The sequence below is a fragment of the Haemaphysalis longicornis genome, unplaced genomic scaffold (genome assembly GCF_048455015.1).
Source record: "Haemaphysalis longicornis isolate Haplotype H1 unplaced genomic scaffold, Haemaphysalis longicornis Haplotype H1 scaffold_4, whole genome shotgun sequence".
In the NCBI taxonomy this organism is placed as follows: domain Eukaryota; kingdom Metazoa; phylum Arthropoda; class Arachnida; order Ixodida; family Ixodidae; genus Haemaphysalis; species Haemaphysalis longicornis.
The window spans coordinates 168744667-168888845 of NW_027526361.1; the positions used below are offsets into that span (position 1 = coordinate 168744667).

A 144179-nucleotide genomic window follows, 5' to 3' on the forward strand; every position below is an offset into this window, starting at 1 on the left:
GCTCGGGCCGGGCTCGGGCTTTTATCTTGTTTTGGTGGGCTCGGGCAGGGTCCAAGCCGTGTCTTTACCAGGCGGGGTCGGGCCTGGCCTCAGTTCTGTTGCGGTGAAAGGAATTGTTTATTGAAAAGCCTACCGTTTGTAGACCGTGCTTTTAATATATAACCACCAGAGCTCAATTGCAGGTCCATTATCTTAGCTCTAATAGATCGTGTAGTGACACAAAAAAAGACAACAAAACTCGCGAAACAAATCGAAGCGGGTCTTCGGAGCTATACGCAGTTGGCATTTGCAGTCACACATTTATAACATGCACCACTTCCTCCAATAAAAGAACGTAACCACTGCGTCATGAACACACCACAGCCGCATTTTGCTAGCCAAACACATATTCCCTTGCTAATGTCAAGTTTAAAGGTGCTGTCCTCCATGGTTGAGGTCCCTGCATCCTTAAGCACTTGTACATACCACACCTGTCTGTACAAATACTTTGAATTTATTATTTGACATAGCACAGCAGGCTGCTGATTGCTGATTTAGACATTACGCATGCGCAGCTTTGCTACAGGCACTTCCCCCGTCCCTCTCAGTCACAAAAGTTCCAAGTGGCACCTAAAAAGAAAAAAAAGGAGTGACAATGACAAGTTCTCCACAAATACCGGGACGAAAAATTGAAGTAGCTACTTGATATTTATGCCTGTATCCCGTCACACACAATATATATTAGAAAAAGGGCCCAATCTCTGAGGCTGGTGTGCAATGCAGGCAAATGATGGAAAGATGTGCACCCTGGTCTACGGTTAATGTGCAACGTTGCAAGGGTACTTGTCGAGCATTCCATAAATCTGAAGCCCCAAAAAATGGCACGAGCTAATGGGCCAAACGAACGCATTAGCACGCCATCACACAGGCTTTAGACTGTAGTAGCTTAAGCTTGTTCCCGTAAAATGGGCCCTCGAGGACGTGCTCCCCCGAGCACTACATGACAAAAAGACGAAGTCATGCATAAGCGCAATGTTCTTTCAAAAAGCATGCGGTCACCTCCGGGTATGTCACTTCGGTGGAGTGATACGCTATATGAGCTGTTCAAACAATGAAACATAGGTCACTGACCTAATCAAAAAAGGCATTTGACGCTTCAGTATCCCTACAGGTACCTTGTTCAGAATGAGCATGTGCCATGAAAAACGAAGCTATATATTGGCCATTAGGCGGTGCAATGAGTTCACATAGATATGCTGCAGGCAGACATCCGTTCTGGGATCGTCTGAATGATGAGGGACTCGAACACGAATTGAGAAGAAGGATTGCCCTTGATTTTCAGTACTTTCGCCTCGTCCCAGGCAACCAAGTATCCGACTCTCTCACATTGCTCTGGCAGTGCGCTCGTTTTTGCATGGCCCTTGTTCACTTCGTTACGGTGTTGCGTCATTCTTCTGTGCAGATTGCCCATATCGCCAAATGTAGACTGATTTGCATTCAGCGCACGAAATCTAATAAATACCTGGAAACTTGGACCGTGAGAGGGGGTCTTTTACGCTGACAAGGTCACAACGCAGCTTGCTAGTGGGCACGTGCACGCTGTGCACACCGCGTTTCTTTAAAATGCGTGCGAAAGCGTCACTGATGTCTAGGACGTAGGGAATGGCAGCACATTTTGACGCAGGCCTTGTGGATGCTTTTGAATGCTCATCTCAGTGTGTATTGCTGCTTGTGGCCGCCCTCTTCACCTCTTCGGCAGCCACACGGACTGCATAAAAACATGCTGCAATTATTTAACGAAACAGCGCGATGCACAGCACACCGGGAAGAAGCGGCGACACAAGTGAAGGTAATCAGGTGGTTGTTAATGAAGCAAGTATTTACAATTCGACACCTGCCACCGTCAAAGTCATGCACTTTTTTTAGAGCAAACTGACATTGCAGCACCATGAGTTATTTGTGTTAAGATCAGATTGAAAGCATTGACGGTTGTTGTTGAAAGAAATTTAAGACATCGTCTGCAAATAGAGCTACATGGGAGAATGCGCAACATGGAAGATGATTAATATAGATTAAAAAGTACAGGACCAAGCAAACTGCCTGGGGGGACAACAAAAGTAGCTCGAACAGAAGTATATAGTTATTAGAAGTAAACTGCATTTCAGAAAAAATGAAAATCTTTAACTCAAGTGAGAACAGTAGGGTGAAGTTTCAGAAGTAGTCTGTGGTGTGTAATGAGATTGAATGCTTTAGAAAAATATAGAAAAACTGCAGCAGTTTGTAAGCCCGCGTTAATGGATCAATGTAACCGTGAAAAAATCCTGAAAGTTGTGTTTCTCAAGTAACCCTTGTGAAAACCGTGGTGATATTCGTATGTCATATTATAAATAATTAGCGACTTGAGAGTGGATGAAATGTTGAAGCTACAGGGAGCTACAGTGTTTGAAATTATGTTGAAATTCTTTTGAAATGTTGAAATTATGAAGCTATAGTTTTTTCTTCTTTCACCCGTTTTGGCTACACTCCGTATTCATTATGCCAGTTGCAAGAGAAGAGGGGAACAGCCTGAGGGACGGGAAGGGGGAGAAATAAGACGAACTTAATAAATTCAAAACACTAGTAATTCGTAAATTACAGGCAATCGTATTTTTTTTCGTGCTTCAGATGAGTCTGCATCCTGGTTCATAGTGCGGTCTGTTGTAGAATCAGTGGCTCTGCTACACGACCACGTGTATACAACTGCTTCGAGGGAATATTTATATGGTAATATTTGTTGGACATATCAACACAAAAGAGTGCCAGTATTCCGCCGAATGACAGTGCCCGCTGTGTACGTATTTTTTGTCCATATTGAACAAAACCATACACAACGCGTTAAAAATAGCACGAGGGATCGCACACTGTCATAACAGACGCGCCATCTGTAAGAACCATAACTCGGAAAAGATGGCGCAGCTCACTCAAACTCACTAGCAAGTTTAATTTGAAGCACGACTCACTCAAACTCAGACTCATTTCGGAGCAGCACATCTGCGCTCACTTAAACTTAACCTCACAGTGAGCGTAAAACTCAGAACTCACTTGGGCTCAAAACTCAAGATGAACTCAGAACTCAAACGTCTCAAAGCTCAGTCGAACTCAAAACTGAAAATGTACTCAGAACTGAAAATATACTAAAACTCAAAATAGATTAAAAATCAAAATGTACTGAGAATGTAAAATAGACTAAAACTCAAAATGAACTGAAACTCAACATGTACTCAGAACTCAAATTCTACTGAGACTCAAAATATCCTCAGAACTCAAAATAGACTCAAAACTCAAAATGCACTTAGAACTCAAAGTGTACTCGGAACTAAAAATAGACTCAAAACTCAAAATAAACTCCGAACACAAAATGGACTCGAACCTCACTGGGACTTTAAACTCAAAATGTACTCAAGCCCAAAATGGAATCAAAATCAAAATGAACCCAAAATGACCTCAGAAGTCAAAATGTACCGAAGAATGAAAATGAATTCAAAACTCGAAATGAACTTAAATGGACTCAGAACTCACTAGGGTTCAGGTGGACTAAGAATTTATAGGAATTTAGAGCTTCAAAATTCTCGTGTGGTAAAAATCATACCGGTGCAAATTCATGAGCTCAAACTCTTGCATTTGGTACGACTTGATACCGTAACTCCTGTGAGGTCAGAAACAATTTTCTCTGCAGATTTAATACAGCTATGCCTGGTGGGTATGATGATTAGCGCTGCTTGCGAGCAATTGTACGTGTATATTGGGTACCAAACTCAGAGCGGTTCCAGACTCAGTGGGGTGCTTGGTCCCAGGGAAGAAAAAAAAAAACACTGGGCGAGGGGACGTGCGCTCACTGCTCAGTTCATTTACATCAAGACAGTTTAGGGATACGTTCCGTGCATTCTTGCTCTGCATCGTGAAAAAAACCCTTGTATGAAATCTAACTGTCCCCGCGAGTCTCTGAAGCGCGAGGCGTTCATAGATGTGCCATTGTTTTTTTTATGCGGAGCATGCTTTGCCGAGTGCCCCGCAGCCAGGACCGTGTAACGCTCTGAATTTCCACAAAAGTCCAGATATTACGGAAGTTCAACCTGTAATCGTTATAAAAGCGTAAATGTAGACAATTTATAAAAGATATATAAAAACTAAAAAATAAGAAACAGAAAAAACTGACGAAAATATGCGAGCCTGTAACGCGGGAGCCATGGATAGTGACAGACTGGATTAGAATTCAAAGTGATGTGCCGCTATGCCATCTGCGGTATCGAATTGAAAGTCTCCGGCCAGGAAGTCACGTGGGATAAAAAAAACGTGCTTCGTTGTCATAGTAAGGGTTGCAATTTATAATGATGACGCTTAGGCGTGAGGAGCCTCAAATTAAAAGTTTTGATCAGGGAAATAACCTAGGACCAATAAGAAATACATCCTGGTCGTAATCATGACATTTTCAGGGTGAGGCATACAATAGTTAAAAATTCATTGGAATGCCGCTAGGGTGTGTCGAGTATAAAATTGGTTATCTCGTAGATGTGATTCACGTTGGACAAATAAAAAATTGCTTCCTGGTTATAAACGTCACACAGTCATGGTGAGTCATAGCTAGGGTTAACTTTTAAGGTGATGTGCCCCTACGGGTGTGGGGTGCCAAATTGAAGGTATCAAGGAGGGAAATCACGTGAGAGAAATAAAAATTCCTCCTAGTCATAATCATGACATAGTCATGGTGAGTCATCAATTGGATGTGCAATCAAAGTGATGCCGCGGTATTGGGTATAAAATTGAAAGTCTTGATGTGGGGAATCACTTGGGAGAAATAAAAGATCGTCATGAGTTAAACATGGTAAGCCATAAATTAAGTGGAAATTCAAAGAAATGCCGCAAGGTGTGTGGGGTGTCGATTGATTGATTGTAGAGTTTAACGCGCCGAGGCAACGTAGGCGATGACGCGTGCCGTAGTGGAGGGCTCCGGATTAATTTTGACCACCTTGGGATCTTTAACGTGCGCTGAAATCTCGTACACACGGGTGTTTTTGCTTTTCGCCTCCATCAGAACAGCGGCCGCCGCGGCCGGGAATCGAACCCGCGACGTCGTGCTCAGCAGCGCAACGCCTTAGCCAGTGAGCCACCACGGCGGGTGTGTGTGGAGTGTCAAATAAAAGGTTTCGATTAATAAAATTATGTGGGGCAAAAGGGCCTCCCGCTGATCAGTACTAGTTAGGAGTTGATAAACTGCACAACTTCATCGCAGGTGCTAGAATGGAAAGCACAAAGGGAATTGTGGTGTCAAAAGGAAGCGTTTGAGGGAGCAAATTTAAACAAGGCAATAACCGCATCGTAAAATCATTATGTGCATTTACATCGTAAGTAAAAATTCGGAGTTGTGTGGTAAGCTCATGGGGGCTGTACAATTATTGGTTTCCATGTCGGGATTCGCGTGTAGCTAAAGCAAACAGATGCTACTTAGTAATGGCGAGTTCACTTTTGAAGGCCGGCAATATTGCCAATACCCATGTAGCCAAATTTATCCATACCCTTCCACTACGATGCGCCTTATTGTCCAGTGGCAGCTTCGTCGCAATAAAACGTGAAATTTTAGTTTGATATACCTATTTTCCATACGTACCAGTGTTAACTTTGATATATACAGAGGCTGCTATGCAAACGTGGGTAATTACGGGACGGAACCACTACAGCTTGCATAGGTTTTGAGCTTGCTATACGCACAGCTCCGGAGCGTGGATAATGTGTAGTGTGGGCTTCTAAGCAGCTATCTCAAACTGGATATGGGGCTCTACGCTTGGGAGATTCTCATTTTAGTGAACACATGAGCACATGCCCTTGGCTACGAAAAAAACGAAGTAAATAATTCAAAGAAGTTTGCACTAACGTGCAAACTTGCATGGCGAAGCTATTGTAGGGGAACAGTGCATAACCTAATTAGGCTTCAGTATCTGTGCTTATTTTTTAAGTGGCGGTGATAGTAATCGTCTTCATAAGCATCGAATAGGTCGTCGCCTACTTCGCGGTGAGTGGTGGATGCAAATTCCTCCTCATCATTGTAGACTTCCACCAGCTCTGCGTTATCGACTCGAGGCAGCGGTTGCGGGATCTGGAAGTCGTCTCGGGAAGGATTGGCGCACTCGTAGGGAAGTCTGAAATTATCCATAATAGCTCCTAGCGAATGCTGCCGCGGTGACCTCTCCCAAGCAGGACGTGTTTTCATCTTTGGCATTAGCCCTGGAGGCTTTTCTTTACATGTGCGTAGCGCTTGACGACCGCGCGGTAGTTTTCTTTTTTTTTTGCTAGGGCTACTACGCGTTTCGAGGAAGCCCGGCGTTCTCCACGAGGCACGCGCTCAGGAGAGCTTGGCCTTTTCTATGTGTTTTTTCCCGCAATTTGAAACTTACGGTTAATAAAACAGCTCCGAGGTAAAACGTGACCAAACATCACAACGCCTGTTTTGTGCTGCATACATGCTTTGTTTTCTTATCCACATATATATTTTATGCCGAAGTTGATGAATATCTGGTCCGCTGGCGGCAGTTTAATTACTTTTACCTAACGTAGCAGAAAAGTATTAAAGGGGTGGCAGATCAGTCTAGAATAGAGCTTAACATTACAAGAATACTCTGTGCCTGCACGGGACACACAGAGTCGAATGTGAACGCAATGCATCAGAAAACCATCCATTCATAGGCGTGACTGACGCTTTATGAACTGCAACTTATTTCAGCCCAATAGTTCCAAGCTGTTTCATGGGAACGCATGCTTGTTGGTGGATGTTGAGTTTGAGTGCTGCAATGTGTCGAACCAACCATGCTTTTAAGATTGCGTGCCAACACTTCACGTGCACAATTATATCTATGGGGCACTGCGTGAGACTTTTTTGCTTAACTGGTCATTATTCAGTGCCATGATTTTCGATGTTTAGATTCCGATGTTCGGATGTATTCCGATGTTCCAATCCACCTTCCTTTACCGAGGCATATATTTTGATACACTACACGCCCAATCGGCATCATTATGAATTTTAACCACCTCTGTGACTAGCCATGACTATTTCATGATAATAAGCAGGACGCATTTCTTTATTTATACCACCCGTTTTCCGTCATCGAAGCGTTCTGTTTGATACCCAAAAAGCCCTAGTGGCATCACTTTCAATTTTCACTCTATCCATGACTCGCCACGACTATCTCATAACTATAACCAGGAAGCATTTTTATATTTGTTCCACGTGATTTCCCTCAACGAGACATTGAATTTGATACCCCAAACACCCTATCAGGATCATTTGGAATTGAATATCTGAGTATACATGACTCTGATGACTAACCAGGATGCCTCTTTATTCCCCTAACTGAAACCCTCAATTTGGCACCCCACATGCTTTAGCGGCTTCACCTTCAATTTAACCTAATCTATGACTCACCATGACTATCTCATGATTAGACACACGAACACTTTTTATTTGTCCCACGTGATTCCCCTCATCAAGGTCGTAAATTTGGTACCCTACACGACCTAGCGGAGTTACTTCGAGTTTTAACCCAACATAGGACTCGCCATGATTATCTCATGACCATAACCAAGAAGCATTTTTGTATTTGTCCCACGTGATTATCGTCATCGAGAAACTATAATTTGATACGCCACACACCCTAGCGTCATGAATTTGAATTTTAACCCTATTTATGAGTAACCATAAATAGGATAAAATAAAACAACGCATTTTTGTCCCACGCGATTCCCCAAATTCAGACCTTCAACTTGATTCCCCACAGCCGTCACGGCATCATTTTGAATTTTGAACCAATCTATGACTTATTATCACTGACTGACGACTATACACAAAAAGCATTATTCAATTTGCCTCGCGTGATTACGTTAATGATGGCCTTTAATTTGATACCTTACACGCCTTAGCGGCATCAGTTTCAATTTTTATTCAACGTATCTCATAACACGGTCATCATTCTATCCAAATGGGCATCGCCCAGTCAATTCATTTAACTCACCTGAAAAAGCGAGGGTACAGCCGCCACCCCCTTCTGCCCCCGTCGACCACCTATTCGTTCTTGACCACTAGCAAATCAAACCGCTAACACAAGCAGGTGAACAACCAGCAAGCATGCGCCGATGTGTCCTTTTCCGCCACCCACTGCCACTTTCTTAGAAGATCCATCAAGAGGGAAAGAGGAGATAACCCTTTTTTATGACCTCATCATTCGATTATCAGTCACACGCCCAGCCGCTAAAACGTGGTGTGTGCTGAGTGTTGAGAAGGCAAGTGCTAAGGGTCATAAAAATACAGCAAGAAACGTTTTAAAATCGGACATCTACCCACCCCCACCTCCCTCCCAACCGATCATGCGGATCTCGAATGCTGCCATACCCTCAGGTAACCTGAATTCCGAAAGCAAAGCGACGCATAAAACTTAATAGCCAACCACAGCTGCCTTCTCGGCTACTCGTACGTACTCAGAACTCAAAGTGGACTCAAAACTCAAAATGTGCTCAGAACTCAAAATGAACTCAGAACTCATATGTACTGGAACTCAAAATGTACTCAGAACTCGTATGTACTAAAACTCAAGAATATCCTCAAAACTCATATGTACTCAAAACTCAAAATGTACTCAAAACTCAAACTGAACTCGGAACTCAAAGTGAACTCAAACTCAAAATGAACTCAGAACTAGATTGTGCTGAAAACTCAAAATGACCTCAGAACTCAGATAGGACTCCGAACTCACTGGTTGTCAGCCATACTCAAACTCAGTCAGGCGCAAACTAACCCGGGCTCGCTCGGGTCAAACTCACTCAAGCTCAAACTGGCCATGCCACACTAGCCTTGCGCTCACTCAAACTGAAACTCACGCGTGAGTTTGAGTCCTATTCAGTCTGAGTGTGTGGACTCATGAGTGAGTCCGCCGACCTCCGGTTGAAATAGTGCGAAAGGGAGGAATCGAATTTATTTCCACAAAACACTAATGAAATGATGATGGTAGTCAAAAAAACGAGAACACGTGAAGGGCAGACCGTGGGAGCAAGGAGCGCTGGTTACGCAGCAGCCCTGGCGGCTGTCGCCTCATCTTTAAGCAGATATTTTCAAAAACCAAGCAGATGTTCAGCAAGGCCTTTTCCATTCCCTGGGAGAGAGAGAAAGGGAGCGAGAATACATTTTTTTATTCGTCGAGAAGGGGCTGATGATATGGCCTCGCCCCGTGAAAGAGTGCGGCATTCTTCGACTTGCACTCGTTGTCCTGCTTGGGTCACCAGGTTGATCTGGGTATTCAGGTATGGGCTAACCAGGGAAGCCCTCTGTGATGCTGGTTGTTTTGTAGATTACGTGGTTAGGGTTTGTAAGGCGAAAGACCGTGAGGAAGGTTTGGCGACAGACAAAAGTTTATGTATTTAAAGGACAAATAACTGACAATATACATAAATGAACAGCAATCTAATCTAGCACAAAGAGTGAATTTATAACGAAACAAAGTTCGCACCACAAAATAGTTCGCGCTCAAGTGTGGGAGTCGCTAACGTCGGTAAGCTGGGTCGGTGGACTGGGCTCGATGTGGTGGTCATTGTGGTTGAGCGGTGTGCTAGCGCGGGGCACTAATCAGTAGCGATGCTGCAGGTGGTTGGGAAGAGCTTGTTGCTTGAAAAAATCCAGATCCTTTCCGGCGCTGTTACTCGAAGTGGCTCGAAGAGACCTGGCGTAGCTGGGCGCGAAGATCTCCTGGGCGTTCACACCCAGCAGAAAACGTCCAGGAGAAAGACACGGCTCAGAGCAGAGGTTCCCCGAATGTTAACGTCCGGCAGGTCGTTCCCGAACCTGGTTCTTCCAGCTCTCGTGCCACGACCGTCTGGCTCCCTCGTCCTCCTCGCTTTCTTTCCCTCGCGATCTTTTTTCGGCACCGCGCGCCAACTTCTTCATCATCACTTCTATTCGCCGACCCCTGTCCGGTGAGCAGCGCCGCCTCACACCCTCCGCTGCCAGAAGGTGGGGTTGAGAAGTGGGGACAAATCTGTAGTGCATGTGAATTCCCATATTATGTGGCAGAGGGTTCTAGGCTAGGGAGAGTAAGTGGAAGGTTGTTGAGTGGGGAAGATGAGATGGATGCGGGTGGGATGTGCGCAGGTATTAGTCTGGGGCCGCCGCCAACTTGTAGCGTCCTCTCGGGAGAGGCGCCAGTGCGACCGTGGGAGGCTGCGGCTAATTTGCCGGAAATGGGAGAGAATCTCTTCGGTGGTTGGAGTTCACCTTGAGGGGACGGGTTAGAAGTTGCCCACGGTGGGCAAGGGCTCCGTGTATGAAACTGCGAGCTGGGGCGTGAGCCGCTTCATTTCCGGGTATCGCGGCGTGTCCAGGATTACAAAAGATGCGGATGTTAGGGGTCATCGAGCAGTTATACTGCGAAGCAGTACACGTCTTCCCGCTAAGTGTTCTATCGCGACCGCCGGCGGCAACAGGAAACTCCCGCGAGCAAATATAAGCAATTACTGGTACCACCAGGAATCGAACCTGGACCCGAATAGAGTAACGGATCAACTGCCGTCGTCTTACCGACTCTGATACGCCCTCTTCTTTTTTTATTGCCCGCCTGGCCACAAAACAAAACGCATTGTACAGTACAAAGATTAGTAGCTCCAGCCACCAGTCGGTTGAAGAGGTGGCTTAAAACACGTTCAAATGCGCTAGCACATCCAGCTAACACATTCAGGTTCTTGCGGCCAAGCGCTGGGTGAATCGGGGTGCTGAGTCGAGCCTTTTCTGTTGTTTAAAGAGTGAGGTATGGGGTTGCGTAATTAATGCGGTTAAAAAGGAAAAATTGCACTATTCGGAGGGTACCTTTATCTTGAAGAGATCGCTGCTGGTGGGAGATGCGTTCTAGAAGGTGCATTAGTTGTGACAGGGTTTTATGTAGCGGGAAGATTCTGCACAGTCCAGAGCCATTTATTTGGTATTGTGACACCCAACACTCCCAGGTGCAGGTTGTTGGGGACTGGCTGCCCTGCGATAGTCACCTGACTTGGTACAGCATTAGTGTGAGGTGTTGATATCACTTTCTAGCCATTTTCACTTTGTGAGGGGTGCAATTTCAAAAATCCCGCTCACCCTTTTACATGAGCGTTAGGAGGGAATGCAAAAATTGTTTTTCGCATTTGTGCGGATAACATTTGTAAGCAAAACCAAGTAAGTATTTGAACGTGCTGAGTACTTGACAAATACGTAAAAACACAAAAGTTACCAAAAACACAAACTAGACCTGTTATTGGTTGGTTAGTGCAAATCCCATAGATCCGCTTCTAGCCTCTCGTAGCGGTTAAATATACGAGCAAAAACCTGTAGGCGTGCGGTGTAATAACAATCTCTCTGAAAATAAATTACTTACATTTTTACTTTCCCAGGTCCGCAATCTTGAAAAGATCCTGCCATGCTGTGCTCCTCTCGCGCGCTGAAAATGTACTCTCAAAAGTTTGAGGGTAGGTGTTGATAACACCTGTTGGGTCTTTTCACTCTGTTACGGGTTCAAAATCTAGTTATCCCTTGTAGCAGCGTCGTAGGGTTAACTCTTTCCAATTGTTGTGCATTTGCATGAGCAACATTTATGAGAAGAGCCAATTCGATATGTCAGTCGGTGGAACATACATAAAAGTCTGTAAAAACCCACAATTTACTTCTAAATGCAGATTCGCACAATAGGGTTTGGTGGGGATGAAGCCTCCACACTACTTTTTAGACATTTTTACGTGCTACGTATTACAGCAAAGACCCTTTCGATACCTGACAAAAAATTTCTGGAAAAACAATTTCCCCTTTTCTGCACTGAGGGCTGGAATTTCCGAAAAGCCATCCTCAGTGAGCCATCACAGGAGTATGCTTCCTAACGCTTAAATGTTTCGTCAAGCAGTTTTGGTTGGGCGTTGATGAGCCAGTCAGTCAGTCGGCCAGCCAGTCGGTAGGTCGGTTGGTCAGTCAGTCAGTCAGTCAGTCAGTCATGCGAATATTTCTCTTCTAGGTGAATAAAAACATGCCTCTCTCTCTCTCTCTCTCTCTCTCTCTCTAGATTCAGAATACAACAAATGTTGAATGTTTTTTAGCCGCAGCCTATATTAATGTTTTTTTGCAGTTTTATTGGGTTTTGCTTCTCCGCTTCCTGCGAAACAAATACCATCGAACCATCATACGTGAGTCACCTTTATATCCATCAGCTATGCCACCAGGAAATACAATACCTAATTTCAAGCGTCAACATTTTATTTCCTTTGCTTTCTGCGTTTGAGGCATCTGCACAGCTATTTAGACCACGCGCCACTGGTCGGCCTGTACTAGAATTGCCAAGTTCGTGTTCTTGTTTTTTTTTTGTCTTTTTTCAAGCGGCTAAATGCCGTCGCATCTTGATAACGCACACGAGATGTCCAACGGAGCCATCTTGAAACGCGTGCCCGATGGCTGTCTTACCAGCCACTGTAGAATTGAGAGTCGGGGCTTTGGTCAGGGGGACGCCTTTTTCCCGACTTGTTTCGCTTTGCAAACCTGCATGGCAAGAAAAAAGAAAAAGAGGAAATTCTTTAAGTAGGTCCAAGAGTACAATCACGTGTAATTTTGAGCTTGCTTCTTCAGATTATTGACGGATATGTGGTTAGAGTTAAATGCTAGAGAAAAGTAATATCAAGAAACAAACAACGGACGAATGCGCGCCCATTAATTATACACACACCCAAAACAGTAGCAAGAAAGTCAACCAACTAGTCCAGATTCTTTAGAGAAACCCACAAGAATTTAAAACCCTGTGTCGAACTGTGTGTTTCTGTTGCAGAGGCCTAAAAAGTATTTTTTTAAAATGTCTTGCCTTCCCACTTTCCCACTTGACTTTCCCATTTGTCTTTCCCATTAGACTACCCACTTTCATTAGCGCAGACGAGAGGCGTGGACAACCAAAACACGTGTACAGTGTCATTTCTAATGCTACAGAGGTGACAGAGAGGTGATGTGACATGTCCCATCTAACAAAGAACCATTGGTTGTAGGCTATTGCGAGGTGCAGGAAATATATAACACTCAGTTCATTGAAATAAACCGCGGGCGAAAACTGTACATCCGGATAAACTGTACATTGAGAGTCACCGGCCTAGATAGAGTGGGCGTACTTTGCGCCCGGATTGCGGCAGTTCTGCAATTGTATGCGCCACCCGAGAGTGCTAACTAATCCTTCGGCGTCCTCCTTAGATAAAGTGGGTTGACGTGTTGAGCTCGTGGAATGGCCCTCGCTCCTGGGTCTGTGAGATATGACGTCGACTGTGATGCCACAGGGTCGGGCAACAATATGTCCTTTTCGCAGTGCCTTTGTATTTAGTATGTTGATTTGGGTAATCAGCAGGCCTCGATGAATTCCTGGCCTTAGAAGTGCTTGTAATGCAGAAGAAGTCCAGGGCTTTGGAGGGCAGTCTCTGATAATCTGGAGCGGCGCTCGCACTGCTGCCAGCTCGCTTCTTGAAGCCGATGTCTTGTGGCTCAGCTTCGGCCTCGTAGAGGCCCCGCACACCGCAGATGGCACCCATACACCTACGACTGAAAATTTTGAGGTAACTGACCATCAGCATAGACGTAGGTATACCTGCCATAGCAGTGCTCAACGGGATAGTAAGTCAGGACCGGTGCAGGCATTGTTCACTTTACGCAAATTCCTGGAACTGATGTTGTTATCCAGAACGTACAAAGTCTTCCTAACGCGAACGTCATCCTAATCCATAAGAAAGGTGACATGAAGGACTTGAAAAATTACAGGCCAATCAGCTTACTGTGAGTCGTCTACAAGTTATTTACAAAGGTAATCGCTAACACAATTTCTGCCACCTTAGATTTCAGTCAACCTATTGAACAAGCAGGGTTTTGTAAAGGCAATTCAACAATGAACCGTATTCATACGACCAATGAGGAAAGAGAGAAGTGCGCGGAGTATACTGAACCCCTATATGTCGCCTTCAAAGACTATAAGAAAATATTTGGCTCGGTCGAAACCTCAGCAGTCATTAAGGCATTACGGAACTAGGGGGTAGACGAGCATTATGCAAGAATACTAGAGGATATTTAGAGTGGGTCCACAGCTTCCATCATCCTACTTAAGGAGAGCAGTAAAATACCTGTAAGGAAGGACGTAAGACAAGGCGACACAATCTCTCCAATGCTTTCACAGCATGTATACAAGAAGTATTCAGAACATCGGATTGGGAACAGGTGAGAGTAAGGGTTTATGGAGAATACCTCAGTAACGCCAGATTTCCGGAACACGCTTCCTTGCTAAACAACTCGGGGACGAATTGCAAATCATGCTTACAGCACTAGAAAACAGAGTAGAACCGGGGCCGTAAAATTAATATACAGGAAATTAAAGTAATGCTCAATAACCTCGGGACAGCACAGTGGTTTGAGATAGGTGGCGAGGTTGTGAAAGTGGTAAGGGAATATATCTACATAGGCCAGGTTCTGACCCGAGATTCCAACCATGAGCCAGAAATAATTCGAAGTATGAGGATGGGCTGGAATGCATTCGGCAGGTATTCTTAGATAGTGAATGGCAGCCTACTATTGTCCCTGAAGAAGAAAGTGTATGAGAGCTGCATGTTACTTGTAGTCACGGGCGGGGTAGAAACTTGGAGGTTCGATAAGAGGGTTACACTGAAATTGAAGACAACTCATCGAGCAATGGAACGGAAGATGATAACTGTAACGTTAAGGGACAAGAAGTTAGCGGGGTGGGTCAGGGAACAAACGCGTGTTAAGGACATATTAGTAGAAATTAAGAAGTAGAAGTGGACGTGGGCAGGGAAATGCTAAGGCAAGATGCGAAGGCAAGATAACCGGTGGTCATTAAGGGTAACAGATTGAATACCTAGGGAAGGCAAGCGTGGCACGGGCGGCAGAAAGTTAGATGGGTAAATCAGATCAGGAAGTTTGCGGGGATAAATTGGTCGTACTTAGCACAGGACCGGGATAATTGGAGATTAATAGGCCTTGCAGTGGGCATAGATAGGCAGGTGATGATGTACAAAATAGCCACGGTGGTAACACAGGTGTGATGCGTCGTCAATAGTATGACGGTAGAAATTCCCTCGCATAATTAGTAGCGCTTTCGGCCAATGGGCAAGGAGCCGCTAACATGTCGGATGCTAATTAGGATATTTTTTTTCCTTAATAGCACAGAGGCCTAAAGCATCTCACTTCTACCATACTAGTCATTGAAGTGCACTTAGTGAGTTCCAGACCAACACGCAGTTATTGCGCCTATAGTGTGTCTAGTTGTTTACGTTGCTCTTGCAAAATGCAGCGAGGGCACACTAGTTCTAGCGGAGAGTGCTGAACGGAATGACTGCATTTATTTGAGAAAGGAGGCCAACAGGCCCTGTTGTGGGATATGGTAATAAGGTTAGGGGCAGGTGGTTCATATTTAAAGGTTTTCCCCAGCCCTTCGAGCATTCACGTGAAAGCACGTTACAGCTGGTTACCCTTCTACATATATCTGCCTCATCTCTTCGAAGGATAAAAATGGGTTCGAGTGCATTCGGCAGGCATCCTCAAATAATGAATGGCATCCTACCATTATCCCTGAAGAAGAAAGTGTATGACAGCTGAATCTTACCAGTATTCACCTATGGGGCACAAACTTGGTGGTTCGTTAACAGGGTTCAAGTGAAATTAAGGACGACTCGTTGAGCAATGAAACGGCAGATGATAGGTGCAACATTAAGGGACAAGAAGAGAACTGAGGGGGTCAGGGAATAAACACGTGTGAGAGACATATTAGTAGATATTAAGGAAAACAAATGGACGCGGGCAGTGTTGGGAATGGGCGATCGTAGCGCTGTCACCGTTGTTAGGAATCAGCCATCCCGATGATGTAACCACTGTTGCGACTGGGCCCCCTCACCGCAGCCTCCACTGTTGTGACTGGCCATCCGAGCGCAGTCACGGGTGTAGCGACGTCGCCTTGCTCTGGCCGCTATCGACGCAGCGCAGAGCAGAACGATGGAGTTTGCGAGCCGATGAAAAGTAGAAGCAACATTTATATACATTATGTACAAGTCTAACAAAACCATAACATGGCTCGCACAAAGGCGACCGCACGTCTCCACTCGGGTCGCCACAAAATGCCATGCTCGCTGTGCTTCCAGGCGGATTTTATACCCCCAGGTATCCGTTGCAGTCGTGAGAAGTTTTAATCGCTACAATCAGGATCCTCGCCAGCCGAGGTTTAAAATCCGCCGAATTCTGGCGACGCGGTTGTGTCAGCCGAGCCGCCCTGACGGGGAAAGGAAAAACGACGCCCTGGCCGTCTCAGCGGAGCCGTCTCAAGGCATGTAGCGGCATGTAGGTTGCCGGCCGTTCACCCGATGCTTGATTCGGCCGAGCCGCCACGAAGGGAAAAGGAGAAGCGACTCTGCGACGATGCAAATTTGGGCCTGTCGGCCACAGGCGGTTTGGTTGACGCGGCAATAGGCCCCGCTGTCGGCGCATCGCCCCGTGCAACACATTTGGGCCGTTCGCTCTGGCACAACAGCAGGGCATGTAATGCGAAGGCAATATAACCGTTGGTCATTAAGGGTAAAAGAGTGGCTCCATAGAGAAGGGAAGCGTGGCAGGGGGCGGCAGAAAGTTACATTGGCAGATGAGATCAAGAAGTTGGCGGGGATAAATTGGTCGCAGTTAGCACAGGAGCGGGATAATTGTAGAATAATTGGGAGAGGCCTTTGCCCTGCAGTGGGCGTAGGTAGACTGGTGGTGATGATGATTATCATATCTGGTTACGCCTGTTGGGGTACCACACGTTAGCTTGTACTGGCGAAGAAACTCTGACAGGGTGACCATCCGGGTATCAATATGGAGACGTTTAGGAGCTTCAAAGGGTGCACCTCAGGGGTCATCTAGAGAGGGGGTGGGTTGAAGATATCCAGCCATTTATTTCGGTCGTGGCCCGCTGTTGCTTTGGTTTTTCTTGTCAGGTAGCGAGGATACCAACCAAAAGCGCGTTGCCTTGTAAAGTCGTAGCCTTAAAGCAACCCTTAAACCGCAAGCAGCGCCTGAAATTATCCGTAGCGAGTGCACGAAAGGCTGCAGTTTGTCTTCCAGGCACCGAATTGGTTGGGTCCGCGACTTTGAAGTGTGAAAGACAATTCCAAAGAATTGATGGTATAGCACGTGTGGAACGGTGCAGCATGCTGTGTTCAGGGAATATCAAGACATATCGCGTCTTGTGAATGCCATGGCGGTGCATTTTTCAGGCAAAAGACCAGCGTCACGTATCGTACCAATTTCTGGATCGCCAGAATAGAGAGTTGTGAGTGAGCTAGACCATTGTGACGTCCACCGCACTGCCCATTGTGTCACGAACGAATGTCGGGGTTCCAGCAAAGAATCACCACCAGTCGTGCCTAACTCGATAAGTCTAGTAGGCGATGACCCCTCAGGGCGGTTTTGCTTAATTCCCCAAGCAAGTTGGTGAGCATTAAAGCCGCGTGTTTGAACATGTGGCAGCTGGATGGCTGTGAGTTCGGCATCACCGGCATCGCCATTCCTTCGTTGCTAGGTTCCAGAACACTGTCACAGTCCTCTTGATGCTCTTGTTTAGAGCCGTTGGTATGGGTCGTGGCAGTTCCATGCTTAACAGTTGGTGACAGGCCCTTTATGAGTCCGCGTATTTCATGTGCTTCGTTTTCTCAACGTATACTTCGCGGGGCTGGAGGTGAGGGGGATGGCTGAGGCGATGACTCCGAGTTCAGCCCAAATGATTTTCATAGGGGGATGCTTTACTCGTGTTCCAATTTTCTTTCAGGTCGACATACACTATACTTGCTCCTGTGTCCGTTACTGATGCATCTCAGTATACGGGGTTGTTGAATTGGTTCGGAGCGGCTCGCTTATCCAGATGTTTGACATGAATGCTCCTTCTGACTTTGTTACGTTGACAATGCATGTGTCTTGGTATGACTGGCCGTGTGTGGCTTGAGAGGTTCAGTCTGTCAGCGAAGCATCTCTTGCAATGGGACTGTCACTTGGAGTCTGAGGTGCAGGTTGTACCTGTGTACATTTACTATTTCCTCCGGCGTATTGTGCATTTCTGTCTCAAGAAGTCACTTGGTGCTGGCATTCATCGGAATGAATAGCGCAATCTTCTTCGCCTTCCTAATAAGAGCGCCGATGCTTTCTTCCTGCGTTTTGGGGAAGATGGTGTCTGGTACTTGGTACCTTATTCTTGAAATTAAGAATGAATCCTGTAGTCGTAGGAGGTATTGTTCCTTGAGACCATTTTTTCTATTCGTGATTCTGCGCAACATGTCCAAGAAAAGTTGTACATGGCCTCCCCCATCGCTTTTGCAAGACATTTAGAGGTTTCCGTATTTCATGGCAAAGGGTGGTGGCTGCCGTCTTGGGTTATGTACGAGAAGAAGCTCCGGCTTTTCTGGTCTGCTCTGTAGTCTAATTCATTCTATTGCCTCCCTGATGTTATATACTGGCTGCTGTAACGTTGCCTGTATGTCACATGACGAGCCTGTTTTAACCCGCATGCGTATATCATGTGTGGGACATTTCTTATAATCCGAATGGCTTTATGTGTCTTGAAGATAGCAAGGTTGAAGATTGTCGGTGAAAGTACGGAGGCTTGTGGGGTTTCCTTCTGTGGCTGTTGCAATCGCTTTGAACTAATTTTTTCAAGGTGTAATGGGTACTTTATGCCCTCTAGAAAACTTCTGTCATAATTCTACATGCGCTGCCTACAACCGGAAAGGGTGTTAACTTTCAAGTGCTATCTACTGCCCTTGATTCCTTGGACGCTTGCGATGGAGATGCGTTTCCGCAAGTACGTACATTACTGCGGATAGTAGCGTCGCTTTCAGTCGGCGTTGCGTCAGAGCAACGCACTTTCTCAAGGTCACGGCACTTGAATTCGTTGCTGCGGTCGACGATTACTGAGGAGCATCTTATGAATGGAGCCCTCTCGAACATTCCCCAGGATATTCACGTTGACACATCCCGCGCCATAGAACCATTCGCAAGAACAAGGGGCCTAAGGACGGATTTTTTTTGTCAAGCTTTCATTGCGGCTTTACAGCAGGGGAGGGGACGTGATATGTCACATCAACATCGTAAGAGGCTACGAAACGAGCAGGATGCGCACGTTTTCTTTACTGTTTCTACTTTTGAATATGTTGTAGCTGGAACAATTTTTTTGATATAAACCCAATTCTCCTCCTGCCCTAAAATTCAATATTTCCATGTTTCACAGGTCCGTTATGATGTTTCTTACCGAAAAACAAAAACATGTCCTCCTCTACAGAAGTATACATGTTTATATATGGACAAGCATGCAAATGTTTCTTGTTTCTTGTATATAAAAAGTCTTAAGCCACTCTGATAAATGGGAGACTACTACCAGTAAGTTAAAGAAAAATGGGTCGCGAGATTGTACTTATGTTTGTGCTGGCCGTGCTCATTTATTCCTATCGCCAGTGCTGTTTACCATAATGTAACGAGGAGAAAAAATAATGGTTCAAATAAATTGTTTCGGCATGGCGCATTCATTTATTCCAAATTATCCCACCAATTTGTTTGTCAAAAAAAGCAAGATTCCGGGAAAGAAGGCAAATGGTGTTGGAACACTTGACAAAGGGCTATCCTCTCTCCAAAAAACAATGAAAAAAATGGCAGAAACATGAACTACAATGCTAAAAAAACACAAAACAATGTAAAGGAATCCGAAACTCTGAATATACTAGCGTTGAAATCGTAAAAGCAACTAAGAGTGTAGGGACAAACCTGGCCTTTATTAAAAATAAAAGAAACGGTACAAGTCAGTAACCATTTCAATACCATTCATGAACTGGTTTGTTTTCATATGCTAGCATTTATTGAGCGCATTTTTTCAAATTTGTGATTTCATATGTTTGCGTTGGCTAAAGAACGAATGGTGGTGTGTGCTTTTAAGGTGTACGGTACTGCGAATACTAAATTCTTAAAACCAGAATTGGTGCGAGCTTTAGCACACTGAAATTCTGGACACAAAATAATAAACATCCCGTGTTGTGTCAAGTATTGCTTTTCAAATTCTTCTTCGCTAGTTTTTATTGGATCGGCTAATTTTATTGTGTACATGTGTTAAATGTTGAAATAAAATTTAGGCTTTTATAAAATTGTTTACTGAAACTAAAAGCTGCATTGCAAGCTTTCTGTATTCATTTCTGAGGAGTGAACGTTTCTCAAATAAAATAGCATAGTTTTAGTGGACAATGCGTTTTGTTTTCTTTGTTACTGAAATTAGCCTGCCTCCAAACCGATCCCTGGGACCACTACTGGTGGCAGAGTGACATATCTTTTTATTTTGTGTTTACAAATCACAGTCGATGTGCGCGTGATACAGAACAGGCACAGTCACGAAAAGCTGAAGGGCTATTTTCGTTCGTTCGTGAACATGGTCACTGAACAATCCTCAATTAGGTAGACCTCCACATGCTAGCCTGGTAGATCACAATAGCGCTTACAGTTTGCAGGCCGGGCCTGAGCAGGGCAGGATTGACATCTCTCTGAGTTCATCCTCGGCGACATCGCCTCGGTCCTTAAGTTCCAAAGCACTGTCCCTGATACCTGGAAAAAGAGGAAAAAGAACAGACAGAGAGTTAAAAATTCTCAAAGCAGATAATAAAATCCCCCACGTGAAGAGCACAATTCACGAATTTTCTGGTTTTGTCTTCAGCCGCTGCATACTCCACAGCGGAGAGTACATCGAGCCGGAAAAGGTGATGTTCGGCACTTTCCGAACGTACTACCCAAATTTTTGTCAGCGATTCGGGATGTGAGTCACAATCTGCAAACACAGTGGAGTAATAGAAAGCAAAAAAATTCGGCATGTGCAATATTGTTACATGGCAGGATTACTTCAGAGTTCAGAACAAAGCCCTTTTGGTGGACTGAACACTCCCGTTCCATGCTCTCCGGTAACTGTTCTTCTGCACGAACGGAACTCTTCTACACGAAGCTGAACTTATATATTCTACAGGCGAGCCGGTCGCACATGAATATGCAGTTTGCAGCTCCGGGGTAGCGGCGTCGCCGAAGAGCACAGTCGAAGATCCGAACGCGAAAATACGGATCGCATTTGCGCTAGTGTTGAGTTATATGGGCTTCATGGACCTTACTGAGTGTATTACACTCCAGAAACTAACAAAACAGAGCCACATTCATTGCGGCACAAATGTTGTCGGTGCGCAGTTTTCGCTTTTCGGTCGATTCCCCACGACACGTCAGGCGACCGGTTTTGCTGGCGTATTCGGTCGGTGAGTCAGTCACACTATGGTGACTTTCCATCGGCCGACGTTTTTGTGTCGCCGTCGTCGTGGTGTAACATCGCGGTCTGGCCGATTGTTTGGCGACTCGTCGGTGTCGCCGTTGTGTCGGCCTAGGGTGTGTGATACGACCAAGCGCCCAAAAAACTGCGGTAAGTGGAGTTCACGTTGACCTCGCTCGAGTCGTTAACGTGGTATGACGTCACAAAGTTTGTTACGCTGGCAATTCACTGACGTCATGCTTAGTGGCGCTAGCGATGGGTCCCGATCTCCAGAACAGCAATTAGGTACTTTTTAGAAGCAAATTAATATATATATATTAAGCGCTTGCTGTACCCAGCACTTCGTGTTGAGGGTCCTTGCATACAGAGAAAGCCTACAGCAGGCTTTTTACAGACTTAAAATTTGGTGGCACAACCGCTCTAATCTAAGCCTTGTGAGACACCCTGAACTCTACTCTGAATATCATCCTAAGTACCTTTTCCGGTAAACATTTACCTTTCTCCCCTCTTGTGTGAACGCCGATGACGATGAAGAGGTGCTTTCCCAACAGCGCTGCTATGTGTGTTTGTTTTCGTAGTAGTAGTAGTATGTGGGTGTTTAGAGTGGAAGGGCAGCAAGGCCAAAGAGCAACAAGATGATATTTAGTGGCCCATCGCTGTAATTTTAGTGTCTAAGATGTGTATGGTATCCTATTACTAAAAGAGCTTAATATATGGGAGTAAGGGGCGTGATATTAAAAACAATTACACCATCTTCCCGGGGGGAACCCTGATGAGGATGCGAAGCATCGTGGCGGTTCCGTGTGGTTTCATTGTGTTGCCGTTATGTTGAGTGATCTGGTTTTTACTAGCGCCAGAGGGAATTCCGCGTCCTGGTCCACACCGGTGGCAAAGGCACGCAAGTGCTGTTGTGTTACGGTGAGTAGGCGGTGGTTCTCGAGGCGCCGAAACTCGTCCATCATGTTCTTGTCGATGTTGTCTCTGTGGTAGAATCGGTAGTCTCCGTCAGCTTTGGTGAGGTAAAGGTTGTTGACATTGGTGCACCGGCTGAGAGCAATGTACACGCCCTCCTCTTCGCAGCTTTGTCTTCTCGTTCTTCTTCTTCTTCGGCGGTTCCCCTACGGGAAGATGGCGACGGTGGTTGAACGCGAACCTATCTCGTGATGGATTCTTTGGTTGGCCAATCCCTAGGGGCATCCTGCCACAATCAGCATCAGAGGCGCTGCGGATGGGGCTGGTTGAGCTGCAAGGCGCATGGCGCTTCCCGCAACAGCTTTCCCACGGGAAATTCAGCATCCCCATCTAAAGTTTTCAGTTCATCGTTTCCGCTGACGTTCAGGTTCGCGTGTCTTCGTTGTATCAGTAGCTTCTTGACGTAGTTTGAATGAGTCAAGGACATAAGGCGCGTTCGTAGCACGTGCTCCTGTCCCGGATTTGTAGCGTAGTGGGAAGAGCACCGCGTACCTCCCTTTGCGCCTAGAAAGTCGTGGGATCGAAACCGGGCGCCGCTAACTATTTCTTTTTTTATAGTGGTATATCGTGGAGCTGTGGGTGTAAGGAGGAGAATTGCGCATGCGCAGTGTGAGTGTAGACGGCGCCGCCATCAACGACGGAGGACCAGGCGAGCCTAAGAAATGCTCCGCATTTAAAATATGAGGATGGTCATAATGGTGGACGAAGGTGACCATGATGGCTGCACAACCATCCGAAGCTCTCTTAATGCTGAGAGATCCGAAAGTTACATGCGGTACGAGATGAAATTTAAAAATCAGCTTCAGCGAGTTGTGATAAAATCCGTTTGTTCGTCACCGCTGGTTCATCTCCTTAAAATAAAGAGGGATGAAGAGGAATTCTGTACTTGTATAAATCTGGGAAGTGTCGCTGTCTCACATCATTTAAGGATTTGCATTCAATTAATATATGTAGTACTGAAAGCCGCTCGGTACATGGCGGCCGTCCTGCTGCAGGACAAGCTGAGCAGCTACCTGCATCTCTTCACGGACGGCTCCGTCAAGCACAGCACGTGCGAGGAGGCGGCTGCGTGCGTGGTGCCTGAGCTGGGAGCCAGCCGGAGCTGCCGCCTGCCCTTCCCCACTTCCTCCACACGGGCGGAGCTGGCAGCGCTGCACCTGGCCGCCGACCTCCTCCTCGAAAAGGGGCCCCATAACCACCCCGGGGCGGTCATCCTCACGGACTCCAGGACTGCCCTGCTGCGGCTGCACGCGGCCGATCAACCCACCAACAGCAGCGGCTACCCGGAGCGCTCCCTTGCAATCAAGCTGCGCACTGTGGCCTCCCGAGGCTGCGACCTGCGGCTCCACTGGCTGCCGGGCCACCGTGGCATCCGGGGCAACGAAGACGCCGACGCCCGCGCCAGGGAGGCCCACCAGGAGGGCACCCCAGTCTCCGAAGACGTCACCGCGTTCGACGAGGCCCGCACTGCCCTGGCCCGCATGGTGCAGACGATGCACCCCGACCCTCGGGTCGTGAGCGGCCTGGCGCCCAGACCGTTGCCCGCACGCATCAGCAGGGACGCCCGCTGCCTGCTTCTCCGCATGCGGCTGAACTGCTGCAATGTGGCGGAGCGTCTGCACCGACACGGCCGCAAGGACTCCCCTACATGTGCGGACTGTTCCGAACAGGAGACGCTCGAGCACCTACTCTGCTTCTGCCCCCACCACGCAGGCCCGAGAGCAGAGCTCCACCGAGCGCTCCAGCGTCGAGGCCTTCCCAGCGCCGACATGGAGGACCTTCTGTTCCCGAAGGGACCTGCGGCAACCCAACGGGAAGTGTTCACTTATCTGCTTCACTTCCTGGAGACGACCGGCCTCACGCAGCGGCTGTAGCCCGGAGTGCAGTGATTGACTGGTGTGCCCGAACTGACAGCGTTCTAGGACTGACAGCTCTCTTTATACCTTTCTCTCTCTCTCTTTCTACTTTATCCTATCACTCCCCCTCTACTTCCCTTCCCCTGCACTGGGTTGTATGCAGGTGAGCTCCCTGCCGAGCTCAAAATATCCCCAGTGAATTTCCTTTCATTTTCCCGTCGCGAACCACAACCAACCACCTGCTGCAGACGGGGGGTAATGAACCAAATAGGAGATATGAATGTGTGCCATATGTGTGGCCTAATCGAAGCCTGCTCATGGATGTTTTATTGAACCTATTTGTTTCTCTGTCATGTATTTGCCTATCTGTGGTGTTATTGTGTGTAGTTTATTGTGTGTTTGTTGATCCCAGTATTTTTGCCAGCGTTCGGGGAGACGTCTTCGTATTACTGGTTTCATGTCCTCGTATCGTACCTGTGAGATTTTGACATCACTGCGCAAGGCGGCCAGCGCAGCATTTTTGTCAGCGACCTCATTTCCCCGTATACCACAATGCCCTGAAATCCAGCATACTATTATCTTCAGCCCTAAAGCATGTGCTGTCGCCATTTTCTGACTGTCTCGGTTAATCACAACATTGCGACTATGTTTTCGTGAGTGAAGTGACCTTACAACGCTCAGAGAGTCTGTGAAAGTAATCGATTGCTGTGTTTTTGTTTGTGTAATGTGCTGTAGTGTTAGAAGAATTCCGTGTGCTTCTGCTGTTAAAATTCCAGAATTTACGTTCATTCTTTTTTCACTGCAAAAGTTAGGGCCATGTACAGCTCATGAAACAGCAGTAGCACTTTTCGAGCCATCTGTGTAGAAAGCATCGTATTGGTGGTACTTGTGCTCTATGTGTAGAAAATGATGTACAATGAGCTCTCTTGGTATATTCCTCTTAACAATTTCTCTAAATGAAAAGTCGCAGGCAAATGATGACACATCCCAGGGTGCAGTAAGATCTATTACACTGGTTTCATAGTGTTCATTGAAGGATAGCCCTAGTTCTTCAGCTTGTCTTCTCACTCGCAAATCAAAAGGCGGAGAAAGTGAAGGACGGTTTGAAAACAGGATCATAGTGGCTGTGTCTTTGATGATAGTGTTACATGGATTATTTATATTTGAAGACGTCTTGAGAGCATACCGTAAGGCCGTCAACATGGGCTGGTACTCCAAACAGCACCGGTCACACTCTACATACAAGCTGTAAGCGGGGCTTGTCCGGAAAGCGCCAGACGCAAGACAAAGCCGGTGGTGTAGAACTGGGTGTAGCATTTTTAAAGCAGTTTTGCTGGATGAGCCATATTCCACGCTTTCATAGTCCATGCGCGACCCAACCAGGCTGGTAAAACGATGCTAGATGCACTCCTTATACGCACCTTAGGACTGATGAGACAGGGCTTTCAGTATGTTTAATGTTTTTAAGCATTTTACTTTAGCTTTCTTTATGTCTGATATAAACGTCAGTCTTTCGTCAACGAGAAGGCACAGAAACTTGTGTTCTTTTGTGACAGCTAACGGTAGTCCACTTAAAGTAAGGTCAGGTTCAAGGCAGAGCCAACGACGTTTTGGGAACAGGATACAGGTAGTTTTCTGTGTGTTTAATTTAAAGCCATTCTCTTCTGTCCATTTAGAGAGTTTATTTAAACCTAGTTGAACCTGCCTTTCACACATTGAGAGGTTGCACGACTTGTAACTAATGTGTACATCGTCAACGTACATGGACCATGATATTAAAGGTGGCAAAAATTTTCTAAACATTTTCATTTTGATAATAAAGAGAGTGCAGCTCAGTGCTCCACCCTGAGGAACACAATTTTCTCGCACAGACACTCTGGAGAGTGCCGCCCCAACCCTCACACGCAATGTCCGTTCTGACAAGTAGTCTTCTATTGTGTAAAGCATATTCCCTGATATACGAATAGATTTGACGTCACGAAGAACGCCGTAGTGCGAAGTAGTGTCGTATGCCTTCTCTTGGTCAAAAAATACAGAGACAATATTGTTTATGTATGAAGGCATCTTTGCATATGACTGAAACGCTACCAGGTGGTCTGTTGTGCATCTACCTGAACAAAATCGTGCCTGAGAGTTATCAAGGATGCTATTATACTCAAGGAAATGCGCCAGTCTTTTATTTTTTTCTCAAATTCCTTAGACAACTGGTGAGGGCAATTGGCCGGTAGCTTGTTGGGAGCGAGGCATTTTTCCCTTCCGTCAGTATAGCCACTACAATTGCCTCTCTCCAAGAGGTAGGGAAGCGTCCTGCTAGCCATATTTTGTTGTAAAGATAAAGGAGTGTTTCGAGGGTGTCTGAGTGAAGATTCTGGATCATGGTGTACGTGAAGCTATCTGGCCCAGGTGAAGAAGGCCAGCATGTGCAGAGAGCAAACATCAGCTCTTGCATGGTGAGTTCAGAGTTTTACCGCTCTTCTGATTGTCTGTTATTCCTAATCGGCTTGCGTTCCACAGATTTCTTGTGTTGGATTAATGTATTTGTGTAATGGGCAGAGCTCGATATGTATTCGAAATGTTATGCAAGTGCATTTTCTTGGTCTAAAAGCACGTCACCAGTAGCACAAACCGAAGGCGTGTTATGAGTTTTCTTTTCTTTGATCTTTCGAATTCTATTCCACAAGTTCCGCGCCTTTGTAAACAAATTTATCGAAGTTAAAAAAGACCGCCACATATCTCTTTTGGTCGGCCAGCGAGTTCGCCTAACCAGTGCCTTAGAATCACTTGAAGGCTATTAAGTTTTCTGCCGTTGGATATCTGCGTAAGACACCCAACGCCTTATTTTGGGCCTTTCTCGCAAGCCCGCAGTCTTTATTCCACCAAGGCCTCCGATGATTACGAGTACCGCCAAAGCTCTGCGGAATGGCGCTTTCGGAAGACTCAAGAATATGCGATGTGAGGAAGCTACAAGATTCATCAATGCCTAAATGGCTGATAGTAGAGAAGGGGACTTTTGATTTTTCCTAAACTTTCCCAAGTCAGCATCACATTCTCTGAACTTTTTATGCGGAATTTAACTGTGGGGACCCAATTCTCGACTTCTTAGGGTGACTGGGAAGTGTTTGCGTCTGTAAGGGTTAGTGTCCACTCCCCATTCAACAAGGGGAAAAAGAATGGAAGAGCCTATAGCCAGATTGATGTGCGAGTAGGTGTGATGTGTTGTACTGTAATATGTAGGCTGTTCTTATTGAATAGGCAGGCTCCAGATGATAAAAAAAAACTTTTCCAGCAAGCGACCTTTTCAGACCCCCAGAGTTTACACTGAGCATTATGTTCGCCTAATAGAAGAAAAGGTTCCGGAAGCTTGCCAATGAGGGATTCCACATGTGAACTTGACAGGTGGTAGTCAGGAGGAACGTATAAGCAGCAGACTAACTAACCTATTAAAAATTATTGCCCGGACAGCCACAGAGTCCAAACTCACACACGATCCCCAGGGTGGTACTCGACGTGTGAGCGTCGAAGATTATAGCGTCCGGCATCCACAAGCTGCTGGTCCCTCATACGAACTCGAGCGAGCTGGCGGGCCTCCTCCGCACGTTGAAGGTATCCTTGGACGTCGGTGTTGAGGTTGTTTTCTACGTGCGGAAGCATGGCGTCAAGCATCGTAGTCGGCCGTCTTCCGTAGACAAGGTCGAACGGCGTCATTTGCGCAGTTTCCTGAGTCGCTGTATTGTACGCAAACGGGACATACGGGAGGACTTCGTCCCAAGTCTTATGCTCAACGTCGACATACATGGACAGCATATCCGCAATCGTCTTGTTCAGATGTTCCACTAGTCCGGTCGTTTGGGGGTGATACGCCATCCTTCTTCGGTGATTTGTGTTGTTGTAGCGTAAGATCCCTTGCATTAGTTCCGTAGTGAAGGCAGTTCCGCGGTCCGTGATTAGGACTTCAGGTGCTACACGTCGCAGCACATCTTGGTTTACAAAGAACTTGGCGACTTCTTCTGCAGTCTACCTAGGAAGAGCGGCGGTCTCCGAAGCGAGTCAAGTAGTCTGTCTCTACCACAATCCACTTGTTCTGTGATCGTGACGTAAGGAGCGGGCCTAGAAGGTCCGTTCCAATCTGTTGACAGGGCCTCGTTTGGAAGGCCATCGGTTGCAGAAGTCCGGTGGGTCTTGTCGGTGGCGTTTTTCGTCGCTGGCAGTCAGGGCAACTCCTAACGCAGTGGGTGACGTCGGATGTAAGGCGGGGCCAGAAGTACTCCGCCTTAATTTTTGAGATAGGGCGAGCTGTGCCGAGATGTCCGGAAGACAGGTCGTCGTGGCACGCTTCCGAAATTTTGTGACGAAGGTCTGCGGGGATGGCAAGTAGATAATTTGTTCTCGTTCCGTGGCTGAAATTCTTCTTCACGAGGACAGAGTTTCTGAGGCTGAATGCTGGTAAGTTCAGCTTTAACCCCCTAGGCACAGCGATATTGCGTCCTTCGAGGTAGTCGATCATGACACGCAAGTCGGGGTCGGCACGCTGCGGGTCGGCTAGGTCGCTCTCCGTAACGACTCCGAAGAACGCGCTGTCTTCATCGGAGTCTTGTGGTGGTGGGTCGACGGGGGCGCGGGATAGGCAGTCGGCGTCGGAGTGTTTCTTGCCGGATTTGTAGACGATTGTAACGTCGAACTCTTGCAGCCGCAAACTCAATCGCCCAAGAGAGCCAGAGGGGTCCTTGAAATTGGTGACCCAACACAGCGCATGGTGGTCTGTCACAACCTTGAACGGTCCACCATACACGTATGGACGAAATTTTGAAATGGCCCATATGATAGCCAGGCACTCTTTTTCGGAGGCAGAGTAGTTTTTCTCCACCTTCGAGAGACCACAGCTTGCAGAGGCTTTTTCCCAACCCCTTGCTGTTGGAGGAATACAGCACCCAAACATATATCGCTGGTGCCCATATGCATTTCCTTTTCGGCGTTTTTGTCGAAATGAGCGAGCACGGGCGTGTTTTGAACGCGTTGTTGTAGCTCGCAGAATGCTTTTTCTTGGACGTTTTAACAGGCGAAAGGGGTGCTATCTTTTGTCAGGCGCGTGAGTGGCTCTGCAATGCGTGCGAAGCTTGCGACGAAGCGCCGGCAGTATGCGCGCAGTCCGAGAAATCTTCGCACGCTCTTTTTATCTTTCGGTCTTGGGAAGTTCGCTATGGCTGATGTTTTCGTCGGCTCAGGCAGGACTCCCGCGGCTTGACGACATGGCCCAAAAACTTGAGTTCCTCGTACGCGAAACGGCACTTTTTGGGCTTCAGCGTTAACCCCGACGTACGAATGGCCTCGAGTACAGACTCCAACCTTGCAAGGTGTTCGTCGAACGTCCGGGAGAATACCACAACGTCGTCGAGGTATACGAGGCAGGAGTGCGACTTCAAACCAGCTAGCACAGTGACCATGACTCTCTGAAACGTTGCTGGCACCGCGCGTAGCCCAAACGGCATCACCTTGAACTCGCATAGGCCGTCCGGGGTTATAAATGCAGTCTTCTCACGATCGCTCTCGTCCACTTCAATTTGCCAGTAGCCTGTCTAAGATCCATCAGTGATAAGTACTTCGCGTGGCAGAGGTGGTCGAGGGCGTCGTCCTGTCGTGGTGATCTTGTTTGTGGTGATCACGTTCTTTTTGGTGATCTTGTTCAATCGCCGGTAGTCAACGCAGAACCTTAGTGTGCCGTCCTTTTTCTATACGAGTACGACCGGCGCAGCCCACGGACTTTTCGATGGCTGTAAATTGTCGTCGCTGAGCATGTCGTCGACTTGAGTCCGGATGGCCTCGCTCTCGGGTGAAGAGACGCGGTACGGGGACTGTCGGGTAGGTCGGGCTCCATCCTCGGTTATTACCCGGTGCTTCGCCAGAGGCGTCTGACGTAACTTTTAGTTCGACGAAAAACACTCGCTGTAGAGACTCAGCCAAGCCAATAGCTTCTTCCTTTCTTGTTGTGGTAGCGCCGCATTCACGTCGAAGGCATGCGGAAGCTTGAAGGTATCTTCCGGTGCGCGTTCGAATTCGGCGACTGCGATCATGTCACTAGCTTCATGCGTTTCTTCGAGGAACGCAATTGGAGAGACCTTGTTTAAATGCTGGTACTCTTTGGTGAAATTTGTGAGCAAAACGTGGGATTTCGGTTGCTTAAACCGCGCAATGCCTCTTGCGACAGACACACCGCGGTCAAGAAGCAGCCTTTGGTCACTCTCCACGATAGCGTCGACGTTGGGAGCAGCACCTTCACAGTAGACGGTGATCATCAAGCTTGCGCGGGGTGGCAGGGTGACATAATCATCGGCGATCCTTACAGCTGCACGGTGTTCGGGGTTCGGTTCCGGCGTCATGAAGTGATCAGAGGAAAAAGGTATAGACTTAGTCTGCAGATCAATTATTGCGCTGTTGTCGCTCAAAAATTCAATTCCGAGAATAAGGTCGCGGGAGCAGTTAGGAAAGATAACGAACGCGACAGGGTACGTTGTGCCGTCTATGGTGACGCGGGATGTGTACGTTCCACTTGGCGTCAAGATGTGGCCTCCTGCTGTGCGTATGTGCGGACCGTCCCATCTGGTCGGCTCCCATGTCTACGAGGGCGACTACGTCAAAGCCGTCGATGGTCACCTTGACGTCGGATGCCGCCTTCTCCGAGTTCCGGGTGCGTCGGCGCGTCAAATCTCTGCTTGTGCGTGTTGATGGTCGTGCACTGTGCGTCGTCGTTGTCGTCGTCTTCTCAGCGGCAGTCTCGCTCGTATCGTGTACGCGTCGCGCCGTGTAACTGTCGTCGTGTTCGGAAGTCTCTTCAGGGTTAGGTCGTGTGGTCGGGATGAGGGCATGTCGTGCATCACTGTCTTTGGCGCGTCCTCGCGTCGTTGGAGGGTTTCCGGCTTTTTCGCCGTAGAGCAACTTCACCTCCAGAAGTTTCTGCTTTTAGTTTCCCTCGTGTGGGCTGGGGGACCTTCCACGTGCAAAATCAGCATTGCTACGACGGTTGGGCGACTGGCATGGGTAGGGCGACGGCGATCGGTTGAAACGGGCTGGTCTACGGCTGGTGTTGGACAGGTACTCTTCGATCTGCGATGGGCGCTGGCCGGGTCGGGGGCGGGGTGCGTCGATAAAGAACCCTCGCAAACCGAGCCTCTTGTAGGGGCAGTGACGGTAGATGTGGTCGGCCTCTCCGCAGTGGTAGCACAGCGGACGATTATAGGGGTTCGCCAGACCTTCGTTTTCCTCGGGTTCTGCTTTTGGGCTGCAGGGTGTCGTGCGGGCGACACTGGACGGCGGTACGGCGAGGCTTCTTGACGACAGGTTGGATCGTGGTGGGGTTGACGAACAGCCGCAGAGTAGGTCATGGCTTGTGGTTCGCGGGGTGCTGACGACGGCTTAGAAGTTCCCAGTGCGTTTTGGACTTCTTCTCGGATTGCGTCGGTCAGGGAAGCCACTTGAGGTTGCGCCGTCGTTGGAAAAAGCTTCCGAAGCTCCTCCCTGACCACTGCTCGGATGGTCTCCCGCAATGTATCGAAGCTTCCAGTTGCGGCACCGATGATGTCCAAGAACAGCGCGTTGATAGGGCGGTCGTACTGCCTCGTTCGAATTTCTAGCGTCTTCTCCAGCATGGCAGCTTCAGACGCGAATTCGGCCACCGTTTTAGGGGGGTTGCGGACAAGGCATGCAAAGAGTTCTTGCTTTACTCCTCTCATCAGAAAACTTAGTTTCGTTTCCTCCGTCATTTCTGGGTCCGCACGGCAAAAAAGTCGCTTCATCTCTTCGACGAAGATCATGACCCCTTCGTTGGGGTGCTGCGTTCGAGTTCCATGCAAAAGCACAGCGCGTTCTTTTCTGACCACGGTAGTGAAGGTCTTAATGAACTCGCTTTTGATGTGAGCCCAGTTGGTGAAGGCGCTCTCGTGGTTCTATAACGAAGTCCGAGCTGAATCTTCACAGTAAAAGAAAACATGCCGGAACGTTTCTGCGTCGTCCCACCTGTTGAATTTCCGGACGCGCTCCAGTTTCTCCAACCATTCTTCTGGGTCTTCTACGGGTGCTCCTCAGAATGATGGCGGATCCCGTGGCTGCTGCAGGACGATTGGTGATGTTGCTTCTTGCACCGTGGTGTTGGTTGGAGCGTTCGTTCTCTTGGGCCATTCTGGCAGAAGACCGAACTCGGGTAGTAATCCTTGCAGTCGGCAGCTTTCCCTGGTTGGACTGGCTTGGGGGCTTCCAAATGTCGCAAAGAGCATAAAGGGTGCGTACCCCGCACCTACACCAGATGTCACGAAGCCAGAGACGACGCGGTTGTCTTGAAGGAAAACACGTTTATTGGAGCGAACTTGTGCTCCCTTAACAGCTCAAAGAATACACAGGCGGCGAAGCAGCAGTCAACAAAGTGACGTGTGCGAGCGAGCTTTGACGTTCGGAATGCCGTGGCGTCTGCTCTGCAGGCTTTTATCTTTCGGCGCGAGTGTTTTTGGAACCGTCTATTTACATCCAGAACTTTGTAGATCTGAGAAGATTTTTCTGGGCTAGTGACGTTAAGACGAAACAGTCTGCTCATCTGAATGAGATAGCCCGTGCGGCATAAAAGCTGAGCACGAGGTCGCGGGTTCGATTCCCGGCCGCGGCGGCCGCTTTTCTGATGGAGGCGAAAAGCAAAAACGCCCGTGTGTACGAGATTTCGGCGAACATTAAAGATCCCCAGGTGGTCAAAATTAATCCGGAGCCCTCCACTACGGCGCGCCTCATCGCCTGCGTTGCGTCGGCGCGTTAAACCCTACAATCAATCAACCGTGCGGCATAAAAATAAAGAATGCAAGACGCGCTTCGTTTGACACAGATAAAACGGCCGGGCATGGCCGGACAGTAAAAATAAACAATAAATAAACAAACAAACGCATTCAAGGTTCGCGGCAATATAACAACGCCCTGAAGTGGTTAGGTTACCTACAGCGCATTCCCCGTTTAGCGCCTAAAGAAACCAAGCTATTAACTTTTAAAACTTTAGTACGTTCATCACTTGAATACGGTTCCGTCGTTTGGAATCCACTCAAAGCGTTCAACATTGCAACATTGCAATCCATACAAAAATTACAGTACCTCCACTCCGTGGATGATGGCGAGGGTGCGGAGTACGGTGACTCGAAATGACATCCAAGTTGCATCCCGAGTGACATCCGAGTTGTGCCCCGACCGTCATTCGATTTGAGCCGTGCGTTGCACCTTGATTATTCCCTAAATAAAACTGCAACTCACGGCTCAAATTGGACTTCGCTTGATTTTCGTTTCGCATGAATGGACGCGGACGGACATTGGGAGGTTTTAAGGTACTCCGCATCGTTACAGGCGAGGGAGTAAGCCGTTTGATTCTCGGGTACTAACTCGCGGTCGTAGCCCAATGGGTAAGTCGACTGACACTAAGTCTGTCTGGTCTACCTGACACAGGCTCGAACCTATCCGGTGCCTGTGTGATTTTTTTGCGATTGTAAATGCTATGCGCACGGATGCGTACGGTAATTGGGCTGTCCTAAGGTACTCCGCACCTAAAAAAAAGCCGCCCGTTTTATATGCCGAAAATATGACCGCAATTTTTTTCTTCCAACTTAGCACCTCTATGTTTAACTACGTTTTCTGCGAAGAAAAGTTTCACATCCACCTGGAACAGCCATATGGCTACAAAGGAAAGCTTCCTCGTTAACTTCGCAGTAGAAGAAAAATTTGTCCTGGTCCAGGATTCGAGCCCGGGCCCACCGCTTAACCGAAGCAGTCGCTCTACCAACTGAGCTAACCAGGATGCTAGTCATTTATAGCGCGAGTACGAATTTATCAGCAACTCGAAGTAATGCACAGGTGTTAATCGACAAGAAAGAAAGCTATACAGCTTCCTCAGAAACTTTGTAGTTCAAGAAAACCTTCCTTCACAGAAACTTACTCCACCTTGGGGATTTCCCCTAAATCTGGTCGATTAACTCCGTTGTCTGCTCGGCGCAATTAGACATGCTTAAAAATTTTGTACACCTTGATTAATTAACCGCGCTTGCCACATGTATGTGCAGTTTGCCACACCATCCTCTGTTCACACCATAAGCCAACATGCGCTAAATATTACGCCATGTCACCCCAAAAATGATTTGTTGAAGTTCAGTTTTTTTCTCGCTACCCGGTGATACTCGCGGGCTCCCTTTGGATCAGTTTCTGAGTGCTATATAAATGCGTGTTTAATAGAGATTTCTATGTTCGCTTGCTTTCAGTGGTCTTGCGTTTGTTCATTCTGTATCTTGTGTAATATTGTCAACAAGACAATCTGTACAATACGCTCACGTCTTTGTTTCTGCTTTTTATCGCTTGATCACTTGTATATCCACTCCTGCAATAGCTCTAAGAAGGGCTGCAGTGTGTATAAATAATAGGTAAATAAAATAAATCTGACCTGTGGCAATTTGTCAGTAGCACCGCTTTCCGATTATCGTCATATCGGACTGTAACCTGCGCTCGATAGTTATTATTTCTGGATATTTGCTTTTGGAATCCATGACCGACATGGACCGAAGCAGGTTCCCACTAACGATTCGCAAGAAGTATATTATGCCCGCGGCTGCGCGGCAGGTTTTTAAATGCAGAGCATTTCAGTAACTCACAATGTCACCCGCGTTGACGTCCGTAGTCCGCACCGTCATTGTGCCTACTATATAAAAAAAAATACCATCCGGCGCCCGGTTTCGATCCCTCGACCCTGCGGGCGGAACGCAATGTACATGATGCTCTACCCACTGCGCTACAAAGCCGACACAGAATGGGACGCTACGAACGCGCCTTACATCGTTCACTCATTCAAATTACTGCTGACGAGCGCTCTCTCGTCAGCCGTTGCCACAAGTGCAACAACATTAACGTAACGCAAACTACTTAACGTCGTGCGCCCCCGGAAATGCTCTGCATTTGATCGTGCCCCTCGCGAGTGGGATGTTTCATTGCGTCTTTTCTCTGTCGCGGGACCCGTGGCGCCATCTGGTGGAGGCGCGGCACAACTCGTAGCACTTTGAAAAGATGCGGCGCCAGCCAGCTGTGTTTGGTGGACGACGCGCGGCATTTAGAAATTTAGCACGGCTTTCGTCGTAGTTGATCGGGCGGATCGGGAAACGAGCCGCTGCTGACGAGCAGTCGCGCTGATTGCGAGAGCGATGCATAGAACGCAAGCGCGTCTTGGGGACAGCTTTGGGGCGCCCGCTTTTACGCTCGAGTATACCTTCAGCTCTTACAAAGGCTACACACTCGTTTGTGCGGATGGCTAGTTTCTCCCAGGCTTATCCGCCATTGGCGTGTGGATAGTGTCAGCCAAGTGCACTATCCAGAGCAACATAAGCCGCTAAACATCCTCAACCATTAACGAACTGGCAGCTGTAAGGGCTGCACTTCCTTATATCAGCGGACATCATGCCCAGCAATGGGTAACACTCCACGACTGGCGTAGCCCCTTACAAGTCGTCCTAAAGCTTTCCAACAACCGCAGACAGCTTGTATGTGAAATTTCCGAAATTCACACTAGCGCAGTGCGCGAAGGTCATGACATCATTCTTCGGTGGCTGCCTGGTTCCTCAGGCATACAAGGGAGCTTATATCAGACGCATCCGCAGCGCATGCCACTTGCTGCGCAGCACGACCCAGCTTCTTTTCTCCCGAGAGCACAGTAACGCCCCGATCCTCGCAAGTGGATGGACTACATAAATATTGGAGTGGCAGGACCCTCACCGCAGGTGCACCCTCTGCAGGCGATTGACCCGCAGTTCGACTTCCACTTTTCACGCGGTATCAACAAGCGGTGAGAAGGCACCGACTGCGCCTTAACGTTTAGTCTAGTTTTAAGTTTAGGATAGGTTGGGACAATTTATTCCTGTGCCCGATTTGCCCAAGGCGGGAAACTGTAAATCATCTGTTGTGCTTCTGCCGTGTGCATCTGCCCAAAAAACTGGAGCGAGCTCCCGGTCTCGGGTACGCCATGGAGGCAGGCTCGAACTTTGTCATTTTTATGGGCTCTGGGCCGAAGTGTTGACGGTACCTTGAGAACAATGGTTCTGCTGCGGTTCCTACGATACTCTGAACTGGACAATCTCTTTAGATCCTAAACAGTGCAAGTTTCTCAAGATTTGCGCTGTTTCACGCTGGGATATTTATCTATTTCTTTTGGTTTGGTTGGCGTTCTGGCTTTTTTTGCCACGCTTACTTTTTATTTTGACTCAGATTTTGCATTAACGATATCCCTTTCAAATTTATTTGTATGTCAGAACACTGGTAGCAGCATTTGTTTGTGTCTCTTTTTTAAAGTTTCTTGTTTGTATTCTTGCTGCTGCACGTGTAATGTCCAACATTCACCCCTCGTCACTGTACACATCTCCCATTTGGCATAGCAAGCCTTGTCACTAGAAAGGCTGGCCTCACCCCTTCATATTAAAAAGTTCTCTTTCTCTCTCTTTCTTCCTCCACCTCTTAGGTGAGATTAGTTGTTTTCTAATAGATCAGAATTCGCTCAAATGAAACAGCTTTACTTTTTTAGCGCGCTTGCAATGAAACTTGGCTTAGGCATTCCGTATTTCGTGCTTCGCTATTAAAAATAACACTCAGCAAAATGTATTTGGAAAACATTTGTAACTCACCCCTTTCACACCACGATGAACCGACCTCCAAAAGAATGCAGACGACGCGGTCTATGCTCGCCGTCTTCGCCTCCACATCCCGTCTCAGCCGACGCAGGGCAGCTGCAAATTTTATGACAATACAACAACAATACAACAATAATCAAACAACAAACAGATGAAATCTATGTCAACACGCCCGCAGGAGCAGCCGATGAGCCCTTCTTAAGGCGCATGATTGAAGGCGCGGCCGAAAAACAAAAGTTCATTTTTTGTAGTCATGATATGTACATAAGCAGTACATGCAACGAAACATGACTAAAACACTAATTTGCACGAAAACCGTATAATAACAGAAAGTTCAAATAAACAAATAAATCGTGTAATAAAGGAACTCGGAAGATAATTTTCCGTACCATTAGCACAAGTGCACAATGCAGGCATAAGCCTGCATTGTACAGTTTTGAACATGTAATCGTTTATACTCTGTTATTTTTGAGCTCCAGATATCGTGTAACCTTGAAAAAAAAGAAAACTTCCAGCAATTTCCAGCCGCCTTACTAACTTTGGCAAAGACGTGTCCCTGATTTCCTGTGTATTGTGATACTATCTCATGCCAGAACAGCGAATGTTAATAAGGCTGAGCGAAAGGGAAATCCGGCGGCGAAGTGTGCGCAGACAACTCCTTCGCTGCAACTTGAAGCGTATGTGCGAAAGAAGCACAGGTTAGGGAAAACGTAGGAGCATAGGGTAGAAAGTTTGGCTGGATTGATAGATGACGCAGCTACACTGTCGCAACCTTTGATGCTGATAAGGGGGAACGACGAAAAAGTGGCTCCCTCGCAGCAGAGCGCACGCGCAGCGAGATCCTGCGGGGAAACACATTTTAAGTGACAACGGCGGGTAAGAGCGCAGCGGCTGAGTGGGCGGAGCCGAGTCAAGGTAGCAACGGCAAACACCGGCCGCATGTTATCTTGAAATGGGCAGGACTCGCTTCATACGCAAAACACCAGCTGCGGTACAGAGTGCATGGGCTAATTCTTTTTTTAGTTGATCTTGTGTTTTTGTTGATTCGCTTTTAGCTCGCAGAGGTTCAACACACTCGCAAGGCGTTAAGCACCGCCCTGTGAGCTTGCTGTGCTGTTCCAGCCGGTGTCTCCGAATGAGGTGGGGGGGGGGGGCGGAGGGGGGGGGGGTGGTCTGGGCAGAAATCTTCGGTTATGCTAACATTAGAAGGCTTCAGTTTGCGACGTGATAAACATACCAAGTCTTTTATCTTGAAACTTGAAGATTTAACTATAGCTGGCCTAGGCTTGCTATGGTCAACCTTGCCAAGCCTATGGGCATGTTCAATAGCCCCGCCGGAAAGCGGCGTTTCTAGGATAGGAACCACTTCGCGAATTTCATTTTCCGATTCAAACCATGACTCACTTTGAGTATCGGGTAGCCCATAAAAAATTAGGTTTTCACGACGTGACCGATCTTCGAATTTGTCAAGGCGACGCGTAGTAGAATTCCTTTCACAGCGTTTCACAAAAAGGCCGGGCGGTAAGCATCCTTCAGACACCCCCATTTTTTCTTCTAGTGCCAGAAGTCTTTCGTTAATGTCCGTAATATCTTGTTGAAAGTTTAACTGAATTTTCTTCACCTCATTCGGTTGCGAAAGTACTTCAGCGTGACTTTTATCGATTGTGCCGTTTAGCGACTTAAGCAGAGTAGAACGTCGCTACTCTCACACGGCTCCTGAGGGGGACAGTTTCATCAACACCATTAAGAGGGCCAGGATTTGCCTCGTTGTCCCCGCCTACGAGTAACAGCTTCACAACAAAAATGCATTCACCAACAGCCGTGACCTCCGAACCCGCGATTTCGTTCCCTAGTGGGTACACGCCATCCAGTCGCTGTACGCACCTAGCGCGATCTACTTGGCATCAGCTAAACGGAAGCCTTCAGATTGTCTTGTAGAATCCCGGGTTTTGGCGCCAGCGACCTATGTTCGATCCCCAACAGTGCCAAACTTTTTGGAACGCCGAGTGGTTTTTTTACTCCAGAATGTTTCCTTCGCTAAATTGCGCGCATTTTTCTAAATCAAGGTGTTTTTGTATCAGTTATGTGCGTTTATGGTCGAGGTACGGTCTACCAACACGTTTCAGTAACATTCTGTATTGCACCGAAGTGTTTGGCTTGTACCTATATCGGAACGGGATATCGCGCTTCTAACGGAAGTTGTAATAGACACCGCCAAATACCCTTGATTGGTGTGTCGAGTGGCAATCATGTCGAGATAGCAACGAAATGAGAATCAGCGAAACGGCCATTTTGTCCTAACGGCAGCAGTAATTGTCACTAGCTCATCCACCGGAGTGGTTATGTTGTTACTCTATATACACAGTCAACGTGTGGTCAACTTAAGGTTTAGCCAATTGACGTGGTTAGAAACGTCGGCGTCCTTGTACGTCAAGCTACGCGAACCGCCTGTCGACGTTTTTCAAGCCAATGTGCACAACGCATGCACGAGATCCACGGCGGGCTACCCAGCGGCATGTGGCTTTCCAAACCGTTCTTTCGTATCGTGCTGGCTTGTTTTCTTGGTCTGCCCGGATCAACGGATCATCCGGAGTGCACTTCAACCAACACTTGTCATCCAAGGTTGGCGACGCCACATCTACGTCACCTGATTCCTCCGCGACATGACATTCAACTGACGGCGCTTCCGTGGGGACATGTGACCATCTCGGTCATATCACCAACTATAAATATTTTCGTATATCTAAAAGTACTCATGTGTTAGAAAAGCCAGCCAAAAATGAGGTCGGCACTCTCGGTAGATAAGTCGCAAACAAGAAAATGGATCGGCCGCGATAACAAAGCTTGCGAGTAACACTATAGACCTTATTCAAACGTGCCGCCATCTACCGGACGAAAAACGAAACGACCGCGAGACGCCATGTTGAGGGATGGCGGCCGCGGAATTGCTTGGTACGGATCGTGTGAGGGGCTTTCTCGGCTTGGCGATTCTTTTATTTTCAGTTTTAAGCGCAGCATAATGAGCGACGAGTGGTCTGTGGACCTTTCTCTGTTCCCTACATTTCCAAGTGACGTCGTAAATACGCATTATGCATCTAAAAAGCAGTGATAAAGGCACGGGCAGGGAAGCTTTTGGGGGCTGTCACATTTTTTTTTTACTTTGAGAACAGTGTTGGTGTTCGCATCCTGCGGGTTTCTCAGGATGTCATTCCTGGAACGCCTCGAGCCGATGCGGGCCGTTCTGAAGTCGAAATGGAGGGAGGGGGGTGGGGACGGAGGGGCACTTTGCGGTATATTTATACGTTAAGAGGAAATCTGCAAAAGAAAAAAAATGCACGTAATAATATCAATTACATACCTGGAAACATTTTTTAACAGCGGAGCTGTTGTAGCTGGCTGTACGTAGTGTGTAGAGCGTAATGCGTTTGGCGTGTAACGCGTTAAACTTTGCCAATGAATTACCAATAAATTGCCAATGAATAATTCAATTACTAATAAGTTGCGAGGGCTGGCGAGCGCGTGCCTCGCTGGGGCCACCGAGCGTCCCCATCACGCGCAGAGGCTTTAGTAAAAAAAAAAAGAAACTGCGAGAACCTTGAAGAGCGAGTAAATGCCAAGTGCGCGTGATCGCGTGCCTCGCGGAGACCACCGAACGTACACCCACTGGATAAATCAGAGATCAGGAAGAGGCACTTCAAATGGCAATTTACATCGCCCAACGATATCTCCAATCCAGAGGACTGAAGTGCGCCCCCCAAAAGTCCGGTTTTCTTGCGCTCAGCAAGAGAACTACCCGCAAGACCGTACACAGAATACAGGAACCAGAATTATGTATAAATAATCACCCTGTCCCTAACGTCCCCCACCTTCGGATATTGGGCCTCATAATACCTAGACACGGATCTGGCTTGCAAGCCATACCACATTTACAGCGCACACTTAACCAGCTCATGCGCATCATCCGCCGCGTCTCCAATCGTCGCTTCAGACTTCGCGAACACGACACCCTACGCATGGTCCAAGCCATTCTTATCAGCAGGATAGCGTACGGCACGCGATACCTGGCCCTCAGACCACAAGAAATGCGGAAACAGGACGCCACCATACGCCAGGCCTATAAGACCGCTATGGGGCTCCCGATCAGCACGGCAAACAAGAAACTTTTGCAGCTGGGGGTCCACAACACCTGGGAAGAAATACAAGAGGCCCACCACGCATCTCAGATACGCCGACTACAGATCACGCCCACGGGAAGAGAGACACTTCTCCGTCTACACTACAACGTCCCACCACGACAAGATCAGAAGATTCGAATCCCAGCAGACATTCGGCAACACATCCGCGTAGCCCCTCTACCCCGAAGCATGCACCCGGTTTTCAACAAACAACGGCGCATGGCACGAGCTGGATTAATTCATAAGGACAATCACCATCTATCATGCACTCGATACACAGATGCATCGCCCTACCCTCATCAGAAAGCGCATGCAGCCTGTGTCGTTAACACGCAAGGCACAGAACTCGCAGCAGCGACCGTTCTCACCACTTCCATCGAGACTGCTGAGGAGTGAGCCATCGCCCTTGCTGCAACAACAGGCGAAGAATTTCTTACTATTATAACTGACTCACAGACTGCCTGCAGAAACTTTTTAATTTGCCGTATATCTCAACCCGCACTGTACCTTCTTCGTCAAGTAAGAAGACTACCAGAAATTATCATCTGGTCACCCGGCCACCAGTCCCTCCAAGGGAACGAGGCGGCACACGCCGCTGCCCGTGCTCATACACACCGGGCCGTTACCTCAGAGGGAGAAACCAACGACCGAACTGCTTCAAAGCCAGCACCACTCCACACGTACACCGAAATCTTAGCTCACTACAGAAACGACCGCCGTCGCTTCCCGCCACCTCATTCACAATTAACGCGTGACGAAGAAACCACTTTACGGCGCCTACAAACCAATTCGCATCCCCATAACACCATACTAAACGCTATGTACCCCACCCAATACCCTGCCACCTGCAACTTCTGCCCTGTTGCTGGTACCCTATACCACGTGGTATGGGAGTGCCAACGGACCCCCACTCTAACGCCAAATCCCAACCCTACCTATGAGCAGTGGGTGGAGCAGCTGACCAGCTCCGAGCTCTCGGACCAGCGCCGACTGGTGGAACGGGCCCGGACGGCCAGCCAGCTCCAAGGCATCTTGGAATAAGGATGCCTCTCACTGGGTGGAGGCCCTACGAACATCCTCCTGCTCACCAGTATAATAAATGTTTGTATTATAATAATAAATGTATAATAAATAATAAATCTCTCCCCTGCTCGCGCCTGGACAACAAAACTGGGAGCACACTACCGCTTAGAAAATTCCGCTCGAAAAATTTGATCTTGGGAAAATAGGCTACGGTCAAACAGCAGGCGACCAGCGGTAAATGAGCGATACACCGGTTACTACGTACATTACTTGCGCTACTCATGGCGCGGTGGCAACTCTCGCGGATACCTTATTTCGTGTAACGTTTGGCAAACGAAAGAATGCGTATTACTTCCGTAAAATCCCAGTGAACGTCCAGAACAAAAAGAAAACAGGGGCGCGCAAAACACGAACGGCAGGATTAAAACTCATCCCACACGATAAAGTACGAGCTGACCGATGCAGTGCTCCTTAACTACCATACCAGCAGGCAGGAGTTCTCGGCGGCAAATACAAGGCTAGAAAATATCTCACATTGGGACCTTTTTATTTCTGCACATACTATACGATTCCTGACTAAGCATGCAATCTAGCTATAATGTTACTGCGCGAAGGGAAGTCGACACCCGCAAGCGACTTCACGCAGGGCTCGAATCATGCTTCCGTTGAGAAATAAAAAAAAAGATATGTAAGCTATTTCTGTGGTCGTCCTCGTATCATCCTTGGGCCCAGGAAGTTACACGGAAGTATTTAAGCATCTTGGAGAACGATAAATGCCGACGTGCGCGTCGCTAACCCCGAGCTATCATGTATACTGCGGTATCCCCGGGAATACCCCAACATGGCGGAAGCGCACGCGATCACCTTATAGGAAGCTGACTCAGCTGGTGTGCGGTGGCCTCCGACATTTTATTAGAGAGCGTAGGCCCGGCCAGGAGTGGGAGCGGTGGAGACATACGGCCGCCCAGGCGCTCGGTCGTGTTCGATCTCGTCTTCCTCTCGCGTGGCGCGTGGCTGCTGACGCAGCTGAGCGAGCACCGCTGACGATGATGGTAGGCAGCCGCTGATGATGAGGGTAGTGGCGATGGAAGCAGATGATGATGATACGTCACTACAACCTCAAGAGGGCGCCAGTTTTTGCATAAGGTCTATAATGATCATCAATTTTCCGAGAAAGGCTTTCATATTATTTTTAACTAAACCAGCCATATCGGCTCCTCTCATTGATCGGTCGCTCCAAAAACCTAATAGTCGGTGGGAAAAAACATCACTAGCATGAATCTCGACTTGCAGCCAGGCTTCAGTAATCACTAAAACACGTCGATGGTGACCAAGAAACAGACTCGAAATGTTCACTTTTGTTGAGAACACTGCGGGCATTTATGTTTAAAAGTCTAAGCTATTTCACGTTGGAAGAGTTGTCAGGCGGGCCCTGCCGCACCTGAGTTAACGCATCATGCATCTATGCCATTCCTGTCTTTCTTTCGTCGCTGGTAGGATTTGGGAAGCTTAACTCTTGTGTTGGCGCAATTGTCCCCTACGTATAATTCATACTAACCTTGTCTTTAACTAATGTTACTTTCTTACCGGTTAACTTGTTTTTGGCGCTGTCTCAGAGAAGTTTTCTCTTCTGAAGCGTGGATTTCGAGTAGTAGTTTTGCACAGAAAGTTTAGTTCCTTTGATGTATAAGGATTCTGAAGAACATACTGTTTTAATTGTAGTTCTCAAAAAATATCACTGGCCTAATGTTTGCAATGGGTTGGCGGGGCGGTGGATTTGTTTCCACAGAACAGCAGTGAACACCAAGCTAATCGTTAAAGGGCTTGGTGAGAACTTCCTGTTTTGAGATAGTATCAGTTTCTTTTGGCTCCTCGCGCAGTCCTTACACTATCAGGGTAAAGCGCCTGCTACGATCTTCTGAATCGATCACGGTCGCCTGCGCAGAATAGATCGTTTTCTCCATAATATAAATGTGGGCGCTTTGCTTTTGTAACCCCCGTATTCAGAAAGCATGCTTAACTTATGCCATAAGGAAGCCTTTTGCAAGTGTCGGAAAAGGACCAGTATGAGATAATGCCGCCTTGCGCTTCACAAACCTTCCCCAAGGTGCACTTATCAAAGGCGCCCTTTTCGATGCACGCTAGGCTCCTGCTGAGAAGGCTAGTGCGCGATACGCCTATCCGCAGACGGCATGTGGGCGGGACTTGACCGTTGCGCCAATAGGGATGAACGCTTCCGTGGAGCCAGTTTCGAAGCGCTCGGATCACAAAGCTCCGTCCGTACGGTACTCGTAGGGACCTTTAGGCTTAAAATCGCGCAGAACACTGGTCGTCGCTTGCGCTACTACCGCGCATGACTATTGCGTGAATTTTCGCCACAGTATCATCCCCTTTCTCGCATGCAAACTTGGTTTGCACGATTGATTCCATTCGGCGCAAGCGGCGAGAAACTGTAGCTGCACCAGTCGGCGTCGTTCTAGCGCGGAGGCAGCGCCATGGTGCCGGCTCTAGCCACACACCGGCCGCCGCCGGGCCGGTATGTAGCAGTGTGCACGGCAGCAAGATTGCGGCAGGCGTGTGCACGGATCGTTTTTGCTTGCAGAAAGCGCTTTGCTGTTTACATCTTTATGCATTTCTGGCGAACGACGCACGAAATCGAACTGCTCAGCCACGCTATCGTAGTAGCTGCAAAGGTGGTCGGGAAAATGCGCACTTAAGCACTGTAAACGCAAACTAGCCGTAAATGGAGTTTTAATCAAGTAATGTGCCCTGAAAAGTACCTATAGCAAAAAATGTACTCCCTAGGCATGATCTAAAGAAGTGGACGAACCTCCATGGTAGTACCTTTGCCCATCCGGGTAGCAAAAGGGAGGATTTAGAACTACTTAACACCATTTGTGAGATGGCGTTCCGTTCCTTGTATACTACCACGTCTACAATAAACGCCCTATCTGAGGTAATCATCTAAAGCGGGCGGTCGCCATGTTAGTCTTCTGTTGTCTCCGTGCACCAGCACTTCAACCGTGGCCTAATGCTAATTAGAACGAGTGAGCAGGACGCGACGGTTGCACGCCGCTACAAAACCAATACCGTACGTATACCCGTATAGATGCTTCAACCAGCGCGATCACAGGCAGAGAGCGCGGCCGTGTTGTCTCAATCTGTTTATTTTGGCGATAGGTGTTGTCAAACTCTGCTGCTAACTAAGAGGCAGTTCTCGCCGTTGCAAACAATTGCAATGTTCATCTGCTTCGCTTGCTTGCGCATACATAGACGATTTAAATTCTCGTGCCAGCGCGCCAACGCACCCGACTGCAGCGACTCAACTTGCCCTGGCGGCACGACTGGCTGCCCGGATGTAAACAACCTCTGTGCTTTCAACGCAGCGCAGCCGGTGACTCGGCGAGGCCGGAGCTTCAAGCCTCGCCTTGTGCCGTCGTTTTTTCGTATTTGTGAAGGACTAGTAGTGCCATTTGGTGGAAAGATTTTCATGTGCCCCTGTCACACGAGGAACGGCCGCAAACAGCATTTGGATACGGCGACAGGTGTGGACAGCTCGCTGGTAAGTGGTCTTTCATCAGTCGATGCGTTTGTCAAACGTTTGGATAGGGTTAACAGCGAAGTACCCGTGCCGCTCACAGCTCGTACACGCACGGGCACAGAAAAAAGCGCACACTCGTATTATTTTACTTGTTTGTGGGTTTTGGGGTATGCGTTCGCATTCTTTTGTAGGCCGGTTTGTAACAGGGCATTCGAGATAAAATCAGTTGTCGCGCGCGGCGTCGTTTCAAAGCAACGTGACGGTTACTTCGTGGTGGCGAAAATCAGCGCAGTCAGACGGAAGCGGGAAGGAAGGTAGAGAGATCGGGAAAGAGGGCGCTAATATATAAAAGAAAGCGTAATGCAAGACGAGAAATATAACACAACCCGCCTGCATTTCTCCGAACTTCAGGACAGAGCCGCACACGGGTACGTTGTCACAAACTCGAGCGTACGACGTTTAAAAGTACCGTATATTTTTTTTTTCATTTTTCAACGTGACCTGAGCCACTTATCTTCTCATTACCGCGCATGCAGACCTGATTGTGTCCCTGTGTTTGAGCGCACAGCCATCCTTTTGCGACATAAGAACCAGCAAACGCGAGAAATTGTAGAAGCCAGCCACATCAGAAAAGCTGGTTCCGAACGTATCAGTCATCCCTCTATCGCCCTGCTTAATCGAGAAGTCGCATATTTAGACGCATATTGAGCGCTATTTCGGTGCTTCTTCTGGGAATGCGTGTTGGGGGTGGGAGGGGGGGTCTTAATCCATGTATGATGCGGTTATCTTTGCTGATTTTTCGCCTTTCGTGCGCCTCAAAGTTCGTTTTGTGGTTTTGTTGTTACGGTTTTTTAGTATTTTCGGCTGAGTGCGCCGAGAACTGTGACGCATTGGGGGCGCGGCAATTGGGCGCTTGGGCATATAAAGCTTTGAATTGTGCAATAATAAACTAGTTGCGAGTGTGCGCTTGTGCCGTCTTCATGTGTTCTTGTCCTCGTTAATTTGCGCGCAGTTTATTTTTCGCAATGCATAATTACCAACTCGCCCAACTCGCAACCCTTTTACAGATCCTATACTCCGTAAAAATGAGTTGCCTGTCCTTTTAGGTACGGCAAAATCTCGCGCAGCGCATCATTCTGCCAGGAGGCCACATCCTAACGTCAATGCACACACTATGAAAGCAGCTTGCACTTAATGCGTCACATTGTCTGCTGATAAGCATTTTAGATTCGCCCCTCTCATCATCATTCACTTCGTGGAGATGGCGGGATTTTCTTTCATAGCTTGTTGTCACTGCAGTAATTAATAGCAGAATCAGTCCTACAAATCACAGAAACGGTTCGTTTCACGTTGAAAATAATCACAGTAACACACTTTGCACCACACGGAGGAACAATCGGTTGCAGTGATGAGGCATAAGGGTAACTTGTTGTTAAAGGGTCATTGAAGACAACCAGCAAGTTGATTTCAAACGGAAGTCGGACCTCCGCATAGCCATTTCAGCATTGATTTAGTGCCAAGATGCCTTAAGTGCTGAGAAATCGCTGTTCAACTGCTCATCAAACGTGACGCAAACACGACTGCAGTCGCTGTTTGCATCAGGATAAACCGGAAGCAAGTGAAGCAGCGGTGATTAATAGCAGTATACAAGCAACTGAATACAACATTACCACGTACCAAGCAGTTTGGTCAGTTCCGGTCAAATCGCTCATGCTTCCCCAAACTCCCCTGTCATTTGCCGTTCGAGACCACTAAGCAAAATATTTCTCCATTGAACCTGTGATCAGTATTTACGCTTCACTGAAGAAAAACATTGGCCTTTTGAGGCCCCGCAAGTTTTGGCGTCGAACGATTTTCTCATGCGTAGCTCGCATGCTCCCTTGGAAAGCGGTACTGCCACCCCAAGTATGGACGAGTAGCACCATCCAGCGGCAGCCAAGAAAGAAGTTGTGCGCGTCAGGCCACTTAAGCCCTTCCGGTGAAAACGTGTTTTTGCTAGTTTCAACCTTATTTTTAAAAAAATGCCAGGTGTAAGAGGGGTATAATAGTGTTCTCCGTGAGCTAATCTATCAACCTAGAGAGACTTGCATTTTAACTTCACTGTCATTTAAAGTTGTGCTCGAGTATATTGTGCGGAAGTAATATCTTTTTTATTGCTGCAAAAGCCACGATGGTAATGTACTGGCACTTGGTTTTATGAAGCCTTTGCATTCCTAATTTAAGTACTGAATCTTCGCAGGGAACCTGGCATAACAATTTTATTACTGTACCGAATTATTAAGTTCATTTAACCATAGTGTCTGTTTTGAATTTTACATGTGGGGCATTTTTTTTTCTTTTTTGCTTTTTCAGGTAGATGTTCCTTTGACTCCCTGCCTGCATTCCGCGAACGGGGAAATTAGCCTCCGCATCGATGGCCAGAGTGTCTTGACTGCATCATCTTTACTGGGAGGACTGTGTAGTCTGTTTGCATCGTTCTGGGTTTTCAACATTCAATATCCCAAGAAGGCACACAGAGCTCTAACGTTTGTGGAACATGCCTTTTTGGACCTTGCCAGCACCAAACCACGTGTGAAGGATTTAGAACTAATTAACTTTTATCGCATCAATATCCCTCACCAATATTTTATTTGTTTTCAATCCTGTAATCATTGGATAGTAGTTTAAAGAATTTCGTATTATGTTTCTGACGTTTTCTTTTTTTTTACTGAACAGGGGATATTTGATGGGCCCTTCTGTATGCTGATAATACAGCTATCTTTTAGTGAAGCAATAATATTAACCAACTAATATAACTTGAAACAATTATCTAAATAATGTTGGCAACTGGTGCCAAATGAATCAACTCAAAATTATTGGAAAAACACGAATTACATGGCGTTTTCTTCTCACTCTGAAGAAGCTGTCGCGATACCACCCATTCTGTTCTATATCCTTGCAATTAACCCCTCAGACTGGGTCACTTTTCTTGGCGCATATGTGTCTTAATCAAAACGCACTGGTATTTTCCGCAGCATATTTCTCGTTCTTTATATTACTCATTTATCCATAGCCATCTCATTGCTGTCTGTCTCCTACATCATTTATCTCTTGTGCCTTTACCATCTACAAAATGCTCGTTACCTTTCAATATCAAATCGTTACACAGCTCTCGCTCATTTCACCACCAATTGAAAAAAAATTTTGTTGTTTTAAACCACTGCAACCATTTTTTTTACTTTGTGTACTGAGTACTGATGCGTACTGATAAGAACTCACGCGTTCTCAATCCTCTAGTATTATATAATGATGTCACTTACCATGCCGTTGTGTTTGTGCCTATATGTTTTTCGCGTATTTCCAGTTCTTGTAGTAATATTGTTTCTACAGTTGGTTCAACTAGCACACAGATCGCTCATTTCACCACCAACTGAAAATGTTTTGTTGTTGTAAACCACTGCAACCATTTTTTTCACTTTTTGTACTGAGTGCTGATGCGTTCTGATAAGTTCTGATAAGCACTGACGCGTTCTCGATCCGCTATTATTATATAATGATTTCACTTACCATGTGGTTGTGTTTGCGCCTATCTTTGTTTTTCGCGTATTTCCAGTTCTTGTAGTAATATTAATTCTACGGTTTGTTCAACTAGCATTCTATTGCTGTCTTCCATTCCTAACTGGCGTGTTTTTAGCAATTCACCGTTTTTGCTTTCTTATAGGGGGTCGCCCTAAGTTTTTATTTCGGAGCCTCCTTGTGTACACCTTGTACCATGTAAACTTGGATGCGAAAGTTCGTTTGAAATAAACCTGAAACCGAGAAAAACCGTGTGAAATCAGTACTCCCGCAGGGAACTAGAAACTCTCCCTTGTGGCCTTGAAAAAACTCCTTTCGGAAGGCCTACAAAACCGCCCCAAATTTGCAAAACTCCATTCAAAAGAAATATATGCTTCCCTTGAACCTCCTAAAAACTCCCCTCGCGAGGCCTACAAAACGTAAAACTCCATGCAAAAGAAGTAAATGCTTCCCTTGAACCTCTTCAAAAGGCCCCTAAAATAACATAAGTACTTCCCAAGGGAGCCATAATAGGCTCCTATTCAACCGCCTGAAAAGTCCATAAACATCACTTAAAAACGCCTTGAGGAAGTAAAGAATACTCCATTTTGATCTCCTTAAATTCTCCCTAACATTTTTTAACACTCCCTAACTACCTCCTTTCTATCACCTAAAAACACCCTGTTTTGAGGAGGTAAACAAAACCTCTCTGTTCCATGTAGTAAAAAAACTCCTACAAGGAGGATCACTAGAGGACAGGCGAAAAAGAACCTCTAGGGAGTATATGGGTGGAAAAAAAGTTTAGAGTGAGGTAGGTCGGGAGCTACCTTATGTAGCGCTTACTTTTCGGTCCGATTATTTCGCCAGAAGCCGCCCTTTGAGCATAAGTTTGGTTCTTGAAACACGTTAAGGCGGCAAAAGTGTACGAAGGGAAAACTTTACTTAAGTTAGGTTTGTGAATGCGCGGGTTAGTCAGCAAAGCGTGATGCTAGATCGGTTATCACTGTTTCAACACTGGCTTGTTGTGCCCCAAGAGCAGCAATAACAGATAATAATTTGTTTCCTTTGGCAAGTAACTGATTCAGTAGATCTGCGGTACTCGTGTCAGGCGTATCAGGTCCAGTTTTTATCTTGACATCACCACACATGAGACATTTGCGTGCACAGTATGCATCATACCAAATGAGAACACACTGCTGGGGACACGGCAGTACCAGTAAACGGCGGCAATCACTCGTAATAGTACTGGAATAATTACAAACATGTCCGAAGCAGAAAAATGGCTGGTAAAGCCACGTGCCATTGAATGGTCCGTGGTGCCCACGGAAGTTGAAAAGCTGCCAGGAGAAACAATAAGGCTCCTATCTACACATGGTAAAATGCGAATCTTGGAGGGCTCGCCACTTTGCTGAGCCGGACCGCGTAGAACGTCATGAACCAGGACTATTTTCTTGTAACCACGAACGCACACACACACACAATGAACTTTTCTCGCCCCCCCCCCCCCCAAACACACAAATATATTAAAAGGATACACGTACAAAGGTTAATGGCCACTTATGCACACAAGCGGACCGGGTGCGGAAACATTCAGGAGCGGATGATTCCGGACAAAGACTGAAAGAATCATACGCTTATTAGAACAGACTTTCGGGAAAGTTGGTGCATATTTGGTAAAACTTAGAGGCCGAATTAAGAAGGACGATAGAAAGAAGACAAACACAATCACTCACCACTAAATTTATTGCAGGCATCGTCTCATATATACACAAAAATTCCCCGGAGCATGCACCCAAGAACACCACAAAAAAAAGCACTGGTGCGATAGCTGCAAACAGAAAGCAGCTTCCAAAAAATTAAACTCGCAGGCAGTAACACCGATGTCTCACTGACGCACTGGTTCCTTTTCTTCTTGATATGAAAGGCTTCTAAAACTCCCTGGACTAATCTTCTCAAAGAAAGGTCTGCATTTGGACTGCGAAGGAATGAATGGCCTGCACTGATCATAGTGCGCTGGTAAATGAGCGCCCGTCCTTTTAGCCAGTGACGAATTGTGCTCACGTGCCCTATCAGTGACACATCTGTCCGTCTCGCGACATAGGCCGCCCCGCATGAAAGTGGAATCTCGTACGCCACTCCTACGTCACACGGCACAAATCGCTTAGCTTGGTTCTTTTTGCATTTTTCCTTATTTCGTTTTCCAGGAATTTGCACACACAGGCAACCAAGTTTGCGTAGAGCGACGAACACCACAGGCACTTTGTGCGTGTGGTGTTCTCCTATGTGCATAGGGTCACGAACAACCTAAGGAAGGCGGCACCAAGAAGACGGCAAAAAGGCACAAAGTGCCTGTGGTGTTCTTCGCTCTCGGCAAACTTGGTTGCCTGTGTGTGCAAATTTATGGAAAACCAAATAAGAAAAAAATTAGCGCCAATCCACCCGGTGAGTGTGCTTGGAAAGCAAAGCTGTAAACGGCACCCCACAACGATTACCCATGCGACGTCACTTAAATTCCCTAACGATGCTCTAGAAATGGTGAAACCAGAGACAAGTGAAATGCACTTAACCACACCCCCTACTACTTCAAAGAAATATTCTTGGTAAGGTTAAATTAATGCATTATACATGAACGGTGGTTGGTTGAGCTGTATTGGTGTAGCACATAAGTGAAAACTCTTTTTTTATAAAATTAAAGCTCAAACCAGGTGTTAGACGATCTCACTTATCCGTCTCTGCCATTGCGGACTGAGGCGACGTGGAGGAGGAGCCGGACGAGGAAATACCTCTATTCTGAACGGCCTAGAGTGAGTCCCAGGGGAGTGGCTCCTTCTAAACTGTAGCCAATATTCAGTCCGCGCCGCCTGTGCTCTGCACACCAGCTGAAGCTAGGTAGCAGAGAGGGGTTTGAACAGCAGTATCTCCTATTGATCCTGTTCTGTAGTTGACGGAAAGAGAGGAGGGTGCTCAGGGATGAAGTCGCAAGTCCCGATTATGTGGCAGAGTGTTCCTACTTCTGAGCAAAATTTACATTCAGGGTCGTAGCGATTCAGGTGCATTGAGTGAACACGCGTCGGGTGTGGGAAGGAGCCGGATTGTATGAGCTGTAATATAGTTTGTTCGTCTATGGAAAGGTCAGGGTAAGGCGAAGGTAGGGTCTGTCTCAGAAGGCGGTAATGCTGGGTTTTGTCTCCGAACAAGACAAGCGGGTGACTGTCCTCGTGCAGCTCCATAGCACGGGGGGTAAAAGTGCAGGCTTGGTGGGCGTATTCGCTTCCCTCCATGGAAGCGTGAGTGGGTGTCCAGATGTGCTGAATGGAACCATTTAAAAAGTGTTTTTAGCACACACATTGCAGGTCGGCACACCAAACCCGACCAGTAATTCCGGTAGGCTTGTTGGGAATCGGAGACCATCTTACGAACCCCTGGTTGAGTCAGAGCCAAGGCGATGGCTGCGTCTTCTGCTGCCGTCATGTCTTCGGTCTTGAATGAGGCCCAAAGAAAGAGGTTGGTTCTGGCGGTAGCCACGATGGTGTCGTACTGCTACTCGATGTTGGGAGGCGTCTGTGTAGATAACTGCATGATCCCCACCGAGGGTCGTGTTGAGCGCTTGAGCCCGTGCTTGTCGGTGACCCTAGTCGTGTAAGGGGTTCATTTTTCTAAGCAAAGGGAGCATCTTTAGTTCTTGTCGCGAAAGGTCCAGCAGTACATCAAGCGGAGTGATATTGTGTGATGCCCAGCCATCTGGTGTTGGATGCGGCGCCCCGCCGCAGTTCTGCATATTCGGAGCTTCTGGAATGAAAGATGGCCCTCTGTCAGCTCTACTACCGTGTTGTAGGGCCCCGATATAAGCAGCCTGTCTGTGGACGCACTTATGGGAAGAGCGATGGCTTGCTAAACCGCCTTTATAATCATTATATAAAGCATCTTTATGCCATCCTTGCCGAGAAGAAGACAGGGGTTGACGTAAGTGATTCTCGAGAGGACAAATCCTTGAACTAATCGAAAGGTAACGGATTCCTTGAGGCCTCGCTTCTTGGTGCACTTCGCCTGAACATGTGTATGATTTTATTGATGCAGTGTTTGAGGCGCTGCAAGGATACGTCACTCTCGGTGTTGGCCTAGACGTGTAGGCCCACGATCTTTATGCTGGGGATTGGAGTGATGGCCTGGCCATCAAAGAGTATGTGAATGTGTCGTTGGGCGTGAGGGCGGACAACAAGGAGCTTCGATTTTTTACATGAACACTGCAAGCCATAGGCTTTCGCACATTGGCGTACTGGAAGTGAGATGCCATGGGTTGGTTTGAGCTTCCCTTAATCGCTATAGCGTGGAATTCAGCGAGAATTCAGGGGTTAGACCCGCAGATGTTCTTGGTGAGTGCATCACTTGTCTTCCCCATCTCCGCGTGTGATCGTAGCTAAATTTGTAAGACAATGGGCTCTGGCTTTGTTACTTTATTATTTCCAGGTTCGATTCCTGGCGGTGCCAGTAAATACTTTTATTTGTTCGCGGGAGTTTTCTGTTGACACCAACGGTCGCGAAAGAACCCTTGTGGGGTAGAGGTAAAAAGCTTTGCGTTAAAATTGCGAAAAGAAGCACGCTAAGCGATTTTTGTCCTGACGTAGGAATGGTATACGAGATACCACTTTTACCCAGGGAGGCCTATATCGGTGAGCCGGGCAGATCTGTGAATGATAGCGCTCACGAGAACTATTCGCCACTAGCTAAAAGTACGGGCGCGCATTTAGCAGCGCATTGTAAACAGTGGAGGCCATTCCGTTCTTCGCAGTCCAAATGCACACCTTTCTTTGAGAAGATTAGTATTCTAGGGAGGAGTGAAAACCAAACGGCCAGGGAGCTTTTAGAAGCCTTTCATATCACGAAGAAAGGGGACTAGTGCGTCAGTGAGACATCGGTGTTACTGCGTGCGAGTGAGTTTCATTTTTTGGAAGCTGCTCTCTGATTGCAGCTATATCAGCAGCGTTTTTTTCCTGGTGTTCTTGTGCGCAAGCTCCGGGGAATATTTGTGCATGTATATGAGACGATGCCTCCAAGTAGTTGCGAGTGAGCGCTTGTGCTTGTCTTCTTTCTATAGTCATTGTTAATTCGCGCTCTCATTTTTACGAAATATGCTCATTGCCTACGATCGCAAAGACGGGGCAATCCGGAAGCGACGAATCGGAGATGCACTTCTCTCTCTGTTCACGGAGGAGGTTACTGCTCTCGTTGAAGATGTGTCTCGCTGGAGAAGGACGCGATGGTGGCCAATGACTAGCTGCGGAAGGGAAAAGCTTAAGATTGCGCCGCAGCGAGGCCTCGCTGCCCGCGTTCCACGCCACCGGAACACCGCCCACTCGTTGGGCGCACCGGCTTCTCGCGGTAGCGTCGGAGACATTCGTCGGGCCTACACCACGACGGATGGCCGTTGTCTCGTTGACAGCTGGGTATTGTTTTGTACAGCAGCGGATGGATGGTCCTCGGCCTACACCGCAAGGGTGGCCGTCTTGATGATGATGATGATGATGGTGATGATTATGGCCTGAAGGATTTTGGCACGTACACACAAGAGGAGATTGGCTAGGGCTAGCTCGCTTGTTGAAATTCCTAAGGTCCTCAAAATACGAATTTATTTCAGAAAAAACAGAGGCCGTAAAATGAAACTTCGCTATGATTAAAACCCGAATTACCTATTAATTAGCACCCTTCAGCAATTCAAATGCCCTGAAGCAGGAAGAAAATCTTGAATACATTTATATGTAAACCTTTTCGCATTCCCAAAATTTGTGCCGCCAATAGATAATATAATAGGAATCAACAAAGTCAACTTCAAACGCTGAATTTGGTTTTTCAAAATCAGTTGTCTAGCTGCTGAGAAGCGGTGACAGGCGAGAACAAAATGTTCGATTGTCTCAGGGACCTAGCACCGCACACATAGTTGCGTGGGTGAAAGGCGTGTGCTAAACAGATACAAATTGAGCCTTGGAATTGTGCAGCGCAGCTCGGTGAAGGTCACTATTGGCGAGAACCATAATAATAAGCATTACATCCACACTTTAAATGTTGATACTCTTGCTGCTTCCCATACCGAACAGCACCTCCCGTTCTTTCTCCTCCTATGTTGGGCTCGTATCATTCGGTGGATTGAACGCTCGTGAGTTGCTACAGCACCGACACCTCATCATACACGGGCGTTAGTAATAAAATTTGGAAGACTATGTTGAAAATAGTGTCGTTTAGCAGGCCGACTGAGTTGCCTAAACTGCCAATATTTCGGCACGTGCTGTCTTTAACCGTTTAATTTTTCTTTTGAATTGCAAGGTTTCTCGTGTAAGACAAGGAATTAGCTTCGAAGATTTCTTTATTTCGGTTAGGAACGAAATCATCTAGACAATAAATGCATATATTTTTTAATTTATATTTCAGTTCACAAGTTTCGGATCCAGTAAAGTTGTCAAGACAAAGTGGTAGCCTAGAGGGCTTTCATCCCCAGTGGCCGAGTTATGTTTAATGGATTTTGCTTGAGCAATATTTAAACCATCCGTAACTTCAATCAAACAAGAAAAACAAGCCACAATGTGTTCAGACGATCCTTGATGAGATCTGGCAATGGAAAGTTCTAAAGAACGGCTGACAAACACAAGATCAAGTATACGGAACTCTATGAACCTTGAACACGTATCGGTTGAGTAACAACCTGTTGCAACCTGTACCCGTCGTGTGTGCCTTCTCTGCTTTCGTCCTGCTTCAAGCGCTACTTATCACGTATCATCACTAACTAGCCAAACTGTCCATTTTACTGCAAATTTGGGATTCGGAAGAAGAAGAAGACTTTATTTTTCAGCAGACGTTGTTACAATTCCTGCTGAAGGGGCAGGAGCTAAAGAAATTCAGTGCCTGACCAGGGCTCCTGACCCTCTGGAGTTCACAACAGAGGAGTTCACAGCAGAGGACATGTTCGAATCAAATATGCGTGCTTAGCAATAAGACCCAGCAATACCGGGAGAAAAAAAATACACAAATTAAAAAAATACAAAAATCGTATATTTACAATAATGAGAATCCTAAGTTATACAATATACATAAAACTTTTTTCGGCAATACCTGTTACCAGCAGAGACAATAGAACACGACATATTTCTTTACTGATTGTTGCTCATGTCTATGAAAAACTCACGTCTTCACACAATACAGTTTAAACATAGTATCAAATAAAATTGTGTATGCAGGCCAGGGAAGTGTTTTGGAATGTGACCGCCCCAACCAACATCGGGTAAGTTGAAAGGAGTCAGCTTTCTGCATTGGTTGCCAAGGCGTACGCTGCACTGAAGCCATGAGCACCGCTGAACTTGTGGGGCTATGTGCACGACTTTGTGTACAATTTTCTGCCTACACTTTTCAAAGCACTGTGCGTTGGGATGGCCACAAAGCCTACTACGCACTCTCAGCTGGAGTGGGCGGTTCTTTCGCCCATGAACTGACATCTGTCTCTTCCCCCTTCTACATCTCCTTTTTCGAGAAATTTTTGCCGCACAGGAACATTACCACGACAGGTAGAAGAGAATTTTCTATGGGTGGGTTTAGCATCTTTACTATTATTATTAACAGCTGTAGAGCTATGCCGCGGCTCTGCAGAGTGATAACATTGGGTGCTTTCGCCAAGTGCTTCACATTTCGTGACAAATTTTGCATTTCGTGTAATCATGAAGTGAACACTGTTCTGCTTGGACATTACTTTGATCTAGATTCTCAGTCTTACACTCTCTAAAGGTGTCAGTTAAATGGATGGTCCCATCATAAGAAGCGCTGATAAGAGGTTGCCGACTCGTCTCTTGTAGCACTAGCCTGTGTTCATCTCCTGTTGAGCCTATGGTCCTCTGGTGCCTTTCTGCTTTGTGACATACTACTTCCTTTTGGAACATCGACCTGTTCTCATTAGGTTATCTATCGCCAGAATCTACTGCCCGAACCACATCCCACAGTGTAAAGGAATTCCCCTTTTTGTAGTTTGAAACACGCCATTCGCTACAAAACAACGTGTACACGACTCTAAAGCAGCAAGTTGTTTTTTGAGTGCACGGATTTGTGTTCTCTGCTCGTTCTTTTCCATCTTAAATTCCCCTACGGTCTTTTTTTCCTCTTCATCTTTATCCTGCTTACTGTATCGCAATATCATTTCTGGGTCCGCACCACCTTGTCTTAGCAGAGGTACATCACCAAGTCGCCTGGTCTGTCTTTTCAAGGCTAGTTTTGCTTTACCCTTCGCGCTCTCACTGTGGGAATACTTTCGAAGCTCTGCATCGTTCAAGCCTACATCTTGCGCAGCTTCCATATTTTTTTTCCAATCCGACTAGGTACATTTTGGTGTATTTGCACAGAGATAAAAGCAAGAAGGAGAACCGAGCTCGCACGCTCGTTATGTTCCAGGCAGAACAAGAAACAAAACAAAAAAATAGGGAGCGCGGCCCCAAACAGATGCCGCGCGAGCAGTGCGGAGGCGGGAAATTTGAATTTTATTGAATAAACCTTCATTTCGTCTATCACGAGAGGAGCGAGGGATGATGAGAAGAATGTGGGGGGTAGGAGCGGAGAACGGAGTGGAAGGTTGCTTGGCACGGGCAGCAGACGACTATAGTTTTTTTCCACGGCGTATGAAGTGAAGCAAGTGGACACGCGGTCAATGCTTTTCCCTGCTCGCTAGAGTTTGTTTAGACTCTGGCTGTGCGTCATGCCAACGGAGGAAACACTGCATCTGCAATTGGCTCGACAATGAGGTACCTCGCTGGCGTGAGACGTATGGTCGTGCGTCCTGACCTCACCACTTGCAAAAGGTGATTTGCAACGAGTCATTTCCACATTCTCAGTCAGGCTCGTGAGTTCGGCCAACTCGGGATAGCTCGATTAGCAGTCGGCGACGCTTAGCCATCATGCTTCTCCAATGAAAATGACGTCCATTCCGGCACGCTGTCTAGCCCTCTCGGAACACTCCGTCGGCTGGAACGGCATCCTCCGGTTAGGCTTGTGCTGGAGGCACATCCGGCTGGACCTTACCATATCTTGACGAGGGGGCCAATTGTAGGCCTCCAGAGAGCATTTTTAGCTCTAAAACGGCCCTAGGCGATGCCAAAGGGGAGTTCGGGCATTGCGTGAATAGTTGATTCCGAAAATTGGAAAGCCATGAATCAGGACGTCGCCACTTCTGAGGTCAGAATAGTACTAAGTTTTAAAAGGTCGCCACGGCTCGCCCAGCCTTCTTTGCGGTTGCATGGAGCTGCCGCCGCTGCTCCCGTTTCAGTTCGTCTAAGGATAGCGGTGAAAGGGGGAGCCTAGAGCTGGCCCGCGTGTCCTTCGATCTCTATGTCGCACTCGATAGTCTCTCGCGCTGTGGCTACAAGAGAGCATGATGCGGCATCAGCAGGTGTCAATTCTTCGCAGGGAAGGCAAACAAGCTGGTATGTGCACCTCATAAAATCGCATTCGCATCAAGTGGAGACCACACATTAGGTCGTCAAAGTGCAACTTGCTGTTTTCATGTCGGTTTCAGAGCTAAACGCCGTTGTAGCCAACGCCGTAGCCAAGATGTAGCCAACAAACTTCGAGAATTCCCCGACCACAGCGAGTCCTTATTCCTTTGTATTTATTTAAATAACACTGCAGCCCACAACTAGGCCCACGTAGAAGTGGCGAAACAATTACGGTGCATGTCAGCCAAGAGGAATCATTGGGTATGAAAGAGAATATATGAAACAAAACCTTTACAAATATCCATTCATGCGTGCAAATTATCGGTTAAATGCGGCGATCGACACAGTGTTTCAGTCGGATATTTTGCAATCGGATAAATGTTTGTGCGCACCAATAAGGTGAATAAATTTAAAATAGTGGTATTACCGGGTATGACGATATTTGAGGGGTTGGATTTGCCGATGCGTACAGTTTCCGTTTGAAAAATTGGCGGTAAGTTTTAATATATCACCTGTCTTTCGGGATTCCAGCGTTGAAATTCGGCTAACTTGCATGAGTGTGGTGGGGGAAGGAAGTCCATGAAAGCGATGATGAATAATCCCACTAGCTCCAGTTTGTTAATTTCCAATCACTACCAGCCACTGCCTGGTAGTGAATAAGCCGTGAAACTTTAGACCGGGCAACGAGCTACGTTCCTGCTAATCGGGCAGAAATTGCGCCTTATTTTCTATTGAGAGAGAACGCAAAGTGGCACCGCCCTGAGGAGCCGGGGAGAACTATACACGCACGCGCATGGAACGCCGACAAAAAGAGGGAAGTGCGAACGCAGAATACGTTCGACGCGGGGCACGAAACGACAAACCTTTAATGAACATTTACCTGAGACTGCACGGATGCTGAAAATGGCGCCAAATGATAAATATTCTACTCAAAATGCATGTTAAACTGATGTGACGCAAAAACTTCCGGGCTAAATTATTTTTGATCTTGGAAGTTGGGCCTAGTAAGGGCAAATCTGCTTAACATGTAGAAACAAGTGATCAAAAGTATAAGCTTGAGGTCGAAATACACCTGTAGAATGGCGTGCTGCTTTCATTGCGGCCGCCTGCTACACAAAAGTCGGGACGTTTCCTTTGTCAATGCCTCACGCTTAAAAGAACCATGCAGCCACGGGAGTTTCTATTTGCAGGCATGAAAATTACGCAGAACCCTAGCCCGAATACTTTCGGAGCTCTTATATGCGAGCAGTTCTGGAACATGGGCTGCTCACCGGTGCGACCGGCAAGGGAAGTGGGTCCCGTTGCGGTGGAGGAGGCCGGACTTGACGCCGAGGAGAGCACGTGCACAGCGACGAGCAGCAGGACCAGGGCAGCCGTCCGCGCCATGGGGAAGTCTGGCGGGCGCATGGGACGCGCTCCTTTATTCCGCGCACCTACAGCCGCATCCAAGCCGCCGTCCAATCGCTGACCACCGCTCGTGCATCTTCCCCTTCCCATTGTCCAATGACGTGCCCGCCAATCAAAGGGACGGCGAAAGGAAAGCGCGAAAGGCCGCTGCGCGAACACAACGCATTTCAAACTAGCATGCGGGCAGACATCCTTGATTGAGAGCTGCTTCACCAAGACGGCATTTCCAGATATGAAAAGTGCTTGCCCGCCTGATTCGATTCGATTGCTCTCTGCAAAGGTCCCCACGGGAACCAACAATCTCTTTTCCTGGAATGACGTAAAACTTCCCGCTGAAAAAGCCAGTTATCCAAGGAGAGAGACAGAAAGCGTGATCGAACATTATTGTATATCGGGAGACTTGGAGAATAACCCGTGTGAAATAACGTTGTTAGGCGGGGTCAAATAAGGCCACGAAAAAACGGGCGACACGTAGAAGCCCTTTGCGGGTGTCGAGCCCTGTGCGTAACAAGGCACTCGACATTGCGAAACAGCAAAAAGTAAAAGGCACTCGACATTGCGAAACAGCAAAAAGTAAAATCTGCCTGTTAGTTTGAAGTTGGCGACGTCTTTGAAAGGGGGTGTTCGTGTTATACACTAACCAATAATCGCATGTTCTTTGGCGATGCCTAAGAGCTATAGAACTGGCCTCGTGGTCTGGAGGTACAGCGTTCACCTCCGCCTACTGCCTGGTCCCACCGGTTTCTTCAACAGGTGCAGGCGTTCCTGGTCGTGTCCGCACCTTTGAAAGGGTATTCACGCATGGAAAGCTACATTCACCCTAGCGAGGAGCTCCTGACCCTGATCGATTTTACGGGGCTCCCTGGTCTTCTTCCGCAGCGCATTGCCAGTGGGTGAAAGAGCCATGGTCGCTCTCCGGACACAGGCGGTTACCCAGTTGGCCGTCCACAGTTGCTCTGGAAGTCATCCTGTGCAGTCGTGCACCTTGGGGGCTCCGGGCACCCACCGCCAAAAGAGGTCCAGGTGACGCCCGGCCAGGCGCCCAAACTTTGTGAGGGATGCCAACTCTCCCGATCTGCCTTTAACGGGAAATCGCCCCTGCGGTATGGGATGGCTGAAAAATGTAATTTTTGAAACAGAGCTCACGTGATCGAGGAACGAAAGAACTCAGAAGTTGCTGAAACCAGTATCGGCGATGTATTTTTGGTTAAAACATATGTATGCTTCCCGGACAAAACAGCGAAATGACTGAAAAAACACAATTGTGATCCTCCTGTCCCGCGAAGAAAAAAATTATGGGCAGATTTAATCTTCGGTGCCTGCCTACACATTCAGAATAATTGTGTGGCTTTGGATTTGGAATTCTAATAAACAACTGCATTTACGATATCTGATTCACCCCAAAACCCTACTTTGCGTACGTTACCCTACGTCGCGTACCCTACTTCGACAACATTGTGATATCTTTATCCGATACCACCAAGTTTCTCGGTGTTGTCCTAGACAAAAATTTGAAGCTTAATTACCACGTGCAATCACTGCTTACAAAGGTAGCTTTCGGAATTCATGCCCTTATCAAAGCACCCACTTATTTTCAGCCACGCATTGTTCTTTCATTATTGGCAGGGATATATTTGAGTGGCGCCCCCTGCCTCTGACGTCGGTTTAGGGACTCGCGCCGCTGTCGTCTGCTACACTCCGCTTGCGAAAGGCAGCAGTGCCTGGGCTAGAAATTGCCCGCTCTGATGCTTGACTGCAAAAAAGCGTATTTGCAGTAGTTAAGTTATTTGTCTAGCTTCTGCATAATTTCAAGCTGTATCCCATACAAGTTTGCAACACACGACGCGAGAGATAACTTTCTTCAAAGCACCGGTCTGACGATCGTGTGTAGCTCGTCCTTTCTAGCTTATTTGCGAGGTTCACTGCTCAGAGCCCCTCGATAAGTATCCAAATGAGTTGGCTTCCCAAAAGTATTTTTGAGATCGTCTTACGAAGATTCAGCATTCTAATGCTAGACACCAAGCAGCGGGCCCTTACATGCGCATCGCGCAGCCGGTGATAAAACGGCTTTCTTCTATTTAGTTTGTTGTGCTTGGCTTGTATCAGATGAAAGCTTTTTTCTGTACCCAAAGCATTAATTTTTCTTCACCGTCACAAGCGTCTGATTAGAAAATTTGGGGTTGTTTCGGAGGCTCACAACGCAGGTGTGTATATTTTAGTCGGGCGGTAGGGCATACAGTAGCTTCTTCCCAATTTGGCTTATAGCTGCGTGCAAGAAGGTGCATATCCGGAGCGTGCGTTGGTTATTCACATGCAAATGAAATGAAAAGGATTCTGGTACGTCACCGCGAAATGGCGGAGACAGCGTTGTCCAGAGTACTCGAAGGCGGCTGTTGTGCCCCAAAATTCTTTCGTAACCATCGTTATTATAACGAACTGTCTCTCAACCCGCAGAGTTATGACATGATTACGATGTTGAAGGCTTGATATACTCGCTAACAAATGCAATAAACAGTATACGCGCCTGTTTCAAGCACAGCATGAATAGAAAGCGGTGAATATGTACGAGCAGATCTTTATTGTTTTCCGTGCCTTTCGGTCGAATACAACAAATCCTGTCCTACCCGGGGAAGGTGTTCAATGAACTGTAGAAAATTCCTCTGGCTCTGTTGTCCTGGACTGAAGACCCCGCCAACTAATCAGCTCGATTCCACTTTTCAATAAAGTTTTCTCTACCTACGCCTCCTACTCGTCATCTTGTGTGCAGTTTTGCTGTAACGCATATCTCCATATTTTGAAGATATGGCTGTTGGAAATGTACCGAAATATGCTCCAGGTCTGAAGAAAAACAGTGTTGCTGTATTTTAGCGTACATGTGGCTCTTTTTGCTCATTGAGGCTCTGTACTGGTTAGAGGCCGGGTACCACGACGCGCCTATACACACAGTAGGGTATTTGGAATTCAACCTACATTTTCTGCTGCCCATGGTGCACGTCGACACACCCTCATATCATGACAGTGTAAAGTGACGTGATACAATACTTTCGAGCCTTCGACAAGGTTGCAAAAACTGTTTTTTACTTTCATATGACTACCGGAAATCGTAATGCATTGTTCCAAAGTCGACAGCCCTGAAGGCCTCGGAATTTGTTTTGTTCTTGAATTTTTGCTGTTGCCGGTTACTATCAGCTGACTCTTCCCTTAATTCGAATGATTGCTGGATACAGGAGTTACATGGCTCCGGCTTTTCACACTCTGCACACGACCGGCTTCGTAAGGAATGAGGTGATGCTGGCAGTGTTTCTTCACGACCGGTATAAAAACTGTACTTTAGGTCAGGCTTTGGGCTAGTGTATGTGACTTTCAGTCTTTTATTGTGATAAAAAGTTACGCACAATCAAAATCTGGTGTGGAGAAGCATCAAAACTCAACCGAGCGCAACGAAACAGACGACAAATGCGAGAATCCTATAAGCCGACGACAGTAGTATTAACTCTATGCCGACGTCACGGAGACGCGCTTCGTAGCGCCGCCCGTGTTCGCGCTCACCGCCAATACTATGCTTATATTCACAGTCATCTTTCGTAAGGCATTTCATCGTGGGGCAACACATATACTACCCATGACGTACCTCTTCAAATCCTTGTAAATCAGGCACTCACAATAATTAATTTTGCTCCTGTTCGGTCTCATTCCATGCCCCTCAACATTTACGTAAGCGTGCTTCCGGTAAACGAACTATTAATTTTAAATCTGGCCTCTTTTATGTATCGCCTTGCCAATAATCACATATTCATCGCAGGATTACCACGGGAGCACGCCATTAACGGGAGTAACACCAAACTCTCTGCCCGAAACACTTTCTTGATACCAAAAGCAAGTACGAAATGCGCCAAACGGACCGCAAAATTTGCTGGTGTATCGACATGAAAAAACATACCGGGAGAAGTTGAATCAACTTACACATTGCATTCTTTTCGCAGAGTGTTAAAAATATATCTCTTCAGAGAACTACATGACCAATAAACTCTTTTATTGTGTTTTCGCGTTGTATGGATGCTTTTATGAATTATTTGTGTGAAAATTATCAATGGAGCGTTACTGCATGGTTTCTGTTCGATGTCTTGTTTTGCTCGTCTTGATTATGTTTCACAATGTTATAAAACCTGCTCAACTGCTTGCTGCGTCTTTTTCTTTTACTACTACGTTATTTAACAAGGTCCCCACCCCAACGGTTCTCAGCTTCGGGACCTCTTTTGTTTATGTAGCCGCTAATGTTATCAAAACAATAGAATGAACTTGAACTTTAGTTGCCTTTTACTGACATTGAATTACTTGAATAATTTGGTTGTGCTGCTTATGATTATACTGAATAATTGCTATGAAATTGCTTACAAATTATTTGCAGCTATACCATCACTTTAAATTTACCTGAAACACTTATACACGCAACACCATTCAGTGCGGAGGAAGTCGTTACGTTGGCTACAACGATGCATGCACATGGGTGCCTGTGCGTGCATGCGTGCCTCCGTGCCTGTGTGTGCCTGTGTGCGTGCGTGTGGGCGTGCTCGCTTCCCATTAGGAAGCCTTTCGCTTTGAAACTACGGGAAGGGAAAAGTAATACGCAGTGCCGTGAGGTGCTGCACCGATCACCATCAAGTACATTTATGCGCATAAAAGAATGTCCGTTGCGCAGATTCAACACCCGAGGCGCACGCGATCCTCCTCTTCTAATAATGCCTCCAGCATTCAGACAGCTGGCCGGCACATGACGAACGCACTGGGGCATAATCCCTCGGATTTTAAAGGTGAGGTTGGGAGCATGTGGCGTAAATTAAACCCGATCGCGTTTCGCGCGTCCGATTGAAACCTTGCTAATCCATGCAGGCCGTAAACGAAAATGAGCGACGATGCGGGTGCTCCCTCAACCGTTTCACCCACGCTACGTAGTAACCAGCGTTTCCCCCATCTCCAGCTTCTCTCATGTGGCCACCACAAAGCAGCTCAAAAAATAAATAGCGTGAGCCATATCCTTTACCTGTGAGAATTTCCGTGTAAGAATATACAGTAGAAGCTACTTAATTGGAATCGCTAAACAAACCGATCTCATTTCGACATAATGAAAGATGGAACTAATGTAAGTTTCCCCGCCAGGGGGTGACACAAACAGTAACGTTTTGTATGGCTTCCCGTTCTAAACCTCCAAATCGGCGGACTACCCTCACTGGCAAGCGAACGGATTTACCACCGTGCTCCTGACGTTACCCAGTACGTCTCGGTACCTCAAGTGGTATCGGGGAGCCTCTTTTTCCTCAATTATCAGACTCCGAACTTTCACGGTGGCGGCGCTTCTGCTAAGCCTGCCGCGCCAAAGTTGTTCCGCACTGCAACTGCAGTTCAGCAGGCAGTAGAATTAGACCAAGAGAGCCGCACAACGATCCTACCGGGGTACCCCTGGACCGACGCCATCTACTCACGCCTCCAGAAAGCGTCTTCGAAGACACCGCCCTACTCCAATTCATACTTTCCGCCGGAACGCGGGAAGCCATCTGTTTCACCTACCACTAGTGCCAACACCCGCCACGCACCGCCGCCGCGGTTGCCGAAAGACATTTGCACCGTGGTTTACCGACCACACTCGGGTCGTGAAACATCGCGGACCGAGCACCTGGCACCCTCGTTCAAATCATCGAAACGCCTAGTGCTATTCCGCAGCAGGAATTCTGCAACAGTGTCGTTATCCAAATTAAGACGCCCGAAAATTTATTCCTCACAAGTTATGCTATGAAAGTTATGCTATCACGCCGAGCAAGATTACATCTGCGAATCGTCGTCGCACCGATTACTACTTACAGTCACTTAGTCACAACATTCCTGTGATGCTAAACCGCTTGCACCCACATACTGCTGAATGTGATAGGTTTAGTCGCAAAGAATTGCACTCTCTAATTTTTAACGATAAATTGTAGTGATGTTCTTATTAACAATGTTTTTTGTTCTTTTTTGTTCTTTTTTTTGCTCTTCTTAGTAATGTTTTCCGCAATATGTTTTATATTTCCCAAAGATGATTTTCTATGATTGTTCAGTGTATAGTAATGTTGTTTCTATTTAATGTGTTGTTTCCTACCAAAGTTGCCGCAGCTGCACCGCCACTCTGGCCCCGTCAAGCTGTCTCTACAGCTTCTTGCCAGAGTGACTGTAAACATTGTCCACTGTACCAATGTTGAAAAATAAAACTTGATTTGATTTGATTTGATTTGAAAATCGGTGGAGTACAATACGAAATCGTGCCATCCATAAAGCCCCCCCCACGACACTTGCTGGTGATTCATTGCAGGCTTGAACCAGGAAACAACAAATGAAGCTCTCGCCGGCCTCTTCTAAGCCAAGAAGCCCTCAGCTCTGCAGAAACCGCTTTTCTGAGGAATGGGTTCGGGAGCTGGACCCCGCTTGACGAAGCGACGCCGACAGGCCAGAAACAGAAATTATGGTTCATTCCGGAACAAAAGAAAGAACATGCGCAAAAATATCTGTTTTCAACATGTACTGTTGAATGACCGTTGAGCGAAAAATAAGAAGGCGCTTTCCCGTCACTCACAAAGATGTCGGTGTGCGTGGTCCCAAGCCGCACCGTCCACGGCCAACCCATGTGCTAGTTAGTCCTGGCTGGTAAAGGGCCGTGGTTGCAGTTCATAGCTTCTTTCCGCTCCCATACCGGCGATCCGCTGAAGCGGTGAGGCTGTCACGTCCAACTCCTCCGCTGCACTCGTGAGCGCCGCGTTTAAAGGAGTCATGAAGAGGAAACACAAGTTTGGTTCATTCGAAAGATTGCCTCGTTAGAACCATAACGACACCACTTATAACGCAAACTTCGCTCAAATAAGCTACATAATTAGGAAAAAAGGAAATGACCATGCGACCCACCAGCTCATTTTCCGCAACGGAATCTATGATGTCACTCGAGAATGCTCTGCGATTGGCGGAGGCCAACAAAAGCAAACGCATGTTAGGCAGGGCTTACAGTTTGCATAGCGAGCTAAATGCCCGTGAAACATACTGCACATTCTTTTTATGACAAATAACGGTGGAGTACACGGTTGAGGTTCCGAACGAACACGCAAGCGTGTGCGCCAATGAGTACGAAACTACCGCCGGCCGAGCTCGACATCTCGCCGTCGCGCCGACGAATTTTCGGGTTCGAGGCTCTTAGGGGCCAACGAACTGTTCCAGCACGTACAGCCGCGACCTTGCTTGGTATCTTAATCCCTTGACAGGAGGTTGGCCGTCATATCGCCAACCAGCAAATGTAAAAATCGAAACGAGGGGAGTAAGGAACAGCAAGAAGCGACGAGATAGTGCCAGTCGTCGCAGAAGTTTCGAATGGTGTTGGCTTGCTGCTGTCGTTACGAGCTCGTTTCCAGTTTACAACCACTGAAAACTTCAGTTTGTTCGAGTACTTTACGTTGAAATTTCGTTGCTGCGTTTTGAAATGCCCATGTAGTACGGGCAAATCGTCGAGGGAGTGCGACATCCCCGCCGGTGAGGAGATCTCCTTTCATGTGCTGCCCAACGACGAACCTCGGCGAAGCAAAAGGCTACATTTTGTGAACTTTCCAAACGGAGGAGAAAGAGAGCTAAAGGAAGTACGAGTGTGCTCGCTTCATTTCCGAGAAAGTGATTACGGCAGGGACCCTTACGTTAGCTCACTCCTGGGACATGCTGGCGCTCGTCGCCGACTTCGTCAAATCGCCCTGACCTTGGAGAAAAAAAATGCCGTAAACACCGCGCATTGACGCTCGTATCTTTCTGGTCGAAGCAGAGAGCTCGCGCGAACGGCTTTCCATACACGACACCGGCCAACTGGCATAAGCGATACTGCAACTGAAATTGAACTATTATTAACCGTAATAAAAATACGGCACATACGTACCAGTCTGTATTCGTCCGTCGCGGCGGGGCTGGCGAGGCAGCGGTGCCGACGGCAGGGCGTTCGTCTGTTGTGGCAGTCAGTAGTGGCTATCGCGGAATGGTCGCTTTCCCGTCCACCGCGTATCCCACAACTCTTGCCGCTCGTGCACTTAGAAGCATTGAGCGTTCAAGTGGTGTGAGGTTGTTAAATGCAAGCCCGAGCTACTCGGCGAGAGTTTTGTTTGGCTGCGGGTGCACTAGGTTTATTTATTTATTCATTTAGTAATACTGCTAACCCCAATGAAAGGGGTTGTAGCAGAGTGGTTAATACAAATATACATTTGTACACATTTGGATGACAAAACATCCAAACAACATCACAGTACTTCCGTGCAAACAATACAGAGATTTCTCGAGCTCAGCCTCGAGATTGAACTAAAGTGCATTTATCACACAACGTGAGAAACATGGATCAGAAGCAATATATCAGTTTTTTTTCAGGAATGTATGTACGCACAGACATCTACTAACCAATAGGACAAAATTGAAGCAGTGACACACTTTGACAGCAGCAATTTCAACTTTCAAGATGAATCTGGAATCTGTCAATGTCATTTTCTGTAACTACGTGTGCGTTTAGGTCATTCCAGTCTATTACGGTCCGAGGAATAAAGGAGTACTTAAATACATTGTTTCGGTTCTTCAATGGTACTAAACTGAACGGATGTCGTTGCCTTGTTGCGTACCCTGAGGAAAACTCAACATAGTCCGATGTTCTGCTGTGGAGCCTCCTTTTCACCAGTTTAAACATGAAAGGCAATCGACAAATACGATTTCGCGCTGGAATTTTGTTTTAAGCTTGCTCTGGCAACTAACTGAGAAACCGATGTTATTCCATAGCTGTTGAAGATGAACCTTACTGCCTTATTTTGTACCCTTTCTACTTTGCGAAGATTAACAGCAGTGTAAGGATCCCAGATGATATTTGCATAGTCCAGAATTGGAAGAATAAGGGTTTTATATGCAAGGAGCTTAGTGTCACTTGAAGCATTACGTAATGATCGTTTTAAATATTGAAGTGTCGACGTTGCTTTGCTGGATATGGTGTGAATATGTTTGCCCAATGGAGGTCATCGGATATGACAAGACCGAGGTATTTGAAATCTTTGACACGTGTTAATGTATTACCATCGGCGGTGTAATTAAAAAGAAGAGGGTGTTTTTTGTTAGTGACAGACATAATAGCACTTTTATTATAATTTACGGACATCTGCCACGTATTGCACCATTGCATTATTTTACCTAGGTCGGTGTTTAGTTTTAGTTGGTCGTTGGGGGACTTAATTTCGGAGTATATAACACAGTCATCTGCGTACAGTCTTATATTGACGTCACATTGGTCTACAACATCATTTATAAAGACTAGGAATAGTAACGGGCCCAGTACTGAACCTTGTGGTACGCCAGATCACACATTCAAAACTTCTGAAGTAGTGTCTTGGTATAATACATATTGCTTACGACCCATGACAAAAGAACTCACCCAATTACAGAGCTGGGAATTTTTTAGAAGGTCCGTGAGTTTGATGAGTAACTTTGGATGGGAGATCTTATCGAAAGCCTTCGCTAAATCCAGAAAAATTGCGTCCACTTGAGATCGTTCGTTTATGGCTGAAGCGAAATCATGGGTAGTTTCAACAAGTTGGGTTATTGTGGAAAAACCGCGCCGGAAGCCATGCTGGGTGTGGGACAGTATTGAATGGGTATCGAGGAAAAGGGTAATGTGCTTGTGAATGACGTGCTCCAGCAGTTTGCAGCAAGTGCTCGTCAGAGCTATTGGGCGATAATTCGGAATATTCTGTTTGCTACCTTGCTTGTGTAGTGGTTTTATCACCGACAGCGTCCAGTCATCCGGCAATTTACCCATGGACAGTGATGCATTAAATATAATAACCAGAAATTTAGAGGACCACTCGGCATATCTTTTAAAGCAAAGCTTTTTACCTCTACCCCCCAAGGGTTCTTCGCGACCGTTGGTGTCACCAGAAAACTCCAGCGAACAAATAAAAGAATTAACTGGCACCGCCGGAAATCGAACCTGGAACTAATAGACTAACAAGGCGAGAGCCCGTTGTCTTACCGATTTAGCTACGAGCCCACCATGAAGACTGGGAAGAAAGGTGGTGTACTCATCAAGCACATCTACGGGTTTACCCCCTGTGTTCCCGCTGAATGCCACGTGAAAGCGTCACGCGACCACGCACGCCCCTTTAGCGGCCCTGTGTGCACCTTGCTCATGTACTAAGAGTTACAAAAATTAAAGGAAGCTCACACCAATGCATGACATCTCACTTCTAGTAAGCCAATGTGCTAAAGCCTGTGGCCTCCAGTGTTCACGCAAACAATCACAGCTCCTTGTCGTCCGCCCTCACGCCAAACCAAGGAATACATTCAAATACTACTTTATAACCAGGCCATCACTCCAAGCCCCAGCATCAAGATCCTGGGCCTACATCTCGAGGCTAACACCAAGAGTGACGTCTCCTTGCAGCGCCTCAAAAACAGCATTAATCAAATCACACACAAGGTCAGGTGAGTTGCCACCAAGAAGCGAGGCCTAAAGGAATCCGGTACCCTTCGATTATTTGAAGCTTTTGCCCTCTCGAGAGTTATTTACGTCAACTCCCTGTCTTCTTCTCGACAAGGAAGACATAAAGATGCTTTATATAGTGATTAGAAAGGCGGTCGAGCAGGCCATTGGTCTTCTCATGAGTGCGTCCACACAGAGGCTGCTTAGAACGGGGCTCCACAACACGGTGAAAGAGCTAATAGAAGGCCATATTTCTAACCAGAAGGTCCGACTCAGAACTGTGATGGGTAACCGCATGCTTCACCAGATTGGCTGGGTAGCCCAGAATGTCACTCCGCTTGACGTACTCCCAGACTCTTGGCGACTAAAACTAAAGATGCTCCCTTTGCTTTGAAATATGAACCCCTCACATGACGAGGGTCACCGAAAAGCGCGGGCTCAAGCGCTAAACCCCACCCTCGGTGGGAATCATGCAGAGACGCCTTCTACACAGACGCCTCCAAACATCGAGGGCAGCAATACGCCATCATCGTGGCTACCTCCAGAACCAACCTCCGTGCGTGTACCTCGCTTAGGACCCAAGAAATGACGGCAGCAGAACAGGCAGCCATCACCTTGGCTCTCGCTCAACCAGGGGTTCGGAGGGTAGTCATCGATTCCCAGCAAGCCTACTGGAATTACCAGTAGGGTTGGGTCTCTTCACCTGCACTGTGCGTGCTAAAAAGCACTCCCCAAATGGTTCCATTCAGCTCATCTGGACACCCCCTCACGCTTCAATGGAGGGCAACAAATACGCCCACCCAACAAGCATGCGCTTTTACCTCCCGTGCTATGGAGCTGCACGAAGACAGTCACCCGCTTGTCACGTTCAGGGAGATAGCCCAGCATTATCGCCTTCTGAGACAGACCGTACCTTCGCCTTACCCTGACCTTTCCAGAGAACAAAAAACTACCCTACGGCTCATACAAACCGGGCTCCTTCCCACAGCCTACACTTCTTCACTTAATGTATCCGAATCGCTACGACGCTGAATGTGAATTTTGCTCAGAAGTAGGAACACTCCGCCCGTAATCGGGGTGTGCGACTTTAGCCCTGAGCACCCTCCTCTTTCCGTCAACTACGCAAGAAGAGCAATGGGAGATGTGCTGTCCAGGCCCTCTCTACCTACCCAGCTTCAGCGGATGGACAGAACACAGGCCGCGCGGACTGCACATGGGCCCCACAGAAGAAGGAATCACTCCCCAGTGCTGCACTCTGGGCCGTTCAGAAATCTGAACAGAAGTATTTCTTCCTCCTCCTTCTCTGTCGCAAATCTCGTCGCCTCCGTCCGCGGCGCAAAGACGGAGAAGACAGATCGTCTAACACCGGGTTGGAGCTTTAATTTTATAAAAAAAAAGTTTCCACTCTTGTGCTACACCAATACAACTAAACCAAACACCGTTCATGCTTCATGCATTGATTTAACCTTACCAAGAATATCTCTTTGAAGTAATAAATGGTGTGGTTAAGTGCATTTCACTTCTCTCTGGTTTTGCTATTTGTAGAGCGATGTGAATGAATTTAAGTGACGTCGCATGGGTAATCGTCATGGGTGCCGTTTACAGCTTTGCTTTCCAACCACATTCACGGGGTGGATTGGCTCAATTTTTTTTAAGAAAGCGTTTGGTATTCGGTCTGCACCCGGGGATTTCCGTATATCTAAGTTCAAGAGCAAAGAAAAAAATCCAGCCTCGGAAATTTGCAGGTCTTCAATTGGGGGTATCCCTTTATATTTATCAAACGGTGGCCTTACGTTGTTATCGTCTGTAAATACTGACTGGAAATGGTCGTTGAAAGCATTAACGATTGCACTAGCATCAGAAGTACAAACGTTACTGATGACAAAACTGTCAGTCGTCGACACCTAAGGTGATATAAATCGCCAGAAGCGAGAAGGCGATTCCTTTATCATGCAACTCAAGCGAACGTCGTAAAAGTTGTGCTTTGCGTTTTTCATTGTGTCCTTAAGTTGACGCGACAGAAAAGAAATGTTATCATTTAAGTTTCTGGGAACAGCTCTTTTACGTGCTTTCCTAAGCGGGTTGATTTTCCTTTTAAGGTGAATAACTTCCCTCGTGATCCAGGGATTGCATAAACTTACCCTTTTATATCTGAATGGGACAAACAGCTGAATACATGCATAGACGGTATTCTTGAACTTTAACCATAGTGTGTTGACGTCAAACAAGTGAGCACTAGAAGAAAATTCATCATACGCCAGCTCCAATTTATCCAAAATTGACACATCGTCGGCTAACGAGAAAACAGGTACACGAGTGGATGTAACAACCTTCTTGGCTTTAATCGAGGTGAAATTTACTAGAACGGCATTATGATCTGAAATTCCATCTACCACTTCACAATCAATTTCACCTGGTATATTGCTTTGAACAAACACAAAGTCAAGAATCGACTTGCTATTGCCCTGTACCCGAGTGTAGTCTTTTACCTGTTGTATTAAGTCAAAATTAAAGGCAATATCAATGAGCTCTTCATTGTTATTAGTGTTATTGCTACCGCAGGTGAAAGAAGACCAATTGATTGTGGGTAAGTTGAAATCACCACATAAAATGAGTTTTGTAGTTCGGGATGTGATTAAAGTCATGTGGCGCTTGAGACGTTCTAACACCATCAGATCAGCCCCCGGTGGCCTGTAAACAACTCCAAGTACTAGACAGATGCTTTCGCAAAACAATTTACAGAATAACACCTCGACACCTGCAACATCCAGCATTCGCATTACCTTCAAGTTTTTCTTAAAGAGCAGGGCGACGCCCCCACCCTTCGAATCACGGTCTCGTCTGTACACACAGTATGCTGGCGGCACAAATTCATTGTCAAAAACACTATCATAAAGCCAAGTTTCTGTGAGTGCTATAACGTCGGGGTCATGAATTGCTATCAAGTATTCTATATCCAGTCCTTTTTTTACGACACTTCGGCAATTAACATTTAGCAGCTTCAGGGAATCGCCGTACCCTTGAGGTCACGTCTGCGCATGCTTCGGAACAAGCACTCTGTAATAGTTCGATCATTCCAAGCGTAAAGCTTTTTTCCCACAAAAATCTTATCAAACACAAGTTTGACACTCTCCTTTTGTTCCCTGTGACTAGCTGTGCTGTCCCATAACTTATTCCTTGTTTGGCGGACCTTCAAAGAGTAGTCTTCAGTAACATATAAAGTAGAACCTTTAAGTTTGGTGCAGTTTGTTAGTATCTGTAGCTTCTCTCGGAAGTCAATCAATTTAATAATTACCGGCCTGATTTTGTTAGGGCGTTTACTGCCTAGCCTGTGGCACCTTTCTATTCCAGTTACTCTCAGATTTAGTTTGCTCTTGAAAAAATTTTCAGATATACTTTCGCTTAGCGTAATCGGTGTTTCATCTGAAGGTTCTTCAAAGCCGTGTATGATAATGTTGTTGCGGCGGCCGCGATTTTCCGTTTCCTACCTTATCGGTCAAGAATGCCATGTGTTTTTCGATTGCGTTCATTTGATCTTCTATCGCGCAAACTTTATCATGCGAAGTGCTAAGGTGCTCAAAAGAGGATTCTAACGAGTCAAGCCTAGTCTTGAATTCAGAAAGAGTGTCAGTTATATTTTTCTGCGCAGCGCCAAAATCATTCATGCATTTCAGCGATTCATCTTGGCGGGACAATACCGTAAGAATAAGGTCACGGTCACTCAGGTCGGCTACTGATACTGCTCCAACTGCTCCATCGGGCTGCACTTCCTTGGAAACAGTCGTATCGGGCCCTGGATTTTCTTCAATGTCACCGCACAGACCCAGTAAATCAACAAAAACCGACAAAAACGCGTCGCAAGCACACTTTAGGCTCTGGGGGCAAGGCAGCAGCAAAAGGGTGACATTATTGCTACGGTAGCATTTAGCACCAGGCAAGTAACTAACCTGCACAAGAAATACGGCAGGCTTGGTCAACATGGTTGCAGACGCGCTGCCGCCTTGGCCACTGAGGATCCAGGCAGAAGTCGGTTCATATATAGGCTCGTTGGTTGATGACGTCATCACGTAGGTCAGGCGTATGTCAGGCGTGGTGGCGATCAGCATGGGGGGTGGATCGATTATCTTGCAGATGCCCAGCTCACTCGATGTTTCGCCGGGCGCATTGTAGAGGGGGACGGGATTCCTGGCTTCTTCCCATGTAACCACGTGTGTGGAAAAAACGCTGGTCAGGATCTGCACAAGAAATACGGCAGGCTTGGTCAACATGGTTGCAGACGCGCTGCCGCCTTGCCCACTACTAGTATTTTTACTAGTATTTTTAAAATGGCTGCCGTCTCGGTCGACTCCCGCGTGTGGGTGCTACATGGAGTCGACATACTAAGTATCTGTTTCATGGACCGGCTCGTATGACGCCATTGTTCACGTCACGGAATGTGCAATTTTAGCGGGAGATTTAAAAGTTTGGCTTAAATTGCCTCATTTATCAGTGAATAAAGCATCATTTGCTTCCGGGAAAGCGCTTGGGGTACTAGGAAACACCTAATCTTTCGAATAAAACAAACTTTTGTTTTCTCTTCATGGCTCCTTTAAGCCACTTCGCGGTTGTGTTCGTGTTCCGCGTTTGATGCACACTACATGTGTTTTTTGTGGCTCACTGCTCATCGCGCACGCACGCACGCACGCACGCACACACGGGGAACATAACGCATCCAAGTTGACGTCACAGCGTTCGATGCGCGCTCACTGCCCTGTGGTCACTAAGCGCCGCCACACGCACGCGCTGCGTCCCAACAGCTTATACATGCTCGCCTCATGGGGTGAACCACCTGGGCACACCTGATCTTCTAGGGGCCTTACGTGCCCTTCTACGCGAAAGTCGGCAGCCTGCGGTATCACTGCCGCCCATTCCATTGGACTGTGCAAGTTTGCCAACAGTGCAGTGACATCGGCCACAGGCAAGACATCTGCCCGCATCCTGACCGGCCGACATTCCCTGCTTGTAGACTGAACAGTCCTCCCGCAGACCACCCGTGCAGTCTCCAGTGCAAACTGTTCCACCTCCACCAATCACCACAAGCAAAGACTGCCCCTAAGAGACTTACACCCGCACCCCAAGTAACCTATCTCCGCATGGGACGTCGTTCCCCGACGGGTGAGGTGGTCGCCTCTTGTCTCACACTTTTCTGTCGCTCACTCATTTCCCCTCCTTTACGCAAGCCGTAGCGCCCATCAAACCACACTTCTCGCGGCACTAGCCGAAACTTCTAGCCGAAACAAGAAGTCAAAACGCCGCCATGCTCCACCCTATTGAAACTCCTGGGCCCATGCAGCCCTGCTTCCTTTATTCACTATCATCCTCAACACACTACTCCTCCGCCAAGGTGCCCAGGCCCGTCCACCATACAAGCAAATGCGAAGCCACGGGGAAGCACAAATGCACCCAAGTGCGCTCATGAAAACGAATGGTCGGAGGCGGCGCTACGCATACAAAGTTCAGGAGGAACACGGCAACGAAGGTGTAGCAGCTAAATCAAGAAGAAAGGTATATGCAGGGCTGGCACCAGCGTTAGTACAGTCCTGGACAATTCAAATACGAACCGCGGAGCGCACGGCCGAGGATAGCGGTGCCGCCACCTGTCAGCGGCTGTGGAAAACTCACGGAGAAGCGCACTTGAGATGTCGGGAGCGAGGCTGCGTGACCCACTTCGATAGTTGCCCTCTGCTCCCTGGCGTGCTTGCCTTGTCGCCATGCGGCAAGAGCGGTGAAAAAGTGAACATACTACCGCCGCTGGAGCTGAAGGTGTAGGTCGCGTTGACAGCAATGCGGTGCGTAATTGCCTGCAGCTGCGGCCAGTGCTTGCGTGGGAAACGCGTTCACGCTCTCGTAAGGCATACTGTTGAGCTCACCATGCTTTCTTGAAGAAAACCGGCGCACAGAAATGGAGAAAAAAATAAATGCATGTCGCCTAACTTTCAATGGCACTGCAATGTTTTGCGTTCGTGGTGCTGTGGCTCGGGAATTGAACAATGAGCTGGCCTACAAGAATGCGCCTTTGTTTAAAGGAGTCATGGCTGCGTGATTTCATGGGTTCGGTGCTTGTATCAAACAATAGCTATGCCAGCGGAATTCGTCTCCAATAATATACATTAACTTCAAGCATTGTGTGGTCTGGGAAAATTACTGGTAGAATTCTAATATTAAAGGGGCCTTGCAACATTCTTTGAGCAGTGGAAGTAAACCTGCGTGACGCTTAGCTCACACTACCAGAAATACTTGAGCCAAGTATTACATGTAGACGTGGAGCGGTGAGCGCGGAAATCGCTCTGAAACACGCGGAAAAACCAACCGCACTCTCCTCAGTTCTCCTTATTATGCACCCCTGGCATGGCCTAAACAACGTCATTGAGGTCATGGCTGTCCGATCGGCTGTCACTGGGCACGGTGGCACCGTCGACATGCCGCTCACAAATTGCCCGTTCGTCTACATTTTTCAGTTCGTCTTCGGCCTGCTGCTCAACGCAGGCGATGTGGGCCTCGGAACAACCGGGGCGACTGCGACTGCGCTGGACCAACGTGCAAAGAGCGACCACGTGCCGACGCTGCCGACACGGATCTTCCTCGACTATCGGCTGCATCAGCTTACCCGCACATGCATCCACCCATGGAGGAAAGAATACTCAGGAGAGGCCCCTAGCACCCCAATGCACTGCGAAAAGTGTGGAGGAAGCCACGTGAATTTTCTTGGGCCCATTGACAATGTTGCTTACTTGTTTACAACTGCGGCGGCCAAATTTGGGCGAATAGAACGGACAAACGTTTAAGGCGCTTGGTATGTGGCTGCCTCGCTACGCTTGCAAACCAGCACAGTCGCTACGACAAACGTTTTTAAATTAGGCCAGTTTGAAAACTTTGCCGTCGGAGGCGTCTGCGTTCGCCATCACGCCAGCATGTTGCTATGACGACGACAAACGCTACTTTGCCAGGCTTAAGAGCTGAAAAATCGTCCTTCTATCTCAAAAACGAAGGCCGTCTTTCGATTGAAACTTTGGGTGAGGGTTAGAATGGGCAAATTGAAGGCGAAATCAACAGCTTAGAAGATGACATCGCACCGAGGAATTAGCGACGTAGCTGTTTTCGCTAAGAAGCGGGAGGGCAGGGTGACGCCATGTTATTCAAATCAAACCGGAGACAGCAAAGGATGATGGGATAGAGTGCTGGGCTCCGTGGGCTCAAGTCATGGCGGGACTCGGCTTCACAAATGTGACGTCAGGGCCTCATCTAACCTTTTCTTTCCTCCATGCATCCACCCATCTGTTCTAGAGCGCCACCCAGCGTCTGCGCGGTCCGGGACTATATTTGCTTTCCTCAGGGAACCCCTTGTCACTGGGCACGGTGGCACCGTCGACATGCGGCTCACAAATTGCCCGTTCGTCTACATTTTCACAGCAAAGCTGTAAATGGTTAGGATTCAGCAGATCGTCTCCGGTCCCAGAGCGATGTAGACAGGAATCGCTAGCGAGCGTAGTGCCACGTTGCGGAGCCCACTTAAATAAATTCCCGTAATCGTAAAACTGCGCGCCACACCCCCGGGGCACGAAAAAAATCATACAAAATTGTAAAGGTCCTAGGGCCTTCATAGAGCATGCGCCGTGATTACCATACCCGCGCTATAATAAATTTCTACCCACGATTCCTGTGTTTTTTGTAGCGTAAGCTACACTGGCCGAGGTTGAGCAGTTTTGCGGGGGGGGGGGGTGTAAAGCCAGCTTCAAGATCGTACGAATCGTGGTCGCTGACATGATACCATTCCCATGGTTGCCAGAACAATTGTATTCAACCCTTTAAATAGCTGTTTTGTAATGATTTAACTGAAACAATAAACTAAAGCAAAATATTTACAAATAATTGCCACAGTAATTAAAACTAGCTCTATAACAACCTTTTAATGTAATTAAGCTCTAATTAGCGAACAAAGAATAGGTCCGTAGTTCAGTTTCGGTTTCGGTTTTCTCTAAGTGTGCTAGGCAGTTGCGCGGCCGTTGCGCCTGACTTGCGCAGTGTGTGTGCAGTCTCCAGCTCAGATTTGCGTGCGTGCAAAACGTGTACAACTGGTACAACTCCGATGCACGCGCTGAGCAAGTGCCTCCCCGGGCGCATGCGAGGCTGTCATTCGTTTCTTCCCGTTAGGCACCCCCTATCTATTGCCCCTGAACTGACGCCGGCACAGCGATTCCCATCTGACCTTGACTACCGCAAGTTCACTACAGGCTGCGGAGTGGCAGCCAGAGATCGTTCCCGTTGGAAGAGAAAGAAAAGGAGGTTTTATAATCTTTCGGTTCCTGTTGTTTTATTCATGGAACTTCATACAGCTCTCCGTGCTTCGAACTTTCGCGCAAACGTTCGTGAAGGTAGTACGAAAAAAAAAAGGTAACGAAATGCGGTTTCTTTTTTAATCAGTCACAATAAGTCAAAGTTCTCTTCCCTCCTCGCGTGCTCTGTGCAGGAAATTACTGCCCATTCAATACTGCCCCTTCAGACCCGCACGCTTTCCCTTTAAAGTGGTTGAAAGCAGCTAGAACTTTACCAATGCAGACAGAACTGAAAAGAAACAGGACACGCCGCTAACTAATTCGCATACTCCCTTCGCATGCTTCTGCCACTCCGTTGGCCTGCGATCGACCGCGCTCTTTCGTTCCTGTGCTTCAAAGGGCCGCGACTTACCGGCAATATCAGCGTTGACCCATGCGATAACGTCCCCCCCCCCCCCCACCTTTTTTGCGTGTCAATAAAGGTTTTACATTCAGCCACAGCCACAGTTCACTACACTTCGTTTGAAAAGCACTGAGCGACTCGCGAAATGTCACAGAATGGCAAATATAGTGACACAGCGCCAAAATGCACGGAGATCATGACGGAGATTCATGCCCCTTTGCGCCATAGTACGGATCAGCTGATTCCTTGGCGTCCTTGCGCCATGCGATCAGTCGTAATTCGAGATTGCGCTCAAGTGTTGTGTGAGCGTTCCCACGTCTGGCTCAAATAGTCTCAGTACATATGTCACACGCTAAACCGAAAACACGTGGGGTTTACATGCCCACAGGAGATAAACTACGCAATGCTGTCGACGCCGCTACACAAAATCCGCCTGGCCAGCGGTCCGCCATGTTACAATTAATCCCGGCATGCTTCTTTAGCCTGAGGCGGAAACGCCACAGTAGCAGGTTGCCAGATTACAACCCATCCCTTTCGCCGTTTTTAGTAAGCAAAAGCTCAGCTGGCAACCTTCAAATCGTTGTGTCATGTCTGTCACTGTGTGTCGTATGGTTCAAAAGCATTGGCTCAGCAGCGCGCTTTCCCTCTAGAGTCAATATTATCTCTATGGTTTCGCGTGTGCCGCGAAGGGCCGTTCTCCACAAGCGCGAGGGCCATCGGATTGGATTCAATTCGATTGCATTGGCTTGGCTTGGCTTGGATCGGACTTGGATTGGATTGGATTAAAGTAGATTGTGTCAGATTGTGTTGTGTCATAGCCGCCGCAGACGCACTGGCGCCGGCGCGTGCCCAGGTGTGCGCCTCAATTGCGCAGTAGCCAAGTCTGACGATGCGTCGGAGCAGCTTGATAGCCGTTTCACGTGGCTCGTGAAGGGGCGTGCTGAGCATGCGCGAGGAGCAGTCACTGGGCAGTACTGGACTTTCGGTTAATAACCAGCAACAATGTTCAATCGCAAATTGCAAACAAACGTGTTTTGCTTCGTGCACCCCTTGGACTACGACCCAGTCAAACCTCACTTGGAGGCTCGGCACCGCATCTTTGCTGGCAGTCCCTCTTCACGGGGTGGAAGGGCTCTGAATTTTCAGTTCGTCTTCGGCCTGCTGCTCAACGCCGGCGATGTGGGCCTCGGAATAACCGAAGCGACTGCGACTGCGCTGGACCAACGTGCAAAGAGCGATGACGTGCCGACGCTGCCGACACGGATCTTCCTCGACTATCGGCTGCATCAGCTTACCGGCACATGCATCCACCCAACTGCTCTAGAGCGCCACCCAGCATCTGCGCGGTCCGGGACTATATATGCGTTCCTCAGGGAACCCCCGGTCACTGGGCACGGTGGCACCGTCGACATGCGGCTCACAAATTGCCCGTTCGTCTACATGTTTCAGGTATGTTTCAGGTGAGAAAGGAATATGGAAAATGCATCCGCACAAGTGACCGTTTCTTGCTGGTGTTGCAGTGCCCATGGCAGTATAGCGCTGTGTGTGAATCATGTATGACATAATTCAAAAAAGTACGGTTGATGCGTGGAGATATCGAAAGCAATCCTGGCCCCGAGCTCGACAAGATCGCCAAACAACTGACGGAAATCGCTGCAGCTATGAAGTATATCAAAGAAAAGCAATTAACGGACATTGATAACAAGCTTGACGTAATTACAAATTTTGAGGCTGAAGTCGCGGCGTGCCATAAAGAAATGGCTTGTATGAGTGGTGTAATCAGGCGCCTTGAAGCAAGAATAGATGACTTGGAAAACCGCAGCAGGAGGTCAAACCTAATCGTTTATGGCATACCAGAACCGGAAGGAGAAACAAGTGAAACCCTAGTAGAGGCAGTACATGAGGGAATCATTACAAAAATCCTTGAACTTAAACCTGTGACCATTGAGCGCATTCATCGCTTAGGAAGAGTTGGACCAAACAATACAAGTCCAGTCATACTTAAACTACTTGATGCAAGAGAAAAAATTACGGTACTGAAAAATGGCTTCAAAGTGAAGGGTACAGATTTCTCGATAGGCGAGGATTTTTGTAGAAAACTCAGAGAAACCAGAGAAAAACTCTGGGATAGTGCTAAACAAAACCGCGAAAATAAAGACAAAGTGTCGTTAGCGTATACTAAGCTGTTCATTTACAGTCGTGTGTTCATCTGGGATGATGAAAAGAACGAAAGGGTAGAAATAGAGAAGCGCGACAAAGTGGAACAAAGAAAAAAGGAAGGAAACCGGCCCGCAACGCGCCAAAGCCAGCGCAAGAAAAAATAACTTTATTGAACATAAACGCCGCAGTATCTTGAATAAGGTACAGCCATTTGAAAGCCTACTACTTGATCGAGAACCCGATATAGTGGCAGTTACCGAAACGTGGTTAGCGGCCCCCATCTCGAGTCATGAAGTTGCTCCCCCAAATTATGTACTTGTTAGGAAAGACCGCCAGTCACGTGGTAGAGGCGTGGCGTTAGTAATAAGTAAATCAATACCACTAATCATTCTCCCAGAAGTAGCAGATGCTGAGGCAGTTTTTTTGTAAAATTAATACCAAAAGCACAAGTATAGTTATTGGCTGCATCTATCGAAGCCCCGGATGTGGGCCCGAATGCATAACCGCCATACAAGAATATTTGCAGCAACATGCTCGAAAGTTCCGGGTTATTCTTATGGGTGATTTGCAGTACACGACATGCAGTACACGACAGTACACGACCATGCAGTACACGACACCCTGCAGTACACGACAACGGCTTCAGAAGCACTTGTCGAAATGATGCTAAGTTTTAACCTGCGCCAAATCGTGGAATGCCCCACACGGGTGCAAGGCGAGTGTCGCAGTGTACTCGACTTAATCTTGCTGAGTAATAACTTTCTTCTAGAACAAACGCAGGTTGAAATATTAGAAGGAATATCAGATCACAGAATACCGATGTGTGTATTACCACTAGATTGCTCAATACCGATGCAAACCGTAGCGCAAACCATAATCAATTTCGACAAAGCGAATGACGCTTCCACACAAACCTACTTGGCTCATGAATTCCCAGTGTTTTCGGAATTGGCCTCAGATCCCTTGTCTGATGTAAACGATGTCTGGTTGCGTTTCAAAGCCATAGTGTCGCACTGCGTAACAAATTTTATTCCTGTGCAGTTAAAAAACCGTTGAAAAATAACCCATGGATTACACGTGAAGTAATACATGCAAAACGCCAACTCAAAAGGATTCGGAAGGCAAACAAGGCAGCAGGCACCAACCCACCTAACTGTTCGAGGCTAGCGCTTGCAGCAACATATTTTAAACAGATATCCAGAGAAGCGTACAGCCATTATTTCAACACTGTACTCCCCAGCTTCTTAAAAAAACAAGCCACATAGATGTTGGAACCACTTCCGCCAAAAAAACACACTCAAAACTAAGCTTTCGTCCAGCGAAAAAAAAAGATAAAGCCAACAGATACAACCAATACTTCCGTTCTGTCTTTACTAAAGGTAATGGTGTCGTGCCGGATTTACATCCACGGCCTGGTTACACTATCGAGCCACTTGTTATCACAGACGCCGGTGTTCTTAATCTTCTGCTTGGCCTAGACACTAAAAAAGCGTGTGGTCCCGACAATATACCAAATCAATTTTTTAAAAGATACGCAGAGTGGTGCAGCAGATACCAGGTCCTTATTTTTCGGAAATCCCTCTCAACATCCAAACTACCCGAAGATTGGAAAATAGCAAAAATCATCCGATCCACAAATCAGGAGATAAATCCATTGAATCAAATTTTAGACCAATATCGCTAACCAGCACGGCATGTAAACTGCTCGAACATATCATTGCAAAACATTTAACCGTTTTTCTTGAACAAGAAGGCATTCTGTCCAATAACCAGCATGGTTTTCGCCGGGGTTTATCCACCATAACACAGTTAACCGAAGTAATACACGACCTCGCGCTAGGCATTAACAATCACCGCCAAACCGACATAATCCTACTCGACCTATCCAAAGCATTTGATTGCGTTTGTCATACAAAGCTAATAACCAAATTAAGAAGCCTTATCGGAGATGGAGAAATTATTGCTTGGGTTCGAGATTTCTTGTTAAATAGAACCCAGTTTGTTATTTTCGAACATTTTGCATCAGACACAGTACCAGTGACATAAGGAGTGCCCCAGGGCTCCGTGCTTGGACCCTTGTTATTTCTCGTGTATATAAATGACATAACTACTGATATAGATTGTAAAATAAAGTTATTTGCAGATGACTGTATTATTTATAGGGAAATTAACAATGAACAAGATCACCACTCTCTTAACAAGTCTCTTAATAACATTGCAGAATGGTGCTCTCATCGGCAGATGACAATCAAGCAGATGACGATAACACAGAAAAAAGAACCCTCTAACTTTCGCTATAACATAAATGGCACTGCTCTCACAAATGTATGGAGGCATAAATATCTAGTGTTAACAATAACATCAGATCTAAGGTGGTACGCGCACATTGATAATGTTACTTCTTTTGCCATGCAAAAACTATTTTTTATTCGCAGATCGCTTCATCTGGCACCCACCTAAACAAAACTACTATCCTATAAAACATTCATTAGGCCAATCCTTGAATATGGAAATACTGTATGGTTCCTTCATGCCGTGACTAACATAAAGAAAATAGAAAAGGTGCAAAGGAAGGCTATAAAATTCATACACAACAAATTTAAACTGGATGACTCACCCACTGCCCTTCTAGCTGTTTCTGGGCGTCCCACGGTCGAAGCACAGGCGAAGCAGGCACGTTTAAAATTTCTTTATCAACTCTTGCATAATTATTATAAAATAGACGTTTCAAATTATGTTGAATATTCGCAAACACGAGCTACCCGGCACAAACATACAAATACTCTATTAGAATATAAATGTAACAAAGATGCGTTTAAATACTGTTTTTTTTTCAGTTGCCATCCACGAATGGAATTTGTTAACCCCTTTCACAACTAATGCCCAGTCATTGTGCGATTTTTTACCAAGAATTGAAAATAACGTCCCTTAGCGTCCTTGATATGTCTTTGCTTTTCTGTGTCATGCAAACTAGCATGCACTCGCTCTTGGTGTGGACAGTTGTGCATTTAGTGCATAATGTTAATCTACCATTGGTATTTTTTCATGAAAATTAGCTTGTACTTGTAGCACTTTGTGCATGGTGTGCATAATTGCCGTTTGTAAACTTCAAAGTTGCTGAATTTTATTTTTTACGTGTTATTTGCCTAGTTGCCTATTTAAGATCCTTAAAGTGTTAAGAGTTCTTTGCAACTGTATATTGTAGTGCCAACTTGCTACGGTCTCTTTGGAGACTGGCAGTATTGTAAATAAATAAATAAACAAATAAACTTCTCGGCTAATTTCTCGCATTCCCTGTGACAATCCGCGTTGTCAGCGCAGTGTACGAACATGTCTGAGCCTGTAGGCACAGTTTTGCCGTTTCTTTGGTGTTTTTAGAGCACGCGGAGTTTGTTTGATAAGCTAAATACTTCCCTATCAACCAGACCACTCGACAACAAACATTTATTGCTTCGAAAACCCGCCCGAGCGCTTGCTTGCGAGCAGGCACGTGTTTTTTGTGGCACCACACAGGAAATAGACCCCTCTACGTTGCGGAGAATATGAGAAAACTCCCCCACATGTGATACGTCGAAGGACGGCGAGCAGAACTCTGCGAGCCGCCCCCCTCTCAGGGATAGAGAGCGCAGCTTTCGTAGCGTTGTCCGCGGCCGAGTTGAGAGTGAAGGATTATGCGCGATTGCTCATCGCACGTAGTTTCGGCGATAGAGAACAAATTTTCATAATTCTTGCGGGAGGAGATTGCTGGGACAATAGAGTTTACCCCAAAATACATTCCTAGTAGTCGATGGTAAGTGCTGCAGGGCCGCTATAATAAAATTAAGGAGATGGGCGGATCCAACCATTCTAAGGCCAGTTACTCTCCAATTGTGGCGGCCCGATTTTTCTGTGTTTCTTTTTGCCAGGCACCTCAGTGCTTGTAGAAATCGGCGGAGCGGGCAGCACTGAGCATGGTTAGGGCGTGACCCAGCTGTCCATCGTATTTTGCTCAAGTTACTGCACCCCATATGCTATGTCAGCATTTTCAGCAATGTGACACCGGCACACACGGTGAGCAGGCGCCCGTGTGAGCCGAGCACAGAGTGGCCGCAAAGCTATCTCGCGCCGCATCGCTGACAATTGTTTTCACCGCACTCTGGGCGTTTCAGAAATCTCAATAGACGTATTTCCCCCTCCTGCTCCTTCGCCGTCTCTGCCGCCAATCTCGTCGCCTCCGTCCACGACGACAGAGACGGAGAAGAGAGATCGTCTTACACCGGGTTGGAGCTTTAATTTAAAACAAAAGTTTCCACTCATGTGCTACACCAATACAACTCAACCAAGCAGCGTTCATGCATCATGCAATAATTTAGCCTTACGAAAAATATCCCTTTGAAGTAATAGAGGGTGTGGTTGAGTGCATTTCACTTCTCTATGGTTTCACTATTTGTAGAGCGACGTGAGTCAATTTTAGTGACGTGGCATGGGTAATCATTGTGGTAGCCGTTTACAGCTTTTCTTTCCAACCACAATCATAGGGGGGAAATGCGGTAATTTTTTCTATGCAAGTAGAATGTTTCAGTTGTTCGCCCCTGAGCATACCCTTGTGCCTGCCTAGGTTGCATGGAAGAGCGTGAATGTTTCCCCACACTTAGCAGAGTTTTAAGTTAATGTAGTATGTTCCCACAATACATCTTAATACTTTTGCTGGCTTAGTAATTCTTCAGCATTAAGACCCGCTTGTAGCATTGGGGAAAGTCGTGTTTCTTGGCGTAGGGTTACGAGACGTTCTTAACAATTTTGAGGAGGGGAGTGCGGTAGCCATGGTCGCAAGGAGCAGTGTGTGTGTTCATGTGCCTCTTGATCGGCTCCTCGAACTCTTAGAACCCTTGAAGCTGGTCATCCTGGTGACCTGGTTAACTTCCTTCATTGTAAATGAAAGTGTCTTACCGAGCGTGAGGTATTCTCCCTGCAGCCAACAGTCTAACGCCATTTGAGAATCTGTAATGATGTTAAGCTTCTATTATATACATCAGATAGTTGGATTGCCAATAGGATGGCTCCTACTTCCGCTTCTTCGTTCCTGCGTGCAGGGGCCTCATGCAGTCATAAAGGTTGCCAGAATGGTCAATAACGAAAATTGCTGCCTACTGCTTTCATACATCCCGCAGTCGGTTTATGCTGTGTTCTCGTGATATTTGACTTTCAACTTACCTTGGTCATGCTATACTGCCTTTCCCGGGGTAGGTTTGGATCCATATTTTTGTAGAGAGAGTTTTGTGCCAGAGTCGCTGGATTGGTTACATGCCCGTAATGGTGTGCAGGCGATAATTTTCTGGGGGCTAAGGGACGTTCTTGTTTTCCACACACTGGCCCGTCCGATTTTGTTTTCTGAGCCACACCGTTGGTGCCAGAAGAACGGTTTTTCTGATGCCTTTAAGCGTGTTTTAAAGACTCAATTTGAGGACCTAATCATCATCGACATCATCAAAAGCCAATATAGGTTCACAGCAGTAGGAAGGCCTCACCCATTCACTTTCCCCCGCTCCTGTACTGGGTTGCTCACGTTGATCCTTTGCGTCCGATTTTTTTTTAATTTTGTCCCTTCACAGAGTTAGTGGCTTTCCCATCCTTCTAGACTCGTCTCTGGGTGTCTTACCAGGCTTCTGCAACCTTTTCAGGCGGCGGGCGGAGTTGCATGAGGCTGACACGGCGGGGGCCGGGCGGCGAATCCTTGGGAGGGGGCATTACAGTGTAAAAAGATAACATTCGGCGAAATGACAATCATGTACAAAACTGGAAAATGGTGCCTTAACAATTTCCCCTTGAAACTGCCATTTCGGCCTCCTGGAGGGAAGTGACCAGGGGAGGGGCGTGAGTTCTGAAGTGGTGACGGTGGCCGCATAATACCGTCCCGCGGGTTGCTGACCACTGCGATACACGATTGCACACCGCTGCGTCAGCGTTCCTCTTTCTCTGTTCGCACTCGTTCGCATCGTCACCAGGAATGCGCCAAGCTCGTGTGTTGGCTTTTGCGATGCCGGGCGTTGTGCTTTCGGCTACGCGAATCGTGCGAGCAACGCGTCTCCGCCATCAGACTCTTTGGCCTTCCCAAAAAAGTGAAATTCGGCTCACATTATGCATGCGCGCAATGCGTTAAAAAGGATGGCAGCCAAAGCAGCAACATAGTCTGCGCTTACTTGTGGCAACAATTTCCATTTTTGCACTTTTGCTGTTCCTGAAGGCGCTTTCACACCGTCTACATTCACTGTATACGCCATTTTGTGCCATAAACTATGCTGTTCTTCAATCCTCCTCATTCATGCAGCACCAGCAAAACTTTTGTACGGTGATTTAGTGCAGTGGGAATTTTGCTTCTGCGAAATATTGTCATGTTTTGAGGAAGTATAATATACATACAGTACTAAAAAAATGAATGTCTAACCTGCTTAGGAGGCGCGCGATAAATGTTTGAAGCAGTGACTTATGAAGTCGACTTTATCGTTGATACCCCTGGAGCTACGCAGAACCATTTCCAGCTGAGGTTTGATCTTGTAAATATATTACATAAATTCATGTTTAAGGAATGCACTGTTCATCCCGGTATCCCACGTTCCATCACGCATGGATCATCGCCACAAAGTGGGCACGCGTTTTAAAGCAAAGCTTTTTACCTCAACCCCCCAAGGGTTCTTTCGCGACCGTTGGTGTCACCCGAAAACTCCAGCGAACAAATAAAAGAATTTACTGGCACCCCCGGGAATCGAACCTAGAACTAATGGACTAACAAAGCGAGAGCACGTTGGTTTACCGATTTAGCTACAAGCCCACGCGAAGACGGGGAAGACAGGTGGTGTACTCACCAAGAACATCTATGGTTTTAAAGCAAAGCTTTTTACCTCTACCCCCCAAGGATTCTTTCGCGACCGTTGGTGTCACCCGAAATCTCCAGCGAACAAATAAAAGAATTTACTGGCACCGCCGGGAATCGAACCTAGAACTAATGGACTAACAAAGCGACAGTCCGTTGTCTTACCGATTTAGCTACAAGCCCACGCAAAGACTGGGAAGACACGTGGTGTACTCACCAAGAACATCTACGGTTTTTCCCCCTGCGTTCTTGCTGAATGCCACGTGAAAGCGTCACGCGACCACTCACGCCTATCTAGCGGCCCTGTGCTCACCTTGCTTATGTGCTAAGAGTTGCAAAAATTAAAGGAATCTCACACCAATGCATGGCATCTCACTTCTAGTGCGCCAATGTGCTATAAAGCCTGTGGCCTCCAGTGTTCACGTAAACAATCACAGCTCCTTGTCGTCCCCCCTCACGCCAAACCAAGGAATACATTGAAATACTCCTTGATAGCCAGGCCTTTGCTCCAAACCCCATCATCAAGATTCTGTGCCTACATTTCCAGGCCAACACCAAGAGTGACGTCTCCTAGCAGCGCCTCAAAAACAGCATAAATCTAATCATACACGTTATCAGGCAAGTTGCCACCAAGAAGCGAGGCCTAACAGAATCCGGTACCTTTTGATTAATTGAAGCTTTTCTCCTCTCGAGAGTTACTTACGACAAACCCCTATCTTCTTCTCGACAAGGAAGACAGAGAGATGCTTTATATATTGATTATAAGGGTGGTCGTCGAGCAGGCCATTGGTGTTCTCATGAGTGCGTCCACACAGAGGCTGCTTAGCTCGGGGCTCTACAACATGGTGGAAGACCTGATATAAGGCCATCTTTCTAACCAGAAGGTCCGAATCAGAACTGGGGTGTGTAACCGCATGCTTCACCAGATTGGCGGGGCAGCCAAGAATGTCACTCCGCTTGACGTACTCCCAGACTCTTGGCGACTGGAACTAAGGACTCTCGCTTGGCTAAGAAATGTGAACCCCTCACATGATGGGGGTCACCGAAAGCACGGGCTCAATCGTTAAACACCACCCTCGGTGGGGATCATGCAGTTACCCACACAGACGCCTCCTAACATCGAGGGCAGCAATACGCCTTCATCGTGGCTACCTCCAGAACCAACCTCCTTGCGTGTACCTCGCTTAGGACCCAAGAAAGGACGGCAGTAGAAGAGGCAGCCATCACCTTGGCTCTCACTCAACCATGGTTTCGGAGGGTAGTAACCGATTCCCAGCAAGGTTACTGGAATTACCAGTCGTGTTGGGTGTCCTGACCTGCACTGCGCGTGCTAAAAAACCACTCCCCAAATGGTTCCATTCAGCTCATCTGGACACCCCCTCAAGCTTCAATGGACGGCAATGAATACGCCCACCCAACAAGCCTGCGTTATTACCTCCCGTGCTATGGAGCTGCACGATGACAGTCACCCGCTTGTCACGTTCAGGGAGAAAAGTACGCCCACCTCCCCTCGCGGGAACCCTGGTGTGATGCAACGAATCTCATGGGGGGTTCCATTGGCGTTTTCCATCGTATTGATTAGGCTTATAGCAGGGATTCTCACGCGACGGGGAGGTGGGCGTAATTTTCTATTTTCACCATGCAATGCACATGCAGTACACGTATGCTCAGGAACCGTCGCATCAAGCAATCGTCGAGTACTGTGAGAGAGTGCAAGCGTAACGCGGACGACCGTCGACTGAGACCGCCGAAGCGCGGCATGCCGTTTATATTCACAGCGCCCGAAGGAGAGGAGAGTGCGGAGAGAGAGTACTGCACATGCGCAGCGCGCGCAGCGCCGCACACTGCCACCTAGCAACGGAGTGAGAGCGCACTGCGCCGACCCGCAGCTGTTTGAGAGAGAGTGTTTACTATCGGAGAGAGGAGAAGAGGAGAGGCGCAGCTGTGCGGACAATGCCGGACAGACGCAGGAAGGACAGAGGGGCGAGCATGAGATGCGTTGCATCTAATAACCCAGCATTATCGCCTTCTGAGACAGACGGTACCTTCGTCTTAGCCTGACCTTTCCAGAGAACAACAAACTACTCTACGGCTCATACAATCCGGGCGCCTTCCCACAGCCTACGCGTCTTCACTTAATGTATCCGAATCGCTACGATACGACGCTGAATGTAAATTTTGCTCAGAAGTAGAAACACTCCGCCCCCTAATCGGGGGGTGTGCGACATTAGCCCTGAGCACCCTCCTCTCTTTCCGTCAACTACCCAACAAGAGCAATGGGAGATGCTGCTGTCCAGGCCCTCTCTACCTACCCAGCTTCAGCGGGTGGACAGAACAGAGCCCGCGTAGACTGCATATGGGCCCCACAGAATAAGGAATCACTCCCCTGGGCTGCACTCTTGGCCGTTCAGAAATCTGAGCAGAAGTATTTTAAATGCGAATGCATTTCTTAGTCGGGGGTTGTCGTACTCCGTCGGCGTGCGCCTGCTTTTCTCCAGCGCGAGCGCACGTGAGCGCGCGCCTCGTAGTTCTGCCTTCGTCGTCGCCGTCGTCGTCCGCCGTGCTCGCATCGCGGAGCTCGGGCGGAGTAGCAGAGAGTGAGTGGAGAGGAGGAGCGCGCTCGGGCGTATGAGGGCGCTCGCATCGGGGAGATCGGGCGGAGTAGCGGAGAGTCAGTGGAGAGGAGGAGCGCGCTCGGGCGTGTGAGGGCGCTCGCATCGCGGAGCTCGGCGGGAGAGAGAGCTCGCGCGCGGGGTGGGCGTGTTGCGCTGGTCTCTCTCTCCTCTCCGCGTACCCTCTCTCCGCTCGCTCCGCTCGGAAAATGTATATAAATGCAGTGGAGCGCACGCCTCTCTCCGTTACTGTTTGCCGCAGCGCCCTCATCGGTGCAACCAATGCATTCGCATTTCCGCACGATCCCCTTCGGGGAGGAGGGGGAAGTTTTTCTTCCTCCTGTCCCTCCTCCCCCGTCTCTGCCACAAACTTCGTCGCCTCCGTCCGCGGCGCAGAGACGGAGAAGTCAGATCGTCTAACACTGTGTTGGAGCTTACTTTAATTTTATAAAAAAGTTTCCACTCTTGTGTTACACAAATACAACTCAACCAACCACCGTTCATGCATCATGCATTGATTTAACCTTAGTAAAAATATCTCTTTGAAGTAATAAATGGTGTGGTCAAGTGCATTTTACATCTCTCTGGTTTTACTATTTGTAGAGCGATGTGAGTGAATTTAAGTGATGCCGCATGGCTAATCGTTGTGCTTGCCGTTTACAGCTTTGCTTTCCAACCACATTCACAGGGTGGATTGGCGCGATTTTTTTTGTCGTAGTGCTTCTTACTTCATCTTCTCTCGTGCCAAGGACGCCATCAGATTGGAACCACCTTCCTGCAGCTGTCGTTGATACCAACAATTTCGAAGAATAAAAAAAAATCGCGCCAATCCACCCCGTGAATGTGGTTTGAAAGCAAAGCTGTAAACGGCACCCATAACGATTACCCATGCGACCTCACTTAGACTCACTCACATCACTCTACAAATAGCAAAACCAGAGAGAAGTGAAATGCACTTAACCACACCATTTATTACTTCAAAGAGATATTCTTGTTAAGGTTAAATCAGTGCATGAAGCGTGAACGGTGTTTGGTTGAGTTGTATTGGTGTAGCACAAGAGTGGAAAGTTTTTTTTTTAAATTAAAATAAGCTGCAACCCGGTGTTAGCCGATCTCACTTCTAAGTCTCTGCGCCACGGACGGAGGCGACGAGATTTGCGGCAGGGAAGGAGGCGGAGGAAGAAATACTTCTGCTCAGATTTGTGAAGGGCCCAGAATGCATCCCTGGGGAGTGATTCCTTTTCTGTGGGGCCCATATGCAGTCTGCGCGGCCTGTGTTCTGTCCACCCGCTGAAACTGGTAGGTAGAGAGGGCCTGGACAGCAGCATCTACCATGGCTCTTGTTGGGTAGTAGGCGGAAAGAGAGGAGGGTGCTCAGGGCTAAAGTCGCACACCCCGATTACGGGGCGGAGTGTTCCTACTTCTGAGCAAAATTTACATTCAGCGTCGTATCGTAGCGATTCGGATTCATTAAGTGAAGACGGTTGGCTGCGGGAGGGAGCCTGGATTGTATGAGTCGTAGGGTAGTTTGTTGTTCTCTGGAAAGGTTATGGTAAGGCGAAGGTACGGTCTGTCTCAGAAGGCGATAATGCTGGGTTATCTACGTGAACGTGACAGGCGGGTGACTGTCGTCGTGCAGCTCCATAACACGGGAGGTAAACGCGCAGGCTTGTTGGGTGGGCGTATTTGTTGCCCTCTATTGAAGCGTGAGGGGGTGTCCAGATGACCTGAATGGACCCGTTTGGGGAGTGGTTTTTTAGCACGCGCAGTGCAGGGCACGACACCCAACCCTACTGGTAATTCCAGTAGGCTTGCTGGGAATCGATGACTACCCTCCGAACCCCTGATTGGGCGAGAGCCAAGGTGATGGCTGCCTCTTCTGCTTCTGTCATTTCTTAGGTCCTAAGAGAGGTACACGCAAGGAGGTTCGTTCTGGAGGTAGCCATGATTATGGCGTATTGCTTCCCTCGATGTTTGGAGGCGCCTGTGTAGATAACTGCACGATCCCCACCGAGGGTGGTGTTTAGCCCTTGAGCCCGTGCTTTGCAGTAACCCCCGTCATGTGAGGGGTTCAAAGCAGAGGGAGCATCTTTTGTTTTCGTCACCAAGAGTTTGGGAGTAAGTCAAGCGAATTGACATTCTGGGCTGCCCAGCCAATCTGGTGAAGCATGCTGTTACTCATCGCAGTTCTGAGTCGGAATTCTGGTTAGAAAGATGGTCTTATATCAGCTCTTTCACCGTGTTGTGGAGCCCCGTGCTCAGCAGCCTCTGTGTGGACGCACTCATGAGAAGACCAATGGCCTGCTCGACCGCCTTTGCAATCATTATATAAACCATCTCTATGTCTTCCTTGTCGATAAGAAGAACAGGGGGTTGACGTAAGTAACTCTCGAGAGGACAAAAGCTTCAAATAATCGAAAGGTACCGGATTCCTTTTGGCCTCGCTTTTTGGTGGCAACTCGCCTGATCATGTGTATGATTTGATTAATGCTGTTTTTGAGTCGCTGCAAGCAGACGTCACCCTTGCTGTTAGCCTCGAGATATAGCCCCAGGATCTTTATGCTGGGGTTTGGAGTGATGGCCTGGCCATCAAGGAGTATTTGAATGTATTCCTTCGTTTGGCGTGAGGGCGGACGACAAGGAGCTGTGATTGTTTATGTGAACACTGGAGGCCACAGGCTTTAGCACGTTGGCGTACTAGAAGTGAGATGCCATGCACTGGTGTAAGCTTCCTTTAATTTTTGTAACGCTTAGCACATGAGCAAGGTGCGCACAGGGCCGCTAGATGGGCGTGAATGGTTGCGTGACGCTTTCACGTGGCATTCAGCGAGAACGCAAGGGGTAAACCCGTAGGTGTGCTTGGTGAGTACACCACCTGTTTTCCCAGTATTCGCGTGGGTTCGTAGCTAAATCGGTAAGACAACGGGCTGTCGCTTTGTTAGTCTATTAGTTCCAGGTTCGATTCCCGGTGGTGCCAGTAAATTCTTTTATTTGTTCGCTGGAGTTTTTTAGTGACACCAACGGTCGCGAAAGAATCCTTGGGGGGTAGAGGTAAAAAGCTTTGCTTTAAAAGATGCTGCGCCCGCACATTGCAGTGCACGCTGCCGAATAGTTACCTGTTTTGCACTGTTGTTGTTGTGTAGATCCTTTTAGCTTTTTCTACGGTACAAGTGCCTGGCTGTTGCATTGCTTGTTATCAAAAGTTGTTCCTTTTTCTCTTGAGCTTTTTTCTATTCTTTTGCGTTTAAGTCATGTCCGTAAAGAACCATGTAAACATTGTTCTCTGCTAAAAATGTAAGCTGTACAATACTTCTCTCCAATGCTGTTTCGGCCATGATGGTACAACAAATAAGTAAGTCAGTCCGTCAGTAAGTAAGTAATTGAGTAACTAATTATGTAAGTGAGTGAGTAAGTCAGTAAGTACGTAAGTAAGAAAGTAAGTAGGTACGTATGTAAGTAAATTAATAAATATTTATTAAACGGTGCCGTATGTCAATCTTCGGGATTTATGTTGCACCAACAGAAATTGTGTTCAGTGAAACAGTGCCTGCGGGAATTTTAGTTCAGAGATATATTGTCATGTTTTGACGAACTAGACAATACATGCAGTATTAAAAAGACAGTGAATGTCTAAGCAACTTAGGCGACACGCGATAAATGTTTCGACCAGCGATAGGCGACAGCCGCCTACCGCCAGAGCGACCACGACAAGGTTGGTCGCATGCAGAGCAGAAGTGAATAGAAACGCGTGCTTGTACGCGGGAAACATTTATAGCTTGGTAAATTATATTATGCCTTGAGGCTGCGGCAAAGCAGAGATGCCTGTCCTGCCCGCATTTAGCATCGCGCCTTTGCCGCGAGATGGGCAGTTCACGAGCCTGTGTTGCTGCACACAGAACTCGAAAAATGAGTTTGGTTTAAGCAAACGAACTCAGTGACTGTATACCTCTTTCGCGTATTCCGGGCGTTGACGCCTCTATGGGAGGGCGGGAAGGGCTGGGGAGAAGAGGGTGTAAGGCCAAAATGACTATCATGAATAATGACTATCGATAATTATATTAGCTACACACAAACTACACGTTGCTGCTGTATACACTTAACAATGACTATGAACGCTTTCGGGATTTCACTAGGCGAAAAAGGAAGCTAAATAATCGGTAATTTATGTAGGGCAGGACATCATCCCGATATGTTCTATTTCAACAGTTTTTTGCTCTGGCTTTTTGTATTTTATGTTGTTGCTGTTAATTTTACGTCTTTTACCCTTCATGCTTTCCTTTTTTTCCCTCGACATAAATCCTGCGTGCGCTACTGTCTGTGGGTAACTCAAGAAAACCAAAAACATGCTACGCATACATTGCTTGAGGCACCGCTCGGCGTAACTGCACCTCGAAAACAAAAATGAATTCGCTTTCCATGGTATGTATCCGACATAAAGCATCCTCAAAAACATTCTTAGCAGGCGTCGCAATAGCAGCAACCTTCAAAATAACCAATTTTTAGGCTCTCCTGTCGTGCACTGTTTAGGCGAAATCATAAATGCCCCAGTCGTCTGTTAACCGCGCACACGGTGCTGTTGCGGCGATTTTAGGGGCGAAAAAAAAATCCCGCCATCTCCATGAAGTGAATGGTGATGATAGGGGCGAAACTAAAATGCTTATCGATAAAACCGTGATACATTCGCCCACACATCATGTAGACTCGACACGTCAAGCTTTCCACCGCTCCGTCAACAAGCCCGTCGACGATGTCGATGTTTGTGGTGATTATGTAGGGCTTGTTTGAGACGATAAGAATCTCCATGAGTAAATTGGCGAATTCGGTGTGTGACTTTTTAGCCACCTTGGCCGTCGCCCTCTGCAGAGCGTCTTGTGTCACGTACCCCCGGTACCTGTCTTCAGTTCGCAGGCGACGAACGGCAACCTCTTCTTCCTCTCCTCCTTGTTGGGTAGCAACGAACGCGTGGAACGTTTTGACCTCTTCGGCCAATCTTTCGTTGGCCAATCCCTAGGGGGATCCTGCCACAATCATCATCAATCCGCCATGTATGGCAGCAACGAGGGACGGGGCAGGGCCCGAGCAAGAGTCTTGAGCTCGCAGGCGTCGAACGACAACCTCTTCTTCCTCTCCTCCTTGTTGTGTAGCAACGAACGCGTTGAACGTTTTGACCTCTTCGGCCAATCTTTGGTTGGTGTCCGCTTCGGGGCAATGTTAATAAGAGAACGGAAAACGTTCGTCGAGACTAAGTTCTGTTACTCCAAACCCCTCAAAATACACACAATAGAAACGAATGCAGAGATGTAAGAATAACAAAAGGTTAGCGTGGCTAACTGTCGGCACAACGTTACAGTTCAAACAAAAGTAGAGGAAGTACGTGTTTGTCAGCGTAATTGGTCTGCCGCACCTCACTTCCCGGTAGCACAGTCAGGGCGTGACATCTCGTGGCTGAAGGTAGGGCAATGCGCTCCGAGCTCCCGTCGTGGAAGAGCCAAAGCAAGTCTCTTAGAACGTCGCTGCCTTCTGCCGATGTCCGTTGACACAATTGCTTGCAGGAGAGGGCGTCAGGGGTTCTTCTGTGAAGGACCTCTTGGACGTGGCCCGGGTCAGGGCACCCGGCCGCCAGCATTCCGGTCTCTCTTCACCATGTTGTCGATGTTCTCCCCCACGAGATCGCCTCTTCTGTCAGCCGATGTCGCTGGCCGCTTCCGATTGGCTGGCTTGTGACTGGGGGTGAGTGACCCCTCAAGACGCTGATGATGATGGTGGTCTCTTGTTTAGAAACATGCCCGCAGAGTGTGTCGGGTTTGTCGTCGTCGTCTTTGTTTTCATTTCATGGCAGTTGGCCAGTCCATAGAAGAATTCTGCCACAATCATCAATGTGCTGTGTACGGCCAGGACAGGGCTCGAGCAAGAGGAGCCTCGCCCTTAAAAGCCAGATGGAGTTGCAACGGCCGCAGCTAGGCTGGATAGGCCCCCACTTGTAATCTAGGCCGCCAGCTACGGTCCAACCCAAAGCCACAACGTTCCTTTCGGGCGCCGCGCAGCCGACCGCGTGGGGCCGTCCGAGCGCGCGCGTTTTTCCAACCACCACCGCATTTCACAGAGCGCCCCCCGTCGCGCCCGTGCGCTTCGTGACGTCGCGGTGTTTAAATACTGGGAGAGGTCACACAAAACCTTTGTTTCGTGTTATTTTCGCTAGTATTGATACCGGCACAGCAATCACTGAAAGCACAGTGCACGACCAATCAAGAGCCTCTTTCTATCGCAAAAGTTTCGATTTAAAAGAAATCCTCACCAGGCAGACCTCCCGATGGTGGTGGTGATGATCACTGTTCCCTTGAACGGGGATGTCGCTGCTCAAATCGCCAAAAAGCCGAAGATAGCAAACGAAAAAAGAAGTTGAGGAAAAAAGAAAAAATACAAAGGAAGAGGACCCCCTTTGCGTAGCTCCAAAGAGCAGCGTCAGTGTAGTCTCTCGCACTGTATTCTCCCCAGTGCACAGTTTTAGATGCGACGATGAGAGGAGCATCTCTTGCCGGCGGCCCTGTCCTTTCTGCGTCGTCGTTGTCCGCGTCCACACAGCTGCGTCTCTCCTCCACCCCCATCCCTCCCCTCCTCTCTCTGATAGCGAACACTCTCGCCCAACATCTGCGGCCGCGTGGCGCAGCGCACTCTCACTCCGCCGGTGGGTGGCGCTGCGCGCGGAACAAGCGCACTGTGCGTGGGTGCAGCGCCCTCTCTCTCCGCGGTCTCCTGTCCTTCGGGCGCGCTGCGCATATAAGCGGAGTGCCGCGCTCCGGCCGGTCTCTCAGTCGACGGTCGTTAGCGCTATGCTTGTTCTCTCTCCTTCTCCCTCTCCCAATACCCGACTATAGCTCACGCAATTCGAGTAATCGACCCAACGGAAACGCACCATGAAACCCCCTTCAGCATCGCATCACACCAAGGTTCCCGTGAGGGGAGGTGGGGTAATTTTTTCACAAATCCACTCTTCGCCACCAAAACTCCAATCCCCTCTTCGTCACTTGTATGACGTCTGCCTCTGTGCCGATGCCCATCCGGAAACGCAGGGCGGTGGGCACCGACATCGTGGGGGCAAAAGGTGACATGTTGGCGCACCCGAGGAAAACGCGCTCCGGAGTCCCGTCGCACTCCTCACAGAGGGCACAGGAAGTTGATTGATTGTAGGGTTTAACGCGCCGACATCGTCACCGATGCAAGACCAAGACAACACATTGTCACCGGCGCAAGACCTTTTCAACGAAAACAGCGCAGACGGCCACATGAATTTCGACGTCTGAAAAGGTAGAACTGCTCCAACACCTAACCTATGCGTCAAATCATAAACTCCCGCGGGAACAAGTCCGTTACTGATAACCAGGTCCGCCCCACAAATGCTACAACGCCTGCCGTCCGAAAAATACCGCCGCCTCGCTTTCCGCCAAAGCACTTTATGGCTGTCATCCGGCCGCCTCTTCCGTGCGACTCTCACACTGCAAGTACAGCTAGCCCAAAACCTCCCCGTAGCTGCCACCCCGGACCCTGATATCGCTGATCCACTCTCCCGACTGACCGCGTTAAACCTCCGAAGCACTACCTATGCAGTATCTGCCTACATGAAGCCCCGTCCGGGCACTGCTCGTGGAGTGCTTCACGGCATTCTCGAGGGCATCACGCAAGACCAACTCATTGAGCTCACCGCCGCTAACCGACCGTATTAGATCCACGGCCGCCTCGTGGATTGCACGAGATCAGCTCTACTAACCCTCAACGGACTCCGCATCACGTACTACATTAAACTAGACTGCAATGGAGTGCTGTCGTACGTACCGCCGCGCCGCCAAGACTCGCCAAAATTGCGGTGAGCTAGGGCACTGTCAAGACGTGTGCTCGCACCCCGACAAGCCACGCTGCCGGGCCTGTGGTATTGCCAACCCGTCACCGGACCACTCCTGTGCCCCTCAGTGTAAACTATGTGATGGACCCCATGCCACTGCCAACAAAGAATGCCCCAAACGCTTTATACCGGTTCCCCAAACACGGAGGTTCTGCCAACCTGCCCAGCCTCCATACCAACCAATCGACCAGACCCTGCTGGCTTACCACGACCAGGACTTTCCAGCCCTACAAGCGTAATCCTCGACGGCCCACCCTGAACACCGGAACGCCATCCAACCGCAGGTGAGTGGGTCAAATGCTCTTCGCTCTACTCCCACGGCTCTAACTTCATCCTCTCTCCCCTCTCCCCCTGCAAATCCCCAACTACCAATTCACCCTCCCTACTCGGCTACTATTGCGGGAATACAACCAGCAACACCAATGTTTAGAGCGACAACTCGCCTGCCTAACTGCCACAACTGACACCCTATAAGCCTCCCCTCTCCCTGCCCCGCCGCCCCCAGCACCCCTTGCTGAACAGATTCATGCATTAATGTACACAAAAATAGTGGAAGCCATAAAAGAACTGATAGAATCATAAACCGAGAATCTGGCCCCCATATGTAGTGGCATGCAGGCAATAACTGAACGGCAAAACAAATTAGAGCCAACCATCCAAGGCATACAGAACTCCCTGGCTTCGACTTACCAACCCAAGAAACTCAAACATCACCCTTACCATGACTAATCCTACGGATACCGACCTCGTCGTACTGCAGTAGAACTCTCATTCTCTAAACAACAAGCGCCACCAGCTAGACTTCTTTACCAAACAAGATCCTCCGGATGTCATTACCCTGCAAGAGACCAATACTCCTACCCCCCGCCTACCCCATTATACCGACTTCACGCAAGACCCCCAGCATCGCACCGCCACTTTCGTAAATAATTTCTATCCGGCCCACCCACATCGGCTTAATCAAACCGTACCTCATACCATTGTAGAGTTCATCTCCACAAGGCCAACTGGCCCCAGCATCTTCATCCTGAATATCTACAGTCCCCCATCTGATAACCTCCACAACATTGAGGCACTGACTTACAAAGCTGCATCCCAGTCCAAGGATGACCCCTTACTACTCCTCGGAGATTTCAACGCCCCACATATTGCATGAGACTACCGTTTCGCCTTCAAAAAATGCACGGTCCCCGTACGCGCCATCTAGAACTACCAGTTGACCCTACAAAACGACCTCACCTTTCCAACCCGCACCCGCAACAGTGTCACCAGAGGCACCACACCTGATTTATCATTCAATAAAAACATCTCCGGGATCCAATGGTCCCGTCTCCAGGAAACAATCGGCAGTGACCATCACCTCCTCTCTGTTCGCTTCCCAACCAAAAAGAAAACGAGCCAGACGGGCACCATACGCCTGACTAACCACTCCGCCTTCCGCGAAGATCCAACCCCTCTCCCTGCGGTCAGCCAAAATTTAGGTGACTGGACCCAGGCCCTCGAACACCGGGCTAAAAAGCACACCCAAGAAATCGCACATACTGACAGCACCCCGGAAGCCGAACCCAACTTATGCACATTTGTGACGCGCGTCTTAGTAAACGCTGGAAATGGCAAAAGCATAATACTAACCTAAAAAGCGCATAGGCCTCCTAACCCAGTAGGCGCAAGCATAAGCCGCCGATCTCCAGCGACAAAATTGGCACTCTTTCTGCAATCAGCTTCAAGGGGCTCTCCACACAAAGAAAACCTGGCATCTCCTCCATTCCCTTCTCGACAACACCAATACTAAGAGATACACAAACCATAGAATACGCCAACTCATCTGCAACAGCACTCTCCCCTCTCAAGAACTCGTCAAGTCGATCCGTGACCATCTTTTTGGGGACCCAACTACCTACCCACCCATCCCCGACACAAGCTATACGGGTCTACCTAACAAAGCACTAGACGCCCCCTTTACCTTCAGTGAACTTCAGGCTGTCCTGGCCCGCCTCGCCCGCAAGACCACCCCAGGAAAGGACGATATTACCCACTGCACCCTCCACAATCTCGACGACGACGCACGACAAGACATTCTCTAACTTTACAATTATCACTGGGAGGGGGAACTCTGCCTGAGCAGTGGCGACACTCGGACATCATACTGATCCCCAAACCCAACAAGCCACTGATGCCCACTACTCTTCGACCAATCTCCCTGACCTCATGCATCGGTAAACTCTTCGAACACCTAGTACATCAGCGCCTCACAGCATACCTGGAAGACCACAACATCTACCCTTTCAGAATGTTTGGTTTTCGGCAACACCTATCTACTCAAGACGTCCTCCTGCAGCTCAAGGAGCAGGTGGTCGACCACCTGAGTGGTATTTCCCCCAAAACAATCTTAACACTCGACGTCAAGGGTGCATTTGACAACGTAATCCACGGAGCCATAATGGAAAACCTCAGTACAACGAAATGTGGCGTACATATCTTTTGCTTTGTGAAAGCCTTCCTTGAGAAAAGAACAGCTACACTTCGACTCGGACCTCTACTTCTTGCCTACTTTCCACACCCCGGCAAAGGGCACGCAACAAGGATCGGTGATTTCGCCTCTTTAATATAGCTCTGCTTCACCTCCCTGACAAACTGCTAGCCATTCTCGACCTCCGCCATGCATTCTACGGTGATTATCTGACTCTCTGGACCACCCAAGGCTCTAGCGATGAACAGGACATCCTTCAGCAAGCAGTCGACACCACTACTGCTTACCATCAGCCGCGGCGACTCACCTGCAAGCCATCTAAATCCGCCCTACTGGTCCTCCGCGCCCGCACAAGAAGCCACCCGGCTGCGGCCACCCCTGATCCACAGGTCACCATAGGTGGCTCTTTTATCCCCCAAGTTACCACCCTCAGGATATTAGGCGTTCCTATCCACTGGGGTGGTTCAGGCTTTGCTGTACTCCCCCGACTGTACCGAACAGTCTCCCAGCTCATCCACCTCATACGCCGAATCCGGCGATCGGCATACGCTCTAAAAGGGCCAGATACTTGCCGTCTAACCCAAGCCCTCATGGTCAGCCGTGTCACCTACGGAACGCCGTTCGTGAATCTCAGACCCCAAGAAACCAGCAAGCTGGACGCCTTTATCCGCAAAACTTAAAAAGGCTGCCTTGGGCCTCCCTACATTTACATCCAATGACCATCTGATTCAACTTTGACTGCATAATACCCTCAGCGAAATTATGCAAGCCCAACGAACCTGAAAGCTACAACGGTTGGTTGTTACTCCCACTGGCAGGAACGTGCCTCGCACCATCGGCTGGTCCCCCCCGTCTGCAACTCACGAACTTCAACGCATTCCTCTTCACATTCACCAGCGCCTTAGGGTCACCCCAATGCCAACACATATGCATCCAACGGTCAATAGGTGAAGGTGAGACGCTCGTGTCAGAAAGCTCACAAGGCGATATGGAACCGACGCCCAAACGCACTACCTGGATATTTCCCATACTCCCAATGGTTCACACACCACCCTTGTCACCCTGGACTCTACCGGCAATCTGGCCACTGCAGCCACCTACAAGCAGCTACCAGTTCCCACAGCAGAGGCACTCGCCGTCCCTCACGCGACCATCACCCACCTAAAACAGCCGTACCTGACCATCATCACCGATTTTCAGCAAGCATACCAGTGGTATCAAGCTGGCCTGGCAGCCCTTCAAGCTCTTTTTATTTGTTACTGTCTCCCCGAAGAAATAGAGATAACAATAGGTTAAACCCCTGCCCACTGTGGTCTTGCTTGGAATGAAGCGGCCCATGCAGCAGCCTGCGCTCTCCACAACCGGGCACTCCCCTCTGCAAGGCTAGACACCACAGGACGTTTAGATTCCGCAAGCACCACCTTAACATCACTCGACTCCACCTATAGCTCCATCCTTTGCCACTACACAAACAACAGAAGAATGTATCCTCCTCACCACCCATCCCTTACCCCACATGAGGCCTATGTCTATCGCCACCTTCGGATAGAAACTTTCTATAATCACACGATTCTCTCACACATCTCCCCATCCCTCTTCCCCCATAACTGACAATCGCATCACCTTCCTCTTACAACCTACCACCTAGTCTTCTCCTGCCTGCATCACCCAACCCCCTTCACTCCCCCACCCTTGAGCAGTGAAAGTCCGCTCTGACCAGCTCGGCACTGGAGCAGCAACTTTCCCTGGTGAAACGAGCTGTGGAATCGGCGTGGGCTCGTGGCCTCCTAGACATGGGAGGCTGACCACTTCCCCTTCTTCTTAACCTCAAGCTCAAAAAATGTTTTATATGCAAAACATCTCTTGCTCGGGGCTATGTGCGGCGTCCGTCCGTTGTCCGCACCTCTCCCTCTACACTATATAAAGAAGAAATAGTTAGCGGCTACCGGTTTTGATCCCACGACTCTCTGGCCGCAACGGGAGGTACGCGGCGCTCTTCCCACTGTTCCTCAAAGCCGAGACAGGAGCAAGTGCTACGAACGCGCTTCATGTCGTTGACTCATTCAAACTACGTCAAGAATCTACGGATACAACGAAGGCACGCGAAGCTAACGTCAACAGAAACGACGAACTGAAAACTTTAGAGGAGGATGTTAGCGTCTCTTGCTCGGGGGGATGTTCCGCGTGCGTGCCCCGTCCGCAGCGCCTCTCATGATGATTGTGGCAGGATGCCCCTAGGGACTGGTCAACCAAAGAATCCATCACAAGATAGCTTCTCGTTCAACCACCGTCGTAATGTTCCCGTAGGGGACCCGCTGAAGACGAAGAAGGAGAAGAAGACAAAGCTGCGAAGAGGAGGGCGTGTACGTTGCTCTCGCCCCGTCCGCAGCGCTTCTAATGATGATTTTGGCAAGATGCCCCTAGGGATATGCCAACCAAAGAATCCATCACGAGATAGCTTCGCGTTCAACCACCGTTGTCATCTTCCCATAAGAGAACCGCTGAAGAAGCAGAAGGAGAAGAATACAAAGCTGCGAAGACGAGGGCGTGTACGTTGCTCTAAGCCGGTGCACTAACGTCAACAACCTTTACCTCACCAAGGCTGACGCAAACTACCCATTCTACCACAGAGACGACAGCATCGACAAGAACATGATGGACGACTTTCGGCGCCTCGAGCGCCACCGCCTAGTCACCGTAACACAAGAGTACTTGCGTGCCTCTGCCACAGGTGTGGACCCGGACGTGGAGTTCCCTCTGGCGCTACTAAACACCAGATCACTCAACATAACCGCAACACAATGGAACGACACGGAACACCCATGATGCTTCGCATCCTCACCAGGGTTGCCCAAGGGAAGGTGGTGTAATTTTGTTTACTACCACCTACAACGGCCGTCATTTGGGGACCGTTCATATTGACGCCGACGGCGACGTCGGCCACATTCCCTCTTGACGACGTATCACCGCCCCACAGAGCAGAACACGGGATGGGTTCATTCCCTTCCGCGAGTGAGCGCGCCGAGACCGGAATTGGTGTAAACAGGTGAACACTGGCCCAAGCCTGCGCTCAGCTCGAATCACGATCCACGAGGGGTCCCGGCTCGTGCAGATCATCAGTGCGCTTGCAAGCGACGTTTTAGGCTATAACCACTCGGTGTGGCTATGGCGTACAACACTTTTGCCGTACAAACAATGAAAAACAGTTCGCTCGTCTCCCCATTATTGTAAATTAATGCATAATGAGAACAGTCCGTGTGTAGGTATGTGACAACTGCACCACCGTGACAACGGTCAACCGACAAAGAGCTCGAATGGCGCGAACAACTTCACCTGCGGAGTTGACCACGATCAAATGTTTCGTCGTACTTAAATGTTTGCAAATGCATGTAAACGCTCTTTTCCGTCTTTTGGAGGTGTTTTTTTTTCAATTTTAGCTCTCAATAAATACGTTACAAGTCTGTGCAATTGGTTAGACGATGAAAATACCTACTCTTAATTTTCACAATACACGTTGTCTTAGCGTCAGTTATCTCTCCAATACATTTTTGTGTGAGGCCCTACACCGGAGGTAGGCCAAGTTGCAACACACCATTCGTCCCGTGAATAGTCAAACACGCGGTTGGTGAAAGCGCCCTTTAATGCTAAACGTAAACTTCTCATCAGACGTTTGCTAACAACGCTTTTAAACCGCTGCCCCAGACGCGCCTACCGCAGCTGTAGCCAGTGATGAGGCACAGTGGCGTCGCAGTTCAGCCACAAAGACTTCATAAAACACACTTCAGGAAACATTAGAGCAGCTCATGCACGTCTATGCGTTTAGCTCGTCTGGAATTCACTCTCTGGGTCCTTTTTTGTCGCACACACAAACACACACACACACACACACGCCACGTCAGTGCTGTGCATTCCTGCAGCAAATGCTGGCGTTGGCCTACCCCGGCTGAGTGTTCACGAGTTCGAGTTACGCACCGCGTGGATGACGTGCAACAGCAGCGTAATGGCCACCAGCACAGCCATGATGCCCAGCATGATCTCTAGCACGTCGCGCTCCGACTTCACCAGACAGCCGACGCCGGCGGCCAGGAACATGAAGAAGCCCAGTCCGTAGTACTGCACGGCCACGAGCAGGGGCAGGTCTCGGCCGCCGTGCAGGCCCAGAAGGCCGTTCAAGAAAAACATGGCGCCCACGAGTGCGTACGCGAAAGCCATGTTGCTCAGGAAGAAGAATACGTCGAAGATGAAGCCCCGGAAAGTGAGCGCCGTCACAATTATGGCGCAGAAGAGCACCTCGAAGATTCCCATCAGGCCTGGCGGCGTCCTGTAGAATTGGTGGTTGAACTGAACCCGCCTGGCCCGGCCACTCCCGCTCATCCTGCCAAATTGTTCGCTGTGATGCGAGGGCGGCAGTGAGCCGCTTGGTCGACGGGCCAGAGAACCTTGCGATGGATATGGTGGTGGTCCTCCGCCGGGCGATGGCCCGATGGGCGGGGGAGGCGGCGCACCGGGCGGCGGATAGGGCGAAGCCTCCGCCATTTCTGCCCGACCAGCCGTGGGACGCTCAGTTGCCAAGCAATAGCCGTCCCGAGACCACAAGAGCTCCCAGAGGCCTCGCTACCGTCAGCTGTAGGAGCTTCCTCAGCGGGAACCACGACACGGCTGCCAGCGTAGAAACGTCCGCTGAAATGTCAGCACAAACGAACAGCAGAGACGTCAGCTGAGTGCTTCTTGTGTAGTGGGAGGTATGATGATGGCGATGGGATTTGCCGATGTCGTGCAGGCGAGGCCAAAGAAGGCTCTCGGGTATTCTGCCGCTTTTTATTTCCGCTCCCGAATAACTTAACATACAAATGAATGTTACTGAAGAACATGCAATAGAAAGCTATCGCTCGCTCACAAATCTCCAATGTCGTAGAAAACAAATTAGGAGTGTATCGCGATGAGCTTAACGATTTTTACCAACATATTGGGCTTCGGTCAATCGTTAGCGAGAAGTTTTGAATGAAGCGGAAAATTTACTATCTTGAGGACCTGTAAATAAATAACATCTCTTTTCATATCCCTAATGTTTGGCCGATACCCTGTTTGGGTATATGTGATTCACCGAGGCTAATCATCATCATCAGCAGCATCAGCATCGGGATTGCTGGCTGCCTCACTGGCACACCTTCGTCTGCCCCTGCAAATAAACCGAACGTCCATGCTATACGTCCCAATTTAAGCCGGAGCGTTTGACTGTCCCTTCACTCCACGTCATTCTTTTATCTGACTTGTACTCTCCCAGAGATATGCACACTTTTTCTCCAATTCATTTTGCTCGCCAAACGGTCAGCTGTAATCTTCTTTTTTTTTGATACGCCACGCCATCAGTCGGATACGAGGAAGACAACATCCATCTTTTTTTTCTATTTCGTTTGCACTGACTCACAAGCAGCATACACCACTCGTCATGCAGGGGGACGAAACTGGGATATTCTTAGCACTATTAGGAAAGCAGTCCGTCGCCTGCGAGAAGAGGGCTACAAAGTCGTTATAAAATGAATTCCTGACATGAAGGAATTACTTGAAACCAGAAAGGCACACCAGGCAACGCCTGCTGCAGCTCTTTATGCACCTTTGCCTGGATGCGATATCGGTCTTACTTCTTGGGACCTGCCGACGTGTGGATAGGGCAGAGACATAGCATCGCGCACAGAGATATCGCTGCAGCGTTCTGCGGCCCTGGCCTAACCCTGGGGAAACATATGGCTGTCCGCCCGGTACACTAAGGAAAGTAGATGCGGAACTTCTTTGTCCCGCTCAGATCTTTCGACTTCTGTCACCACCACAGTTGCACGGTGGCACGTCACTGTTGCACATGCAGAAATAAAATGGTACAAAAAAGGTGTTTTTGTCCCTTATTTACGACTAGATTCCGTTTCCTTGATATATTAGTTAGCGGATATCTCACTTTCAACGTAACCGAGCAGTTATGCAGAAGGTTATGACGTAACTAATACCAAGCGAGGCCGAGGTTACGTTTTGCTAGTTGCTGTTTTATTTACCCGCTCCAATTCGCAGGAGGGGTGCCCCCAGGGGTCCTACACCGAGCGATGGTCCCATGCATGGGCTCCACACTTTTTTCACAAAAGTGCCGTAAATTCGTATCGTGCTTCAAAATTGGTACAACCGCCATCTAGAGATACTTTCTGTGCATCGGAGGACACCTTTCACTTCTCTGTGAGTGCTGTTTAAGCCAATCTACGGCAGTTGTTTACCACGGACCGAGCTAGGCCTCGTCCAGCGGGGTAGGCCTAGCGACGAGCAGGACCAATGCCGGGCTCGACCGTCGACCCAGGAGACCGCTCCGCGGTCCTCCAGAGCAGTGACGCAAGTCAAACAGAAGACAACGCAATGCTAAAAGACCCAAGTGAAGGCAACTATGATGAACTTGCGCACTCAAACTCCAAAGCAGAATGGATTGATGTCGTGTCCCGAGCTCAGCGGCGACGAGAGCAGAAAACCACGCCAGCGGTAGGCCTAACGCCACCATCGATTACTTCAACTCCTTCGACTAGACCCAAGATTGCTCCCAGGCCAGCTTCCCTTCCCTGGGCCGATTACAAACTCGTGCTGCGACCACAAGGTGGCGTCAAAATACCGCAACTGGACTTAGCCGAGGTGTGGATCGCCTTGCTGAACGTAATCCATTCAACGCGGTGCCAAACCAACATGCGCGTTCGCTAGGACACGGTGCAGAACATCGCTACGGTCAGCACCCCATCGGCGGATGCTGCAAAAGCCTTGAGCAAGGTCCGGCAGATCCAAATTAGTAACGGGACCTATCCAGTGCAACTCTACGGACTCGCGCCTGATGACTCCGTTAAGGCCATTATAAGAGGGGCACCCCACCGCTTCTCGGAGCGCGAATTGCTGAAAATTATGTTCGTACCAAAACACGAGATCTACGTATGTAGAAGACTGGGAAATTCAAATAGTTTTGTAAACACGTTAGCAGGATACAAGGTCCCTTATTACGTTACCCTCCTCGGATCGGCGTCCCCGTGCTCCTTGTACAAAAAGACAGTGCCTGTGTGTGACAAGCCTGAGTAGAACAGGAGTGCCGGAGGTCGTCAACACCTTTGTATACGAAGTATCCGCCACAACCTGTGAGCAATTGGCAGAGAGCTCCGTAGTGCAGAATCACGTCGGCCAGTTGAAAATCGGCAACATCGGTCGCACAAAAGGTAGGCTGGGTACGGATGATGGCAAACTGCCTTGCGTAGTGCGCCGCGACGACCACCCGCTTATTTTCAGATTAGGATGGAGTAAGAGGGCCTCGTAAGTCCAAACCACACAGAAAAATGGTTCAAGGCAATTTCGATCGGTTAAAGCTGACCTGCGGGGAGCGTGGTCGGTGGTATACGCGGATGGAAAAGGTCGAAGGCAGTGACGTATCGTCACACGGATCGACATAGGCAAGGCAAAAAGAAGTGACGCCGCACACGGTCGCACGTGAAAGTTATTCCAAGATGGCCAGCCCCAGCCGCTGAAACATCGCTGGTGCAAAATGGTAGCATGTAGTTGTTCAGATATAACAAGGGGCAGTTCGGGATCATTGGAGGAGAAGTTGCGACGATAGAGGGCGCCCTGGCGAATTGCATAAGCATGTAGGAAAGCGTCAGGTGTTGCAGATCAGAGACCGTCGGAGATGACGAGTAAGGATGCGTCATGGTGCTGTTCATCAGCAATGTTGAGGAAGTAGGAGATGGGAAAAAGGCATGTACCAAAACTAGCTCAATTGAATTCTGGAGGGCCCACATGATTGCGCAACAGGCTGTCGGTGTCGTAGTGTAGGCGGCGAGATTCGTACACCACCGAATAAGTGAACTCTTGATGGCGGAGAGCCCATCCACCAAGCCGGCCCGTATGATCTTTTAAAGATGAAAGCCAGCACGGAGCATGGTGGTCTGCAATAATATTAAAGTGCCTACTGTAAAGGTATGGGCGGAAGTCGGCGACAACCCAGACAAGTGTAAGACACTGCTGTTCCGAAATGGAGTAATTGCTTTCGGCTGGCGACAGGAGGCGGCCGGCATAGGCGATGACGCGGTTCAGGCCAGCCCTATCCATGGCCGCTGCGTCGGTTCGGACTTCGGTTCGGGTCGACCAATGGATCAAAATGGACTGAAGCAGGTGGCCACGTAAGCATGACGATAAGCGTAGAGAAGGCTTCATCCTGCTTGGGGCCACATCTGTAGGTGACATTCAGTTTAAGGAGGCCGGTCGAATAACGGGCTATGTCTCCGAAATTCACAATGAAGCGACGAAAGTAGGAACAGTAGTGTACGAAGCTCCGGACATCATTCGACGAATGCGGTTTTGGGAAATTACGCACACCTCGAATTTTATCGGGGTCGGGCTGAACACCCTTGGCATCTGCAAGGTGTCCAAACTGCTTAATTAGGCGATGACCGGACTGAAATTAGCGTACATTTAGCTGAAGGCGTGCACGTCAAAAGACTTCCGGAATTGCCGAAATTTCTTGAGGCGGGTTTCGATTGCAGGGAAAAACAATTACATCATCGCGGTAGCATAAGCAGATCGACCACATAAACCCGTGGAGTAACGTGTTCATCATCCTCTCAAAGGTAGCAGGGGCATTACATAGGCCAAACGGTATTACCCCTTAAATTGGTAAAGGCCGTCGATGTAACCAACGCCGTTTTCTTGCGGTCAAATTCTTCAACGCAAAATGTGCTAATATACACACCTGAGGTCTACAGACGAGAAATATTTGGAGCCATGCAGGCAGTCCAAGTCATCGTCAATGCGCGACAATGGATAAACGTCCTTGGTGGTTTGGTTGAGGCGTCTGTAATCTACGCAGAACCGCCAGATCGGATTTTTTCGGAGAGGCAAAGCCAAGTGACTCGACGAAGGTTTGATGAAATCCTTGAGGAGAATGATATCCACTTTCGGCTGAATGGTTGTCGTTCAGCATGGAACACACGAGATGGGCGGCTGTGGACAGGGCTGGCGTCACCGTTGTTTACACGATGTTCAACAGCACTAGTTTGACCCAAAAGATGACAGTCGAAGTCGAAAATGTCTTGGTAGGTGGTGAAAAGATTCCGTAGAGCGGCAGCTTAGTCTGCGGGAAGATTGGATGCGATCATGTTCGCAAAACCTCGACATAAAGAATTGAAGTGGTTTGAGTAACCGAAATTTGGGGAAGGTGCTTGCTCAAATCCAAAACGTGGTGGCCACCAATCATGTAACGAATGGAAGGATTACGTCCTAGTCGTCACAGCATGGTCCGATATACGGTTCCCTCATTATAACAAACTCGCTTGAGACGAAATATCGCTTTATTCAAAATTTGTTCTGGTCTCAACCCAAACACATGCATTTTAGGCCGCATTACTCCAAGCGCATGAAGAGCTTAACCCGCTTAGAGCGAAGTGGCGAGCGGAGGAGCAGCCGAGCGGCGGCGATGCAGCGGCGACGCAGTGGCGAGTCAGGCTGTCAACATGGCGGGTCAACGCAAGCTGCTGTTTCCCCGGCGATGTGTTTGAGCCGGTCATGCTCGATCCCCTCATTCGACTTTATACAAACGGTCCAAGTACGTGGTAGGGCTATTGAGGTTTGTTCCTAGACATTGGTCAATGCCGTGGACGAGATGGTGTGGGAACACGGACACTCGTTTTATAGAATCAGCAGTCTCGTCGGCAACAGGGCGCCAAAAAACTCTTGTGTCGCAAACTTAACGGCTGCACAGCTCGGGAAAAAATGCCAAGTGACTATACAAAGCCACAGTGCGAAACCGGTCAGTTTTCATGATTGCTCAGTGTACCCACAATAAGCGCTTAATCGTTTTTTGAGCTCAACAAACGCAACATCAACCTCGAGCCGCTTGTTTGAGGGGCGTTCCAGCGCGAAACTCTCGTAGTTCTCCGTGCCGCCCGCAACCCGGTATAAAAGTGGCCACTGCCACTTTCACGTGCGGCTACCGTAGCGTCATGCAATGCTTGGCCAAATTCTAGCAGGGGTTGATCGCGCCCAGCAAGAACTCGAAACAGCCAAAACTTACGGCCTTTTTTGCTCCCATGAAGCCCCTGGTTCTACTGAGTGACGATGGAAAAGCATCCCTCTCGAACGCCATTGCAGGCCTGCGTCGTGCATCGAACAGTGTCCAAAAAATGACGTCCTCATACCAGGCCCAGACATATGCCCTTACGGAATGCTTCCATCGCACCCTTTCAGATGGAATTTCCAGGTACAGTAACCCCTCGTTATAACGAAGTCAACAAGACGGCTAAAACTTTTTTATGAGCAGTGTTTCGACATAAGCGACAACTCGAGCAAAGTTAAATTACTGGAGCTTTAATTGTGCCACAGCTGTGAGGAATCAAAGCACAATGTATTGAATGAAGCAAAACTTTATTCAGGTGTAGATCGAAAAGGGTCTGCATAACGCATTATACGGTCGCACGCGGTCACGTTCCAGCCATAGCCGAAGGTTCTGGATGGTAAAATTCCTTATAGGTCAATACCCAACACGTCAAGAGGATTCTTGAGGAAAGAAAGGTACGGCTTCTATAATTCCAGCAGACACCGTTGTAGGGCGTTTGCGATGCTGACACGACGCACAATAACATACTTAGCGACACAGCTTGACCTACCAGGCCAGGAGATGCGGGCTCGAATCTTATCAAACATTTTTTTTCTCGCCTGTATCTGTGATGTGATAGGCTTCGACAGTTTTCTGCACGTTCTCCTCGTGCATCTATGAAACAGTTGTGTCATTAAAAAATTAGCAGTGGTTGGGCTAGGCCAGGACATACGTAGCGTGAGCTAAGGTTCGGCTGGTTATTTTTAGCTTTACTGGTTGTCTAGGATTAGCTTGATTATCATGCTTACTACTGCTTCAATGACACACACACGGTATACGCATTATGTGACACATGTATACGCTTCAAGCGGATCCGCCGCAGCGTCCCGAATTGCCCCAGCACTAAGCTGGTTCCACAGGCACACGCTGGTGTTGCTGCGACCCTCGAGCCATCGGTTCTACACCCGGCCACCCGTCGCATGATCATCAAGTAGACCAGGCCGCCACGGGTGGACCAGAGGTCGGTGTGAGAGGCGCCGGGCAGCGAGCAACGTTGTATTCGCCGTGTGACGTCACTTTTTCTCGCGCATGCTCAGCACGGCTCTCCAGGAGTCACGCGAAACTGCTCAACCTCGCAAAGTGTAGCCCACGCTAAAAAACTGGAGGGCACCTAAATGTCTTGCGATAAATAGCGATTTGGGCGTTCGCGTCGCTCTTTAACGCATTTCTGTGCGTCTTACCCTCATAACATATAAACAGGGCCCGGTTGAACCCTCATTAATTCGCTCGCATGTAGGGGGAGTAGACTGTACGCTACAGACACACTACAAGAAAGGACCGTGATGGCGCTTTCCTGGTGGCTCATCGTTTCGTCGCGTCTTTTTTTTTTCTCCTGGTGCTTGCTTGCCTTTTTGAAGTCGCCCAGCTGTCACTTCTTATCTCTCAATCTAGACAGGTAGTGCGGTGCCTAAATTTCGACGGCCTGGCCGATGAATCCCCGTCGCGAGCCGCAACTGTAGATCCCGAGCAATCTTCCTGAAAAACGAAACGGTTTTCTGTGGCGCACGAGCTAGTGAGGGTGCATTCGAAGAGGAAGAACACGATTTACTAGCACTGATAAATGAGATTAAATGTTCTCTGCGATTTGGCTTTGACAGGTATGAAAAACAGCCAATATTACAGGTTTCCTTGGGCCGTAGAGCAGTGCGCCTAAATATGGAAAAGGTAAAATTTCAAATTAACCGACCTAGCGGTGCTCTGGTTTAGCAGAAACTGCTGCCAAGCAGCTTTCCGTGCTTGTTGGTCTTTAGTACATTTGAGATTCCACAACGGCCGATATGAGTTGTCGTGGAATGATAAGACCGTCAATTTTACGCTACGTGAACAATCTTAAGGGCTACAGAAACAAGGCGCCAGCTCCGTGAAGAATATTAAGGGCTACAGATCAAGGCTCCAGCTCACTTGTAATTGTTTTTTTACACCCATACAAGCATATCGACAAAGGCTTGGTATCAATCAGTTACGTTGAAAGTGAGGTATCCGCTAACGAATATGTTAATAATACGAAATGTAGTCGTAAATACGAAACAAAAAACACATTTTTGTATGTTTTTATTTCTGCATATAACAGGTTAAAAACATTGCGGCAGAAATAAGGTGGGCTAAGGTGCTGGGGTAAGGAACTGGTGTCCGCTGCTTCTTCGAGGTGGGGACGTCCCAAGGCCGGCTTTGCGATCAAACGGCCATATACTTCTTTTTTCTTAAAGTACTGAAGAAATGGCTGTCATAGCCGAAGTGCGTCCATTGGGCCGAAGTGTGATGGCGGATCGATCGACCCTTGGAAGGTGCGAGGTTGATGTCCGCCGTGGGACTTAGGCATTGTTTCGCGAAGTGTCGTAAAATCACGCCAACTCCCCAGGAGATGCTCGGTCGTGCCTCTTGCAAGGCAGTATGGGCGCTGTGGTGTTATGTACGAGTGGTGGTTAATGATGTGTCACCGTGCTGGTGACAGAAGTAGAAAAGTCTGAGCTCGACGAAGAAGTACCACCTCTAGCCTCCGGAGTGTACTGGGCGGTCGCCGTTCTCGTCCCTCAGGGTTAGCCAAGAGCCGAAGAACGCTGCCGCTATACCACTGTGCGCGATGCCACGTCTCTGCCCTATCCATAGGAGGCGACAGCGGATGTGACACGTCGACAGGGCCCCAAGAAGTAGGAATTGCAGCCCAACTAGGCAAAGTTGCGGAAAGAGCCGCAGCTCGCAGCTGCCTGGTGTGCTTTTTTGGTTTCGAGTAATTTTTCATGTGCAGGAATCCATTTTATGACAAATTTGTAGCCCTCTTCTCGTAGACGTTTGACTTCTTTCCTAATAATGCTGCGAATATCATAATTTGGTGCCCCTGGAAGGCAAGCGGTGTATGCTGCTTGTGAGTCAGTGTAAACGACGTAGCAGCAAACAGATATAGACTTTCGCGTATCCGACTGATGGCATGGCGTACCAAAAAAATCTTCACAGGCTCTTTGGGGAAAACAACTACTAAAAAAGAAGTGCACGTATCTGGGGGAGTGTACGGGTGAGATGAAACAATGAATGGGAGTATAGGCACAGTCAAACGCTCCCGCTTAATTTGTAACTTGTAGTAAGGAAGTTCGGTTTATTTGCAGGGGTGGATGAAGATGTGCCAGTGAGGTAGCCAGCAGTCTTGATGCTGATTGTGATGATGATAATGATTGTTTAAAATTCCGATGGCGACGAAGACGATGCAGGCACCTAGCTCAACAGACGCAGAGGAAGAAGAAGGCAGACGAGTAGGCGAGGCATCAAGATGGCTCCTCGCAGTAAGGTTCTATGTAAATTATGTAATGGAAGGCTGTTTGTTGGAAGGAAAATAGAGTCCGCTGGAGAGGAATCAAGAGGCAAAACCGTCCAAGGTGAACCATCGAGAGGATTCGACTCGTGCCGCGCGATCACGCACTGGTGATGACAGCCGTTGATCCGTGCTGCATGCTCATTCGGGAAGATTGACTGGTCGGTGAAGAGGGATTGGACGGCAACAGCACTTTAATCAATCTTCGTTACAATCACCCCCCGGTGAAGCAGAAACCATTCTTGTGCTGTGTGTTTATGCCCAGACGGAAGGAAAACCGGAGCGGCTGGCTGCGCGCCGTCGGCTCAGCCCGCCAGACAAAGGAATTACTAGGGTGCGACCCGGGGAGGGGAACCGAAAAATGAAGGCACTCTCAGACTGAAGTTAAACGTGTCGGTTGTGCGTTTCTAGCGCTCCGCGAATACTACAATCCTGGCGACTTACGGCGGGTTTCAAGCGACTGACGAGGACAGTTTCCCTGCCACGACAACGAAGGTCTGCAGATGGCGTCATTTCTACTGTGTAGTTCACGGGAGAAGTACACTTGAGGATGCAGTAGGGGCCATGATATTTCGCAAGAAGTTTGGAGGGTAGACCCGGTGTTGTAGCGGGGACTCACTGCCACACAAGCTCCCCAGCACGAAAGGAAGATGAGGCGTCGTCGTTGTCGTGAAGATGCTTCTGGCGACCCTGGTCATTTGATGTGGATGTGCGCGCTTGCTGCCGGCACTCTTCGGCTTGTCGGGTTATGTCAGAAAGAGGGTGGCACTCAGAAGAATCAGGGCTGTAGCGCAGAATTGTGTCCATTGTGCAAGACAGCTCGCGTCGATAGAGGAGGAAAAAAGCTGAAAAGCTAGTAGTTGTCTGTGCGGCGGTGTTGTAAGCAAACGTTACAAAAGGTAGCACCAGATCCCAATTTCAAGGATCACGAGCGACGTACATGGTGAGCATGTACCTCAGCGGCAAATACGCGCCCTCGGTCGCTGAGTAATTCGCGTGGTGCACCATGCCGCAAGACGAGGGAGCGCAAGACGAACCCAGCAACATCACGCGCTGTAGCACTTGGAAGCACTGAGGTTTCGGCGTAGGGTGTTAGGTAGTCGACCACAACAATATTCCATCGGCTGCCCGAAAGACTGCATGGCAAAGGGCCGTACAAGTCGATGCCGACACGATCGTATAGGACGAAGAGTACATGACAAAGGCTACAGAGGGCCGGCTGGTTGCGGTGCAGGCGTCTTGCAGCACTGACAGTCAGTGCGGGCCCGAATGTATTTCCGCACGAAGCTGTACATAGTGCGCAAATAGTATCGTTGGTGGAGGCGAGTGTACGTTTTAAGAGGTCCAGCATGAGCGGCTTAGGGATCGACGTAGTAAGCAGCGCATACATCTTCACGTAAACTGAGCGGAATGACAAACAGCCACTTCGACCATCGGGCGTATAATTGCGACGATAGTGAAGGTGGTGAAGGAAAACAGAGTCCTCTGGAGAGGCATCAAGAGGCAAAACCATCCAAGGTGAACCAGCCAGAGGATTCGACTCGTGCCACACGATCACGCACCGGTGATGACAGCCGTCGATCCGTGCTACATGGTCATTCTGGGATTGACCGGTTGGACGGCGACAGCACTTCAATCAATCTTTATTACAGTAAATATATTGGCTTTCTACTGACGCCTGCCTCCTCCCTTGCTTCCCTGGACGTTTTCCACAAAGACGATAATGATGATGGTGGTGACGTTTCCCGGTAAAGGGCATATACCCAAAAAAAGTCCAGCCAAACATCAGGAGTACGAAAAAATGTTATTTATTTACAGGCTCCCGTAGATCGTAAATTTTGTTTTTCATTCACCTCTTCTTCTTCCAGACGATCGACCCAAGCTTAATATATCAGCAAAAAACCTTCAGCTCATCGTCACTCACTCCTAATATGATTTATACAATATTGCAGTAACCACATATTTTAGATTTGTAAGCCTGCAATAGCTTGCTGTTCCATTTTTTTTCGTAACATACTTTTGTATTTCGAGTTATGTGGAACCGGAATAAAGACGCGCAGCATACCCGAGAGTCTTCTTCGGCTTCGCCTACACGAAATTGCCAAACACCATCGACATCATCAAACCTGCCACTACCAAATTCGCGCTAACCTGACGTTCCTGCTATACAGAACGCTGAGAGCCGTTTCGCGGTTCCCGCTGAGAAAGCTCGTGCAGCTCTTGATCTCGATACGGCCATTGCTTGGCAGCTGAGCGTCCCACGACTTGACGGGAGGAGATGGTGGAGGCTACGCCCTATCCGCCACCCGGTGGGCCGCTGCGTCCGCCCAGTTGGCAGCCGCCCCCGCTCAGCGGGCTGCCGCCCGGTGAAGGACCAGCACCTTATCTACCGCCAGGACCTCCGCCGCGTCTATCGAGTGGTCCGCTGCCGCCCTTGCATCAGAGCGAACAACTAGGCCCGGTGAGCGGGGGTGGCCACCATATACGGGTCCAGTTCAACCGCCAATTCTACAGGACGCCGCCAGGCCTGATGGGAATCTTCGAGGTTCTCTGCTGCGCCGTCATCGTGACGGCGCTCAGTTTCCGGGGCTTCATCTTCGACGTGTTCTTCTTCCTAAGCAACCTGGCCTTCACGTACGCGCTCGTGGGTGCCATGTTTTTCCTGAACGGCCTTCTGGGCCTGCACGGCGGCCGAGACCTGCCCCTGCTCGTGGCCGTGCAGTACTACGGCCTGGGCTTCTTCATGTTCCTGGCGGCCGGCGTCGGCAGCCTAATGAGGACGGAGCAAGAAGGGCTAGACATTCTGCTGAGCATCATGGCTGTGCTGGTGGCCATCACGCTACTGGTGCACGTCATCCACGCGGTGCGCAATTCATGAGCACTCAGCCCCGACCGCACAACACCCGCCTCCCCTTGTATGTGTGTGTGTGTGTGCGAAAAAAATAACCTACAGAATAAATTCCAGACGAGCTAAACTCAGAGACATGTGCTGCTCTAATTTTTTCTATAGGGCATTTCATGAAGTCTTTTTTTGTTGCGGCACCGTGAATAATGCGCAATAGGCAGCGTCTGGTGCGGCGGTTTAACGCGTAAGACTCAACAACCATCTGAAGAGAAGTTTAGGCTTACCAGTGTGGTACAGAACGGCGTTCCAAGGAACGTCGTTACTGCAACTAGTTCCTTTTGGGAGGAACGTATGAACGCCACTGTTTCATTAAGAGTGGGTGTAACTGTAGCGGTAAGTCGTTGCGTTTACGGAGGGACGGCAGAGGAAACGGCGTTCTTTCTGGAAACTCCATCGCTGGGATTTCTCTGTTTTTGATGTCAAGGCTTTAGGGCGCGTATGCTAGTACAAAAAGCCGAAGGCCGACCACTACTGTGTTTATCTCCCTTTAAGCCGCCCAATACCGTTCTTCCGATAAATGTGCTTCCTCGAACGTCAAAGACAGAAGAGAAACCACGTAGCGGGGCCACAGCCTGTCGAGCATGCTGCATTGGGTGCGCACGGCCTTGTCGCCACGTCAGCTGCAGATGCGCATGAGACAGGTGTTTCGGCGCCCCTTTGATTCGTCTAATGCCGCCACCTCTTATTTTGTGTATAACAGTGGAACGCGAAAGCCGAGCAGGAGAAGACGCGACTTTACCGTGGTCAAAGCACACATGTTATCTACAGAACAGGCAGCAGTGCCAGCTGAAGCGGCCGTACGAGATTTCTCTGCTGTAAGTCAATGGACACCAGGGGTGCTGGCGTTGCGCTCATCAAGCTCTTAGCCTCATATTCTAGAAATATTGTTGAGTCTTAGTAGACGGAGGTGCAGACAGCAGGATGGCGATGTACCTATTTATTAGGCGTAGCGCTACACCGAAGAGTATAGGCAGCACGGCCAGTCTCAGCGAAGATGGCTGAATCAGCCTGGCCCACGAGTGGTGGACCCACACATTTGCATCGTCGTCTTCGAACAACTGGCTGGCCAAGGAGCATAGAACATATCACTCACTGGGGATTGAACACTGCACGGCGATCACACACACCACAAGCAGGGGATCGCTGCTTGACAAATATCCACGTGTCATGTGCCCCCCGTCGAGACAGCATGCGTGCAAACCTCTTAGAAAAAAATAAATGCGTTTGTGGCATTGTTTCTCAACGTGTGAGGTAGGGCTTCATATGCACGACATGAACGACGTGAGGGCGGCAGCTACGCCGGCGTTGTGAAACGATTGCGTCGTCCACAACCTCGTAGGTTACGTCGCCAAGTTGGCGCAAAACTCTATAGGTCGACCAAAGCAGCGTTTGAGGAGCTTTTCCTTGAAGTCTAACAGGAGCCAATACCCAGACACGTTCGCCGGGTTTGAAAACGGCCGTCCTGTGACGGAGGTTGAAACGGTGCGTGCCGTAGTGCTGTTGCTGCCTTAATTGTAAGCGCGCCAGTTGACGCGCCTCTTTCGCTCCTTTTGTAAACTCATTTAGCTGCATGTTGTTCTTGCTGGTGTTGTGAAGCAGCCTTGCGTCCAAAATAGGGGTAACGGGTCGGCCATAAAGAAGTCAGAACGGTGTCATCCGGGTCGTGTCTTGTTGAGCCGTATTGTAAGCGAACGTGACGTATGGCAATATATCATCCCAGGTCTTGTGCTCGGCGTAGGTGTACATAGTCAGCATATCCGCTATTGTCTTCTTGAGACGTTCAGCCAACCCGTTTGTCTGCGGGTGGTACGCTGTTGAGGTCTGATGTGAAGTACCGCTGAGTTGCATCACTGAGTAGACAAGCCCAGCAGTAAACGCTTTGCCTCTCTCCGTAATAACAATGGCCAGGGCACCGGGCCAGAGAACAATGTTCGTAATAAAAAACTTGGCAACCTCGATTGCAGTTCCTCTTTGGAGAGCTTTTGTTTCTGCATACCAAGTGAGGTAGTCGGTGGCGACTACAATCCACTTGTTCCCCATCGACGACGCCGGAAATGGCCCCAACAGGTCAATCTCGACCTGTTCAAACGGCTTCTCGGGGATTTCGACAGGGTGCAGGGGGCCCACTGGCCGGAGTGGTGGCGCTTTCCGTCGTTGACATTCACGGCACGTGCGCAAGTAATTCCGCACGGCTCCGAAAAGCTTTGGCCAGTAGTATGAGTGCTGGGTCCTAGTGACGGTACCGGTGAATCCGAGGTTATCCGCCGTCGGCTCATCGTGGCAAGCCTGCAGAACCTTGTTACGAAGTACTGCTGGAACAACTAGCAGGTAGCTTCGGCCACGCGGAGAAAAGTTCGCTTTATACAGGACACCACCGCGGAGACTGAAGGATGACAGCGCTCTTGAAAACACCCGTGGCTCAGTGGGTGAATGTCTCTCAAAGAAATTCATCAGCGAGCGTAGCTCGGAGTTCCCCGTTGCCGCTCCGGGCAGGAGGAGGAGCCGGAGAGAAGCCATGGAATCTGATCTCGCGTTTGGGGCACCGTCTGTAGACGGTGCCCCAAAAAATTGTCTGCGGTCAATTCGCCCTCTCCTAATATCAATTAAATTTAATGGGCAATTATTCTTCCCGGATCGGCTGCATACACCGGCTTTAGCTGCAATAAATTGGCTGCGTAAAAATTGGCTGCATACACCGGATTTAGCTGCAATAAATTCCTCGATCCGCCAAACTCCATGCAGGTTGAAAAATTTGCGCGAAGGAACGCCTTGCACTTACAGCGTGACCTCCCGCTTGACTTCCAGCTTGGCGCATTGAGCGTCGTCTGCCATTTGTAGTTACTGAATTTCGGGCGTTGATCACACGCATGGCAGGCCTCGTAAAGGTCACCTCCATGCTCAAGATTTACCGATCTGAAAAAGTCCTTGCGGTTATCTACCCTTTGCATGCCGCACCGCAGCAAAACTACAGTAAGCGATGCACAAGAACGCTGTGTTTCCTGCCACTGGCATTCCACTGACGAACGGTTCGCCACGGGCGGCGCTGTACGCTGAAGCGATGGTGGTGGTGGTGCCATTCAACGGCCGCCTGGTCCCTATACGCAGGCGGCAGTAGGTGGTGAAGCGCTTGATGCCGGTGCGGAGTTAATGGACGGAGCCACGAAGACCCGTGACGTCATAACTAAAAAATAAAATCAGCTTTTAAGGGCGGAGCCACAAAGGCTCGTGACGTCATAAACAAAAATAAAAAAACAGACCGGGTGAACGGCACGAAATTTTGCTTTTTTTAACGAAAAGCAGCGTAAGCCGATGTTGCGGCTGGGAGTTCAGTGGCATGCTCGGCATTTGTTTTACGAGAAGCGGCGGCGCGGAATCGTGGCGGAATCTCGAGATGATGGCTCGATGCACTGCAAGATGTGTTTGTTCCAAGATGAGTTTGTGTGTCCGCATTGTTTCAACTGATCAGTTGGGGATTTCCGTCGACGTCAGCATACGTGCGTGAAGTGGGTCGTGCGTTATGGCCCGGTGGACAGCGCTTGTGTTCGATGATCCGTTTTCGTGCGTGTCCGTTTTGTTATTTGATCAGTTGGTGCGTGCTTGGAGTGCACATGGGTGATGCGCCAGGGCAACTGCTTTGAGCGTTTTGCTTTTTTTTCTGCGAAAGTTCTGCGGTGTTGTGGCGCAGCTATGACGTGTGTTTCTACGTCTGCCCCATTTCAGCTCATCAAATCGGTGTTTTCAAACTGGGTGATGCGTTAAGGAACCGCTTCACTTTTTAAACTCCCTTGCGAAGTGATGCGAAGCTTGCTCCAGCAGTGTGCAATTATGATTACTACCCTTTGTCCCGTGAAGGACTACGTACGTGGGCTGTTGCTTTGATAAGAATAGTACGTGGTGGATTGTATACGTACAATATCGCCAGTAGACTGAAGGAAAAGACAAAATTCTGACACTAGAGTTTTCTTTGTGCGGTAAATGTCGTCATACCCGCTCTTAGCAACCGGCGAGAATCCGACTATGTTGAAACAATATGCTAAAAAGAAACACTCACTTATGACCTAGCACTAGTTCGATCTACAACTTTAGGTTCATTTGGTGCAGTAACGACATCGTTCAGAAAGGCATACCCGAGAGAAAATGTGTGCTAGCAGCAGCTACTTTATGGATAAATTCACAGCTTAGCTGGTTTGTTCTCCGCTGGTATGGTGTTCTTTGGCAACAGCAGCGAATTTAACTATCAACGAGATTGTACCAGCTGATATGTACTCTTGTGTACAGATCTAATTTCAAATCCGTCATATCCTACACCTATACGTGGAACGTCGAAGTGAAATAAGTACAATTGCATAGCCCTTAGATAGCATTGTTGGTAGGCTGCATAACATTTTCTTGATTTCTGAAGCAATCAATAACCTAAATGTTAACGAAACACAAGTACAATGTGGTGCGTATTCAGCTAATCTCCAGAGTTAAAACAATCAGTGGTTTTCTTTTGTTAGAAATTAGCCTAGTGGTCATTAACACAAGTACTGCAATGCACACTAGAAAACCATTAGGGGAAAGTAGCAATGTGTACTCTGCATTCATGTGGATGTGCATATAATTTAAATACTGACCAGTTCCACACGTTAACGGGAACAAATTATGTGCATTTTAGAAGTGTCACTTTCAGCAATGTCTAACGTGTGTACCATGCTTGAAATCATCACGATGTCGGGAGGTTAGCTTTAAAATGAGTGACGCATTTGAAACAAGGGTTCATTTACCTCCATATTGAATAGCAGTGTGCGTTAATATGATGGGATGAAAGTGGACAGGATGAGGCATTTATTTAATGACAGTATGGCCATGTTATGAGGAATATTGTGAGCCTAGGCATACTTTAACAAAAGGGAGTTGGCAAATTAGTGTAGGAGATTTGAAGTGCCATAGGGCTCTTGACAGTGAAAGGAACTACAGGCAGTCCTAAAACATTTCAGCAGAAAATGACGCAGGAATACGTATACACAGACAGTGTGGATGTTTATATGCAGGCTTTGAACAAAAAAGCAAGTTGGCTAATGAACACAGCGTTTGTTGTGAACTAAACGAAAAACCTTTCTCATTATTCTTGTATCACCACTCGTGCCAACCGTGATGCCAGCGCTTATATCTTTCAAGTACCTTGTCGCAGTTTCTGCAATCTCATTTGGCAGGTGGCTTGCAAAAGAGGGGCTAACATTTGCGCATGTCCCCCGAAAATTTCCCAGCACGCCTTCTAGTACACCAGTGCTCCTTTTTAAAGGACGCTGCGCTAATCGGTCAGGTTGCATCTTGAGCAGCAGAAAGAAGTGCCTGTATTGTGCCTCTTCCTGTGCCTCAACTTGTTAGCACTGTTCACAATTCAGTGCTGTTTGTTCCGAGTCAGAAGCAAGGTGTTTCCTGATGACCTGACGGCTTTTCTTAGCAAAGGCCAGGGCCTTTGTCTTGAACAGCTGTTGTAAGGGAATTTCTTATCGGCATTCTCCTACACAAAGTAATCAGCTCACTTAAAATGACACAGTCCTCAGGCCTTCTGATAGCGTAATCCAGAGCCAAAGGGCCTGTGTAGTGGTAGACAAAACTCTAAACTTTTTCTGTGGGGCTACAGTTAAAGCTGATGAGCTCTGAGATATTCTTAGTGTAGTTGTGACATCGCGGGGTTCTGGCTGTGCTTCAGTGGGCCCTAGTCTGATTTCTCCTGCATCAGTGTCGGGCGCGCATGTCATAGGATACAAAAGGTTCATTGAGCTAAATTACAGGACGCTGTAGGAATGAAGTGTCACCGTGCCTAACAGACAGTGCAGAAATGTTTACAGGGAATTTTCATTACATTGGAGTCCGTGCAGGTGCATTCTTGCGACAACATGTCCACTGTGTGCGAGCCAGATGGTTGTAAGCACACTTGGTACTGTGTAGCTGTACCTGCGGCATCCACATCACCCTCCTCGTACTGCGGTGCAGTGTTCATTCTTTGCATCGTCAGCAGGCCTGTCATACAAATAGACTAGGGTATTGCCAATATGCCCTCTGAGTGGATTGTGATCGCATCACATACCTGCTGTAATCTCATGGCCTCTCTGGAAGAAATTTCTTTACATGAGCGGAACTAAAAGTAGTCAACGATTTCTCTTTCCCCCGCTTGGTGTTCTGATATTTACTTTTCAAAACTTTTTGCCCTCTCTGCCGTTATTTTTAGTAATGACTACATTTAACTTAAGCCTGTATATATGCTATTTGACGGCTTTGACGGCCAGCCATTGGCATTCTATGTACGACCTCAGCTTGCTGTCCCAGCAATGTTGCAATCATTGAAAGTCTCCGAAAGATAAATTTGCGATTTAAGTTCTCAGACAAATAAGTACAGCATCCTTTAACTGCACATAGCAGTCCGTCTTTTTAAGCCATTCTTGCGAAGCTTGCTCCTGGTGGAAGTCGAATACGACACTTTTCAACGCGTAAATGTGGACTAGTTGGTTCCAACTGTGAAACATGGTTAAGTAGTGCGGTAAGGACGGGACACAAGTAGAGACCACACAAGACTAGCGCTAGGACAACTTTACAATAGCACAATAGGACAACTTTGCGTTCCGGAAAGCGCTCGTTCAAAGCATTTGTTTCAGCTTGACTGTAGTCACCATCGAATATTCAGCACAGAAGTCAGTATTCCATTTCCTGAACACTTTAAGGGCTTTAGGTTGGCAGGTTCTTGCCTACAACTGTGACAAAAGCACCAAGATCAAGTATCCAGGTAATGTGTTTACAATGAACAAAAGAAGCGGCAATGCGTAACATATTTGAGGCATGAAGCTGGTTCTAGTATTAGCTATTCCTGATGGAAAATATTCTTGATTTAATTTGATTTGTCCATTTATTTCATTTATTAGCAGAAAACAACACAGGGAACCGTTCCTCAAAGGTAATGACGGAGTTTAGTTGGCGAGAACTTTGGAAATTAGAGGCGCGCAACATACTGGTGTGGTGTGTTCTCAAGCTGTCCACTTCAGAATTCTTGAATGCCTGTGTACTCCACCTGATAAATAACTGTGTTCGGAATTTAATTTCGCGTGATTTCATCTCCGTTGTATAAATAATTAGTGCTGTGGCGTTTGGTTAAGTTGTCCAGATTTGGGATTTTTTCAGAACTCGTTATCAAACTGTGAGCACTTTCCAGTCTTTAACGACTCGTAGAGATTCTTATCGAAATCCAGAAATTAGGTTATAGCCATCGCCATTGCAAAGCGCTGAAGAAAAGCGCCATGCGGCTTTGTGTTGTTCAAGCCGGAGCAATCCGCGCTGCGCTCGCCGATACGACGAAGAGCAGAAAACACGCCGGAGGAGTTTTATTTTTGTTGATTTTTTCTTTTAACGTCACGGGCCTGCAGGCTCCGCCCATGAACTTCGCACCGTGATAAAGCGCTTCCCCAGTACGTGTGGCGACGACGAGAAGAGGGAAGAGGGAAGCGCCGGACAGGGCGCAGACAGTGGCACCGCCTGGAGGATATAATACAAAACACAACGCGACGCTTCTTAACCGCGAAAACAGGTGTCGCAGGGGGTTCAGCAGCCTTCGAATTGGAGCAACGTGCAAATGACACCGCAATTTCGAGCCTATATACCCATAATGTTAGCCAACTGCAACCAGCAATATAATAAATTGCAGAATTTCAGTGTATTGTGTCGTCATACGTGTGGATACACTCTGTCAGGGAAGTCATCCTGCCCTGTTTCCCCTGTCTGAGAGCAGGTGTGAAAAAGTTAAAAAAAAGGTGTCCTACTCTGTGAAGAAGGATGACCTGCTGAGCTGCACGCCCTCCAAGGAGTACCACGAAATAAAACACGTTTGTTATTCATTTGCGACTGAATATGCTTCGTAGCCAATTACTTGAAAGCAACTGGAATGACAAGAGCTTTATTCTAGAGGACAAACACGGAGGTGTATAATTTGCTCTTGCGTCGTAGGCATCTCAGTAAATCTGTAACACACCAATTCATTCCGATCCGATTCACTCCAATTCACTTCACGCTGTACGGGACACGTCGGGCCGCTTAACAGCCACGTTTAAACCTCCCGCCACCGCAAAATCAATAGAGCGCGTGCACGCCTGCCCACCCTCCTTTACTCATGTTCCATCCCGTCCACGCATAAATTGGCAGCGGTTCATGTGCGCGTGCTTAGAAGTGAAATGCGCAGTCAAAAATCTCGCTCTGAAAGCACTTTAAGTTTGAAAAGTATACAGGCTCACGTTAGAGAGAGAGAGAGAAACAACTTTCGCTCATTAACAGCGCCTTGCCCGCCTTGGAACGCTAACGTGATAGCTCGTGTGGGCACTCACGTTAGCGTTGCAAGGCGGGCAAGGCGCTGTTAATTCTGGAAGGAATTCACAGCTTCTATTCGATCTGGAACTTGAGGGTCAACGGCGGTTGCAGCGGCTTTCCGTTGTTTGCACGTCCATTCGCCCTTCTGTTCCGCTGACGCTTGTTCCATTCCCGATCGTCTTCCTCGAATCGAACGACATGCGTCCGTACCATAGGGAGATAAAACCTGGGAAGCCTCGAGCTTTCTTCTACCTGACAAACGCGTGACTCTTCGTTTCGCTGCCCCGTTGCAGGCTGCTCACTCTCTTGTGTAACCCAACTTCCCAACCCCAAGCCGCTCGATTACTGCGGACAATTGACAGAGTACATTGAGCTATAAGAAGTGCACGTTTGAATCTCCCACAACTACAACGGCTTGTCATCGGTAGCAGCAAGAAGCCCAGCGGCGCGTGTACGGCCCCTTCCTTTCTCCCCCTACCCATGCACACATAAAGCGGAAACCGGTGGTGGGCGCATATATGTGTAAACAATAGCAGCATCTCCACTCCGTGGATGATGGAGAGGGTGCAGAGTACGGGGACTCGAAACAACGCACAAGTTGCGCCCCGAGTGACATCCGATTTGCGGCACGACCGTCATTCAATTGTAGGCGTGGGTTGCACGTTGATTATTCCCTCAATAAAAATGCAACTCATAGCTCAAATCGAATTTCGCTTGTTTTTCTCTTGATGGTGGTGGGCGCACGGAGGGACGCGGACGGACATTGATGGTCCTAAGGTGCTCCGCTCCGTTACAGGCGACGGGGTAAGCCGTTTGACTCGCGAGTACAAGCCCACATGCCCCACATGCCCTCCCCACATGCCCTCGCAGCGTCATATTAAGTTTTAACCCGATGTAGGATTCATGACTGCCTGATGACTACAATCAGGAAGCATTTTTTATTTACCCAGCGTGATTCCGTTTATCGGGACCTTTCATTTGATACCTTACACGCATTAGCGTCATAAGTTTGACTTTTCACTCAATCTAATGCCGTCATTATTCTGTTTAAATGGGCGTTGCCCAGTCAATTCAGCTAATTCGTTTGAAACAGCAGAAGGGACAGCCTCCGCCCCCTTTTCCCCGGGCTCTCACCTCTTCCTTTGTGACCCCTAGTATATCAAGCAGTTAACTGTAGCTGGCGAAGAACCAGCAAGAAAGCGCCGCCGTGTGCTTTCCCACCACCCTTTTCCACCCTCTTAGTGGATTCATCAGGAGGAAAAGTTATGACAGCCATTTTTATGACCTCACTAGTCAATTATCACTCACGGGCTCAGCCGCGAAAACTCGGTATACAGGAAGTGCTTAGGGTCATGAAAATTCAACAAGAAACTAAAAGAAATCAGACACCCCCTCCCTCCCAACCGATCATGCGGATCGCGAATGGTGCTGTACCCGCAGGTAACCTGAATTCCGAGCCCACGGCGACGCGTGAAACTTAACAGCCAACCATAGCTGCCTGCTAGGCTATTCATATGTACTGAAACTCAAAATGAACTCAAAACTCATATGTGCTCAGAACTCAAAATGTACTCAAAACTCAGTATGTACTCAAACCCAAAATGGACTCAAACTCAAAATGTACTCAGAACTCAAAATGGGCTCAAACTCAAAATGTACTCAGTACTCAAAATGTATTCAACCTAAAAATGTACTCAAAACTCAAAATGCACTCAAAATCAAAATGTACTCACAACTCAAAATGGACTTAGAATTCAGTAGGTCTCAGGCGTACTGAAACTCAATCGGACTCAAACTCAGTCGGGCTCAATCGGCTCAAACTCACTCAAGCTCAAACTCACCATGCCACACTAGCTTCGCGCTCACTCAAACTCAAACTCGCGCTTGAGTTTGAGACCAAATGAGTATAAGTGAGTCGACTCATAAGTGAGCTCGCCGACCTTTGGTCGGGTGACGGGACCCAGGACCGTAATCCATTCAAGGCAATCTGACTTACTTCGACTTCGCCTACATGCAGCGCCAACACTTCTCTCTCCTCGTCTCTTGTGTTGGCTGCTGCTGCTTACAATAAAGTACAACAATGTGATATCGTGCCAAGTGACGTCGTGCGGTGACGTGCAGAACAAGCGACAAGCTGGCGATGTGATATCGTGCCAAGTGACGTCTTGCGGTGACGTGCAGGACGGGCAGGCGAGCATACGCCTTTCCTTCTCTTTTTGCGAGCGCCGATAAGCATCGGCGCTGAACTATTTAAGCCGCGCTATCGCTTCAATTAACGTTCTTGTTGTTGGAGCAGCAGTCTCTGCTTGGCCACTACATTGGCGACGAGGCACGGTCTGGCTCGTGCGGGCTGCCGGAAACAGGCGTGATGGCGTTGGGTGGCCGCGTTTCGGAGTTTGAAGTGCATGAAAATTTGACATGGGAAGAATACGTCGAGCTCATCGAACTGTACTGTGCCATCAACAAGGTGTCGGAGGCCGTGGACAGGAGGGCGGTGCTGCTGAGTTGCTGCGGGCAGGAAACGTACTCCCTGATATCGACGCTCGTCAAGCCCCTACGACCGCCGAACGTGGAATACCAGGTCCTCATCGACACCGTACAGAACCACATTCAGCCAAAGCCGGCCGAGGTGTATTCGAGGTACGTGTTTTCGAAACGGGACGAGGAATTTCGCGAGTCTCTGGCCGACTACGTCACTGCATTGCGAAGGTTAGCTGGAAACTGTGGGTTCGGCAGGGACAAGTTTCCGCTTACTGAAATGCTGCGTAACCGGTTGGTTTTCGGAATCACCGACAGAGTCGTGCAACAACGGCTACTGGCGGAAAAAAAACTGACTTTCGAAGCAGCGTACGATCTCGCAGTCACGGTAGAGGCTACAGCTAAGCAGCGCCAAGCTATAGGCGAAAGACGACGAGAAGCGGAAGCTCAGCTAGAAATGACCGCGGAAGTAGGCTCGCGAGCTAAAATGCCGAACGCGGAAAACCACGGAAGCCAACGTGTCGCGGGGGTGCGTGAGCAGGGTGAGCAACGTTCTTTTCGGTGTTTGGGCAACCACGCAACTGTGCGGTGCAGGTTCAAAAATGCCAAGTGCTTCAAGTGTTCCGGAAAAGGACACATAGAAAGAGCATGCAAAACAAATAAGACGCAAGCACAGGATCAGCTGGCTCAGACTACAGGTGGCGCAAGAAGCGAGTACGATAGCCTATTCAGCATCGGCCAAGGAGCAAGCGCTGTCCTGAGGTACGTAGTTGATGTCGAGATTGGCGAAGAGAATGTGAAAATGGAAGTGGATTCTGGGCCAGCGCGATGTATTATCAGCCAGACGGAGTTTCAAAAACTGCTGGTGTCAAAGCGTGGAAAACTGGAAGAGCCGGACACGCAGCTGGTAACCTGGACGAAAGAGGGTATAGAGATTTTGGGAAAAGCCGTGGTGCCAGTGAGGTTCAAGGGTCGAAATTGCGAGTTGCAGCTGCTGGTTGTCAAGAATGACGGGAACACCTTGCTTGGCCGCGATTGGTCCGGACCTCTAGAGGTAGAAGTAATGGGTCTTTATTCCATCTTCAGGAGCCGAGAAATTTTCGCTGCCCGATTTCCGCAGGTGTTTAGAGGGTCTCTACCTGGCGCTGTTTTACCGCCCTTTCACACCGAGGTGAAGGACGGCGCCCTGCCAAGGTTCCTGAAATGCCGAAACATTCCGTTTGCGCTGAAAGATGATGCTGTGACCTAGCTGAATAGGCTTGTGCAGTTAGGAATATTGGAGCCAACCCAATACTCCGAATTGGCAACACCCATTGTCGTGGTGCGGAAAAAGGATGGCTCGCTCAGATTCTGCGGAGTCTATCGAAGCACAGTTTACCAAGCAGTAATGAGCAATGTATATCCTCCACCCACCAGCAAGGAGCTCTTCGCTAATCTAGGAAAGGGGCGGTTCTTCTCGAAGCTTCATCTGGCACAGGCGTACCAGCACCTTGTGGTCGACGACACAACTGGCGAACTGCTCTCGATAAACACGGTACAAGGGCTCTACAAAGTTTGCCGGCTACCGTACGGCGTATCTGTGGCACCGCGACTGTTTCAAAGGGCAATGGACACTATCCTTGCTGGACTACCTAAAGTAGCTGTGTACCTGGACGACATCCTGGTGGTCAGCGAAACGGCAGAGGAGCATGAACGCAAGCTCACAGAGATATTCGGCCACCTAGCTAAGGCTGGACTCAGAGTGCAAGCAAACAAATGCGAGTTGTTTCAGGAAAGCCTCGAGTTCTTGGGCCATCGCATTGATAAGTGTGGCATCTACCTTTCCGAGGCGATAGTCGAGGCCATCCATAAAGCCCCGGCCCCAACTAACAAGAAGGAACTCCAGGAATTCTTGGGCATGGTGAATTTTTATAACCATTTTTTTGCGGGGCAGATCCGAAATAGCCGAGAAGCTTTACCGTTTGCTTGAGGACAATGCTACCTGGAAGTGGGGCAAAGAGCACCAACGGAGGTTTGAAGGCCTAAACAATTGCTAACATCGCAGTCCTTGCTGGTGCATTTCAACGGAAGTGCTCCGTTGATACTGTCCTGTGATGCATCTCCGGTGGGTGTGGGTGCTGTACTCGCTCACTGTGACGAGACGCGAAATGAGCAAGCCATTGCCTATGCATAAAGGATTTTAACGAAGGCTGAGCGGAATTATGCTCAAATAGACCCAGAAGCATTAGCCGTGGTGTTTGGAGTGCGTCACTTTCACCAGTACCTAGCCGGCCGAAAATTTGCAATTCTCACAGACCACAAACCGCTGCTAGGAATATTTCGGCACGAGAAACAAATACCAGATGTTTTGTCGCCACGCATGCTACGATGGAGCCTTATGCTGTCGGCGTACGAATACCAGCTTGACTACCGCAAAACTCAGGATCACGCGAACGCGGATTGCTTGAGCAGGCTACCGGTTTCAGCATTTCGGTTGGAGGCAGAAGCGCCAGGCGACGTATTGCTCTTCGAAGCCGCCGAGTACCCGCCAGTCACCGCCGCAGAAGTTGCTTGCTGCACGTCGCAAGACAGTCGGCTATCGGAAGTACGGAAATGGATCATCGACGGCTGCCCAAAAGAAGGGGTACCGAAAGACTACGGCGCATACGAGATAAGACAGAAAGAACTGTCCGTGCATCGGGATTATGTGGTCTGGGGAAACCAACGTGGTGCTGAAAAAACGTGTCCTCGTCTTGATGCATTCTAATCACCCGGGAGTGACTGCAATGAAAGCTATCGCGAGGTCCTACGTTTGGTGGCCTAAGATGGATGCGCAGATCGAAGAATTTGTGTGGCACTGCAAGGCGTGCCAGGAGAACCGGCAAAGTGAGCCGAAAGCGCCTACACATTTCTGGACGAAACCGGAGCGAGCATGGAGCCGAGTGCATATCGATTTTGCGGGTCCTGTCGATGGTGCCGTTTTCCTAGTGGTAGTTGATGCTTTCTCGAATTCGGCTGAGGTGGAAATAATGACGTCAAGGCACTCATCTGCCGTAATCGAGTGGCTGCGTAAGATGTTTGCAACATACGGACTGGCAGATTTGATTGTTTCAGATAATGGCACGGCGTTTACCAGCCGGGACATACAGTCATTTCTGAAGTTGAACGGCGTTGAGTACATGTATACTGCTCCCTACCACCCTGCAAGTAATGGGAGAGAAGAACGCATGGTTCGTGAGCTTAGATGTGCACTAAGAAAACAGAGTCAAGGCTCTCTAGCGTGCAAAGTGTCTCGTTTCTTGTTAAAGCAACATTCCACGCCTCACTCCGAGTCAGGCAAGACCCCAGCAGAGCTTATGCTGGGCAGGAACCTGCGCTCAGGCCTGTCAAAACTTCACCCCGATGCGATGGACGTGGAATGCAGCCGGCAGCCTCCAGAACGAAGTTTTCAGTGCGGTGACTCTGTCTACGCAAGGAATTTTCGCCAAGGTCCTAAGTGGTTAGCTGCTCGTGTGCTACGGCGTCGGGGTCACGTCATGTACGAGGTTCAGACGTCCGACGGGAGTATCCATCGGCGCCATCAGAACCACGTGCGAAAGGCCTGGGAACCAACAACTCCAACTGGCGGGACAAGAGCTTCGTTGGCCTTTCCGGAAACGCCCGGTTCGAAGCCTGGCCCTCTGGAAGCCGGGGCTTCTCTTCCGAGCCCGTCAAGTCTGGGGGCGAGGTCACCTGCGGCCTCGACTCCCGTATTGAGGCGTTCTTCTCGCCAGCGTCGTCCAGTGCACCAATACGGCATAGATGACTAGGAGGGAGGGATGTGATATCGTGCCAAGTGACGTCGTGCGGGGACCTGCAGGACGGGCAGGCGAGCATACGCCTTTCCTTCTCTTTTTGCGAGCGCCGATAAGCATCGGCGCTGAACTATTTAAGCCGCGCTATCGCTTTAATAAACGTTCTTGTTCTTGGAGCAGCAGTCTCTGCTTGGTCACTACAAACAATTTCCCTCAGGTGAGTGTATTCTTGAGCTCGTGGTTTTTTTAAGCACAAAGGGATACAGCAACTGTACGGGCCGTCTCACTTCTGCTCCCCCGGGTAGCCTGAATTTGCAAGACGGTACGCGGCCATCTCTTTTTTTGACGGTCTCCGTGATTCAACCAGCTTTCTAGAGATGCCGTATCACGTGGCCTTCCTTTAAGAGCACCAGGTCACCTGCCTGTAGGCCACTTGACACTGTAGGGTTGCTCAGGTGTGCCGATCTCAGAGCCCACAGGTACTCTTACGCCAACTTCGCCAGAAATTGTCCGCTGTGGTGCTCCGATACTTCCAGCGCCGAACAAGTGCTGGGCCGCCTCGAGGCGTTTCGGTCGACAGACGGTGCGGCAGCAGCAGAATGAGTTTTGTTTCATGACGAAGTGACCCGGTGATAGCGACTCAGCCTCTTCAGCGTCAGAATAAACGAACGTCAATGAACGCGAGTTAATTATCGCCTCCATCTTGTTGAGAATTGTTGTCAACTCGTCAGAGTATAGGCTACTCTGACCCACACCCGACGGAGTGATACTTTCACCGATCTCACCAGGCTCTTCCAAAATCCACCCCACCAAGTGGCCCTTTCAACCATGTATTTCCATCTAATTCTGTGGTTGACGAAGTAATATAGCGTTTCTTCCGACTGCAGTGAGTCGAACATCAACTTGATGTGTCTTGAAGATCTTTTGAATGTGAGCGCATAGTGCACATTCCTCGACGTGCCACGATGCACTTAAAGGCCATAGAAAGGCGGTAACCGAAAGATCGCTGATAAGCTCGAGGTGCACTGCACGCGTTATAGCATATGTAAACAGGGCGATGTAACATTTCTTCATCCCACCGCTCTCCCGTTACATTAGTGGGCCAGCAAAGTCAACTCCAACATCAAACGGGTTCCCCTGTGTGACTCCATCGGACAGACATTTGGCCACTTTTGTGGATGCCAGAGACATCTTTGTTTCAGATACCTCAGGCACTGATTTCAACTTTCTTTACAATCTGCCGCCCCCTGAGTGTCCGGTACGACTCTCTTAATTGAGTCAGGGTGTCCTGCCCGCCGGAGCGCAGCAGCCGCAGGTGCTCTCTCTCTCTATAAGCAGGTAAGTGACAATGTGGTCGCCGGGAAGCACTATTGCATGCTTGCAACTTTCGCTGTTCTGGCTGTATTGTATTCTCCCCAACCCCTCACGAGCCCGTCGTTATGGAAGTACGGATTAAGTAGGGACACAGGAGATTTCTTAAAAAGCGGTCTTTGAGAGAGCAGATTCGAGATGTCGTCGCGAAGCGCTTCTTTTTGAAAGGTCGCCAATCAGTACCTTTTAAGGGCGATTATTTCTTCAGCTGCTAGTGACCCCTCCTTTTTTCATCTTTCTTCCGGCAGTTGTTTACAGAACGGAGGACCCAAGTAGTCACTCGAAGGATCCTGTTGAACGAACTATGATCCTTGAGATTCAGGATCGGGTCATGCAATCGAGACATCTCTGGCATAGCAGCCACCCTCATTTCATCTTTGTAGGAATCCGCTTGCTGTGACGCTTGATCCCCCAGCATCAGCCAGTATGACTTAACACTTAGCAGCCACTGGGACCTTCTCCACCATAGTGCGCTCTGCACCAACGCCGAGGGCAGAATGCTGCAAGTTAACAGATACGCAGGGTTTCCACGTCAGGGCAATGCCCAAATATTCAGGGTTGGTCAGCGTCTGCAACTCGGTCACCCACAAAGGTTTCCACTGGCACGCAAAACCCCAGATTCAGTACATAGCCACTGTAGAGTCCGCCAAGCGTCGCACCCCAGCGTGCTCCAAGCGCAATGTCTTTGCGAGGTATTGGCACAGTCGCCCGCCTATTATGGCTCCCATTACCTGTAGTCGCAGTAAAAAGAGTCGCTTTAGAGGTGCCACTCGGGTTCTGGCCATTATCAACCTCACGCCTACCCCTTCCGCCATCGATGTAGTTAGAATGTATGCCACGGCGTCGTAGGCCTTGGGGCTTGCGTCACAGAAAACGTGAAGCACATGTTTCATTTGGTCGTCCCCGAACTACCGGCGATCATGCGTGGTACTGTAATCTGTTGCACGAGCGGAAGCTCGCTGCACCACTGATCCCACTCGGCCTGCAATGTACTCTGCAAAGGTCCATCCCATTTAACTCTTATTTCCCACAGACTGTGGAACATCATTCTGGCGTTCAGTGTGGTGGGTGAGAGCAGTCCCAATGGGTCGAAAATTCTCGCTGACACTTGAAGTACAAAGCATTTATTGTCTATTCAGGCGGAGAGGAAATCGATGTGAGCGGTCAACCTGCATTCGAACACATCGCTTTAAGGGGTTTCAGCCCACTCCAAACACTTTTGAGGCCGCAGCATGTCTGAAGGCGTTGTATTGCTGCTGAACAGAACTTACCTTCCGATGAGCTTAAAGGAACGCTCAAGTGAATTTGTCGAGGTCCCGTTTTTGCTTGCACTGCGTAGGATAGCCCAAAATTAACACAATTTTCATCATTTATGTGGCAAATAAGGGGGTAATTACTTTATAACGCCCGAAAGAAGAAAAACTGCCATGTGTGGTCTGCGGCGGCCGCACCAACTAGCGGCTGTGACAAGGGTAGGAGGTGCATCGTGAATGGACGATGTCGAGAATTACCATACAGACGTTTTGGTTTCCGTTCTATAAAAAACATGCTTGACATCCGACGCAATCGCTGTACGGGCATTCTCGATATCTCAATAATTGCCACTCCACGCTTCTGCCATGTTTTCGGCTGTAAAGTTCCTATGACAAGCCTCCCAGGACGGCTTGGAATCGTAGCAATCACTAGCGGAGGCCTACGCACTGGATGAGTGCCGTGCGCGTCACCGCGGACGCTCAAATGCCGTGCGCTGTTCCCCCATTATTGGAGCTTGCTCACTCATGGCTGTATCGTGCAAAGCGTGTTCGCACAACCCAAGGGTCCACTGATTCTGGCCTGTGCCCACTTCCCGCTAGCATTCGGTACTCATGGCTACAGCACGGCGACGAGAACTCGCTAGCGCGTCCGTGCCAGTCTGCGCGCGTTCTCCGAACTCGCTCGTGGAGTTATGGCCGAAAAATGGTGATCTCAGTATAGAAAACATCGGCCGAAAACAAAAATTGCGCCCGTCTTCCCGCGAGGGGAACCCTGATGTGATGCGACGCATCGGGGGGTTCAATTGGCGTTTCCATTCGTTGATTATCTATGGTCGTAACGTTCCCTTGAGCGTTCGGGGTGACGCTGGTATTGGATTGGGTCAATGCACTCGCTGAACGGACCGTCGCTTCTATCACGTCTTCATTGGAAGAATCAAGCCAAGCACGAAGTCATCAATCAAAGTCACGCGGAGTCGAACGTGAGCGAGCGCTGACTGAACCGCCGCAGCGCGCTACCCGCTTTATATCGCAGCGCCTCAAGGAGAGGAGACAGCGCAGGAGAGTCGCGCATGCACGCACTTGCGCGCCGGAGCAGACGGGAGCGGAGCGAAGCGCGCGCACGCAACTGCTGTTATGATAATGAGACGGAGTGAGAGTGTTACACACAGCTGTCAGAGAGAAGAGCGGAGGAGAGTCGCGCATGCGCAGGTGGCGTGCGGACGCCGCCGACGCCGGCGCAGGAGGGACATGCCTCAGAGCAAGAGATGCGTCACATCTAAAAAATTAGCTTAAAAAAAAAAGAAAGTACCCTCGGGGATTCGTTACGACTTTCAAAATAACATTCCTAACGCTTCAGACCACTCAGCCACGCCCTTTTTTTTCTTTATGGCCAATCTAGGGCAGCAACACCAGCACCCGGTGAAGTGACAAAGAAATCACAGTAATGCCCCCATGCCCCCCAGAGCCGGTGTTGTCATTTAAAATTCCCTAAGCGTAGTTAGGGGTTAAATTTTAGACAACCACTCTCGTGGAGAGTTCTTCGCTCTCTGAACTTCAACATACTGTGACACACTTTCCCTGAAATACGGTCTCGTTGGTCGCGCGTCTACATCACAATGCAGCCAAGCCATGCGCGAACGCCAAATGCTGAACAGACCCAACAACATGACACTGTAAAATGGCACACCGTCCTCTCTATCAATGCACAAAAAACGTATGCCGTGTGGGCTAAGGGGAAAATCTTTCTGGAGTGACTAATGGAGGACATCCAAATGAACACTAAGGCCCAAAAATAAAGAAAAACGTTCCCCACAGTTTCAGGTAGTTTGCAAATACGACAGTCTGTTCCCCATGGCACTGAAAGCCCCGTTTCTTTCATCCAAGTTGCGACTGAAAGTGTACCCGTGTGTATTTAAAAAAGAAAGTTTTTGCCCCAGGTGACACTTCCATTCGCTTCACTCGTTTTAACACACCTTGTCCTGGACCATTGCTGTACAGAGCTCTATAGAGTGGCACTGGGAAGACTACGTCACATCCATTCTTATATATATTTTTAGATGCAAAGCATCTCGTGCTCTCGGCTCCGTCGTCTGCCGTCCGTCGTCCGTCCATCCACCGGCCCAGGAAGACACCGCCAACACTGCAGCTCCAGGAGCCCTTTAGGGGAGGTGTGCTCGTCTCGTACCGGCCCAGGAAGACACTGGCGACACTGTCGCTGCAGCATCTCATGGTCGGGGCTATGTCCCTTCCTTGTTGTGGCGCCGTCCGCACCCCCACTGCGCATGCTCGGCTCATCTCGGTCCGGCCCAGGAAGACACCGGTAACACTGTCACTCGAGGAGCCATTAAAAGGTAAGACACCACCCGGCGTTCAGCAAGCCGAGCATGCGCAGTGGGGGTGTGGACGGCGCAACAACGACAAGGGAGGGACATAGCCCCATCGCATCTCATAAAATTACACCATCTCCCCGTAGGGGAACCCTGAGTAGTATGCGAAATAGCCATTGGCTCTACGCAATTTCCCATTTCGTAGTTCCGGTAAGTGAAAAGTGTGGTAGTTACCATACAAACCAAACTGTAAATATAACGGTAGCTACGTACCTCAACCCAACGGAAAGGACGAACTGAAAACTAATGGGCACTAGAATCGACCCCATGGATGCTTAGCAGGTTCCCCTTCGGGAAGATGGTGTTATTTTTTTCTAACACGAATGTTCTATGCCCGGGTACACATCGGACTGCACGTCTCACCGGCGTCATACGTCGCCAGGAAAAGTTCCATTGATGTGGCTCCGGCCGGTTTGGAGCCAGGAGCTGTCTCGCCGCCACGGGAGCTACACAGCTCTCTGCCTACTGCGCTACGAATTCAAGCGTGAGTCGGATTACAAAAGCGCCTGATGACGTCCCCACTACTTTCTTCATTCAGATGCCTTCTAGGAAATGCCGCCATCTAGGAGAAGGGAAGCGAAGTAGTTCATCATGGCACAAATGAGCGCCGACAATGGGCGCCTAGATGCCAGTGTCTTCGCGTACGCGGGACGCGGGTGAATTGAGGCACCCGCCGCCACCTAGTGCTTTCGGTTTCGGTTCCGTTTCATTCCCATCGTTTTCAAGGGGCTGTTATTTCAGTCGGATTTCTGCAGTGTCCCAGCGCGTGCAATCCAGTGTGTAACATTGATACGTCAAACGGTGCCATACCGACGTATTATAAATAGCGATGTGCAAGTTCATATGGATGCACAATAATTGTTCCTGTGAAGGCACATTTTACTTTCGTGTTTTAGCGACTACTATGAAAGAGGCATCAACCACATTTTTTAGATGCAGAGCATCTCTTAGTCGATCCTCCGTCGTCCGGCGTCCGCACCTCTCCTTCTCATCCCCCTCTTACGCCAACTGTGATAACGCCGCTCTCCTCCGAGCTGCGGCTCGGCACGAGCCGAACAGCGGCTCGGGTCGTCTCGTGCCGGCTCAGGAAGACACTGGCAACACTGTCGCTCCAGGAGCCCTAACCAGCTGTCCTCCTCGCACTCGGCTCGTCTCGTGCCGGCTCAGGAAGAGATCGGCAACACTGTCGCTCCAGTAGCCCTTAAAAGGGAAGCGTGCTCGTCTCGTGCCGGCCGAGGAAGACACCGGCGACACTGTCGCTCCAGGAGCCACCTCATGGTAGGGGCTATATCCCTCCCTCGTTGTTGCGCCGTCCACACCCCCACTGTGCATGCGCGTCTCTCCTCCATTCTCCTCTCCTCCAGCTATATAAAAGCAGGTGCACGCGCTGCTCGGCGTTCAGCCTGCTCTGAGACACCGCCTGCGCCAGTTCTGCTCCAGTGTGGAACCTACACGGAACCCCCATGTTTTGCATCACCACATAGATCCGTTCGGGGAGATGGGGTAATTTTTCTAACTCCTCAGCAGAGTCTTTCTCAATGTTGTCATGGATGGGGGCATCGTACTCGTGGATTACGTGCTCACTCTTGCTTAGGCTTGTTGTGGGCGATTTTAGACGCCTGACAGCACATTCTTGGTTGTCGTTCAATTCCGCTGCTGCTGGCCTCCACGGGAACAATACCTTGTAGGGGCCGTCGTCGAACCGGGCCGTTTCTTTATGATGCTGAAGAGCTAAGAGCTGCATTTATACATTTATATTAGTTTAGTTTCGGAGATATCAAGGTGCTCAAGCTGCAAAATGGCCGAAGTTGTGAGGCTATCTTCTTGTCTCTTTCTTCACTTACGTTCGCAGTCATCATTCTTATCGCAGCGAAACAAATCGCCCCAGATCGGACCGTAACAACTTCGCCTTGGAGAATTCATACAAAAGTATTGTCCACTGCCATGAGCTTGGGGTCGACTCACCTGACCGATCCCGTGACCCCTGCTCAATAGAAATTAGCCCCAATCAGGAGAAGTATCCCCTCCTTATTGCGATAACCATTGAAAGGTCTGTTATATTCATACCTTACTCCACCATTCGCAAAACGAATGCGCCCGATGGAGCTGGCACGAAATCTGTACATATGCAGGGCTTCAACCCGCAACTTTGCTCGGTCATGCTGGCTACGGAGCCAGAGCTCCACTCGACGTGACTTTTTATGCTTCGCAGCTTCTGTCCCTCCGACAATAAAAACATTCAGCCCATGACCTTCAATTGCAGAATCTTGGGCAGGTCGCTTAGTATGAACGTACGTTGGCTACCTCCATCCGGGAGAACTCTCACCAGTGTCCGCCTTTGTTGGCGCTCAGCCCGAGCTTTCGCTGTCTGAAGAAGCACCTGGGACCCGCGATTACAAGCACCCAGCGACGACTGCCACTTTCCTTGGCTCTGTCGCTGTTTTTAGGGTTAAAATCTTTTTTTGTGTGTTGTGAGCGCACGACTTGTTGGGATCACACAACGTGGTCAGATGTTTTCTGCGTAACGTGGGCATTTCAACCATGTGGCTGTTTGACAATCTTTAAAACTTTGCCCTTTTTTCGCGCAGCGAAAGCAACAATTTTCGCGCTTCTGAACTTCCCGCTTTTCTAAAACGGACATTCGAGAATCACAACTTCCAGCGTTTCGTTTCCTTTCGGCCGAATCTTTCCTGAAAGAGGATAAGGGCTACGTCATAATCTGCCTGTAATATGTCAAGCCCTGCTATGGCCCAGGCTGCCTATCGTGTCCTATCGCCGACAAGATACTTGAACCTGTCACTTTTTGACAAAATTGGGTTGCTCGGGGTAGTAGATTTGAATTGGCCACAAAATCTACGTTCACCTCCAAGTTTATAAATTTCTAATTTTTGTTGGAGGGGGGTTTCCGGAGTCATGCCCTTTTCTGCTTGCTGCCTTGTATCTGCCTGAGGCGCTGCTCCAGTAGCGGCTGTCTCTTCGTTGGAGGTCTTCAAATCTCTTATCCAGCTTTAACTTCTCTCCTGCCTGCGATATTAGATGCAACGCATCTCATTCTCACCCCTCTGTCCTTCCTGCGTCTGGCCGGCGTTGTCCGCACAGCTGCGCCTCTGCTCCTCTTCTCTCTCTGATAGCGAACACTCCCTCCCAAACAGCTGCGTGTTGGCGCAGCGCGCTCTCACTCCGTTGCTAGGCGCCGGTGCGCGGCGCTGCGCTCGGCGCTGCGCGCGCTACGCATGTGAAGTACTCTCTCTTTCCGCGCTCTCCTCTCCTTCGGACGCTGTGAATATAAAGCTGCATGCCGCGCTCCGACGGCAGGGCTGCCAACTCTAGGGAAATTTCCCTAGATCTAGGGGATTTGGGTTGCCTTTAGGGAAAATGGAAATTTGTCAAAATCTAGGGAATTTTTTGTGTCCACATGGACTTATGCCTTTAGTCGTGTAATGGATATTTATTATTTTTTTATGTACCTATGCATTTCAGTTTCTGGACGAAGCGCAGATATCTATTTCCCATTAATGTGCATCGAGTGAAGATATCGCTCCTAAGTTTGACACTGCTGGTTTAAATAGCAAAAGAACACGATTGATGAAGTTCATAAACTTGCTCGCTCGAATATCTCATGCACTGCGCATTGTCTGTGCTCGTTCCTATTATCCTTCTTTCACATACACTTGGATGCTATTACAAGTGCTCTGTGTCGTAGTACAAGATTTTTGTGTTTTGCATTAAATTGCGGGGTTCTTTATTATGTTATTTTTATCATTTAACGCGTCTTCGGCTTATGTACAAGGCGCTGTAACACGTAGAGCTTCTTGGAATGTCGTATTGGTGTGTGTGCGCCGAGCGATTGCTTTTACTTTCAAGGTAATTTTTATATGTATTATTCACTATTACATCCGCCCCCCACGTACTGACCCTCTATTACTTTTGTGGTTTGATGAAATAAAATATTTAAATCATTACACATTGTGCGCCAACAATTTTTTCGCCTTCGTCTGTGTTACTTCAAAAATGGTTTCCAACGAATTCATAATTATGCCTTAAAAGTAAATTCGGCAGTCATATCGCAGAACTAGAACCCAATACCTGAGCGAAAACATATGATAACCGCATTCAGCAAAAATCTAGGGAAATCTAGGGAATTTTTTAATCTGAGCTAGGGTAAAAGTGACTTCGCAGGTTGGCAGCCCTGTCCTGCGGTCTCAGTCGACGGTCGTCCGCATTACGCTTGCACTCTCTCGCAGTACTCGACGATTGCATCAAGCAATCGTCGAGCACCTAACTGTGCACTTTACGGACCACAAGGCACTCATTCGCGTCTGCAATAAAGACCGTACCTGAGCATACGTGTACTGCATGTGCATTGCATGGTGAAAATGGAAAATTACGCCCACCTCCCCTTCGCGTGAGAATCCCTGCTATAAGCGTAATCAATACGATGGAAAACGCCAATGAAACCCCCCCTGAGATGCGTTGCATCGCACCTGGGTTCCCGCGAGGGGAGGTGCGCGTAATGTTTTTTGTCACCGTTGGATTCGGAGCTTGTAACATCGTCTTCTAGCTCTTGTACTTCAATTACTTCAAAATTTGAGTTCTTTCAGAGATCTTTCTTTAGGAGAGAGAAGGTCCAGTTTGGATTCCAGCTCACCGACTGATGCAGAGTCCTCCTTCACGGCGATATCGATGTGTTCGACCCCGTGTTTTGTGCTCGACCACGGTCCGGCGGACGTCCATATTTTTGAAGTCCCTTTTCCCGGGTACCGGCACCAGAAAACGTTGCAGTTTTTTTTGTAGCTGCTTCTTACGAGCTTACGGATAATAAATTGTTTAGAGGCATGATCTTTCCGGAGACAAGTTACCACTGTACTGCACGTATCGTCAGCGGTGGCGAAACCATGCCTGCAGGAGGCTAAACCAGAAGATGCGTCGACTTTGCGTTCCGTTTTCATACTGAGTTTATTGGGAGAATCTAGAGAGAAGGAAAAAAGTATATACAAAGAAAAGAATGCGTACGGTTGCTGCAGGCATCCATCGCAGCGCAAGAGTCCATTTGGAGACAGCGGAGATGGAGCGTCGTGTTTATTTCCTAGCATTCACGGAAACACTCCGCGCACAACACACACACGAGACCCCGCAGGTTGCAGTACATGCGAAACAATCATGCGCTAGCGCCCTCGGGGAAACAGGCGTTCCACGAACGGGCCACACTGAACCCGGGAGACTGCTACGAAGGTCCTTACGGCAGTCCTACAAGGTGTCGGGTGACGGGATCCAGACGTTTTACATACTTTATTGAAGGAAGGCAAGCTGGCATGAACTTGGCCTACGTGTGGCGCCGACGCTCCTCTCTTCTGGTCTGTTGTGTTGGATGCTGCTGCTTACAATAAAATACAGCACCTTGAACGTGTCCTCATATATTCGGACGCCCTTTAGGGCACTCTTAAATACGCCTCCCTTTAACCTTATGTGGTATGGCATCTATCTATCGCGCCTCAAACTACACCTTACCAAATCTTTTTTCTTCTCTCCCAGCACAAAATTGGCCGGGGTGGCATAGCTGAACGCAAGGCTTCTGTAGATGCAAGTTAAGCGTGCTTTTATTTTGTGGAACATGTTAGGAAGATACGCGAAGTGCTCGTTATGCAGGGTGTTGATGTCGAGTTCTCCACGATGCATGAATTTGCAAGAAAGTAAGTTCTCAAATACCTGTTACCTGACAGAATAGCAGGGGTGTCCGTGGCAATCAAAGACCTGAGTTGATCTCACCTGCTCGCTATCTCTTTGAGGGATGGTTCTACTTTCACAACAAAGAAAAATATCTCCAGCGGTTAAGAATTCTGTGCTTATCGCGCACTCTGTAGATGCTGGTTAGCTATTAACGAGCGCAGTATTTCCGCAATCTCTTCAAACTACCTTGAACATTACAGCTTTCCTGACAAATTGAGCACTCATTCAGAGCTATATTCCACCTGCGGTTTAGTTCGGAAGGTTGGCCAAGTTGGTACTGGGATAACTGCGACGTGTTGACTAGCGCGAAATAACACCAAAGGAGAATTTCTGCATTTTCTCTGGGGCTCCCGTATTTTTTTGCACTAGGAAAGCTGCCTGAGTTATCATTCGCGTTTTCTTCTTTCAGCAGTCCTTCATTTTTTGTGGCGTTTGTCGGCCATTTTGTTCACCATCGACTCCCGCTTTCTGAGCAACATAGCTCACCAACACTTTTGCACTATACTCCAAGTACTTCCGCGCACATTCTTTTTCAAAAACCGCGGGCTACGGCGGTGAGCAAAACGATAGACTGCGCCTAAGCGGTTTTCCTTGAGAAGCGGAACCATCGACGAACGGGCAGCCGAAACGAGCAGCGCTCTGGCGTCTCCTTCTGCCGTTTCCTAAGTGTATGACTCCTAAATGTCATCGCTATATGCAGCATCCTGCCAATGCATGACAGTAAATGTTACGAGAAATGCTATGGCTCATTTGCATTGCTTTGTACAACCGCGATTACCCTAACATTGCTACAGCGTACACCAGCCGTAACTAGATTGGACAAATGTGCAGCCTCAAATAACCCGCTCTGCCCGAAAAAAGGGCAATAATTCCTGGGTCAGTAGGGGTGAGCGATTGATCGATTAACTTTCCGATTAATCGATTGACGCTTTAGTCGAGATTAATTATTTTAACCGGTTAATCCGCTGCAGTCATGTGAGCAAATTGAACGAAGACTGTCATGCAAACATCTTGCGCTAGCACACCGAGGCTCATACTCGCGTTCAAATAACCCGCCCTACGTCAAAGCAGAAACGATGCTAGTATTCTCAGAGATATTAGTGATGAGCACCGCATGCGGATACCCAATATAGACGGGAAAATGTCTTTTTCAAATGCAAATCCGCACGATACAAAAAAAAGAGACCTGCCAACGGGCGTTCACACCGCGTTACCGTTACAGAGGCACTCGTAAGCAAACTGCTATTCTTCGTGCCCCCAAAGATTACGGCGAGTGCCGATGATTTTCATCCAAAAAAT

General features: G+C 48.5%; 2 protein-coding genes across 2 annotated transcripts; one reads left to right on the forward strand and one right to left on the reverse strand.

Moving 5' to 3' along the window:
- Nucleotides 1-12278: 12278 nt before the first annotated feature.
- On the reverse strand, nt 12279-59975 carry LOC144180664 (uncharacterized). The gene is made up of 4 exons (XM_077708967.1): nt 59852-59975; nt 36841-36942; nt 20542-20644; nt 12279-12544 (listed from the first exon to the last, which is right to left on the reverse strand). The coding sequence occupies exons 1-4, from the start codon at nt 59964-59966 to the stop codon at nt 12466-12468; spliced, it is 399 nt and encodes a 132-aa protein (XP_077565093.1). The 5' UTR covers nt 59967-59975; the 3' UTR covers nt 12279-12465.
- A 56952-nt stretch (nt 59976-116927) lies between these two features.
- Nucleotides 116928-117527, forward strand: LOC144180090 (uncharacterized). Its single transcript, XM_077708497.1, has one exon. The coding sequence runs from the start codon at nt 116928-116930 to the stop codon at nt 117525-117527; it is 600 nt and encodes a 199-aa protein (XP_077564623.1).
- The last annotated feature ends 26652 nt before the right edge of the window (nt 117528-144179 follow it).

Excerpts from the sequence above, each read along its gene's own strand:
- LOC144180664 (XM_077708967.1), bottom strand. The coding sequence starts at position 59,966 with ATGGCGCGGACGGCTGCCCTGGTCCTGCTGCTCGTCGCTGTGCACGTG. Across the intron at positions 36,943-59,851 it reads TTCCCTTGCCGGTCGCACCG|CTGCCCTGCGTCGGCTGAGA; the intron begins GTGAGCAGCCCA and ends TAAAATTTGCAG. Across the intron at positions 20,645-36,840 it reads TTCATCGTGGTGTGAAAGGG|GTATCAGGGACAGTGCTTTG; the intron begins GTGAGTTACAAA and ends CTCTTTTTCCAG.
- LOC144180090 (XM_077708497.1), top strand. The coding sequence starts at position 116,928 with ATGGTGGAGGCTACGCCCTATCCGCCACCCGGTGGGCCGCTGCGTCCG.